Source organism: Apodemus sylvaticus, chromosome 1, assembly GCF_947179515.1.
Source record: "Apodemus sylvaticus chromosome 1, mApoSyl1.1, whole genome shotgun sequence".
Classification (NCBI taxonomy): domain Eukaryota; kingdom Metazoa; phylum Chordata; class Mammalia; order Rodentia; family Muridae; genus Apodemus; species Apodemus sylvaticus.
This window is the reverse complement of record NC_067472.1, coordinates 207,163,030-207,304,032: the sequence shown is the minus strand read 5'-3', so window position 1 is coordinate 207,304,032 and position 141,003 is coordinate 207,163,030. Positions and strand designations below refer to the sequence as shown.

The window sequence follows — 141,003 nt, the reverse complement described above, 5'->3', positions numbered from 1 at the left end:
TGTGGTTCTGGGCCTGAGGTCCTGCTGAAGGATCATCCCTGCTTGTCCCTGGATGGTAAGACCTTTCTCTTTTCTAAATGATTGTAGTCTTTCAAACCTACCACTGATAAGAACCACACAGAAACTAATACCACCACTGCTTTTTACCTATAAATTATGTGAATCTAAACTTTCAAATCCAAATCAACTTAAGTACTTTATTTTTTCTTCCTTCCTTCCTTCCTTCCTTCCTTCCTTCCTTCCTTCCTTCCTTCCTTCCTTTCTTTTTTAAACAACTATCTAGGTGATGGTGTTGCACACCTTAACCCGGTACTCAAGAGGCAGAGGCAGAGGCAGAGGCAGACAGATCTTGAGGCAGACAGTTTGAGGCCATCCTGATCTATAGAGTGAGTTTCAGGACAGTCAAGACTACACAAAGAAACCCTGTCGCAAGAAAACAAAAATGTACTCATTTATACAAAACATGGGTATTTTGCCTACATATATATGCGTGCACCATGCATGTCCATGCCTGTACCCACTGAGGTCAGATCCCCTGGGACTGGAGTTCTACGAGTTGGTGAGCCACCATGTGACTTCTTGGACTCAAATCCAGGCTCTCTGGAAGAGCAACTGGTGTTCTCAATTGCTGAGCCATCTCCCCAGCACCAACCTCCTCAAGTACTTTCTATGGGAAGAAAGCTGTGAACCAGCTCAATTCTGAAACCAACAAGCAGCTGCCTGATATCTTCCCAATGGGCCAACTCCCAGCACGGCTACACGTTCCTAGCTGTGTGTAGAGCCATGCCAGTAGCAGTTCCCTGGTTTAGATGCATTTCCTGGTTGACCAACAGTAGGAAAATGGTAACAAGTCTACTATGCAAATTATCTTATAGACAGCTTCATGAGGACCTAGAATAAAGTAATCCTCTTTGTATTCCCTAAGGCCCTGATCAGTTTTTAATAAAGTTGAATCTTTCTAAGGTCATCACCAGTAGCTGTTCACAGCCCCTAGATCCCCTAACACCAGTATTTGATAAAAGTAAAAAATATTCTTTATATAGGAAGTGCCTCACTGGACAACCCCCATTACCACAACATCACAAAAGCATTGCTCCTTTGGAAAGGAAACAACTCTATATTCCTGAGTGAGTGTCATAAGGAATTTCATTTTAAGATCCCTGTCAGGAGAGATGATGAACACAGCTTTGGGGCTGGAGATACAGTAACAACTGATTTCTTTCTTTTTTTTTTTTTTAAAGATTTATTTATTATTATATCTAAGTACACTATAGCTGTCTTCAGGCACACCAGAAGAGGGAGTCAGATCTCATTAAGGATGGTTGTGAACCACCATGTGGTTGCTGGGATTTGAACTCAGGCCCTTCAGAAGAGCAGTCAGTGCTCTTAACCGCTGAGCCATCTCTCCAGCCCCAACAACTGATTTCTTATCAAGTACATTCAGGGTATTAGATCTTCCCCATTAAAATGGGGCAGGGGATGGGATAGGTAGGGAAACCACTGAAACAAAGAAACACAACTTTCCTTTGGACTGGAGAGATGGCTCAGCAGTTAAGAGCACTGACTGCTCTTTCCCGGGGTCCTGAGTTCAATCCCCAGCAACCATACAGACCCATCTGTAATGGGCATAGGATGCCCTCTTCTGGCATGTCTATAGCCACAATGTACACATATACATAAAATAAATCTTAAAAACAAACACCTTTCTAGAGACCTAGCACAGTTTCTTGATTTCAATACTAGCACATTTCTTTTTAGGTGCTGGTTTGGGTTTTTAGGCTTCTCTTCCCACTTTATGTGTATGTTCCCCCCCACCCGTGTGTGTGTGTGTGTGTGTGTGTGTGTGTGTGTGTGTGTGTGTGTGTGAGTGCAGGTGCCCTCAGAGGCCAGAGGGTTTGGACCGCCTAAGGCTTGCAACACTATCCTTCTCCTCTTTTTTTTTTTTTTATCCCCCAAGACAGGGTTTCTCTGTGTAGCCCTGGCTGTCCTCGAACTCAGAAATCTGCCTGCCTCTGCCTCCCGAGTGCTGGGATTATAGGCGTGCGCCACCACAGCCCGGCCACTATCCTCCTTACCTCAATCCAAAGAGGGGCCTGCCTGCTTTGATAGCTGTGGAGTTATTTGGCCATACTGAATATCTACATGACAAAGCAGTTTTGTTCTACAGCCTACAGTAGGGTTTTCCTCATGAGGTATTAAGGTTTTGAGTCCATTGATAAGGAGATCAATTCTTCCTCCTGATTTTTAGCTACAGATCTTACAAGTACCAGATACACCCAAATGTTTGGTCTTGGGTTACTTTTGCCTTCAGTTCTGAGGCAGTAGTATATGCTAAGTATTTTTCCACAGTTTATTCAAAGAGACCGAGAGCATGGAGACAGCAGGACCCTCTGATAGAAACTCATCTTAAGATGTGGTCCGCTTGTCTCTGTTCCTGGGTAAGACTGCGTGTTACTGTCCATGTTGGTAAGAGAACAGTTTCCATCTGAGGGACACTATTTTTAGCGCTCCTGTTATGATAAACTCACAGTAACCTCAAAAAGAACAAATCAAAGTCAACTTTTTGCCACAGGAAACCAGCTCACACTTAATGTTTTGAAACACACCATGGGAGAATAATAAAAAGATGAGCGCTTTCTGCTCACTGGTCGAGAGGACAGCTCTCAAGACAGTGGGAACTGCAGCAGGAAGCATTCCGCCTCACCACTATTGTCTCAGACTAACTGGAAAAACACCGAGGTTTTACACACACACACACACACACACACACACACACACACACACACACACACACACACAGCAGGGGACTCTGGAATTCAAGCCTGGTTTGTGCTGAGTTTGATGGTGTTTTCAAACTAGCTACTGGAGAGATGAGGCAGGAGGATGACAATCTCAAGACAACCTAGTGTCTCAAAAAAATTTTTTTTTGAAATTTTAAATTATTGTATATGTCTGAGTGTCTGACATATGCATGCCGCACCATGTGCATGCCTGCTGCTTACAGAGGCGAGAGTATCAGGTCCCTTGGAACCAGAAAACAGACAGCTGTGACCTGCCACGTGTGTGCTGGGAATCAAAGCCAGGGCCCCTGCAAGGCTGAACCATCTTTCCAGCACCTAGAAGTGTGCTTTTTCAAGGATTAGAGTGTGAGATGCCTTATCTTATACACATAAGGCTGGCGCTAGCCTTAGCTCCAAGTCTTGGGGTGGGTGCATGGGAGAAGGAAAGAGCAAAGACAGGAAGCAGCCTTGCCAGCCAGCAAGGGATGCTGAAGGGACACTACCACGTGAGCAGTTTGCATTCTGAAGTGGAATAAATGAGGAGACAGGCAATAACCAGTCATTCATACAAGAATAGTCACTTATCTAGTACCCAGTGTTTCTGTCCAGGTGCAAGGGGGGGGGGGGGCGCAATGAGGTCAGGTTCTTTTTCCTCAGGGATGCACCACAGCCAATTACCCTGTCCTCACTGAGCACAACCAGGTGACATGAAGTAATCATTAAAGCATCATCAGCTCGTCTAGGTCACATTCTCAGGTCTGGAAAAGACTGAAAACTTACACATCCCCATCTTTCCAGATCAGATGGCGGCATGTTGTCCAGCCAACAGAACAAGATCACTCACCAGTTCAAAGACCTTCAGTATCACTTAAGCTATCACGTCAAAGTAGCAAATTATCTGGGTGTGGCAGCAGCCCCAAGGACCAAGAGTTCAAGACCAACTTTGCTATAGATCGTCTGTCTGTGCAGTATTGTTCTTCCAAAAGGGCCAATTCCAGCACTCACAGCGGGAGGCCTCAAAAACCACTCCAGCTTGAGAGGATCCAATACTCTTCTGGGTACCTACACTCACGCACGTGCGTGCACGTCTGTGCGCACACACACAAAAAAGCGGAAAACCCAATGAATCAAACAAACAAAACCAAACTGCACATACATAGTAGACAGCTTAGATATAAAATCCCACGCTTCTTGCTCCTTCCAGTGCCTTTTAATCTATTTGTCTTTGTTTTATGTGCTTTGGTGTTTCCCTGCATGTACATCTGTGTGAGTGTCAGATCTTTGCAGTTACAGACAGTTGTGAGCTGCCATGTGGGTGCTGGAATCTGAACCCAGTTTCTGTGGAAGGGCAGTCAGTGCTCTTACTGCTGAGACAACTCTGCAGCCCCGGGCCCTGGCTCTTCACAGGCTTACTCATCTTCCCCGACCTCACACACCCTCTTCCTGCACTTTGCTTTCTTGGTAGCATACGACAATCCCCAACGGCCATTCAATGTCTACAGCTATGCTCCTGATTTTCTTCTCCCCCCCCCCCCCCCCCCGCCCCCCAAGACAGGGTTTCTCTGTGTAGCCCTGGCTGTCCTGGAACTCACTCTGTAGACCAGGCTGGCCTCGAACTCAGAAATCGGCCTGCCTCTGCCTCCCAGAGTGCTGGGATTATAGGTGTGCGCCACCACCGCCCGGCTTGATTTCATTTTCTTTTAATCTTCATTTATTACTTACTGTTCGGGGCAAGCATATGTGTGGAAGCTAGAGAAAAACTCTGTGAAATTGGTTGTCTCTTTCCATTATTATTCGGATTCTGGGGACTCAACTCAGGTCACACCAGCTGTTATAGTGATTCTGCTGGCCCGTGTGTCCTATGGAGGCCAGACAGAATAGGGTGTTGGATCCCCTGGTGCTGGAGCTATCAGCTGCCAGACACAGATCCTCAGCAAAAGAGTAGTCTTACCCCAGAGCCATCGATGAAGCACCTGCTTTTATCTTGAGTGGCCACACATTTCCAGAGATGCCACAATGAGAAATGGAGCATCCAGATGGAGGGAGGGCAAGGCCTGGGTTCCTTTCCGCTGGACTATATCTAATAACCCCTTTGGTAGTACCAGGGGTTGAATCTAGAGCTTCATGCAAATGAGGTTAAGTGTTCTACCACTGAGTCCCAACCTCAACTCAATGCCTTTTCTTAAGTTCACAGAAATGTATCTTTTTAGTTTCTTGCTCGGTTACAATAATTACTTTTCTTTAATTAATGAACAAAATAAATTTATTTATGAGTGTTTTGCCTGCACACAGTCTGTGCACTACATGTGTGCCTGGCGCCCATGGAGATCAGACGAGGGCTGGCTAGCCTGGAACTGGACTTCTGGATAGTTATGAGCCACTATGTGGGTGCTGAGAACTGGAAACAGTGACCCTAACCATTGATGGAGCTGCCACACCAGTCCCCAAGCAAGAACTTTCACCTAGACTGACCTCATCCCACTTCTCAGGGCGGCAGATCGGCGTCCACGTGTTTACTGGCTTTCTGTTAAGCATTCTTGCCATTAGCTGTGGTAAGAACCTTGAGTAACTCAAGAAGTCAATCTGCTGCTGAGTGGTGCTGGTGGTGTTCAACTTTGATCCCAACACTCCAAGTTATAGACCAGCCTGGTCTACAGAGCAAATTCTAGGAACGCAAATTCTCTATGTAGCCTGGGCTATATACCCCTGCCTCAAGAGGAGCAGGTGGCAATTTGACTTGCAGGAAGTTTGTTTACTCAGCTATGATAAAACAAGAAGAAATTAACTGACCGGTTTCTTATATCGGAATTCTAAATAACCCAATGAAATATGAGTTCATTTGTATTGCGTCTGGTCTGTTTAACTGTGTGCTCATTTCTTTTTGATGCTGTTTATGGATCGTTGGACCAACTGCACTGGCAGGCAAGTACTGCAACCACTGGGATGCACCCTCCAGTTTATCGTGTTTTTTGTTTAAAAAAAAAAAAAAGATTTATGATATGTAAGTACACTGTAGCTATCTTCAGACACCAGAGGTGTCAGATCTTATGACAGATGGTGGTGAGCCATGGGATTTGAACTCAGGTCCTTCTGAAGAGCAGTCAGTCCTCTTTTACTGGTGAGCCATGATTCAGCCCCACTCTTCTTGTTTGGAGACAAGGTATTACTAACTTGTCTAGGCTGACCTTGAGATCATGTTCTAGTTTAGAAACCTTGAATTTTGCTATCATCCTGCTTCAGCCTCCCAAGCACCTGGGATGACAGTCCAGTGCTCCCAGGCCATGTTTCCTTAAGTACACTTCTTTAAAAAACAATAGGGTTGTTGGGAGAGACTGCTTAGAGGTTAAGTGCACTTCCTGAGGTCCGAAGATCAATTCCCAGCAACCACAAGTTGTCTCACAACTATCTGTAATGCGATGATCGATGTCCTCTTCTGGAGTGTCTAAAGACAGCAACAGTGTACTCATTTAAGACAAAAACAAACAACAGTCAGGCAGTGGTGGCCCACACCTTTGATCCTGCCACTCAGAAGACAGAAGCAAGTGGATCTCTGGTCTACAGAATGAGTTCCAGGACAGGCAGGGATACACAGAGAGAAACCCTCAGAGCAACCCTGTCTGAAAAACCAGAAACAAACAAAAAAAAACACCCCAATCAACGATAACAAAACAAAGGGCTGGAGAAGTCAGAAAACAGTTCAATACATATCTTCCAGTTAGTCCTAGAATAAATTATTAGAATCAGTTTTTTTGCCCAATCTACTTCTGCTTTCTCAGTGCTGGGATTATTGGTGAGCCCCACCCCTGACTAATCACTGTTTATAGACAGACAAGGAAGCGTCTGGCAGTACGGCACCAAGGAGAAGCAACAGGCTTTGGTACCCAATAGCTACTCTCTAAGAGCAAGGTCTTTATATCACTCAGTAGGGTAAGGTGACAGGGGTGCCAGCTACAGGAACGGTAATGAGGTGGCAGTTTGAACAATACAGCCTCACAGTCTATTACTTTTCCTCTTTGTTCTCTTCCAAAACCTTCCCTTCTCCGTGGTGCTAGGGATTGATCTTGAAGACTCTGGACACCCTAGACAAGTGTTCAACACTTAGGTACTCCACTCCAAACCCCCCTTTCAATATTTTTACTTAATGGACTTGTAGGCCTCAGGATCACACATCTTAGAAAAATGGCAAAATAGGCTGGAAATGTTTGGTCAATTTTTATTCCAAACACCTGGTCTTAAGAACTGTAAGTTATCAATTCTTCTAGCACTTGGGAAGCAGAGGCAGGTACTCTGTGAGTTCAAGGCCAGCCTGATCTACATAGTAAGTTCCAGGGCAGCCAAAGCTACATGGTGAGAGCCTGTCACAAACAAACAAACAAACAAACAAACAAACAAACAAACAAACCCCATAAATGATAGGCTACCTAACACAGGATCACGACGTGACAGTTAATGTTAGATGTAGTGACATTCTTGGAATGCCAGCCCCCAGAAAGCTGAAGTAGTAGTGTACGCTGGTGGTTGGCCTGGGCTATGTATGAATGGAAAAACAAAAGGAAAAACAGGCACCTCGCCAGGCAATGATGGCGCATGCCTGTAATCCCAGCACTTGGGAGGCAGAGGCAGGCGGATTTCTGAGTTTGAGGCCAGCCTGGTCTACAGAGTGAGTTCCAGGACAGCCAGGGCTACACAGAGAAACCCTGTCTCGAAAAAACAAAAAAAGAAAAAAGAAAAAGAAAAGCAGGCAGCTCTTATTTCTTACTGGATAAGTGTCTGCCCTCCAAGGCCAGGCAGGCACCTGGGTGCTCTTGGTACCTAGTCCCACAAGAAGCTTATCCAGACTTCAAAGGGCTGGACCCAAGATGGCAGGGCTTGCCCAGATTCATCCAAAGTAGCCTATAAACACTGGGCAAAAGAGGCACATGCCTATAATCCCACTATCTGAGAAAAATCAGAGATCCTCCTCAACAGCGAGTTCGAGGCCTGCTGGGGCTACATTAAGATCCTTATTAAGAAGAGAAATAACAATGAAGAGCCAGAAACGGTGGCACATGCCTTTAATCACAGCGTTACAGAGGCAAGGCAGGAAGATCTGAGTTCAAGGCTATCCTATTGTGGTCCACAACTCAAGTTCCAGGACATCCAGAGTTACAAACAAACAAACAAACAAAAAAAGACAGACGGACTTTAGACAGACAGATAAATGAGGTGAAAAGTGAAAGACATGAAAGAACAAAACAAACCAAGGACCAGCTGACCCGCCTTAGGAGAGTGATGTCATCTTGACACAGATGGGAGGCTACCCTGGAAATGGCCATTCTCAGACAGGGCATCCTGTTTTCTTATTTTTTCTTTGAGACAGTCTCACTGTTTCTGAGGTTAGCCTTACAATCCTCCTGTCTCAGCGTCCCCAGAGCTACAACTATGCGAGGTAAGAGTCAGCACTGATATTTGCAGCGGTTCCACCTCTGCCAGGGCAGCTGCTGGGGCTGTTGAGTGACATCCCTCCCTCCCTCCCTCCCTCCCTCCCTCCCTCCCTCCCACAGCTGCAGGAATGCTCCCCAATGCATCCTAACAACCAGAACTGGGACCACCTACCAGACCCAGACGGACCAGGTCAGGCTTCCGGGCTGCACCATAAGCAGTTACTAGAAAGGGTATCCTCATCCCCACAGATACTCCAAACCATGGCTCCTGTGCCGCACACGGGCAACCAGGCCTGGCCCAGAGGAGCAGGTGCCGCTCCCAGAGCAGCTGGCCCTCCTTCCACAAGGCTCCCACAGTCGTCGGGAAGGCATTTCTCACATACCTAACACTCATTCCTACTTAACCCACTGAAATATTTCTGTATGAATTGACATTCAGGCTTTTAAAATAGTTCACCTGCTAAATATTCCTACCCTCTGTCCTTTTCTTGATTTTGAGGCAGCATTTCAGGTAGTGTGGGCTATCCCCATGGGCTATCCTCAAATGCTCGAGGTAGCTGAAAATGAGTTTGATGACTTCCTGTGTCTGAGTCCCAAGTGCTAGCTAGGAGTATAGGCGTGTGTTACCATGCCCCAACAATTATTTTTTAAATGGTATTTTAAAAATCGAACCTTGACAGGGCTGGAATCAAGTGCTCAGCCATTCAGAGCACTTGCTGTTCTTGCAAAGGACTCAAGCTTGGACCCTGCCCTGACAAGCTGGCTCCCAAGCATTGGAAGAGGAGATCCAGCACGCTTCAGTATTTTCTGAACACATGCCCTGAACTTTTATACAGATAAGGCATGCACATATATAGCAAAAATCTTACAAAGGGGGAGAGAGGCAGCTCTGTGAGTTCAAAGCCTGCCTGGTCTAAACAGCCAATTCCAGACCAAAGTTATATACTGAAACCCTGTCTCAACTACACACACACACACACACACTAAAATGAAAAGTAACTGCCAGGGACAGAAGCAACACTGAGCGGTCGAGCAGTATGAGGCAGGAGGAACCTCAAGCCCAAGCTGGGCTCTTCTGTGAGGCCTCACTGTCAAAGGTAAAAAGCAAACAACTCAGACAGGAAAACACTCAAAAGTCTTGTCAGGAGAATTAGGGTTTAAGTCCAGTTCTGGGGGCTGGAGAGATGGCTCAGCAGGCAGGAACACCTTCAGCTCTTCTGAAGATCCTAAGTTCAAATCCCACCACCCACAAGGTAGCTCAAAAGCATCTGTAATGGGATCTGATGCCTCTTCTGGTATCTGAAGACGGCCACAGTGTACTCACATTTCATAAATAAATAAATCTTAAAAAAGAGGGACAGCGTGAGAAGATGCTGGGGGCTTACAGTCGCCCCAGGCTCAACTGTAAACGACAGGTCATTCTGTCACATTTCGAGAGTGACAGAAACCAGACCTCCGTGAGGCTACATCTCACTGTGTGGAGACACAGCTTCAAAACTGGGCCACAGCACACGCCTGGCCGGGCTGGGGCGGCTCCACCTCCGGGTCTCACCTTGCAGCAGAAAGTAGTCTGGGGCAGTGCGCTTCAGGGCAGCCTTGGCCTTCTCTCCTCTCCAGTCCACTTCTAGCGCCTCTTTCACAGGGCAGAAAAGCACTTTCTGTGGGGACAAGGCAGAGTGCTTACAAACAAGCATGCGGGTTTGAGTCAGGGCAGGAACACTCTCCAGGTCATACAGACTTACACATTCAAACCTTACCAATGAAACCTAAGACACACCTCCTTCATACCCCAACCAGAGATGGGCATGTGCTCCCTACGCAGGAAGAGAGAACAGCCAGCCTCGTAAGACCCATTTCATTTTGGTCTATTTAGACCAGGCTGACCTCAAACTTGCCTCCTAGATAGACTAAACTGGATGAGATGGTACACAGGCCTTTAATTCTAGGACCCAGGGGCTTGAGGCAGGAGGATGGACGGCTAGCTTGAGCTACTATACAGCAATCTCAATCTAAAAAAACCTAGAAAAGGTATTAGAAAGAACATTCTTAAAAAACAAAACAAAAACAAAAAAAATACACTAATTCAGGAACTTTTTCTTTTTTAGTTTTTCTTTCTCATTTTATTTACTTCATAAATGTGAGGACACCAGAAGAGGGCATCATATTCCATTACTGATGGTTGTGAGCCATCATGTGATTGCTGGGAATTAAACTCAGGTCCTCTGGTAGACAGTCAGTGCTCTTAACCACTGAACCATCTCTCCAGCCTCTCAGAACATTCTTTAATTATGAAGAAAACCAAAATCTAAATATTTCCCAGCACAATGGTGTAATGTTGACAGTATAAAAAATGAGTAAGGGATGGGACAAAAGGTTACAGAAGCTGGGCAGTGGTGTTGCACGCCTGTAATCCCAGCACTTGGGAGGCAGAGACAGGCGGATTTCTAACTAAGTTCAAGGCCAGCCTGGTCTACAGAGTGAGTTCCAGGACAGCCAGGGCTATACAGAGAAACCCTGTCTCGAAAACACCAAAATCTAAAAATCAAAAAGGTTACAGAGGCTACAGAAGCAGAAACAGCATTTGCTGTTCCTGTGGCAGGACTATGTGTGCATGAAAAGCACGCACCTACAGTACATTACTTCTTGTCTTGTGCTGGGGCTGGCCGTGGCATCACAACTGCTGAGCATTTGCTTTACCACTGATCTAGTCTCAAATCAAATTATCTCAGAAAATGCAATGGAACATATTAGATTTTAAATTTTAATTTACTTAGTGTAATAGTATTACTGATTTCCCTCAAAAAATTAGGAAACAACAACACAGGGCTAGAGAGACTATTTAGCAGGTAAAGATGGCAGTCAAGCTTGACAGCCTGAGGTCCACCCCCTAGGGCCCACAGGATGGAAGAGAACTGATTCCAATGTATGTACACACACACACACACACACACACACACACACACACACACACAAATAAAAAGAGCATATGTGGCCTAGAGGAGATGGCACAGCAGTTAAGTCTGTTCTTGCAGAGGAAATAAATTCAACTCCCAGCTCCCATGCCCAGTTCCTATAGTCCTGTAATTCCCATTCCAAGAGATCTAAGCTTCTGGCCTACATAGACACCTGAACATATCCAAAATTAAAAATACACATTAAAAAAGGCCCAAACATACTTTTTCCTGAGCAATACAGTCACACATTACCACACATAGACATTTTCTGGGGAGGGAATTTCCACAAAAGCATGGGTGTCCCGAGTGAAAAGTCTAGCAGATAGAGTAAGAATGCTATCTCCATAGAAAGAGTCATAGGACACTGGTTCCATCCAGTGGCTAAGACAAGCAAATACTGCAATCCAGGACGCCAGACTTGCCTATCAGAAGAGAAGTAATTAACACATGGAACAGTAAGAAACTAGAATGAACATTGGACTGAGAGGTACTGAACTTATTGACAATGTGTAGAGAAATAATGTGCCTGGTTATTTGTTAGGCTCGTTGTAGGCTTATAATCCCAGCACTTGAGACTCAAACTGGCTAGCTGGACTAGGTAAAAAGGTGGGCTCTGGGTTCAAAAAAAGACACCTGATCTCATTATGTAAGTTAAACACAGCAACCAAGGACGACAGACAGCCTGATATTAACATCAGACAGCGGCCTCTATGTGCAAGCATGTATCACCCATAAGCATGGACGGCACAAATGTGCAGATTCACTCATCCCCAGATGATTAGAAACTGTTGAGAAATGACTTTGTATCCCTTTTTTAAAGTACCTTTCCACAAAACATTTATCACTACAGCAGAAAAAGAGCTGGCTCAGTAGTAAATAGCCCTGACTACTCTTACGTCAGACCTGGGTTTGAATCTCAGCATCCACAGGGCCGCTCACTACCATCTGTAACTCCAGTCCCAGGTAATCTATCCCCTCTTCTGGCTTCCCATAAAAACTACATGCATGTGGTACATACACATTCATGGAGGCAAAGCACTCATACATGTAAAATAAAGGGGAAAACTCCATCCATCCATCCAATTTTTGGGGGTGTTTTTTTTTTTTGAGACAGGGTTTCTTTGTGTAGCCATGGCTGTCCTGGAGCTCACTCTATAGAGCAGGCTGGCCTTGACTCAAGAGATTTGTCTTCTGCCTCCTGGGCTCTTGAAGTAAAAGCATGTGCCACCAGCGTCTGTTGGAAATTTTTTAATTAAAAAAAAAAAAAAAGGTGCCCATCACACTGGTGCATATTTACAATCCCAGAGCATGGGAGGCAGAGGCAGGAGAATGAGAACTTTATAGTCTAGGCTATAAAGCTACTTCCTGGACCAGTCAGAGCAATATATTGAGAACCCATCTGAAAAGGAATAAAGTATTCTACCAAATGAAAACCATAAGCCAAACCAGTTTCTCTTCACAGCACAGTTGAAACAAAGCAGTGTTACTGTTGCTTGCTGCTGGCCATGGAATGTACATTGGCAAAAATCCTTGAGAGTAACAACAAAATCTGGGAAAGGTGAAGATGCCCTCATCCGAGGTTTGCCCCACAGAAAAAAGAACATGATTGCCCAAGTAGATTATACACAATCTCGCATGCACTGTGCAGTCTCAAACAGGAAAAGTTTACACACCTAAATGCATCAATAGCACAGATACATAACAGTAATATAGTCACCTAAAAGAAGCCCCACAGTACTGTCCAAGAGGACAGACTATGATGGTGTAGTCATGTATGCACGGTGTCTAACTCCCATGCCAGCAGACTATGACAGACCTAAATGCATCAATAGCACAGATACATAACAGTAATATAGTCACCTAAAAGAAGCCCCACAGTACTGTCCAAGAGGACAGACTATGACGGTGTAGTCATGTATGCACGGTGTCTAACTCCCATGCCAGCAGCTACAGGTGCTTACTGAACACTGGCGCTGTCGTTTTTATACTGGGTTTAATATTAAGCAGCCATATGTGTCTAGTAATTACCACAGAGGAGAGCAAAGCTGCTCTCTCTCTCTCTCTCTCTCTCTCACAAACACAAACACACAACACACACACACACACACACACACACACACACACGGTCCTACAACATAATGCTGCTCTTACAAAGTAGGTGGCAGCACACAGCAACAGGAAACCAGTTCTGAAGTAGTGAAGAGACATAGGGATCAATCTAGAGATTGCTTACGCACACGGACACGAGAAGAAACACTTGGGAACGTGAACTGACTGCTGAGCACCATTATTTACACTGCCAAGGAGCAGAAAGACTGCCTGCGCCACATCAAACAGTCTGCTTCTTTACTCTGGGGATGCACAGTGCTGGCTAAGAGTCCTAGTTGATGCTTAAACTCTTGTACACAAAGTTGCTTTCTTTCTTTCTTTCTTTCTTTCTTTCTTTTTTTTTTTTGAGTGACTAAAAACAAACCATGTATTCACTTTACTTTAGGTATATGAATGTATGGACTACATACACACCAGCGGATCCCCTGGAACTGGGGTCCTTTGCAAGAGCAACAAGTGTTCCTCTCCAGCCCCCAAAGTCTGAGTCCTTTAGATCTACACACATGATGAAATCAAAGTCAAGTATGCATGAGTGGATCTGCCCTTTCAGGTGCCTCTTTAATCTACACTACTCACCTGTCCCAGCAGCCCCGGAGTCACCTGTTTAGGAGTAAAATAAAGCAGAGACTAAAAAAAGGGTGGCAGAGATTCACATGCCAGCACTGAGAACGGGGAGCTGGATTTTATTATAACCGTTACCCTTCAAGGGTGTGGCATACTTCTCTAATGCAATAAGCAATTATGCACATACTTACAGTGTATCAGGACACTGGCAACAGCATGCCTTACACTCTGCATTCGGAAGCAGAAAAGACTGACAACACAAGGCCTCTTTGGGCTACAGGATGAGTCTAAACCCAGCTGGGCTACCCTTTTTCAGTCATGAGGAGAGAAAGGAAGGGAAGGAAGGAAGGACTGGAGAGCCAGAAACGGACAGACACACAGACACACACAGAGGGCTCATCCTCCTGTGTTCATGTTGTTGGAAGTGAAAATTTTCCCCATAAGGCAAGACATCTTAGTTAACTATCTTCCCTGGAAAACCTGACACCAGTATCCCACCAAACACTCTGTAGATACCAGTGCATTTCATGTCTCTAAACCAGTATTTCTCAACCTTCCTAATGCTGCAACCCTTCCTCATATTGTGGTGACTGCCAATCATAAAATAATTCTTTTTGCCAGGCAGTGATAGCGCATGCCTTTAATCCTAGTACTTGGGAGGCAGCGGCAGGCGGATTCTGAGTTCGAGGCCAGTCAGGTCTACAGAGTGAGTTCCAGGACAGCCAGGGCTACACAGAGAAACCCTGTCTCGAAAAAACCAATCCCACCCCCCCAAAATTCTTTCCTTCTTTTTTGTTTTCAAGACAGGGTTTCTGTGAGGAGCCCTGGCTGACCTGGACCTCCCTCTGTAGACCAGGCTATTGCTGAACTCAAGAGATCTGCCTGTCTCTGCTTCCCCAGTGCTGCGATGAAAGGTGTGCACATGACTGTGTGGCCACATAACTATTTTCATTGCTACTTCTGAACTATAATTTGGCTACAATTATGAATCCTAATGTAAATATCCGTGTTTTTCAACAGCAACCCTGTGAAAAGTCATTCAACACCCAAAAAAGTTGGTAAGAGCGGCTCTAAACCAAGCAATGTTGATACCCGGGAGGGCCATAACCCTTATTGGTTTGTGAGGACCCTGTCTCGACAATTCAGTAAACCACTTTAACTGCTTCTAAGCTACTTTCTTATCTTTGGAATTCTGTTCTCTCAGGATCAAGTAAATGATCTACAAAAACTAATGTACTGTAAAACTAAATCATTTAGTTCATCTCACAGTTAATTCCATGATCTAGGTTTAAAATGAAACAGATCTCCATCAGGGTTGTCATTTTCTGATACAGGAAATGCCATTACAATGAACTATATTTCCTAACTATGACTGTGCTAAGTGTTGGTCTAGGAATATGGCAATAAATAAAACTTTCCTAATCTTAAAGCCTAAAACCTAATTTTTGTTTTTTTTTGTTTTTGGAGACAGGGCTTCTCTGTGTAGCCCTGGATGTCCTAAAACTCACTATGTAGACCAGGCTGGCCTCGAACTCAGAAATCCACCTGCCTCTGCCTCCCAAGTGCTGGGTGCGCCACCACTGCCTAGCAAAACTTTTTTTTTTTTTTTTTTGTTTTTTTGTTTTGTTTTGTTTTGTTTTTTGGATTTGGTTTTTTTTCGAGACAGGGTTTCTCTGTGTAGCCCTGGCTATCCTGGAACTCACTCTGTAGACCAGGCTGGCCTCCAACTCAGAAATCGGCCTGTCTCTGCCTCCCAGAGTGCTGGGATTACAGGCGTGCACCACCACCGCCTGCTAAAACCTAGTATTTTAAAAGCACATTTATGTATTCATTTATTGTGTGTGCACATACATACACAGAAGTCAGAGGCCAGTTTGTAAGAGTTGATTCTCCCCTCCCACCATGTGTGTCCTAAAGTACCAACTTAGATGATATGGTTGGGTGACAAGTCCCTTTACCCATCTAACCAGCCCAGGGACTCAAATCTAAAGGGATGATGGAGTTGTATCTCAGTGGTACAAGAATTGCCTACAATACTTAATAGGCCGCAGACACAGACACACACAAAGCAAATACATGCCACTTAAAAACCAAGGTACCAAAAAGATGCTAACAGACCCGAGTGCCGGCTGCCTCCAGCTGGGCCTTTCCTACTGCCCTATTTACCACAGGCACATGTGTGTCAAAAAGGCCCAACTTCCTAGATGTGTGAAAACCACACGCTGTTTTTCCTCTCTGTTTTCTGAAGTTTCTAATTTAGGAGCACACCATGTACCTTGAACCCAAAGTGGTTTTACAACATTTGATTGAACCTAGGACAAGTGGGAGGAGATGGGGACTCTGACAGACACCTTTCACAGGAAACAGGAAGTAGCTGCTTCCCTCACCCCATTTTGCAGTATGAGTAGAGCCGAACTACTTCTTCTGTACAATTTAGGAAACCTTAAGATCTGGGTGAACAAACTTAACCCAACCAACCTTCAGAGCCGCAGGGTCACTGGCCTGGCTGCAGGAGGACCTGGGTGAGCATGGTCTGCACCCAGAGTTCCAGGTCAGCCAGGACGGCACACTCAAAACATGCTAAGTAAGTAAAACAAAATCCCAAGGTCCCTTCTCCCCAAATAGAGAAGCTGTTACTGCCAGGTGGCAAAGCCACAGGCCAAACACTGCCACGCCCTGTCCTTGCCCAGTGTTCTCGGAGAGACACAAAGCCAAGGTCTGGAATACCAGGGATTGTCAGGAGGAATGTGCAGCCTGCTGCGCGCCCTCAAGAGCTCAGGGCTGGAATCCCAGCTGAACAGTCCCATTGTAACAGCTGACTAACAATGTCAGCTGGGGAATATTTTGATATCTTCAATTTCTGCCCTCCGTAAGAAGACATTGCACAAAGGGCAAAGTGCCCCGGCAGAGTGTTCAGGAATGGCACACCAAGGCTGCCAAGTACTGGCCTGGGGTCCCCACATTCTCCTCATAGTGACAGAAAACTGGCTCCCAAATGAAGCTTCCATAGCCACCCTACTGGGCATCATCAGAAGTGATTCCAGGGAAACTTCCAGCTGTGAGTGGCTAACAAAGCAAGGGCTTTTCCCATTTGAATGCAAAATGTGGGCCTCAATCAGAGAAGGCCCTTAAGCCATAACCCCTTCCCACCCCGGGCCAAGTGTCACACTGGTAGGAGCTGTGATTTATAAACTGACAGAGCCGCCCACAACGCTCCCTTTGTGCTCCTTCATTTGTTAACAATCTCTCTCCCCACCACACTCAAGCAACCATGAAGAAAAAGCCTGACTGGGCCTCAGAAAGAAAGGACTCCAGGTTTGGCCCAAACTCTAATATTCACTCTGGGTAATTACAGTCCCAAGAATAGACACTAAAATTAGAGATTAATTCCTCTGCATCAGGCCCACAGATAAAGCTATCCCAACACACACACAAAAGTTAGGGGCAGAAAGCGCACAGCCCTGCCTCGCTGGGAAACAGCCCAGTGCTGTGGGTCCTGAACAGAACTCTGACCCTCAGTGCAACTTTACATGACTCCAGCAGCTGCTCTCCTTAAATACAGGCTTGGCCCCAGCATCTCTCGGATTAACAAAACCTATACTGGCCACTTCAAATTGTTTTCCCTAGTACAAGATTCTCTTGTCTAACGCCGGCTAAAAGAAACCATTGCCTTCTGACCGCTTTCCTCACTGCTTTCTCTAACATGAGATTAAACACTGCACTAGACCCAAACACATGTCCAAGTCCCCAGGCTCTACACCCAATACTGGGGGGAAAGAAAAAAATAAAACAAAACAAAACCCCACACATAACACCAGCAATTATCATACACATATTAAAGACCTTTCTGTTTGTTTTGAGACAAAGTCTCATGTAGCCCAGGCTAACCTGGAACTGGAGCAAATAGCTTTGAACTTCTGATCCTCAGTCTCTATTTCCTAAATGCTGAGATTATAGGGCATGAGTCCCCACCTTGTGCTCACGTGCCGGCGCAGGGAGCACCTAGATCCTCCTGCACAGTATCAGCTCCAGCCCAGCCTCACCTTTCTGAGGCAGGCTCCATCACTGAACCTGGTATTCACTACACTGACCAACCAGCAAGGCCCAGGAATTCGCTTGTCTCCACCTCCCTGGCACTGGTTTACACAGACACGAGCCGCCAAGAGGTCTGGGGATGAACCTGCTCACCATGCTTGTACAGTAAACACTTTATTAATGAGCACCTCAAGTCACATGTGGCTCCCAACTGTCTGTAACTCCAGTCTCAGGTCACTGTCACATGACACACACACATATACATAAAGGTAAATCACAATATACATAAAGGGTAAAAAGAACAAGTGAAGGTCTACACAGAGAAACCCAATCTGGGGGGTGGGGCTGAGTAAATTTAAAATGGCTTCTGCAGTTAGGACCTTACTGAATACCAACGTAGAAAAGGAAAATGACTGGAAGGGGAGTTGGGTGATGAGCAAAGGGAAAGTCACTACTTCTGCTCCAGTCTGTCACACTGCTTCAGACACTAGAGGTCAAATGCCAAATTGGTTAAACAAGCTTGTCACCGGGCCACCACGGTGTTGCAACAGAACAGTATTTGAGTCATTTCAAAAAGCGGGCAGACTATAAAGGATTTCTAATTTTCTATAAAATCTCGTTTGGAATCTAAACCCACTTTCCTGGGAGGGAGGGGCTGGCTGGAATCAGCAGTGGCCGTGCCCTACTCCACGCTCGCGCCCTCTTGGGCTTCCCTCATTTGCAGTTGTGACCGGCCCTCCCCACAGAGCCGGGGTTTCTGAGTGCAGCTCTCACTCACCTTCTTGACCATGGTCGTCTCTGAGGAATCCAGCTTTGCTCTCTTGGCATCAGGTCCATCTTCCACTCCCTGGCTGACTTTGGCAACTTTGGTTTTCTCTCTAGAGAGAGACAATGGGAGGAAGCCAAGTGTGAAATGTTATCAACTCACAGGATACCTGTGTCTAATGAGAAAAATGCTGAGTGCAAGCCCAGCCTGGTCTACAGAGGGAGTTCCTGGACAGCCAAGGCTACGCAGAGAAACCCCGCCTCAATAAACAAATACACAAAGAGAGAGCAAAAAGGCTTTGGAATCACTGAGACCTGAGCTCAAATCTCACCACAATCCCTGGAGATATCTGCTAAATCAGTTAACCATTTTAAAAAAAATTTATTTATTTATTTTATGTGAGTACTCTGTAGCTATTCTCAGACACCAGAAGAGGGCGACAGATCCCATGACAGATGGTTGTGAGTCACCATGTGGGTGCCAGAATTTGAACTCAGGACCTTTGGAAGAGCAGTCACTCCTCTTACCTGCTGAACTCTGCAGCCCCCAGTTCACCATTTTAAAACTAGCTGTCTCTGATGTGATTATGGGAAGAAAAGAGCATAAGCAAACTGCCTAGCGTAAGCAAGCTCCCAGGAGCCAGAGACTGCTTTGCAAACATTGTTGAGGGATCAAGAACTTAAGAGCCAAACCTAATTCCTCCTGCTATGGAAATCGCACGTTAGAGTTCAATTCACCTCACTCCTAGAACCAGACCTTTCTAAAGTTGCTGGGTGGCTAGAGAAGGAGATGGTGAGAACATGTTTGGCTCCTTTCAAAGGCTGTTCCCACCCCCTCACCCCCCCACACACTGGTTTTCAAGACAGGGTTTCTCTGTGTAGCCCTGGCTGTCCTGGAACTTAGAGACCCACCTGCCTCTGCTTCCCAGGTTCTGGGATTAAGGTGTGCACCGGCCAAGAAACTCGTGGGCCAGAGAACACCGATGATGTGCTGGAGAGGTTGAGCAAGGAGAGCAAGCAAGAGAGTAACAGTATCATGAATGCAGGCCAAACACCCAGCTCACATAGTTCTAGAAACAGCGCCTTCCATCTTTCTCTCGAAAGCTGTAAGTAAAAACACTGCAGTCTTGTCATGTGAGAATTATTAAGCCCTGCAGCTTCATGTTCAAAACAAGAGGTAAGGTCTGTCTGCTCCACAGTGGGTTCTGAACCATGGAGCTTTTCCAAGGCAGGCTGAAGTCCCACAGGACGACCCATTAACTAGCAGGCACTCTCTCCATGCAAGCACCAGCCGAGGAACAAGTGTTTAAGACCCAAGCACAGCTTCCCTGGATAGCATGTGAGTTCCAACCCTCAAGTTTAGGAGCTGGGACACCCACGTGATACACTTTGTCCACAACACTGCATGGGTTGGGCTTCAGATGACATCACTGCTTTCAAAGATGGGGTCTACATGTCTCCTAAAATTCTGAACCCACAAATTGGGCAGGCACGGCACTCAGTAGGCAGAGTGGTAGGTGGATCTCTGAGTTAGACAGAGTTCCAGGACAGCCAAACAGAGAAACCCTGTCTAGAAAAAGAAAAACAAAAAAACAAAACAAAACAAAAACAACAACAAAAAAGTGAATCCACAAACAACTCTGCTTCATAATTTGTTAACCCCTTGTTTCAGAATGTTCTGAAGTATTATAGTAAAGTAAGCGATTTCATCTGGCCGCTCATTTCCTCCCATAAATACTCCTCAATGGTGGAATGCTCCCTTCGGCCCTCTCTTCCCAGCACTTACTCTACAAATTCATGCTCTCCGAGGTTTGCAAAGGTGTACCCATGGTACCCAAAGACATCTCCTGAAAAGAACTTGATGCTGTTTCTGTGGCAGATCTGGTCGACTTTAATGATGACATCTTTGGAGCAGCAAGTCAGGCACACCTGAGGGGAGACAGATCTGACTGTTAAGAGCTGCAAACTGTGAATCACTGTCCTGCTGTCTACATAAATCTTAAATTAACTGTCTCTCTGATAGTGAGTAAAAGGCCAAAGAGAAGCTGAAGGTTTCACAGTGTAGAAAATACCCATGATATGATGACCACTCCTGACACCTAAGAGAAGAATCTAGCTGGACAGTAAAACTACTCAAGATTATCTGCTCCCTTAACCCGTGAGCATATAACCCACACATCATAGTTCTCATGAAGACAGAGCTATCACGGTAATCTAAAGCACAAAAATCAAGCAAATTCTGGTGACAAGTAAAACCAGTTTTTTAACTGACCAAAAGGTCATGTTTGAGTATCTACCCACACACACACTTTAATTTTTTTTTACTATTTGTCCAAGGTCTCTTAAGCTTTCTCAGGGTACAGGGAACCCTGTCTTAAGAGGCTGAAGTCAGCCAGATGTGGCAGCACAAGCCTTTATAAAACCTTGCACTGCTCTCGAGAGGCAAGGAAAGAGAAAATACAAGCTTTGCCTGTCTCGCCAAGAGCTCCAAACCAGCCTGGTCTACAGGCCTGCTAGGATCTGGAGAGATCCTGCCTGACAAGCAAACAAGACAACCTAAGGGACCCTGACACAGTTGAGAACAGATGAGGTTAGTTGGAAATGACTCATCTGGTGTATCACTGTCAATGTCATGGCCAAAGGCACAGACATACTGAGAGCACAGATATTGTTAGTTATCTCTGTTTTTTAAGACAAAGCAAAAAAAGAAAGAAGGGGGGCGTCTGGAGAGATGTCTCAGCGGTTAAGAGCACTGACTTGCTCTTCTGGAGGTCCTGAGTTCAAATCCCAGCAGCCACATGATAGCTCACAACCATCTGTAATGAGATCTGACGCCCTCTTCTGGAGTGTCTGAAGACAGCTACAGTGTAATAAATAATTAAATCTTTAAAAAAAACAAAGACAAAGCAAGGAGGTGATGGTGCACGCCCTTAATAGCAGCACTCAGGAGGCAAACCACGCAAATCTCCAAGTTCAAAGGCCAACCTGGTCTACAGAGCAAGTTCCAGGATGGCCAGGGCTACAGACAACTATCTTCAAAACAAAACAAAACAAAACTAAACTAAACAAAACAAAACAAAACAGACAGCCTCATGTTGCCCAGACTGGCCTTAAAATCAGTCTTGGTCTCTTATTTTTTCCTAATTCCATTTGCCAAATGTTGGGATTATAGGCAAATGCTACCAAGCTTGGCTAGGTATGTTTGCTTTCTTGCTTCCTTAACACAAAACATAAGCCGGAGCTTGGTATTTCTATCAAATAAGTGCAGCTGGCAACACAATCAGCGACTTATATTTCCAGAGCACGTGAGCAACGACTCTGAAGGAAGAAGATAAGCACTAGTGCTGGAACCTCGTGTGGGTGCCAGAAGCCCAGCAGGCACCTCACAGCCACAAAGGTCTGCAGACTGCACCTACTTACAAACATCTCGACACTGGTCAGCCTATAGAAGACATCAGTTTACAGACACCCCTAGGATAAAGGCTCAGCGTGTACACCCACAGCTAATCTCGCGATGCAGGCCTGGCTGACCTTCCTGCACTAAGTGGCTCTCAAGCACTAAGGTTAGCAGAGCCCACACTGAGCTATCCACTCCTACTTCCGCTTGCTTGACTCTCCAACAGGCTTAATACTAAAAACCTCACCGCATCAAACGTCGTGAAGAAGGACTCTGGCTTCTTCTCTATATCCTCAGTGTCCACCTTCACATCCACCATGGGGTTGAGATTCTGGGCTCGTTCCAAAGAGGCCTCGGCCCGATTCTGGCCCACAGACCCAGTCCGAATCAAGAACTGAGCTCCAGGGTCTTCTGGAGATACCTAGGGAAAAAAAGTTCTCCTTAATTCTTGGAATCTTTCTGAAATGTAAATCCATCAATGTAAAGACATTTAGGCTACATAAGGATGCTAAAATAAGGGCTGGAGAGATGGCTCAGCGGTTAAGAACACTGTCTGCTCCTCAAGAGGTCTTGAGTTTGATTCCCAGCAACCACACGGTGGCTCACAACCGTCTGTAATGGGATCTGATGCACTTTTCTGGTGTGTATTTGAAGGCAGCTACAGTGTACTTATATAAATAAAAATAAATAAAATAAATGATTAAAAAAAAAAGGAATGCTAAAATGCCCACAACCAATGGCTGTAATTATACCTACAGAATTCAGTCGGGCTACACTTCAGTCATGGCTAGTTTTTGTTAACTTAACACAATCTAGAATTATCAAAGAGGAAACCTCAGTAGAGAAACTGCCTCTATCAGATTGGTGAGTGAGCAAGTCTGCAGTGCATTTTCTTGATTAATGTAGAAGAGGCCAGCCAATCCCTAGTGGTGCTACCCCAGGGCAAGTGAGCAAGCCATGCGGAGACAGCCAGTTAAGTAAGCAGCACGTTTCCATGGCTTCTGCTTCAGTTCCTACCTTTGTTCCCTTCAATGGACTTGGGACAAGTAAGCCAAACAAACCAACCCTTTCCTCACCAAATTGCTTTTTTGTCAAGTGTTTTATCAAGGCAATAGAAACTCTCAGACAGGGCTGGAGAAATGGCTCAGTGGTTAAGAGCACTGACTGCTCTTCCAAAGGTCCTGAGTTCAATTCCCAGCAACAACATGGTGGCTCATAACCATCTGTAATGGGATCCAATGCTCTCTTCTGGTGTGTCTGAAGACAGTGACAGTGTACTCATATAAATAAAATACATAATTTAAGAAAAAAGAAAAGAAAACTCTCAGACAAAAACTGGTACAAACCTAATCATATTTTTCTGGGGGAGGATTGTGGGACTTAGGGTAAGAGAAGTCAGAGGGCTCAGAACTTAATGGGCTGGTCTGTGAAGGTTGCGTGCGTAGGTAAGAATGCTGAGAGCAGTGCAGATATTAGAGGCCTGGTTGTCAAGTTTCAAAAGGAAGCAAAAGCACTATCAGGGCCATGTAAGTGATACTCTGAGTTAGGAATTTGAAGTTCTGGTAAGCTGAAGTTGAAGAATTGGCTGTGATTACTAGAAGACTGGAACCACTAAAATGAAACCTTTGCTCTGTTGGGAAAATACTGATACTGTCAATGGGGCTGAAGAATCAGCTGTGTGATTAAGAAGGAAACAGGCAGCTGGGTGTAGCAATGAGTGTCTTTAATCCTGGTGCTTGAGAGAAATGGATCTGAGTTAAGAGTCTGCTTAGTTCTAGGACAGCCAAGGATATAAACAAACCCTGTCAGAGAGAGAGAGAGAGAGAGAGAGAGAGAGAGAGAGAGAAAGAGAGAGAGAGAGAGAGAACAGTCAGTACCACTGAGGCAAAATCTTGTAAAGAAATGTTTGCTCAGGGTCAGCACACAAAAGCTGAGGTCCAGAGAGGGCCAAGACTGTACCTTATGATAGCAGCCAATGGAGTCATGGAGAGCAGTTGAGGTACTGCAGGGTCAGAGTGCCGGAAGAGAGCCCAAAGGAGGCCTGTGGTGAAGATTCAACCCTGTTGCCAGAGATGCCAGCATTTGGAATGCTAGTACCAAAGACAGAAGCAGCTGTGGAATGGAACTCCTCAAGATCTTTGGAGCCCGGAAGATATTGACACCAAGGTTTACACTGTTGGACTTTGACTGTGTTCAGGAGGTTTTCCCTCCGGTTTTTTGGAGAAAGGGTTTCTCTGTGTAGCCCTGGCTGTCCTGGAGCTCACTCTGTAGACCAGGCTGGCCTCAAACTCAGAAATCCACCTGCTTCTGCCTCCCAAGTGCTGGGATTACAGGTGTGTGCCACCACCGCACAGAGAGGTTTTTCCCTCTTAAGAGTAAGAAAGAACTTAACTTTCTATTTTTATTTTTTTTCTTTTAGTTTAGCAGAAGCCCACTTGGTTATTTTAGAAAAACCTTGTAAGGTATTTTGGATGTTTAAAGAGGCTGAACTGGCCGGGAAGTGGTCATGGGGTAACCTTAAAGTTGCAAGTTGAAATAAAATGTTTTCTTCCTGAGCTGCTTTTGCTCACAGTATTTATCATAGCAATAGAAATCCTAAGCTGACTGTTCTTCCTTCCAAGGCTGTAACTGGCCATCGATGGTTAAAGAGCACCCTCTTGTGTTTACGAGGGAAACGCTCTCTAAGCAAAATTTAAGGTTTTCTCTACTTAAAGTTGGGTAGATTTTAACTGTGAGCAAAACGAGTGATTGCTAGTGCTCAGTAGTAGAGGGCTTCCTAGCACACACAGGACCTTCCCTAAATGGGAAGAATCCCTCCCCACCCCATGGGGGCAAGGAAGCAAGCCGCGTAACTAACTGACTTCTTCATTAAGGGTGGATCTCAGGGGAGCCTCAGAGACCAGGGCTACCAAGTAGATTCCATCCATATCACTCAAAAGAATTTCATACACAGGGCTGGAGAGATGGCTCAGCGGTTAAGAGCACTGACTGCTCTTCCAGAGGTCTTGAGTTCAAATCCCAGCAACCACATGGTGGTTCACAACCATCTGTAATGAGATCTGATGCCCTCCTGTGGGGTGTCTGAAAACAGCTACAGTGTACTTACATATAATAAATAAATAAATCTTTAAAAAAAAAAAAGAATTTCATACACACACATCTAACTGAGCAAATGAGTTCACCAGAACTAGGTTCAGAGAAAATTAAGTCATCTCCCCCTCATTGCCCCTCCCCAGTCACCTCCCAAACTATCCAAAGGACACATTCTTTCTTGGTATCAAGAAAATGGGTCAAGTCCAGAGTTGGTGGCACATGCCTTAAATCCCAGCACACAGGAGGTAGATGGCAGGTGGATCTCATGAGTTCCAGGCCAGTCTGGTCTACAGAGTGAGTTCCAGGACAGCCAGAGCTATACAGAGAAACCCTGTCTTGAAAAAAAATATTAATAATAAAAAGGAAAAATAAAAAATAAAAAGGCGTAGCATTTTTGTCTAACTAGCCCTCTACCAGTGTATGTTTTTAAGTCACCACATCCTGTTGGGATCTCATTCCCTACTGCAAAGCAGAAGTCTGTGATTAAGGGCAATGGCTCTGAACCGTTCCGGTTAGACTCAAATCCTGGTTCAATCACTGACTGTATTGCCTAAGTGTACAGAAACTGTATAGACACTCACCATTCCACAGATATCACCTACCACATAATCTGCTACTACCCTGAGCTCAGATACTGGCTCATCTCTTCCACTGATAAAGACATTCTAGTCTCCATAAGGCCCTGTAAAGTAAAACTCTGTGTAAGATTCTATCTCAGGGTCCATTCACTTCACTCTGCATAGTTCCAAAACAAACTTACCTATGCTTTTAGTTTCTACCAAAGCTGGTGTCATTTCTCAAGTCACTCCTGGTGCAGACTGCCCCCCAGCCACCCACCTTGAGTCTATTAAAGTCTCATCTTCTTGGATATCCCACCAGACCTCATCACTGAGTGCCCTTACCTACCACCTTATAGAGATAAGCCATTAACAACACATTAATCGCCCAAGCGAAAACCCTGGCTTCACGCCCCTGGCCTGCATGTAGCCCGCAGTAAGCTGGCTAAGGGCATGGCTCCTGGACACCTACCAAGACTGAGGCCTGCAGTAACCAGGACCTAACTTCCTCTCACTCGATTTACTTAGCTAGCAGATAGTGGCAGGTCCCAGAACTCAAGTAATTCTGAGAATAAAAAGTAAGTCATCTATACCTCTTCTTGGCTTTGAGTTCATGCATATATATGCCAGCAGATTCTCCTGTTTCTCATACCAGTGCACTTCCTGATCTCATCATTACAACTTCTCAGACCCTTTTCACCTCTCACCTGCAGTACATAGCACACTTGTAAAGTGGTCTCTAACCCTCCATCTTGAGTCAACAATTAATGCAATGATTACTGATACACTCAAACACCTAGAAGCTCTAGGTTACTGATGAACTTAATAATAGAGGTCATCTTGACTGATGATAGAGGCCAAGGCTTCAGGTTGCCTTCCCCCTTTCTTTGAAACTGTTTAATGAGTATTCACCTCGAGGGCTCTAGCAGACCCTCTTAGAAGATCCCTTGCCAAAGCAGTCTTTCAACTTCATAAGTACCTCCTTTTTTGTTTGTTTGTTTGTTTTTTGTTTTTTTGAGACAGGGTTTCTCTGTGTAGCCCTGGCTGTCCTGGAACTCACTCTGTAGACCAGGCTGGCCTCGAACTCAGAAATCTGCCTGCCTCTGCCTCCCAAGTGCTTGGTTGGATTAAAGGCGTGCGCCTTGATAAACACCTCCTTGACTCAGATCAGAACCCTAGGAAACCTCAAGTCTCCGTATCAGTCTGAGTTAAGAAGGCCAGACTGGCTGCTGGACAGTGCTTTGAGAATGAGAACCAGACTGTAAGCACCCTTGTATTCAGTGCACAGCAAATTTCCAGGTCCCCAGGAAGTGCTATAAGATGTATGAATATAGAGTAAATAAACTGCTAAGGGGCAGGCATTAAAACCCTCATCTAGCCGGGCGGTGGTGGCTCACGCCTGTAATCCCAGCACTCTGGGAGGCAGAGGCAGGTGGATTTCTGAGTTCGAGGCCAGCCTGGTCTACAGAGTGAGTTCCAGGACAGCCAGGGCTACACAGAGAAACCCTGTCTCGAAAAAACCAAATCAAAAACAAAAAAACAAAAACACCTCATCTAAATGAAAACCAACTCCAAGCTGCCCACTGCCCAGCTGCGGAGGCTGGGGCATAGCCAAGTGCACAGGATTCCACAGCCTTGCAAACTGCTTTTCACCTCTCTCTCCAACGGCGTTCTTCGGGAAGTTGCAGAGGAAAAGCACAGTGGATTTACACATCTGATGGCAGTTGGGCTAGTTAAGCGGAGCAGCACGCGGCTACACAAAGTCCTTTAGCAACCACACCTGACTCCAACCGTGGAGGGCTTTTATGTGTATCACTGCCCAGGTTCTCTACACTGTGGAAGGGGTTGAGGACACTCAAGAAGACACTGTGACCCTCACCTCTGCCTCCCAACCCTTGGCACTCACCTGACATGGTGTCAGAGCCACCCCACACATCGGTATGCAACAGAACCACTAGAGCCCCACAGCCAGGTTAACTGCTTAGTGGCACATGTACTGACCCTCCTCCAGGTGTGCGCCTGCCTGCCTCTAGAGGGCACTGCAGTCTTAAAAATAGCATCTGTCAAGCCAGGCAGTGGTGGTAACAACCCCAGCACTCTGGGAGGCGGAGGCAGGCGGATTTCTGAGTGCGAGGCCAGCCTGGTCTACAGAGTGAGTTCCAGGACAGCCAGGGCTACACAGAGAAACCCTGTTTCCAAAAACCCAAATCCAACCCCCCCCCAAAAGCATCTTCCCCGACTGCTAGATATGGATTTTCTTAGATTTTCTTTCTTTTTTAAATGTTTGATGTATGAAAGTTTTGAAATGGAGCTCAGGATGAATTCAAACTTGCAGCAATCCTCCTACCTCTGCTTTCTGAGCGCTGGATTACAGGTATGTATCACCATACCACTTTCCTTAGGTTTAAATTAATCAATTTTTAGACGAGGATATAGCCTAGTTGGCAATAATATCTGTCTAACAAGCAATATCTAACAACCAGTGCTTCATAAATAGTGTGGTGGCTCCTGCTGGTAAGAACAGCACTGGGGAAGTAGAGACAAGATCAGAGAGTTCAAGGTCACCTTCACCTGTTCGGTTAGCTTGAACTAACTGAAATCCTACCTTGATCGATAGCAATAAAAATACCAGAATCACCGGCATGTTCTTGTAATCTCACGCTATGGAGGCAGAGGGCTGGCTGCCCTCTGTGAATCTGACATTAGCTTGGTCCACACAGAAAGCTCCTAGCCAATCCCTACATAGCAAACCCTGCCGGGCACAAGCAGCATATGCCTGTCTTAATCCCAGCACTCAGGAGGTGGAGGCAGGAAGAGCTCTGTGAGTTCAAGACCAGATTGGTCTACATAGCAAGTCCCAGGGCAGTTGGGAACTACAGAGAACCTGTCACAAAAGAAGCTAACAAACAAACAAAAGTTGTGGTACTGAACGAGTCAAGTTCACCACTTTCTTCATATTACAGTAGAAAGTTCTAGTTTTTTGAGACAAGGTCTTGTGGGTTTGAGGCTGTGCACCAAGTCCCACTGCAGCCTGAACTACACAGTGAGACTCTTCCTTCTGGAAGACAAAAGACTAAGAAGCAAGCAAACAAAAAATTGTTAGAAAATTTATGTCAGTGAGGCTTGAAAATGTATAAACACTTCTACCCTAAAGGAATGACAGGCCAGTAGAAGCTGTATGTGAACTGAACACTGCTCTGGTATCTCTATAGGATGTAGTTTTATACTGGATGTTCACAGTTCTCTGTATACGCAGTCTATATACTTTCTCTCTGATTCAATATTTTTCAAAGTAATGATGGTGAGCCATTTACAAGATTATTTTGACTATTTTGTAAAAATTTTTTAAATTTATATACCTTTGTTTTGTGTGCACTGGTGTTTTGCCTACATGTATGTCTTTGTGAGCTTCCATGTGAGTGCTGGGATTTGAACTCTGGAAGAGCAGTCAGTGCACCTAACTCATGAGCCATCTCTCCAGCCCCCTGAGACTTTTCCAGGAGCCTCTCTATGTAGCTTCACTAGGCTTGAGTGTCTAGCCCTGCCTCAGCCTCCTGAGTGTTGGGTTATAGGTATGCGTCATCACATGGGACCAAGTGAGCATCTTCCCTATGCTCCCACTCCTGAATCACTCCAGACCTGCATTAGCAGCTCAGGAGTTGAAGGCTACGTACTCGGGTAAGCCTCCATCAAGGCCTCAGTCTCCACCTCCAGTGCCACTGAACCTGATCTGCCCAGCAGCACTCACAGCACTGCCTCGAGGGCATGCAGGGGCGCAGAGGGCACATACCTGTTCGTGGTCCAGCATGGTGAGCCCTTTCACTCCTGCCAGGATAAGATTCTTGGCAATTTCAGCCCCAAGTCCTTTCATGCCAACAATCAGCACCCGGGAAGCTCGAAGCCTGTGAAACACATGTTATGTTAATCTGATGATCCCAAATAGTGGGACTTGTTCAATCACAGGACAGTAAAAAAGAAAACCTGATTTTCTCTATATGCACCACAGAAACACTACTGAACCTTCAGATGTAGAAAACTGCTCCCAAACAATTCTGCACAGGAAATTATTTTATTGAGCATGTTCTGTACATCCTCTCCTCAGTGAGTAGAGCAATAAAGAAAGCAGCTCTTCAAACATAAAACCAGACGCTGGGGCAGGGGATATAGCTCAGTCAGTAGAACACTTGCCTTGCATGGATGAGGTCCTGCATGGATCCCCAGAACCACAAAATACATGAATGAAAAGAGGACAAGGGAAGATGCAATTTTAAACAGACCAGTGGTAATGATAAAAACCTTTCTGAGGAGTGTATCTATAATCTGAACGGCTGGGAAGCTGAGGAGAGATCTCAGGAGGTTCACATCCAGACTAGATTATAAAGACCTTGTCTCAACAACAAAAAGAAACCCAGAGAAGGTGCTCTTTAATCAAAATGAAATAGACAGCTGATCAACATACAGATAGTTGAAATGAAAGCATTCCAACTATAGAAAACACACAAGCTGAAGAAGGGATACTTGAAGCTGGGTGGGGTGCCTCCCAAGTCCCAGCACTTGGGAGGCAAAGGCAGGCAGGCAGATCTGATAGTTAGAGGCCAGCCTGGTCTACAAAGCGAGTTCCAGGACAGCCTGGGATGTTACACACACACAAAAAAAACATGTTTCAGAAAAAAAGAAAAAGAAAAAAGGAAAAGGGAAGTGGGCTCCCTGGCTTGACCGTTTTCAGAGACAGCAAAAACAAAGAGGCCGCCAAGTGGTGCATAAAGGACGAATGTGAAGTATGGGGGGTTGGGGGGCATGGCATGAGGGCTGGGAGGCACTAGAAGCCACAGGGTGAGAAGATGATGCCACAGTTAATACAAGACTGGAGTGGTTATGAGTGCAACCCCACTCTGACGGGTGTAATAACTAAAGAGGGGGCTGGAGAGATGGCTCAGCAGTTAAGGGCACTGACTACTCTTCCAGAGGTCCTGAGTTCAAATCCCAGCAACCACATGGTGGCTCACAACCATCTGTAATAAGATCAGATGCCCTCTGCTGGTATGTCTGAACACAGCTACAATGTACTTACATATAATAAATAAATCTTTTGGAAAAATAAATAACCAAAGAGGTGGTGAAAAGGGCAGTACATTTATTATGGTATAGGGGGACTGAACTCAGGGGCTCCAGCCAGAGCAGGCAAGTGCTTTACCAATGAAAGTCTAACTCCAGCTTGGCAAGAGGAGCATTATGTAACCTGGAGCACACAAGCCCAGCTCACAGAAGCATAAGCAGGTGTGGGTGCACACTTGTAACCGCAGCCCTGGAGAGGTGGGACAGGATAACGGGCAGGCTCAGAGTCAGCTCCGTGACATAGCTAGTCTGAGGCCAGCCTGAGCACAACAAACACAACAGGGAGGGGATTGTTTTGATCTCTATAAAGAAAAATAAGAAAAAAAACCAAAAACAAACAAAGCACCTGAGAACACCAGAGGCTCTTCTCTAAAATGACTCCAATGATCGATCAGTGAGTGCTTACTTAATTGTCTTTAGTAAGCCTAGTGGCTGTCAGGTGCTGGGGTGCACACCTAAGATCCTAAAGAAGGATGGGAAGTTTGAGGCCAGTTATAGTACTACAGAACTCTAAAGCTAGAAAACTGGACATGCTGGGGCACCCTGTAAGGCCAAGCACCTGGACCACCAGCTCAAGGTCATCCTTTGCTTGAGGTCAGCCTGGGCGGAGACCCTTTCTGAAAGGTGGAGGGAAAAAAGCCCCGGCAAGGCAGGACGATACGCCCCACACTAGTTCATATGAAAGCCAACTTTATGGCTTTGTAGTAGAAATTAATACTTTCAAAAGAAACATTTTAAAGCTAATATTTAAGCCAGGTGGTAGCAGCAGTACACATCTTTAATCCCAGCAGGAAAGAGGCAGAGGCAGGTGACTCATCTCTGGAGGCCAACCTGGACTACAGATAAGTTCCAGGACAGCCAGGGCTACAAGAGAAACCCTGTGTTGAACAATCAAAATCCAACCAACCAACCAACCAACAAAAAATAAAAGGCAGATAAATGCAGGAGGATTACTGCAAAATTGAAGCCACCTTGGTCTTTGAACTGAGTTCCAAGCCTGTCAGGACCACAAACAAAAGCATCGTCTAGATTCTGCACGTAAGAAACAGGGCACAGTGTTAAGACAGACTTACTCACTTAAACCCCATCACCTTCAGTATAAAAAGTTCAGCTAGTCATACACTTGAATCTGGGTTTTTTTCAACACCCATTCTCAAAAAGAATTGTTTGAGACTTGGTCTCCTGCATACTAGGTGGCCCTAAAACTATGTAGCAGAGGATAGCCTTGAACTTTGACCCTCCTGCCTCTACCTCCGGTGTGTACCTTCTTGCCTAATGTATTTGATACTAGGATCAACCCCAGGGCTTCGTGCACGCACGAAGGCAAGCCACTGTGCTCTATCCCCGGCTGATCAATGCAGGCTCACATTCACTAGCCAGGACTTGTCTGCACTACTTCACTAGCCTTCCCACCGATTATCAGACCAATGCTCTCACGAGACTTCAAAACCACAACCTTCCACACCTCTTAAACTTCCCCTCTGGGCCATTCAAACTTCCCCACCCACCTGAGGAAGTGAATTTTCATTGTTGACTTTATCAGATTTAGAATCACCAGGCACACACAACTCTGGGTATGTTCTATGACAGTGATTATTATATAAAGGTTCGATGAAAGAGGACAGACCTACCCTGACTGGGCAGCACGACCAATAGAGTGTGTTCACATTCAATTAAACGGAGAAAAAAAAAGCCAGCTGAGGCTGGCTCAGGTTCCACAAGCAAAACTGTTTGCAGCCTAGCGATGCAAACCTGAGGACGTGAGTTCCACTCTCAGAAGCTACAGAAAATTAACGAGAACCAAGTCTACAAAGTTGTCCCCTGACCTCCATACATACCACCTGTCACAGACACTCAATAATAAATAAACTCCCCAGCACCCAGGAGGCAGCAGCAGGTGGATCTCTGTGGGTTCAAGACCAGCCTTGTCTACATAACTACTTCCTAGACCGTCTCAAAACAAACAAAATAATAAAGTGTAAAACGACTGCAGGGAACAGAACACTAACTGTTCACCTGTTTGCTGACCAGATGCAACTCCACCAGTTTCCTCACATCCTTGCCACTGCGGCTATATAGATTATACTCTCAAAATAAACCACAGCAACGAGAAAATAACTAATATCCAGCCTTCTCCGTAACTTCTTTATTACATTATTTATTGTGTGGATGTATGCATATACATATGAGGACGTCATTGGAAACTCAGGAATCCATTCTGTTCTTCCACTTTTTAGGCCCCTGAGACTGAAATCATGTTGTCAGCTTTGCAGTAAACATCTTTACCCACTGAGCAAGACTGCCAACCTCAGGGGCCTTTCCTACCATGGCACTCCTCAAGGGAGAATGACCTCTCCAGAACTTTCCCTGCAGCACCACTATCTAAGTCTCTAATGGCTCAGGCTCGCCATCCCAGCTGCTCAGGAGCTAAGACAGGGTAATCACAAGTACTGAGGAAAGCTAGCTGGGAGAAGGGGCTCACACTTGTAAATCCAGCGGCCAAAGAAGGTCCAGACCAGCTGCTACAGAGTGAGACCCTGTCTCAAAACACACACACAGACACCTGGAAACACTAAAAAGAGGGCTATTCTGTGAACAAATTTACAAGGGAGGAAAGGCTTCTGACCAGTCTCAGGTTACTGCATGGTTTCTCCAGCCCCCCAGTCCCAGCCACTACAACACAGCTCTTCAGAATGAGGGGTCTGAAGTATTCGCTCTTTATTTAGTGGCAATCAAAAATGAGTATCATGTTTTAATCTTAGCCACACATGCCGGGGCCCCAGAGACCATAGCTTACTTATGGCTCGATTATATGAAAAACACTTAGGCTTAAAACACTACCTGGCACACAGTCAGCACTAAATGAAGTAGCTACTATTTATATTCTCTGAAGCAGCAATTCCCCTTCTAGGATCCAATCCTACATAAGTACATGATCATAAAAATTATACAGACTCTTGCACCGTGGCAATATTGTACTCAATGAGGTTTGTCTGAGGCACATTATGAGTTGAAAAAAATATGCACATCATATACATTCTTTCACTTGCTCAACCTATCTATACCTTAGTCATGTGACCATCACTTCTCACCTATAAAACTCAACAGCACCCACGAGTAAGCAAGCAAGCAAGCACATAGAGTTCCAGCTAAGTTGGAAGCTGAGGCAGAAGGCCATCACTTGAACCCAAGAAGAACAAAGCAAGACCTTGTTTATTTCTTTAAAAATAAAAATATTTGTTCTATTTGCTTGCTCACACCTTTATGCACCACGTGTATGCAGGAGCCACTTGCGGCGAGATCCCTCGGAAATGGAGTTGCAGGAAGTTGTAAGCTGCCAAGTGGGTTCCAGAAACTTAACACCAATTTCTGGAGAGAGCAGTAAGTGCTCTTAACTGAGTCATCTCAACAGCCCAAGTCTGGTTCTTAAAAGTACAAAAACAAAGAAGCCGTGGCTATAACTCAGTTGATAAAGTACTTGCTTAGCAAACACAAAATACTGGGCTCCATCCCCAGCATAGCATACATGTGTGTGACACACAGATTTAATCCAAGTACTCCAGACAGAGAGAGAGGCAAGAGAAGGAGGACCAGAAGTTCAAGATGATCAGGTTGAATATAAAGCCAACTTTGGTAACAGGAGACACAGTCGAAATGCATTTGCGCCCCCTGCTTCCAACTTGTCCCTTATAATCTACTGTCCCCATTTCAAACATGTGTTTTGAGACTGGCAGTGATGGCACACACTTCTAGCCCAGAACTCGGGAGGCAGAGGCAAGAGGATCTCTGAATTCAAGGCCAGCTTGGTCTACAGAGCGAGTTCCAACACAGTCAAGGCTACACAGAGAAACCCTGTGTCCAGAGCTTGGGGAAGACATGTTGTTTAACCTCCTGGGTACAGCTCGGGGCTTCATGTGCTAGGCACTTGCTCTAGCCACTGACCGGCCCAGACAAATCTTTTAAATGTAAGCTACATTTTATCACATGTCCAAATCTTTGAGTGGCCTCTTGCAAGCTCAGTGCAAATCCGTCCTGTGAATCCTCTTATTTTTCATTCTATACTCTTTCACTTGCTAACCTGCTAAAGCCAAACCGGCTTCTCTTCTCAGGAAGTAAGGCTGCTCCCAACAAAGGACCTGGGTATTAAAGGATCCTATTTGACCTTTCCACATTTAAACAAGTGATTCACTCATTCGTTATCAGACTCTCTCTAGGACTTTCTCTAGGAAAGTAGCATTTTTTTTCTAGAGAAGCCCATAGTGACCTAAACTTTGTGAGGTTTGTTTTGTTTTTAAGGAGGTGGAGATAGGATTGAAATTATGGGGGGAGGAGCCCTAGAGAGATGGCTCAGCGGTTAAGAGCACCAACTGCTCTTCCAGAGTTCCTGAGTTCAATACCCAGCAACCACATGGTGGCTCACAACCATCTGTAATGAGATCTGATGCCATCCTCTGTAGTGTCTGAAGAAGGTGACAGTGTACCCGCATATATAAAATAAATATGGCCGGAGCGAGCAGGGCTGGAAAAAATTAAATAAAAAAAGAGGCCGGGCGGTGGTGGCACAAGCCTGTAATCCCAGCACTCTGGGAGGCAGAGGCAGGCAGATTTCTGAGTTCGAGGCCAGCCTGGACTACAGAGTGAGTTCCAGGACAGCCAGGGCTACACAGAGAAACCCTGTCTCAAAAAAACCAAATCCAAAAAAAAAGGGAGATTAGGGACATCAGCTACAGAGCCCTTTCTGATATAGTGTAAGAAACAGAACCTAGGACTCTATATAAGCTAAGCGAGCACTCTACCAACTGAACATACACCAGTGAGCCTAAGTGACAAGCCGGAAGACAAGGCACAGGTCAGACCTCAGCCAACAAAACACAACCTCTATGCTAACTGTGCTACAGCATTAAAATCCTCAGAGAGAAAAGCTTAAAACAGAAATATCTTGTTGGTTTTTTTGATAGTCTCATGTAGCCTAGGCTGGCCTTGAACTCCTGGCCCTTCTGAAGCCACCTTAGCAGCACTGGAATTATAAGTATCACTGCACCTGTGATGCCAGCTCGCCTAGCACTGGGCAGGAGGACTACTCCAAGTTTGATGCCAGCTTGAGTTAGAGTGAAACTGTCTCAAAGGAAAAATAAACCATTTGCTGGGATAGGCTGGGAAACTGAGTATTTGTAACCCAAGTATAACACACAGGCCTAGCATGGGATCCCACCTCTAGCTCTGAAACAATAACTGCTCATAAAACCTCTTAGGGAAAATGTCAGTGGTTCAATACTCTTTTATTCAGACTTGTCTAATCACAGCGAATTCACTGATGTCTGCCGGGCATAGTTGTTCATGTGCTATCTACACCACAATATCATAAGGTATATTCATTCCCTTTTCTCTTCAGACTGTGTACTTGTGCACGCGTGAGTGCATGTATGCGCAGCACATGTGTGCAGTGTCCACAAAGGCCAGAAGACGATGTCAGATTCCCTGCAACCGGAGTTACAGGTGGTTGTGAGCCATCATGTGGACGAGGGGGAACAAAATCTGAGCCCACTTCCAAGAGCTGCTCTCCAGCTCCCACCCTACCTCACACCCCTTTAAAAGTAAGGGTCCCATTATGTAGACCATGTGGCCTCAAGCTCGGTGGGAAGAAAGGTGTATGCCACGGTGCCAAGGCCCTGAACTTCTGATCTCCCTGCACTTACCTTCTGAGGGCTAAGACTACAGACATGCACTAACACAGCTTACTTATACAGTGCCTCCCTCCTCAGCCTCCTGAATACTGGCATCACAAGTGTGAGCCACCTCACCAATGTTCAGTTTTCTGGTTTGACTGGGGTGTTTATGCAGACCTAACCTGCCTCTGATAGGATCAAGGCTATATCACCATGCCTGGGCAGTATTTTGGTTTTGAGGTAAGGTGTCCCTGTATGCCCACAATGGCAACTCACTCTGTACAAAGATTAGCTCTGAGCCCACTCCTCCAACCTCAGCCGATTAAGTGCTGCAGTGTTGGTGTGTGCCACTACCCTAGAGCCTTAGCACTGTGGAACTTCATAATTTATAAATATTGCCCTTAGTCCCCGTCAGAGCCTAAGTGTCAAGTTGGGAAGGAACCTATTTTGTTCAATAAAAGAATGCCCAGGGAGTCCAACAGGATGGCTCTCCAGGAAAAGTGCTTGTTCATATGCCTGGGGGACGCCTGGCAACCTGAGTTTAGACCTCAGAATCTACCTAAAGGTGAGCCAAGAGAACTGACTACACAAAAGCTGTCCTTTGGCATCCACATCAACACCATGGAAAACCTACACACAAGTCAATACATAAAATTCTAAAACCTCTCCCCTCCAAAATGCTTGGGGAGCCAATGTGTGACGCTGCGTGCATTTACCCCAGCACTTGAGAGAAAGTAAGACCTCTGCAACTTCAAGGCCAGCCTAACCTACAAAACCAATTCACTTTGGAGTGTGTTCTGAGGCAACAGTCTGTCTCACTGTGGTAGCCCTGGCTGTCCTGGCACTACATAGATCAGACTAACATCGAACTCACAGAGATACTCCTGCCTCTGCCTCCAGAGTGCCAGAACTAAAAATATGAACAGTGGTGCCACAAAATATAACTTTAATCCCAGTACTCATTTGTGATGCAGATGCAGGCGGATCTCCTCCCCCCCCTCCCTCCCCCCCTTCTCTCTCTCTCTCTCTCTCTCTCTCTCTCTCTCTCTCTCTCTCTCGACTAACATGGTCTACGGTCTACAGAGCGGAGTCCCAGGACAGCCAGGGCTCCAGAGAGAAAACAAACAAACAAAACAGCATCTGTAGCTGTGTGCTCAATAAATTCGCCCACTCTGCGCCTCTCCAGGAGTCCCTTTGTCAGGTCTTGATCTCATGCACTCAAGAGCGTCGGTGGGTTTGCCAAGTCCCCGGGGCGTGCAACCCAGGTTCCCACTGACTAGAAATTAGTGAGCTCAGCCCACCCACCCCCACACTTTGCACTCATGCCCACCCTTCTCACACCCTAAAGGCTTCACCTAAATCCCACCATCACCAGGTACTGACACCGAGGGAGCCTCCAGGTCGAATCCTCGCTCCCCCCCACCCCCGCCTCCTCCGAGGACACTCCCACTACTACCCGGGGGACACCTCCACCTCCCACACTTTTGCAGAAACACCCTGCATTCCTCCATTCGGAGAAATCCAAGCACATCAATCCCGACTCCGCTTCACAACAGGGCCGCACCCGCTCCCTCAGGGCCCACACTCCGGCCCGGGGACCCGAGACCCTGGCGCCCCTCACCGCTTCTGGGCCTCCAGTCCCCACAGGCGGATCTGTCGGTCATACTGCGCTGCCTCCTCCTCGCTGATGCCGCCGCCGCCGCCGCTGCTGGCCTCCTCCTTCTCCACCATGGCTCACTTGCTCCCGCTCTCGCTAACCGCCAGCAGCAGAAAACCCGTGCAACCCGGACGCGCCTGCGCCTGCGCAGGAGCCGCGCATGCGCAGCGCCGCCTCCGTGCTTTGCGGGAGACCACGTGGTTGCCCGAGACACCAAGGCGGGATAGTGCCCCGATCACGTGACGAGGACGCCAATCAATCCCGGAGAGGGAAAAGAAAAAAATAAAAAAGGAAGGGGGGGTTGGGGGAAAGTGGCGGGTGTTTTGAATCCTCGAGGATGTCCATGCGGCCATTTATGAAGCTGGTCTGATGTTTATCGAGTTGTCATGGGGATTCCAGAGTCGATGGTGTGGTGAAATAAAGATACTACTTTAACATGGAGTTCACTACCTATTGAAGGGGAAAAACAAACAAAAACAAAAACAAAAAAAAAACCTAAAGAAAACTAGACATTCCTCCTGGAGGGAATTGGGGGTGCTTAGGCGGGAAGGACGCCCCTCCCCCTCCTCTCCTGACATATGCTCAAATCCGTACTCAAATTGCAGTACTCAATGCAGTACTCAAATTGGTCATGGTAGGCTATGCCCGTGATCACAGCTTCTGGACAAAATGAAGTGAAAGGAATCAAAAGTTCAAGACCAGCCTGGGTTCCATGAGATCCTGTTAGCAAACAGAAGCAAACCTAGGTTTATGGACTCAGGACTGTAATCCCAGGATTCAGGCATTCACAAGGCTGAAGTAGGAAAATTACTGTGAATGAGATCCTGTCCCAAACCAGCAAGGACTGAAGGTATGGCTCAGGAGAGGCCTTGCCTGAGTTTAATATCTAGATTCCTGAAAACAAACAAACAAAAACCAAAAAAACTTTGTAGTGCAGATGTGTAATCCCAGCACTTGGGAGAAGGATTTCTGGGCCTTGCTCAGAGACCCAGACTTATCTAACCAACAAGCCCATACCCCAGTAAAGGTATCCTGCATCAGAAACCAAGGTGGGTGCCGGGAAGTGATGGCTGCTGAGGTCTTCACACACACACACACACACACACACACACACACACACACACACGCACACGCGCTCCCTCCCCCAGGACTGGAGTAACAAGCAGTAAGAAGCCCCTGTGTAGTTGCTAGGAATCAAGGCCAGAGCCTCTAGAAGAACAATGAGTGTTCTTCAACACCAAGACATCTCTCCAGGCTCCCCCACCTCCATATTAATAATGAGTAATTTAAAAAACCCTAATAAGGAGCAGGGCGGTGGTGGCGCACGCCTGTAATCCCAGCACTCTGGGAGGCAGAGACAGGCAGATTTCTGAGTTCGAGGCCAGCCTGGTCTACAGAGTGAGTTCCAGGACAGCCAGGGGCCAGGGCTATACAGAGAAACCCTGTCTTGAAAAAAACAAATCCAAGGAAAAAAAAAAAAAAAGACCCTAATAAGGGGCTGGAGAGATGGCCCAGAGGTTAAGAGCACTGGCTGCTCTTCTGAAGGTCCTGAGTTCAAATCCCAGCAACCACACGGTGCCGCACAACCATCTGTAATGAGATCTGACGCCCTCTTCTGGTGTGTCTAAAGACAGCTACAGTGTACTCACATATAATAATAAATAAATCTTTAAAAAAAAAGGGGGGGGGCTGGAGAGATGGCCCAGAGGTTAAGAGCACTGGCTGCTCTTCTGAAGGTCCTGAGTTCAAATCCCAGCAACCACATGGTGGCTCACAACCATCTGTAACAAGATCTGATGCCCTCTTCTGTTGTGTCTGAAGACAGCTACATTGTACTTACATATAATAAATAAATAAATCTTAAAAAAAAAAAAAAAAGATGGTCAGTGGTGGCACATGCCTGTAATCCCAGCACTTGGGAAGCAGAGTTCAAGGCTAGCCTGTTCTATAGAGTGAATTCCAGCCTGAGGACAAGCAGGGCTACACAGAGAAACCCTGTCTCAAAAAATAAACTAAAAATAAGAAAACCAAAACCCTAATGAAATAGACAGCAACTGAGTAAGAACATCCAAGGTTGCTCTTTCACCTCCACACATGCATGTAGCACCATCATACACACAACAAAAGCAGGATGGTTTTTTCTTTGTTTGTTTTAGACTTATTTATTGTATCTACAGCATTCTGCCTTCATGTGTGCCTGCAGACCAGAAGAGGGCACCAGACCTCACTGTAGTGGTTCTGAGCCACCATGTGGTTGCTGGGAATTGAACTCAGAACCTCTAGAGCAGACAGTGCCCTTTTTGTTTTGTTTTGGTTTTTGGTTTTTCAAGACAGAGTTTCTCTGTGTAACCCTGGCTGTCCTGGAACTCACTCTGCAGACCAGGCTGGCCTCAAACTCAGAAATCCACCTGCCTCTGCCTCCCAAGTGCTGGGATTACAGGCGTGCACCACCACCGCCCGACTAAAGGAAGATGTTTGGGCTCACTCTTGGGAAGCTAATGCAGGAACAATGCCATTTTAAGTTTGAGGCCAGTGTCACTGCATAGCAAGACTGTGTCTCAAACTGTGAGAGCGCCAGCACTCACACCTTGAGATCAGAAGCACAGACAGACTCCCCTAGCCTGGTATATGCTGCACTGAAAAGGGAATGTGGTCTTCTTCAAGGTGGGAGGTGAAGACTGACACCAGAGGTTATCCTCTGATCCCCACGGGTAAGATGAGGCACCATTGAGCTCACATATACCACACACAATACTGCAAATGCTAACACTTCCCCCAACAACGCTTTTGACAGCAACCCTAATTAAATTCATTGGGCCAAACATACACACATACACACACACACACACACACACACACACACAGAGAGAGAGATAGAGAGAGAGAGAGAGAGAGAGAGAGAGAGATGCGTGCATACACATGCACACACAAATAAAATAAAACCAAAGACCTGTGGGGCATGATGGTGCGCATGCCTTTGATCCCAGCACTCTGGGAGGCAGAGGCAGGTGGATTTCTGAGTTCAAGGCCAGCCTGGTCTACAGAGTGAGTTCCAGGACAGCCAGGGCTACACAGAGAAACCCTGTCTCAAAAAAACCAAACCAAAACAAACCAAAAAACAAACAAACAAACAAAACAAAAACAAAGGCCTTGGAAGTCGGAGGTCATTTGTTAGAGGAGCAATTGATGAGGGGGAAAGGGATAGAAGAGGATAATGGGGCCTGGCAAATGTGATGGGATCACATTGTGTGTAAGTATGGAATCGTCAAAAATACCACCACTCAGGAGGGTGGTGGTGGTGCATGCCTCAGGAGACAGAGGCATGAGGATCCTTGAGTTTGAGGCCAGCCTGGTCTACAAAGTAAGTTCCAGAACAGCCAGGACTGCATGGAGAAACCCTGTCAAGAAAACCCAAAAACAAAACCAAAGTACAACAAAAACCCACATCATTTACAAAGCACTTGGGTATGTGGCTCTTCTAAAAGAGTACTTGTCTAACATAAACGACGCTCTAGATCGGTTTCCTAGCGCCTTACGTATGAACCCGGGTACACTGGGACACACCTACAATCCCAACACTTTGTCAGTCCAACAAAGTAGAGTCAGTAGGATCAGAAGAAGTTCAAGGACATCTTTAGTACAGCTAGTGACATGGCTCAGTGGAACAAGTCACAAGCCACCAAGCTTGATGGCTTGATTTTAATCAACGTGACCCACGTAGAAGAGGAAGGAGAGACCCCGCTCCCAAAATGCTATCTCTAACCTGTGGTAATATGCATGTGTGCACGTGCGTGTGCACACAAACATATATACATACACACACACACACACACAACTAAAGAAATAAAAACAAATGTAGTAAAATAGTTTTCAAAAGAAATAGAGCTGAGTCGATGGTTATCGTTGTCTGTTTTAACAAGATGAGAATGTGTCGCCTACGAGACAAACCCCTGGCACATCCGTGAGCCAGGCTCACTGTCATTGAGAGCAGCGTCCTTCCACCGTCCCAGACTGAGGAGAGCAGACTGAGCATTCTTCCTTCTTGTTTTCTGGCTACAGATGCCATGTGGCCAGCAACCACACACTTCTGCTTCCAAACCTGCTCCATCCACCACAGTGGAAGGCCCCCTTGATCTGTGAGTCAGAACAGACCCTTCCTTTACTTTCCTTTGCACATACTCGGAGGGAATTATTTGTTGCTTTGTTTTAAGAAACTGTTTATTAGAACAGTTGCCAAATTAAGGCTCTGTACCTTAAGTGGGGGGGGGGGGGGAACTATTCAATAGCTTAGGTGCCTCGGTTGAAAGATTGTGAAATGACGTCTACCCAGGTGACTGCTTACCACTCACAACACTGGCAGTGAGGATTCTCACTCCCATCTGTATATAGGCATCACCTTGGGAGCTTCGGAGCAGATGCCCTGCCAGTCCTCCTCCAGAGACTCAAATTAGTTAGTCTGGGGTGGAAATGAGATAATGGGAACTTTACAAAACCTTCTCCTGGTAGTTGTGAAATGTAATACCTGCAGTAAAAACAGAGACGCATGCAACAAAAAGTATTTCCTATTGCTTCATTCCAATCCTGAGTGTTTTGTTTGTGTTAAGAAAATATAGGGCGATGGTGGTGCATGCCTTTAATCCCAGCACTTGGGAGGCAGAAGCAAGCAGATTTCTGAGTTCGAGGCCAGCCTGGTCTAAAGAGTAAGTTCCAGGACAACCAGGGCTACACAGAGAAACCCTGTCTCAAGAAAACCAAAAAAAAAAAAAAAAAAAAAGGAAAAGGAAAAGAAAAAGAAAATATAACAGAGCTGGAGAGATGGCTCAGAGGTTACAGATGACTCACAACCATCTGTAATGGGATCCAATGCCCTCTTCTGGTGTGTCTGAAGAGAGCAATAGTGTACTCACATACATAGAATAAATAAACCAATCTTTAAACAAACAAATAATCAAGAAAACATAACAATAGAAGACGGGAGGTGGTAGTGCATAGCTATCATCCCTGCCCTTGGGAGGCCAGGGCTCTGTAAGTTCGAGGCCAGCCTTCTCTACAGAATGAGTTCCAGGACAGCCAGGGCTACTCAAAGAAACCTTGTCTTGAAACAAACAAACAAACACACTACTACTACTAATAGTAGTTTAAAGATTTATTTTTTAATGTGCATTCATGTCCTGCCTGCATGTATGCATGTGTGAGGGTGTGAGATCCTCTAGAACTAGAGTTATAAACAGCTGTGAACTGCCAGGTGGGTGCTGAGAATTGAACCTGGATCCTTTGGAAGAGCAGCCAGTGTTCTTAACCACTGAGCCATCTTTCCAGCCCTTTTCAAATATATGTATATATATATATATATTTGATTATATTTTGTATTTATATTTGTAATATATACATTTGATATATATATATATACATTTGTGTATGTGTTTGTGTGTGTGTGTGTAATATTTCTAAAAGAGCAAATGATGCTGGGCTTCCTGGCATATGCCTTTAATTCCAACACTTGGAGTTAGAGGCAGGAAGATCTCTGTGAGTTCAAGACCAGCCTGAGTTCCAGGACAGCCAGGGCCATATAGAGACCCTGTCTATAAATAAATATATAACCAATTAAACAAACAAACAAGCAATCTACTTTAGGAAGAAAACATAACAGAGGTGATTTGAATAAGATGTCAGGGCTGGAGAGATGGCTCAGCGGTAAATAGCACCAACTGCTCTTCCGGAGGTCCTGAGCTCAATTCCCAGCAACCACATGGTGGCTCACAACCATCTGTAATGAGATCTGACGCCCTCTTCTGGCACAAAGGTGCACATGCAGATGGAGCACTCATACATAAAAAATAAATAAATAAAATAAAATAAAAATAAGAATAAGCCGGGAGTGGTGGCACATGCCTGTAATCCCAGCACTTGGGAGGCAGAGGCAGGAGGATTTCTGAGTTCGAGGCCAGCCTGGTCTACAGAGTTCCAGGACAGCCAGGGCTACGCAGAGAAACCCTGTCTCAAAAAACAAACCAAGCAAAAGCAAGAGAAAAACAACAATAAAACATAAGTAATGTAACAACACTGGAGCGCTTCAGGGATCGGGGACTCAGAGCCCTACTGCTCTTACTGACTCTCATTCCCAGCACCTGTATTGGACAGCTCGTAACTTCCTGGAACTCTAACTCCAAGGATCCTATGGCGCCTTCTGGATTCCATGCTCACACACTGGCACACAGAGAGAGAGAAAGACAGAGAGGTAGAGAGTTGGAGATAGAAACGGACGTATGCTAGGGGATGCTTTCATGTATGGTGTATTCAGATGTTGATTATTGTGCCCAGACATCTGGTTGCAGCCTGGACTATGGTATAGACAAACATCTCCCGTGTCAATGTTGTGTAAAAACTGTTTTTCATCACTTCTAATTGGTTAGTTAAGACCAGATTAGCCGATTAGATGGGCAGAGCAGAATAGGGATGGGTTTCTGATCCTAGTTAGGGGGTGGGGTGTCACAGCAGACAGAGAAGGTATGAGGAAACCATGTGGAGGGACCAGGAGGAGTCTTTATGAGGATACACACGGGTCAGAACAAGACAGGGCGAGACTCCGATGAAAAGCAGACACCACGTGACCGAGAAATAGGCATCCTTAGAGAACCAGTTAGAACAGCTCGTAACCTGCCCAGCTTAGTGTCGGCACCTTCTTAATAGAAATACCATGGTTCTCCCTCATTTACTCAGGCACTAAAGCAGGCTTACCTGTGAGTAGACAGGCCCTGAAGTTATTTGGTAGCAAAAGGACTGAAGAACCACCCCCACCCCATACTATTACAGGTATACTGTAAGCATTATCACTTTCTTAGCCAACTAAAGTCTCCTGATATGGTCAGTGGGAATGAAAACCACATCCAGGTTGTTGATTTATTACTACAAACAGTCAGACTTTATACCCTTATCAGAAACAGGAAGTCTAGGCTATTTTTCAAAACCTACTTTAATAAGGGTTTTTTTTTTGTTTTTGTTTTGCTTTTTTGTATTTGGTTTTTTCGAGACAGGGTTTCTCTGTGTAGCCCTGGCTGTCCTGGAACTCACTCTGTAGACCAGGCTGGCCTTGAACTCAGAAATGCGCCTGCCTCTGCCTCCCAGAGCGCTAGAGCGCTGGGATTACAGGCATGTGCCACCACCGCCTGGTTAGTAAGGGTTCTTAAACGCTTCTTATAGCCCACAGACCAAAGGTAGGGGAGGGAAATGACTAGTAAGAAAGCAAAGTACCAGGCAGTGGTGGCGTACGCCTGTAATCCCAGCACTTGGGAGGTGAGGCAGGCAGATTTCTGAGTTCGAGGCCAGCCTGGTCTACAGAGTGAGCCCCAGGACAGCTAGGGCTACACAGAGAAACCCTGTCTTGAGAGAGAGAGAGAGAGAGAGAGAGAGAGAGAGAGAGAGAGAGAGAGAGAGAGAGAGAGAGACACGGCTGGAGAGATGGCTCATCAGTTAAGAATACTGACTGCTTGCTGGGAGTGGTGGCGCACACCTGTGATCCCAGCACTTGGGAGGCAGAGGCAGGCGGATTTCTGAGTTCGTGGCCAGCCTGGTCTACAGAGTGAGTTCCAGGACAGCCAGGGCTACACAAAGAAACCTTGTCTCGAAAGAAAAAACAAGCAAACAAACAAACAAACAAAAAAAGAATACTGACTGCTCTTCCAAAGGTCCTGAGTTCAATTCCCAGCAACTACACGGTGGCTCACAACCATCTGTGATGAAATCTGATGCCCTCTTCTGGTGTCTGAACATAGTGACAGGATAGTGTACTCACATACATAAAATAAATAAATAAATCTTTAAAAAAGAAAGAAAGAAATTTGTGTCATTAGAACCAGTAATTGGCTGGAAAAGAAATTTGTGTCATTAGAACCAGTAATTGGCTGGCATAGTGTGATGACTATTCCTGGTAGGCGACTTGACTACATCTGGAGTGAACTATAGTCCAGAATTAGAGGGCTCACCTGTGATCCAGGCTGGAAGGATTTGAGGCTGGAAGATACAGGTTTCTGTATCTAGATCTTTTGTTTGTTTGTTTGTTTTTGTTTTTGTTTTTTGGATTTCGTTTTTTTCCGAGATAGGGTTTCTCTGTATAGCCCTGGCTGTCCTGGAACTCACTCTGTAGACCAGGCTGGCCTCGAACTCAGAAATTCGCCTACCTCTACCTCCCAAGTGCTGGGATTACAGGCGTGTGCCTCCACTGCCCGGCCTTCTGTCCTAGATCTTGACATGGAGATCTTGAGGCATAGTGGCTATGAAAAGCTTAGGCTCAGACAAGGTAGTACACACCTTTAATCCCAGGAGATTGAGGCAAGCAGGTCTCTGAGTTCAAATCCAGCCTGGGACAAAGCTAGTTGGTACACACCTTTAATCTGGGCCACACCTTCTGCTGGAGACCGACACAAGGACATTGGAAGAAGGAGGATTCAGTCTTATATGCCACTAGCACTTGCTTGCCAGCACATCTAACTGTTGGAACCTACTTCCACAGAAGACCAGCTGAAACTACTAGCTTCGCGGGACTGAGCAAATACTCGATTCTTGGACTCCCCATTCACAGCTGCCCATTGTTGGGTTAGATGGACTACAGATTGTAAGTCATCACAATAAGTTCCCTCAATATAGAAAGACATTCCATAAGTTCTGTGACTCTAGAGAGCCTTGACTAAGACCCATAGTAAGTGTATTAAATGTCACTGTGAGTTAAATACTTGAAAATGGCCTGCAAGTCATTAAATTCCTACAGTTGAGAGGAAGAGACAAGGAAATCTCTGTGAGTTAAAGGCCAAATGGTCTCCATAGTTCCGGGATGTCCAGGACTACTTAAAGAGATCTTGTCTCAGAAAAAACAAAACAACCACAGATGCCCCAGGAATGGGTGGCGCAAGCCTTTAACCCCAGCACTTGGGAAGAGGCAGGGGCAGGTTGACTCCTGAGTGTGAGTGAGGCCAGCCTGGGCTACAGAGCGCGTTCCAGGGCAGCCAGGGCTACACAGAGAAACCCTGTCTTGAGAAAAACAAAAAATAGTCAATAAATAAGCAATCAACAACAAACTACAAATAATTATTTTTATTTTTGAGACAGGGTCTCACTAGGGAACCCTGACTAGCCTGGATCTCATAGGGATCCCCCTGCCTCTACCTTCTGAGTGCTGGAAATTAAAAATTGAGATAGTGTCTCACTCAGTATCATAGCCTGACCTGCAACTGAAAACAATTCCCCTGCCTCAGCATCTGGAGTACTAGGATTACAGATGTAAGAAACCACACTGAGCCCCATACACTGCTGGCAGTGGAGTCCGGGGCTCCAGGCAGGCACCTCTATCACTGACATAGTCTACATGCCATTCTTGTTTGCTCTCTAAAAGCATCTTCAAACCACCTTCAATCCCGAGTATTGTTTAATAATAATAAAACCCCCTTCACATGTATGGGTGTTTTGCCTTCATGTATCTTTGTGCACTCTGTGTACACCCAGTGCCTGGATCCCCTGGGACTGGAGTTACAGACAGTTGTGAGCCACCATGTGGTTGCTGGGATTTGAACTCAGGACCTCTGGAAGAACAGTCAGTGCTCTTAACCACTGAGCCACTTCTCCAGCCCTCTTTCTTTCTTTTTTGTGACAAGATCTCATGTTGTCCCAGCTGAACTCCAAGCTGCCAGGTACTGGAGGATGACTTTGAATTCCTTGTCGTGCTGCCCTGACTTCTATGTTTCTGGAATTTTTGCCTTTTGCCCAGGCCTGGCTTTCATTTCCTGTTAATGAGGTAATCACTTATAATGAATGTCTGGTCCCTGGAAACAAACCCCTCTTCACTGTAACTAACAGTAAAAAAATTAATTAAAAAAAACAAAACCAAAAAACCCAAAACAAAGCAAATGATCCTAAGGGAGGGTATACTGTTCCCAGGAGAAAGTTGATCACTGAAAACTACTCATTAGTTTTCCTCAGTACTTCCACAGAGGTGCTCTAGGGGGCGACATCCTCCCCCAGAACAGGATGAAACTGTCATTTTAGATTTTATTCCCTGGCACCACCACCCTTTTTGCTAAATGCTGGGTTGGATTATAAAATAAGAGGGAAAGAAAAATTGGTTTGTATGCGACAGAGACCAGTTAGTGTAATGTCTTTTTTTCCTGATTGCCTCCTTTCTTTTTTTTCAAGACAGGGTTATTCAGTGTAGCACTGGCTCTCTTAAAATTTGCTCTGTTGACCAGGCCAGGATGGCCTCTAACTCAGAGATGCTGCTGCCTCTGCCTCCCCAGTGCTGAATTAAAGGTGCGCACCTGCACAGCTAGGGTCTTTTTGTTGTTGTTGTTGTTGTTGTTTGTTTTTGTTTGTTTGTTTTTCGAGACAGGGTTTCTCTGTGTAGCCCTGGCTGTCCTGGAACTCACTCTGTAGACCAGGCTGGCCTCGAACTCAGAAATCCACCTGCCTCTGCCTCCCAGAGTGCTGGGATTACAGGCATGCGCCACCGCTGCCACTGGTGCCCGGTACAAATGATTCTTAAAACAAGAATACGTTCCTGTACATAATAAAACCCTCTTTAGAGCCAGAAAGAACGGCGTTTGCTTAGTACACAGGAAATTCTGGGTTTTATTTCCTACATGGGATGATGCCTGACTGTAATCCTAGTACCCTAGAAGTGGAGGCAGGAGGCTCAGAAGTTCAAGGTCATCCTCCACTACATAGGAAGTTGAAGGCTAGTCTCCCTGAGGCCATCAAATATCCAGATAGGGAGAGCATTGAGGATAGTGAAAGTCTTACCTTCAGAACAGAGGGAATTGCATAGGAGTTCCAGTAACATTCCAGTAACATAACAAAGTCCAAATTGGGAAGAAAAGAGGGAAGATAAGGGACAAAGCAAGGCAAAAAGAAATCCAGGGAGGAGATCTACTGGCATTTTGCTTTTTTTTTTTCCAATAATAAAATGTCAAAAATCTGGTAGGGTGACACACCTGTACTGCCAGCAAGTAGAAACTGGAGATGGGGGGTGGGGTGGTGGTGGTTAAGAGTTCAGGGCTATTCTTAGCTCTATAGAAAGTTAAGGCCAGCCTGGGCTAAAAGATACTGTCCCTCCCCCAAGCCCCCACAGAAGACAGGGTTTCTCTGTAGACATGGCTGCCTTGGAACTCACTCCACAGATCAGGCTGGCCTTGAACTCACAGAGACTGACTGCCTGCCTTGGGAGTGCTGCGACTAAAGTCATGTGTCCCCACCACCTGACACTTGCTTTTAAAAAGTCTACAAGCAGCCGGGCAGAGGTGGCGCACACCTTTAATCCTAGCACTTGGGAGGCAGAGGGAGGCAAATTTCTGAGTTCAAGGCCAGCCTGGTCTATAGAGTGAGATCCAGGACAGCCATGGCTACACAGAGAAACCTGTCTCAAAAAAACAAAAACAAAATAAATTAATTAATTAAATTAAATTAAATAAATAAATAAGCAAAGTCTACAAGTTAAAGTACCAAGGATCTGACTCAGAAGTATTTGCCAGCCTGTGTAATGTCCTAGGATAAGGTTTTGCTAGGGAGGTGGATGGATCTCTATAAAGCCCCAGCTATCTTGGAACTGTAGACCAGTCTGGTCTCAACTCAGAGATCTGCCTGCCTCTGCTCCCAGGTACTGGGTTAAAGGTGTGCGCCACCATGCTCAGCTGGGATGTTTCAACAGCGCTTCCACAGAAAACTTTGCTTGTTTCAGACAAGGTCTTGCTATTTAGCCCTGGGCTAAAACACGTTGTGTATTGAGAATGACCTTGCTGGGATAAAGATCTATTGATCCAACTCAGCTAGACCTTCCTTCTCTGGAGCGGGGACCCCGCGGACCTTGGCTGACCTACAACTCGGGTCATCGGACTTGGCGGCGAGTGCTGCGTTCACTTCACTGGCTGCCTCCTCCTCCTGTTGGTTTTTTCAAGAAAGGCTTTCTCTGTGTAACAGCTCTGGCTGTCCTGGAACTTTCTCTATAGAGCAGGCTGGCGGCCTCAACCTCAGCCACACAGAGATCCACCAACCTTTGCCTGTGCTGTGCTAGGATTAAAGGCATGTGCCATCACACCTGGTGCGGCATCACACCGGCACTGTTTTCTTTTCTTTCTTTCTTTCTTTTTTTTTTTTTTTAAGATTTATTTTATTTATCTGAGTATTCAGACACACCAGAGGAGGACATTGCATCCCATTACAGATGTAATGCTGTGAGCCACCATGTGGTTGCTAGGAATTGAACTCAGGACCTCTGGAAGAGCAGTCAGTGCTCTAACCACTGAGCCCTCTCTCCAGCCTGTACCCTTCTTTCTTGACAGAGCTATTTAGCTCAGTCTAGCCCTATTAGATTACTACGAACTGAGGTTTGGGATGTGTCTCAGGATTTGTGTGGCAAATAAAAGGGTTTGGGTTGCCCCAAAGAAATTAGATTAAGGATTGCATCCTGACAGGAGGCTCTAGCAAGCAGTCTCAGACAAGTGGCTCACTAGTTTCTCAGAAGAGTTTTGTGTCAAGGTCCCCATGTTAGCGGACAGAAGATTCAGCTGTCTTGCCCACAGGTACCTAGTGATGATTTAAGTCATCACCTCCTGCTGTCAGGTTCAGCACCCCACCCCACCCCAATTCCTGTCTCTCCCCCAACCCCCTGTGTGTGTTCTCTGAGATCTCTCTCTTCCCACTTGTGTCCCAGGTGCCCCTTTCTGTCTGTTCTTTGTCATTATGGCCCTGCTCCATTCTGTCTGTCTATACCCCTTCTCCAGGCTCTCACTTCTGTCCGTTCCCACAAGAAATCTCTTTATACTATATCTGTTACGCGGTGTAATTTCTTAGGGACACACCTTTGCATGCTAACCCCTCGCTGCATTGTATTTCATAACACCCTGCCCCAGGATCTCAGGTGAGAAATTTTTTTCTCTCTCTTGTCACAAGGCGCTGACTCTCTTCTTCCTTGTCCCTGCCTGCACCATGATCCTGTCTTTCCCTTTATTCTTGCATGAGGTTAGAGAATGTGGTATCTTTCAGGAGTCGGTTCTTCCGCCGTGCGGGTCAGGATGATCGAGTTTCTCACTCTGCCTTCACGCTGAGTGCTTCTGTTACACCCTGGGGCCACCGCAACCGATTCTATAAGGTGCTGCGGATGAAACTTTGGGTTTCGTGTTTGCTTAGAGGCCAACACTGCCAACTTCAACTTTTCCGCATATCCTGGTTCCGAACACATGGTCTAAGTCAATTGAGCCTCCAGCTTTTGCGGTCCGCCGCCATCGATAAACTAGGAACATCCACTTGCGCAGGAGGTGAATTTCAGAAATTTTTGTTAGTGGTTTAAGAACCGGGTCAAGATTTCCACTTCGCCCTCACAGTGTGGCCCCACCCTTCTCGCCTCCGAGGATGACGCCACTGGCTGAGTTATGTAGTGACGTCATCTCCGGGCCGCCTCTGCTCCAGCCCCTCTTCGGAAACGTCCGACTCCTGGGACCGGTCTCCGGCTTTCGGTTAAATTTTTTTTCCCTCCCATTATTCTCCCACCTAAAACTTTTGGCTCTTCCCGCCTTCCTTCAAACTAGCAATTTTCGGCTCTTCTCGCTTGCTTTGGGGCGAGTTCCTGAAAGTCATTTACCCTTGAGTTAATTAATCGCCTTTCTAGCCCCACCCGGTCAGCTTATTCGCTAATTCCTATTCGCTTGGGCTCATTTTGTTTCGGCTACTTCCGCCTCCTACCGGCATCCCTTCACTGACTTCGGCTCTTTCCGGACTGGCGCAAGTCCCCGGGGGTTCTCCCATCCCGAAGCGCTTCGGCTATTTCCGGCTCTGCGTGCCCCCTCTAGCCCCGCCCCCACGACCACCCTGGGTTCTTTAGGTGGGTCTGGGATCCGCTTCACGTCGCCTCAGTGACCTAGGTCCTCCTTCGGCTCTTTCCGACTGTTTTCAGTCTCTAGTGGTTCTCTGCCGTGTTCGGCTCTTTCCGCCTCCTCCCCTCCGCCTCGCCCTTCCGCTTCGGCTCTTTCCGCCTGCCTTCGGGCGGGCTGTCTCTGCCCTTCTCCACGTGACGCTCCCTCGGCCTCTCGGCTACCCCCTCCCTCCACGCCCTTCCTCCAGCTTCAGCCTCGGTGCTCGTCCCGGCCGTGCCGCCATTTTGTGTGAATTCCTGACCGCGGCGGGGGCCGGGCAGCTGGGGCATCTAGGGCGGGCAGACAGTCGGCCCATCTCCATAGCCCGTTCCCTCTTCTCCCTGATTTTTTTTTTTAACCATTTCCTTGCTCGCTCTCCTCTTTTCCCCTTTCCCTTCGCTTGCTCCGTTGCGCGCGGCCCGCGCTAATTACACCCAACCACCCACCAGTGTCCGTGTCCCCCGGGTCTCAGGCCTCGGGGGCCCGCGTGTGTGTGCGTGTGTGGCGGAAGGGGGCCTCTCGTCCCGATGAGGGTCCCGTGCCCGTGAGCGAGTGACCCCAGGGCCAGGCTGCGGAGAAAGCAGGCGGCGGGCGGCCTTGCCGGGGCCTAGGCCTCGCGGCCTACGTGGAAGTCGGCTCAGAGGTGATTCCGAAACCGAAAAAAAATATTATATATCTCTATATATGCCCCGTTCCCATCAGGAGCCCCGGAGAGCTGAAGTGTGCCCCTCCCGCCACGCCCAAGCAGTCCTTTTTCGTGCATTAACACCCCCTCCCCCCCAAAGGAACGATGGAGGCCGTGCCCGGGACCCCCCCGCCGCCGCCATCAGAGTCGCCACCGCCGCCATCGCCACTGCCGCCATCAACGCCTTCGCCTCCTCCGTGTTCCCCCGACGGCCGCGCGGCCACCCCGCACCTCCTCCACCACCGCCTCCCGCTCCCTGACGACAGGTCAGGCCCCCCGGCCTGGGCTGGGCAGCGTCCCCCGTGGGGGGGGGGGGAGGAGGAGGAGGAAGGGGACGGCCGCCATGTTGGGCCGGGCCGCGGAGGAGGAGGAGGAGGAGGAGGAAGGGCGGGGTCGGTGGGTGTCTCTAGCTCGCTCGCTCTTTTCTCGCTTCGCTTTCTCTCCCGGCCTCATGCGTTGCCCCCCCTCGCGGCGTTCGCCCGCTCTCCCTCGCTCTCGCTCTGTCTTTTTTTGGGCGCCATGCTGAGGGGAAGGTGAGGAGGCGCCCCCCGGACCCCCCGCGCCCGCCGGTCTGTCTGTCCGTCCGCCCGCCCGGGGCACGGGCCGCCAAGGGGGTGGGCTTGCCGAGGCCCAGCAACCTCCTCGGCCGCCCCTGCGCCCGGAGCTGGCCGTCAGCGGCCTGTCGCCTGGCTTCGGGGAAGGCTTTTGGGGGAGGGGCCCCCGGATTCTCTTGTTTTAGGGGGATCTCCAGCTTACGGCTCCTCTATTAGGGGGTTCGGAGTTGGGGGTCTTCCCAATCCCCTACAGTATCCTTTCTCCTGGGGGAGGCATACCCTGTCCTTTTTGGATAGGTACCCGAGTCTAACGGAGGCAGAAAATGGGGGTTCGGATCAGCCTTCGCTCTTTCGTTCTAAGGATGGGGGCTCTTGTGCACTTTTAATTTTTTTGGCGGGAGGTATTTTATAGCTACTCCCTACAAGGCAGGCAGGTAAGGGGTGCATTTCCAGCTCTTTTGACGGAAGCCCCTGACGTTCTTTGGAAACCCTATTGTTTTTTTTTTGGGTCCCTCTCTTTTTGTAGGTAGGTGACAGTGGTGGAGGGTCCTTAGTCCTAAGTCTTATTTCTTTATTTTGCGAGGGGTTGTGTGAAGGTTGTTTTTCCTGCATTGGATGGTAGAGGAAGTTCGCCACCGATTTCTCTCGGGCATCGTCCCTCTTTGGGGCAAAACAGGGTGCAGTCGCTCCGTTGGGAGCCAAGGAGATCGCCCCTTGTGCTTTGGCAGGACGTGAACTGTGGCGCCTCTTGTCCTTTACTAAGTGCGAAATGGGTTCCCCACGCCCTTCTCTGGCCGGGTGATAATGGGACCAGCCCCGCGCGTTTTTGAGAATGAGGTTTGGGGCCATTTTTGCCCTGCTGGAGCAGAAAGATATGGTTTGCTGACTCTTGGGGCCTGGAGTGAGTAGGTTTGAAAATTGAAAGGTGGGTTTCAGGGAGCAGAAAAGCTAGTCTTGCAGGCAGGGGTGGGGGTAGGGTGGGGAATGCGCTAGACAGATGCCTGGCAGCCGCCTAGGGAACGTAGAGGACCCCTTCAGACATGGGGCTCAGCCCTTTCTCTCCACTCCCACCTGTTCTCCCTTTCTCCTTCACAGACCCTCCTTTGCCTTTTAAAAGAAATGCCACCCACATTCAAAGACACAGGTGCAGCAGTTTGGTGAGCTTTTTTTTACAATTTTTTTTTTCTGTTTTCTAATTAAATGTATCGTCCTGGGAATCGCAGCCCTTCGCAGCCAGACTACAGTTCAAGGAAATAAACAGATTAGCGGAGGTCTGTTCGCTAAGCCCACGTTGGGCTTCCAGGCCCTCTCGGGGGCAGGTGCTTTACTCAAAGGTGCTTACAAGCTTTATCCGACCTCTAAGGAGTTCTCTTATGTCAGAAGTGTATGTCTTACAATGGGTTGGGATGGTAAGTAGCCTCTTTTATTGAGTAATTCAATTATCTCCCTCTTTTAGTCCCTTTCCTGCCTGCTTACTCCTCGCCTTTAGACCAAAGTGATGCTTAAGAGTGGATTTACTATGTTCAAATCAGGATTCTAACCTATTGAGCCCTTTTAGACTTGCACATCCTTTCAGTGTTTTAATTTTTAAAATTTTGATGTACACAGTTTTCTTTAAAAAAAAAAAGTGTTACTGTAACATGACAAAAATCCATGGGAAAGGCCCAGTATGTTTTCAGACCCTGTGTCCCTCTATTTCATCCATTGCTTTGTCTCTAGCCTTCATGTGAAAGTGGCTACTTCAAGTCCCTCTGAAGGGGATAAGCTTACAGATTTTGGTTTATACTTGTATTCAAGTTAAAGTCACACCCCCTTGCCTCCCAGAAAAGACTGTTGCAAGCAGGCCCATTTTCCATATTTTTTACTCAAATGCTACTTATGGTGATAGACATTTAAATCAAGCAAGTCATTTGTAAAGTACAGTCTAAGCACAAAATGTATCTGTAAACTGTGTCAAACCCTGATCTCTCCTGTCTCCACTGCTCTTTGTTCAAAAGCACATGCCTGACCGTGAAAAACTGATGTAAAACGTGTTACACGCCCAGTCATGTTGGAGAGACCATGTCCCTTCCCAGTCCCTCATCCTACACATGCAAGTTAAAGAACAACAAAACCAGCAGCAGTGGCTTGCAGGTCCTTCTGATGTGTTTTACAAGCATAAGTTCTTCCGTAAAAGACAAAAACACTCTGAAGTCCCATTGTCCCCCTGGCCCACTCTCGGTCCCTGAAGTACTTTGTCAGGGAAGACTTTGTCACACAAGCCTGGCCCTTCCAAAGGAGCCCGCTCCCTGTTTGTGATGTCCATCTGTACCTGAGGACCACGCAAGTGGCCTTTGTCAGGCCGCTTGCTTTATTCCTTTAAGTGTATTCAGTTTTAACTGCCATGCGATAGTGGTCTGATGTAAAATCAGCTCTTTGAGAAAGACATTTCCAGAATGCACAGCATTCCCGCACAAAACGTCTAAAGCACGAATGTAACACACTGTCCAGTGCGCTGGGTCAGCTGGAAAAAACATGTGAAGATTCCCGGCTTGTGTAAAATTCCTCCAGGAGCTCAGAGCAGAAACAGTGTCAGCTGATAACCCTTCCATTCTACATATTTAGAATTACTAAGTTGTAAAAACATTTAAACTTTAAAAATAAAATGTTAGGAAATGGGATTCCTTATGGGAATGAAAATTTAGCTGTCATTTTGCTGAATGTGAAAATATTTCCTCTATACATCTTAAAAAGCTCAGGTATATCCCTGCAAGGGTTCATTTGTTTTTTTGTTTTTTTTTCTTTTTTTGTTGTTGTTGACAAAGGAGTCCCAATATTAAGTTAACTGTGTTAAGGTATTTGGTATTTTTGAAATGTCACAGTAGTACCTTTTTTTCTCCCTAAACTGATGTACCAGTATTAGTTAATAATGAAATTAATGGATGTTGCAAAACAAAAGGAAAGGGTGTGCTGGGATCCCTGATTTCACAGTAAGGCTTATATACTTCGTAACTGTGGAAGTTTCTGTTTCCTCTGGATGAAAGTTCATTTGAAGTCAGTCAGAATCTCCCATTAGAGCAGAATGGACTTTGGCAGTGAGGGACACTGTAGATGGGTGCTCCAAGGTAGAGACCCCATCCCCAGTTCTCCAGCTCCCTCTAGCAGCAGGGAAAAGACCCTCAACATGCAGGCTTTCTAGTGCCTAGCCTGTCATCTAAGGGCTTTCCTTCATTCACTTCAAGGTTTAGACAGACCTTTCAGGAAGTAAAGGTAGCTAGCTGTTGTAGAAACTCATCCTTGTGGCTCTTTTCCTTATCCAAGAAGACCTGTCATGGAGGGACTGTTGGGAAGGCAGGCTGTCCTGGCTGCCCTGCCTGGTGAATGTGTGGCTCTTGATTGTGTTTCCATGTAGCTGAAGCCTAGGCCTCCACTCTGGCGTCGCCCTTCCCCATAACTGTCTGTCTGTCTCAGAACCAGGTCAGAGTCTTCACTTTTGGAGGGGGTGGGGGGATTTGGGGACTGTTGAGTCCCTAGAAACCTTTTTTGTTTAGGGATTCATTTCCAGTGAATACCTCTGTTGAAAGTCACTGATTAAACTGCCTCCAGGTCTCTGGATAGCTTTAAGTCAAACCAAATTCAGGGAACCTACTTGTGGTCTCTGGATGGACTCTTGTGGTGGTGCCAGGGTGGCTGACTCCGCCTGCCGTGGGATCTGAAGTGAGATGGCTTGAGTTGAGTCAGGCCATGGCTGCCTCACCGCTGCCTCACCACTGCCGGGTGTACAAGAGGCAGACAGGAAGCTTGCAGCCTTCTGGCATTGTGGCTTGCTGGCTGGCTGCTTTGAAGGCCTGAGAGGAGCAGCCGGCTCATTGGCAGAGGTAATGGAGGAAATGGTCTGGAGTCAGTTACATAATTGTGGCCTCATAGACTATGGCAAGCTGCCTGTTTGGATAAGTTAAGGCAAACTTTCCAGCTCTGGCTTTCCAAGTTTTGAGGCCTCATCTGCTACAAAGCCCAGTTGCGTCTGAATGCTGTAGATGCAGTTAGACACAGTGCAGCAATTTATACTGTGTGAGTGCTGTGCGGTGAGGTGGAGTGGTTTCAAAAGCGATTCAGGCGCATTGCTCATTTAGTTAATTCTTGAGCCAGTGTGATAGACGGTGAAGACACGGCCTCTTGGTTGGTGCTAGTTTATAGCTTCATCATCCTAGAGATAGTTTTTCATTAGGATAGAGGCTGTCTGCTAGGAGTAAGTAGTTTGTTTCTCCTGGCCAGATTGCGCCTCCCAATAGAGAAGCTTACTACATTTTCCCTGCTTTGTTGTGTTGGTTGGTGACTCAGCTGCCTGTTTGTCAGGCAGGTGGTGACATCTCTGAACACTGGAGATGGCAGCAGGATGTGAAGTGAGAGTCTGGGTATTAGAAAGTAGCTGCTGCTGTCCCGGGCTGGTGCCCTCCAGCATCAGTGCCCACCCCTCAGGGTTACCACAGTCCATGGGCACTGCAGCCACACAGTGCCTGCCACTCAGTGCCTCTGTCCTTACTGGGAGAAATTCTAAATAGAACACTGCGGTCCTGTGTGTAAACAGAGCAGGGTGTGTCTGACTAAGGGAAGGGCAGTCATCTTGGGCCTCTGGGGCTCTGGGCAGCTTTCTCCAAAGGAGCCTGGTGGGGACTGAAGTCAGTGGAAGCCATCTTGTGGCACTTCTTGTTAGTGTTTGGTATAGATGCTAAAATGGTCCAGCTGTCTTGAGCCCATGCCCAATGTCCCAGCATGCATTTGCTTTTGCAATTAGAATGGAGTGAGTCAGCATTCCATGCTGAGGTTGGCTCCTGAGAACCAGGAAGTGGGACTCAAGCGCCAGCTCCACTCCCCACCCCCCTTCAGCCAGCCCTTCCTGGCCTGGATCTCAGGGGGCCACGCCTCTTAGACTCTAGGGTCTGTCACCCCTTGTAATTCCGCTGAGTCCCTAAGAGCTATAGTTATTAAGCAGCTAGGTTTGTCCTGCCCTTTGCTTGGGACAGAAATTCCTATTTCTGTTTTGGTTTGGATACTAGGGGAGGGACCATAGGTCCTGCACTGGCTAGATGGCTACTCATTTTTGTGTCTGTGAGGCAAGGTCTCACAGTTAATCCACACTCACACTGCTCTCCAGGCCTCCAACTCTTTTTTTTTTTCTTTTTTTAAGATTTATTTATGTGAGTACACTGTAGCTGTCTTCAGACATACCCCAGAAGTGTGCACCAGATCCCATTACAGACGGTTGTGAGGCACCATGTGGTTGCTGAGAATTGAACTCAGGACCTCTGAAAGAGCAGTCAGTGCTCTTACCCTGTCTGAGCCATCTCTCCAGCCCTGGCCTCCAGCTTATAAGCAGTGCTCCCATGGCTGCCTAGCCCCTAACATTTGTTGGTTTGCTGGTTTTACGAGAGGGTCTCACACAGTGGTCGCGGCTGGCATAGAAGTCTGGGTAGCTCACCAAGCTGAGGCCATCCTTGTGCCTCTGCCTCTAAGTGCTGTGTCTCTCTGTCCTTTGGCTTTTTAAGGCTGGGTCTGAGTTGGTAACACAGTTGTTAGCGCTCTAAGTAGAAAAGCCAAAGGCCAACCATCAGGCCTGAGGCAGGCAGGCTTCCCACACTCGCTCCTCAACCTGAGCATTGCTGGGAAAGCAACGAGAGATGGAGTCACAGAAAGCGCTCCGTGTGGGGGCTGTGTGTAACAGAAGCTGTTTCTTCCCGCGGACTGTCCTGAGTCTGCTCCAGTACTCCAGGACTTCCACCCCACCCCAACCCTTGCTCTCTCTTAGATTTTTTTTTAATTTTAAATTTTTTTTTTGTTTTGTTTTATTTTTGTTTTCTTGAGACAGGGTTTCTCTATGAACCCCTGGCTGTCCTGGAACTCACTCTGTAGACCAGGCTGGCCCCGAACTCAGAAATCTGCCTGCCTCTGCCTCTTTAGTGCTGGGATTAAAGGCGTGTGCCACCAATTCCTGGCTAAATGTTTTTTTTAAAGATTTATTTATTTTACTACATGTAAGTACACTGTAGCTATCGTCGGACACTCCAGAAGAGGGAGTCAGATCTCGTTACGGGTGGTTGTGAGCCACCATGTGTTGCTGGGATTTGAACCCAAGACCTTTGGAAGAGCAGTCGGTGCTCTTAACTGCTGAGCCATCTCTCCAGCCCATTACTTTTATTTTAAAGTGTGTGTGTGTGTGTTAACATGTGTATATTAGTGTAGGTATCCCCAGAGGCTAGAGCTAGTAGAACCCCTGGAACTGAGGTTGTACCTGGGGTCTGGAAACTGCTTACAAGAGCATTCAGTGCTCTTCAGCGCTGAGCCGTCCCTTCAGTCTCTCTCTCTTTTGTTATTTTTTGAGACGGCTCTCATTCTTAGTCCAGGTTGGCCTTGAAGTTGAAGAAGTCCTTCGGCCTCCGCCTCTCAAGTACAGTGTGCTATAGTACTTTTTTTGTTGTTTTGACTCAGGTTCTCAACTCACTATAAAGATCAGGCTGACCTCAAACTCAGAACCTGCCTGCCTTTGTTTCCTGAGGTTTCGATTAAAGTACACCACAGTACCCACCAGGTACAGTACTTTCATACTAATGAGCTCCTTATGGGCTGTTAAGTCCATGTATTGATATATCTGCATCTTTGACAAACATCAGAAGAAGGTTGAAAATGTAATTAAATGAAGCTTCCTTTATATTTACAGACTGTAAAGGAGGTGTATAGATCAAAGGAGACAGTTTGAGCCTGATGATTAGCCCTGGAGTCTACCTTCCCTGGAGGCTAGGGCAGGCTCATGGGCAGTCTGCGTATTTAGCCAGATCCTGTTGAGATAGAAATAGAAAACAGTACTGACTGGGTTTGTGTGCATCAGTGGTGTTGCTTGCTTGGCATGTAAGAAGCCCTAGGTTTCATTCCCAGCCCCAGTACTGCAAACAAGAATGAAAAAGAAAAGGAGGCAGAGGCAGGTGGATTTCTGAGTTCGAGGCCAGCCTAGTCTACAGAGTGAGTTCCAGACAGCCAGGGCTATACAGAGAAACCATGTCTCGAAAAACAAAAAACAACAACAACAAAAAAGATATAATAAAAAAAGAAATTTGAAAGCTACTTGTCTAGCCTAGAACTGTAGACTATTGCCTTTGTCCCAAGTAGTTTTTGTAGGCCAAATTTATTTATCTGTGTAGCCATGCTCATTTTATCCTTAGTAGCAACAGAATTGAGAAATTGAGACAGGGACCATGTGGCCTGTGGAAAAAATGACAGCGTGTACTTGGGGCCCTTGCCCACGTTTGCAGGCCCACGTTGTGGCCATAGTGTGCCTGTGCAGGAGGGCTGGGGAGTCCTCGGAGGTGGGCAGCTCTGCCAGCCTCCCAGCCTCCAGAGGTTCCGGCACCCTTGTGTTCTACTCCTGCACGCGTAGAGATCAGTCCCAAGCTTTTCAGCTACAAAAAGGAGGGATAGCTTTTTCCTGTTTGAGGTGCTGGAGATTGAATGGAAGAGTGTGCTAGACAAGCACTTTACCACAAGGCTGCATACTCAGCCCTCATGGCGTGTGTCTGAGGGGCCTCCTGCTCTGGGCGGTGCCAGCTGGTGGGAGTCAAACAATAGCTACTCCAACAGAGGGAACGGCTACCTCGAGTCTGGGCGGTTGCTCTGGCCTGTCTGTTTTCAGAAGTTTCTGCTGAATTGACTTGTGTTTGAGTGAGCCACATTGTGGGGCTGCAGCTTGTGAGATACAGGTGTCCATTTCCTGCGGGAACTTGGAATTTTCTTCTTTTGGGGTTTGCATGCTTCCACCCCCAGACGGTCTCGTTGTAGTCAAGCTGTCCTGATGTGATGGGGGTCCTCTCCCACCTTTACCTGGTAAACCATCTCGTCTCAGATTTCATGCATTTCATGTGCATATTGTTTATTTAATAAATTATTGCTGTATTTCTAGTTCTCTTTAAGGCTAGAGATAAAGAACTGAGGTTTGGGGTCAGAGTCTTGGTTTCCATTTTCAATTCTGCTTGCTGTGACCCTATAGGCAGATTCCTTCCCATTCGTAACCTCAGTTTCCTTACCTGTAAAGTGGGGGTGGCAGTAAAGCCCATGGTAATGAGAGGAGACAAGGATGAGTTCAGCATGGAGCCGTAGATGTTAGTAGTAAGCAGTGCAGACTGCCTTCTGCCTGCACAGGACCCTAAGGTGCAGAGAGCAATACAGAGAGATGTTTCCCAGCTCCAGCTGCCGACCCTCCCCCCTTTTTCTAATTGTGTGTGTGAGAACCATCCTTTTTTTTTTTTTTAATTTGATTTTTTTTTTTTTTTAAAGACAGGGTTTCTCTGTGTAGCCCTGTCTGTCCTGGAACTCACTTTGTAGACCAGGCTGGCCTTGAACTCAGAAATCCACGTGCCTCTGGTCCCAAGTGCTGGGATTAAAGGCATGCACCACCACCGCCCGGCTAAATTTGATTTTAAAGTGAGAGTCCTGCTATGTATAGTCTAGGCTGGTTTCAAAATTGTTGTTCTCCTGCCTCTCGATTACTGTGACTGTAGGCTTTGACAGTTGGATTGAAACTCTTCAGAATTAAATATTTAAAGATTTGTATGTTATGCATATTAGTGGGTGTTTTGGTTTTGTTTTGTTTTGTTTTTTTGGTTTTTTGAGACAGGGTTTCTCTGTGTAGCCCTGGCTGTCCTGGAACTCACTCTGTAGACCAGGCTGGCCTCGAACTCAGAAATCCGCCTGCTTCTCCCTCCCAAGTGCTGGGATTATAAGCGTGCGCCACCATGCCCGGCTATGCATATTAGTGTTAATGTTCTGCCCCTTGTAAGCGGCTAACACTCACAAAGGCCAGAAGAGGCTGGTGGCTTCTCTGGAGATAGTTATGTTCTACATGGGAGCTGGGAATCCCATGGCCTCAGGAAGAGCAGTGAGTACTGATGACCCAGATCTCCAGCACAGGCTTAGAGTTTACCAAAAGACAATTTTAATTTTACACGAGTAGTAAGAGAAAAAGGACCCCCGAGGAAAGGCACACCTGAGAGTGTGGCTGTGGGCTCCATTAAGGATTTTCTTTGTTTGACACCATATGCATGTAGTCCTAACTGTCCTACAACTCCCTGTGTAGACCAAGCTGGCCTTGAACTCAGAGATCTATGTGTGTCTGCCTCGTGAATACTGGGATTAAAGGCATGGACCACCGATGCCTGTTTATGATTTTTTAAAAAATATATCCTGAAAACTTCTATTATTATTTAGCAAATTTAGCAGTTTAGCCATTAAGTGCCTTATGTACTCAGTCCTGATTGAGACTGCTTGGGTGTCCTGGGTGGTGTGCTCTACGCGGTTCAGATCCTGCTCTGGCGACAGCTGGTTGTCACAAGGCAGGCATGTTACCATGGAGATGGCATCATGACATCACAAAACAGCTTCTGACTGTGTCTGCAAATGCTCAGGGGAGGGCAGCCCAGAGCCCACTTGCTCTTGGTTTCTGGTTGATGAACTGGGTCCTAAGGACACTGACAAACATGTGTGAGATGCAGAGGTTTACCTCAGGGCTCTCCCAGCTCTGCCAAGCCCTCAGTGCAGTCCCCCTTGGCTGCTGTGCCACTTCCTAGATCAAGGGAAGGTCTGGGTCGGGGAAGAAGCTTCTGTAGGTGTGAGCCCAGGCTAGCCTTCTAAAGGAGAAGCTCCTTGCCTTGCTTCCTAGTGACTGACCTTGACTCCTGTACTTCAGCCGGTTGTTACGAGTTGGAAGAGGCAGGGTCTCATAATTTTTGTGATTTTTTTTATCCCCAGTTAATGAATGGGTCATTCAGAGCCTACCCAGGGATTTGTTGAGAGTCTCTGGTCAGTTAATGATCATAACCCCGACCTTCACATTAACCTAGCAGCCTAATGAGCTTCAGGTAAAGCCACTGTTCATGAGTCTCCATTTGTGTTTTGTGGTGTGGTTCTCCTCCCGCTCCTGTAAACCAGAGCCCCAAGCGCCCGGCTCTTGATTTGGCCCAACACTCCATAGGGCTGCTGAGAGCTGCAGACTTCCTCCTTCTGTGGGGTCTGGGTCTTTTCCTCCATGCTTGATTGGATTCCCCGTCCTCCCGTCAGCTCTGCCAGTCCTTTTCTCTTGGTCAGCCATTCTGAGGCTCTGTAGTCCCACGTAGATTAGTTGAGGAAGTGGAGACTTTTGTCAGCAGGCTTGCTTGAGAGAGGATGGCCACAATGAAAAATAGACACTGGCAGCTGGGTAGTTGCCAATGGCTCCCAAGAAGAACCAGCTGCGGCTTCTGCCCGCGTCTTCCTAGGTCACATGCTGGCTCTTTGAGGCTGCTCCATGTTGTGTGCACTGTGCTACTGCACTATCTTGTTGTATGGGTTCTGGTTGAGATATTCTCAGACTGCCCAGGCGAGCCTCAGAGTTGCTCTGAGGCTGGGGATGACTGAGTTCCTGGTCCTCCTGCTTCCACCACCCCATGCAAGGCTCGCACACACTGCCTGCCGTTCAGTGCACTAGCGCCCACCTTCTTGGACTTCTGGACAAGTGTAGCATCTACTGTCTTGCTTACTGTATGGCTGTTCCTTATGCAGGGCTTTGATGTTTATCATCTAACTTTCCCACCGGGAAGGCCGTCTGCCTAAGGGTGTGCCACTGTCCAGGTGAGAGCCCACCCTAGGAAAGAGCAGGGCTAGTTGTGTTGTCACTTGGTCCGTTTGTCACTGAGCCTGCTTGAGAACACCAGAGCTCAGTATTGTTGCCATGTCCATGCTGTGTGAGCCCTGTGAGCTAAGGGCTCCAGGGCTGGGGGTGGGCTGGCTCTGAAGGTGTGACTCAGATTGTACACACACATGTATTCTTTGACCAAAGAGGAGCTGCAGTCTGGCCTCAAAATGGAAATTTGAATACTTGGGAAGCTTTGTTCAGGGGGTTGAGGCAGTCTTGCAGGAGGCAAGGCAGGCGCTATCTTCCCATTCCTATCTGCTGACCAGGCAGTCTCCCAGGATGGCTGGTTCTTGTTGGGTGGGGATGGGGTGGGGTGGGGGTGGGGTCCTGGCAGTGGCTCTGGCTGCAAGCAGGCAGGCAAAGTGCTAGTTGAGGTCTTTGCAGGCCAGCTGTAGTATTTCCCTCTGGGCACCTGCCTCAAGAGAGTTTGGCAGGTCTAGATTGAGCAGATTAGTGCAGTGGGGCTTCCCCACTCTTCTTGGGGGATTATGTCACAGTCTATTAAGCGTGCTCCCTCGGTGTTTAATCCCTCTCTGACATAGATTTTTTCTGGCAGCCTGTTAAAGTGCCTTTTCGTAAATCTCCCAGCTGTTTTCTGTCCGTGGCCCTTGGGATATCTGCCCTCTCCCAATGGGCTTGCTTTCTTCTTTCTAATGAATAGTTTGAAGGAAGCAGTCAGACCTGATACTACACAGGTCTCTTAGCTGGGAAGGCATCTATCTGCAGCATGACCGTGACAGAGATCATATAGGGCTTGAGGAGCTGAGGGCAGGGCCAGCTGGATGGGGTAGTGACCAGTCTAGTGTCACCTTCCTAGTGCCTCTTCTAAGTCACAAGCAGTTTTTTAAAATTTATTTTTAAAATTATTTTGGCATTTTGAAACAGGATCTTGCTCTGTTTCTGAGGCTGGCCCTAAACTAGAGACCTTCTATCTTAGCCTCCTGAGTGGGGTTACAGGTTGTGGATGCCATGCCTGGTTAGATTTCCAAAAACTTCCCATTTTTTTTAGCATCTCCATTCCAGGGAAACAAAGTTTGAAGCATGTGCCAGCTCAAAACTTGTGTATGTAGCTCTCACTGGGCCTGTTAGCCACACTGTGGGGGAAGAATCACTATTGGGCTGAAGTTTTCGTAGGGTAGGGAGAACTGGAAGAAAAGATGTGGTTCTTGATGACAGTTAAGGTTCATGAGTTCATAAGTTGGATAATCTTGTCTCACATTGCCACAGGGTGTTAATAGTGGGGCTCTGCCATCATGGCCAACTGCAGCCTCAACTGAGCTACATCTCTCGGGCTGCGTGGCCCTGTGCCTAGGTGAGGGGCCATCCAAGGCTGCCAGGTGGACTGAATTTTCTTATGAAGAAGCTGCAGGAGAGGAGAGTGTGAGATACCCCTTTGCCAAGTACCATCGTGCCTTGCTTAGCCTTCCTTCCTCCACATGGAATTCAGGCTGCCTGGCCCTAGTCTGCCCATGCCTTCTCCCTCCGTCTCTCAGGCCTGGCTCTGCTCTAAACAAGGCAATTCCTGTCAGTCACTAGGCAGGTTAGCTTCCATCACAGCAGGCAGCCGGGCACCACATCTCTGAGTAGCCCAGTTTTCCTAGTCAGGTGTTTCTTTGCCACTGACTCTGAGCCACACCTACAGGGAGCCTCCCTTGAGTTGGCTGTCTTCAGTGCAGGTGCAGTCCTCGCCCCATTGTGCTTGCCCTTGACAAAGTGTGAAGGAGCCTGTGTCCTGCTGTGAGTGCTGTCCTTGACCTCTCCTTTGTCTGCCTAGGGGGCCAAGCCTCTTGGGGGTTGTTGAGCATCGGGCCTCTGAAATTGGGCTCGCGATTAATTGATTAATTAGAGAAGCACCTCTTGAAGCTGAGGAGGGCTGGAGAAAGAGAGGCTGTTGGTTCCATTGGAGCCCGTTAGGGCCCTCAGAGCTTCTGAGTGGCTGTGTCCTCCTTCCACAGAGCCTTTGGGGAGTTAGCTCTTCCCGGTTCTGAGTTCTGGTTAGCCTTTTGGATCTTTTATTTTATTTATTTATTTTTTATTTTTGTTGCATTTGGTTGTTTTGTTTTTCAAAACAGGGTTTCTCTGTGTCACAAGTCCTGACTGTCCTAGCCTGCCTTTGCCTCCTGAGTGCTAGGATTAAAGATGTGTGCTACCACTGCCTGGCTTCTGTTACATTTTTGAGAAATTATTTTCTTGCCGTGGTATCGGTTGGACCCTAGACTCTTGCATGCTAGTCCAGTAGCCCAGGCTAGCCCTCAGCCTGCACTTCCCAGGTTCAGCTTCAATTCCCTTATTCTTGCCACTGTCATAATCTCTTTGTTTCTTGTTGGTTGAGGTGTAAGGAGCTTTTATGTCCATTTACATACCTTTCTGCTGTCATTAGGAGCATAGGGAGCTGTAAAATTATGTATGTTTGTGTGTTGTTTGGTGTTTGTCTTTTGAGACAGGCTCTTTGTAGCTCTGGCTGTCCTAGAACTCATTATGCAAACCAGGGTGGCTTTGATCTTACAGAGATCCTCCTGTCTCTGCATCCTGACCACCAGGCAGGCCTGGGAGTGTCTAAAAATCTTTTTTTCCCCTCAGGCAGGGTTCTCACTGTGTTTTTGGCGTGTTATCATGGAACCTGGCCTCAAACTCAAGAGATCAGCCTTCTTCTGTCTCCCATTATTCCTAGCTAAGTTTAAAAGATTTTTCTATTACCAACTTCTGTACTTAGCAACATCTGTGTCTGTGGGTTTGGCTTGAACACTGTGGACTCCTCCATCTGCTGCTTTCTCGACCCTGCACTGACTCTGCCCACAGATACCTGGTCCCACCCCCACCCCACCCCACCCCCAGCCTATCCATAGCTATTTAGACCTATTGGGTGACTCATAGCCTGTTTGGTTAGGTGAGTGCTTTTACTTTTCAAAGGACTGAGCATGGAGTGACATTGAGTTGAAAAAGTCAGGAAAAGTTGCTGAGACAGGAGTGCTTAGAGGCAAGGTGAAGAGAGTCAGCTGGGGAGGGAACAGGGTCAGCTAAGGGAGGACTCATCATGGGTGGGGTCTGGCTGTACCCTCTAGGTCCCTAGTGGAACACGAGTTCACAGGTTTATCTCTATAAGCCAGAGTGTGCCCGCTGGGATTCCCTGCAATGAGCTTCCGTGGTACAGAAGGTTTTAAAGGAATGCAGTAAAGTGGAGCTGGGCGCCTGAGCCACTCAGAGCCTGTGGTAGCGCCCTCCTCAGAGGGCACATTCCTCAGCTCTGTGGTCACAGGACCTACTGCTTCTCTACTGGGAACACTTAGGCTATGGAATGGTGGGGTTTGTCCGTATGAACATAGCACCTTTTATTTCTTATTTTATTAATATTTTTTTGTTTTTCTGTTTTGTTTTCTTTTTGAGCCAAGGTCTCACTGTGTAGCACTGAGTGGCCTGGCTTCCTATGTAGACCAGGCTGGCCTCAAACTCAGAGATCCTTCTGCCCCTGCCTTGGGGATGAAAAGCTTGTGGTACCAGGCCTGACTTAGCCTGGATTTTTATTCATTCATTTTTCAGGGCTAGGACTGGGACCCAGGGCCTCTTGTGTGCTAAGCGAGAATCCTGCCATTGAGCTGTACCCCTTGCCTTCTGGTGGAAACTCCTCTACCTCTTGCGACCCAGTTAATCTCACAGGGGCCCTGTATCCTCCTGGGGATATTCCAGCCACTAGAGCTGTTCCCCGTGTCCTTTGGGCCCTCCACCTAGAGCCTTCAGTAGGCTCCACTGCAGTCCCTGAGTTCACAGTGATCTGGGGTTGGTTTGCAGGGAAGATGGTGAGCTGGAAGAAGGTGAACTGGAAGACGATGGAGCTGAGGAGATCCAGGATACCCCTGGAGGACAGGAGAGGGGTCGGAAAGAGAAGGGGGAGAAGCACCACAGCGACTCAGACGAGGAAAAGTCTCACCGGAGGCTGAAAAGGAAGCGGAAGAAGGAACGGGAGAAGGAGAAGAGGAGGTCGAAGAAAAGGCGGAAATCAAAGCACAAAGTAGGTCCAGAGGCTTCCCCACACCTCTGCTGCTGGCTCAGGGCCAGCCCGCCTGTCTGCCTGCCCTGCGGCTGCAGCCCGGCTCCTGGGATCCATGGCCTGAGGACAGTGTAGAAAGAGCTGAACCTCTGCTCTCTTGCCATTGAGTGCCCCCGGGGGAGGAGTTCTCAGGTGGAGCGCACGGTCCAGCCTGGTCTGTCCTGGGGCTGGCTGTGCCCCAGCTGCAGACTCATGTGGAGTGTGGCCTCTCTCACTGTCTTTGCAGCGTCATGCTTCCTCCAGCGAGGACTTCTCGGACTTCTCAGATGACTCAGATTTCAGCCCCAGCGAGAAGGGTCACCGCAAGTACCGGGACTATAGTCCCCCATACGCACCAGTGAGTGGCATTGTGTCTTGTGTCTTATGGTGTGGGGCAGGTGGGTGGCACCCAGAGACCATGGGTGTCATTGTCATCCCTATTTATGGACAAGGAAACGAGGGTTGCAATGTATGGGTTTGAGCCAGGTCAGTGACTTTCTCCACAAGAGCCGCTCCTGAGCCTGCCCAGTGTCAAGTCTCCCCCATAGCTTGGCAGGACACAGTTACGTCTAACTCATCCAGGTCACAGCTGACTGCTTTCAACTGTTCTTAAGTGACCTTTTGTGGGAAATTGGCAAGAGAATGAACTGGCCGGTAGAGTTAATTATCTCCAGGGCTGCATAGTTAGAAGTTAAGTACCCCATTACAACTCTGAACTTAACCATAAATTGATCGTGTGTGTGTGTGTGTGTGTGTGTGTGTGTGTGTGTGTGTACTTTCACGCTCAGAAAAATGTAGGAAAAAAACAAAAAACAACAAGGCTGGGGATGTAGCTCAGTGGTCCAGTGCTTGCTTCTGTGCTCATGACCATGGGCAGCAACCACCACCAATACTAATAATAAACAGTAGAAGATCAAATACAAACAGGAAGTGCTGACACAAGCTAGTAATCCAGACCTGGGAAAGGGGAGGCAGAAAGAGTCAGAGCAGAGTCAGAACGGGACCTGGAACTCCACAGTGGCTACAACTATGTATCCCTCCAGCTCTGGGAGTTCTGCTCCCTGAACACTGTATGCATGTGGTACACACAGATGCACATACATGCACCAGGCCACTCATACATATAAGAGAGTTGGAGCCTCGCCTGAGCAACACAGCAAAACCCTACCTTTTAAAACCATGGGCTAGGGCTGGTGGTGGTGGTGGTGGTGGTGGTGGTGGTGGTGGTGCACACCTTTAATCCCGGCACTCCAGAGGCAGGTTAAACTCTGAGTTTGAGCCAGCCTGGTCTACAGAGTTCCAGGACAGCCAGGGCTCTTATACAGAGAAACCCTGTCTAGAAAAACAAGGAAACAAAATAACCAGGGAAAAGAAAAAAAAAAAATTGACTAGGCAGGGTGCAGTGGCACCTTTTTTTATTATTAAAATCTTTTCTTTTTTTTCTGGTTTTTTGAGACAGGGTTTCTCTGTGTAGCTCTGACTGTCCTGGAACTCACTCTGTAGACCAGGCTGGCATTGAACTCAGAAATCTGCCTGCCTCTGCCTCCCAGAGTGCTGGGATTACAGGTGTGCGCCACCACCGCCCGGCTTTAAAATCTTTTCATTTTGTTGCTTTAATGTGTCTCTTGTGTATGTCTTGTCTGTGCACCATATGCATCCACTGAATTGAGTTACAGACCACCACGAGCCTCTGTATAGGTGCTAGTAACTGAACCATAGTTCTCTGGAGGAACAGCCAGTGCTCTTAACTGCTGGACTATCTCTTTAGCCCTGTGATGGGACTTTTTAAAAGTCTTTTCCAGTGACAGCATCATGCACCACAGCAGATGATAGATAGTTTTAGCAAAATAATGGAGACTGATTGCTGAGGAAGGGTATCTTCTCCATACCAGGGAGGGTCTGAAGAAGACTGGGAACTTGAGTGTCTACATCGATTTATCTATATTTTGCATTTTTCTGTAGTGAGTATGGGTTTCCTTTTGTAGTTGAGCCTAGCCTGTCACTGAAGTGTTACACAAGTTTGCTACAGTGTCCAGCTGGAGAGTGGTTGTAGACACATTAGTATCCATTTGTACCGCCCACTTGGATTAATTTCAACCCCCTCAGCCTTGTCAGCAAAGCCACCGATGGTATATTTTATACCATATGGGTCATGGCTAGTTTTTTCTTATAAATATGCTGAGAGGTAAGGGGTTTTTGTTGTTGTTGTTGTTTTGCTTTGCTTTTGTTTACAGTTTTGAGACCAGATCTTTACTTTTACCCAGGGAGAGCAATCATGAACTCCTGGGCTCAAGCAGTTTTTCTACCTCAGCTTCCCACGCGGATGGGACTATAGACAGGGGTCATTACACCTTGCCTTAGCACTGTGTTTAAAGCCAGTATGATGGTGCAGGCCTATAATCCCAACTCTTGGGGTATAGAGAAAGACCAGGAGTGCCAGGCCTATACAGAAAAACCCCATCTTGAACCACCACCACCACCACTACCACCTCCCCTCCCCTCAAAACAAAAAACAAAAACAACAAAAAAAGTGTTCCATGCTAGGGTACATAAGACCCTGTCTCAGAACCACAGTGCAGTAGAGTGTCTGCATGGCTAAGGAGACCCTCGTTGACTGAGTGCCACACTTCACCTGGTTGAAGGCAGCTTGGAAGGTGTCTTTAGAAATAGCAGTCTGCTGTGGCTACCAAGCTGGCTGCTCACTGAAATCAGGAGCCTAGGGAAAGCTGGCGCGAGGGCACCCTTCCTCCTGACTCCAGGCTTCTCCCCAGCTCTGCTCACTCTGCATCCCTGTCCCTGGGTCTCCAGGGAGGATGGGTTCCTGTTTCTCCTATCCTTCTAAACCTTGGCCCATTTCTTAAAGCCAGATGTGTGGATGTATGTTGTCCCCAGCCCATCAGGGTAAACATGTCTGCAGAGAGGCCAAGAGTCAGTGGTAAACCAGGGACAGTAGAGACTCTAGACAAACACAAGTTCTAAGAACTGAGGTCACCTGCGTAGCCTGGTCCAGGCGGTGGGCACTGGCTCACTGACCCACTGTTCTCTCCTGAATAGTCCCACCAGCAGTACTCCTCGTCACACAGCACGGCCCTGCCCAAGAAGCCCTACGCCAAGATGGACGGCAAGGGCTACAGCATGTATGAGGACTACGAGAATGAGCAGTATGGGGAGTACGAGGGGGATGAAGAGGACGACATGGGCAAGGAAGACTATGACGACTTCACCAAAGAGCTCAACCAGTACCGGCGTGCCAAGGAGGGCAGCAGCCGGGGCAGAGGTGAGCCCTCCCCTGCCCCTCCCTCCCAGTCCTTCTCCGGGGCCAGTGTGTCGGTATGGTTGGAGATTAAGGAGTCAAGGAGACCCCTGCAGCCAGCTCATACTGAGCCTTAGCCAAGAGAGCTAGGCAGTCACTCAGAGACAGCTCAAGTGCACAGGACTTATACACTCAGGGCTTGAGACAACAGACACAGTAGGGACAGCAGACAGCTCCTCATCTGGGCCAGCCTGAGGAGAGCTGGAGGCTCCAGCTTGGCCTACCTCCAGTCCTACACTTTCCATCACCTGACCAGGTGTTTACCTCTGAACTGTGGACCCCAGAAAGCTAATCAACTCATGGCCTGAGGCGTAAGGCAAAATGAGAGAAGGCAGTCTCCTTCAGGGGTTCTTTTTTTTTTTTTTTTTTTTTTAGATTTATTTATTTATTATATGTAAGTACACTGTAACTATCTTCAGATAACCCCAGAGGAGGGCATCTGATCTCATTACAGATGGTTGTTAGCCACCATGTGGGTGCTGGGATTTGAACTTAGGACCTTTGGAAGAGCAGTCAGTGCTCTTAACCGCTAAGCCATCTCTCCAGCCCCAGGGGTTCTATTTTAAAAAAAAAAACAAAACAAAAACAAAAAAACAAAGCCAGCTGCTAGAGGCTGATCTTCCACTTTGGGTTCTTAGACTTGTGATCCAGGTTACTGTTGAAAGTGCTGTTTCCATGTTAGCTCTTGGACAGCTGTGTGGCAGGCTCCGCCGTGCAGCAGGCTCCGCCGTGCAGGCGCTGATGTGGGCCTGCCCACACGACTGGAAGCAGCACTCCTCTACTCACACTTGAGTTGTACCGGGGTTTGCAATAGATGCCAAGATTATGCTGTTCTCTTTAAAATCTCATGAGGATCTTCTAGTTGGTACCCTCTATAGGTCTGGGATTCCTGGCCACACAGGGCTGGTGCCTGCTGTCTTGGGCAGTGCAGCTATGAATAGACAGGTAGTGAGAGGCCAGCTAGTGAGGACAGGAGCAGCTGTGTGTCCAGAGTGCCATTTCCCCTTCGAGGGAACCAGAGGCTCTGTAGTCTACATGGGCCAGCTCAGGTGGCTTCCCAGCAGAGGAGGCCTCTAGGAAGACATACGAAATGGGCCCCCTTTTCCTTGTAGTCTCTAGCCGTGTGAGGCTCACTGTCCTAATCACCCCACAGGTAGCCGAGGCCGAGGCAGGGGCTACAGGGGCCGCGGGAGCCGAGGAGGATCTCGAGGCCGAGGCATGGGTAGGGGCAGTAGAGGCCGAGGCCGAGGCTGCATGGGAGAGCATCCGGAGGACGAAGAGGACTTGTACGACGAGGAGCTAGAGGTCGGGTTTTCCATAACTCTTCTCTTGGGGCCAGTGTGATTGGCAGGTTCACTGGGCTACAGGTCCTTCGGGTGGGCACAGTGAGACTGAGACAGGGGAATATGGGTGGGTGCCCAAGGGAGGGAAGGCTTGGAGCACGGGCACACTTTTTAAAAAATATTATTTATTATTATTTATATGACTACACTGTAGCTGTCTTCACACACACATGAGAGGTGTGCCTCTCATCTCATTACAGATGGTTGTGAGCCACCATGTGGTTGCTGGGATTTGAACTCAGGACCTCTGGGAGAGCAGTCAGTGCTCTTAACTGCTGAGCCATCTCTCCAGCCCCTACAGGCACACTTTTAAAAGGTTCCTTTTGGAAGAAAGAAAAAAACCTTAGTGACTGAAGCAGGAAAAGGTAGATAGCAAAACCCTGTCCTGAGGCAGGGCCTCTCAGTGTCTTTAGAATGTCTTCTGTTCTTACGACAGGGACAGGAGGGACGTATAGAACACACACCATCCCGTCCCTGCCTTCTATATCCATTCATGACTCATTTCTTGAGGTTGTACAGCTGTTCCTCTTGCCCAGAGGTCCTGTGATTGGCTATGCCTGCTAGGGTTAGAGGCTGAAGTGAGAAGGCGTCAAGCGTGGGGTGGTTTGGGACCACCCACTCACCACACATGCTGCCCCTCTGTTAACTCAGTATTGTCTCTAGCATGACACTTCTGCCTTGTTTTCTCTGGTATCCAGTATGGAGAAAGTGAGGAGCCCATGGGAGATGACGATTACGATGACTATTCCAAGGAGCTGAACCAGTACCGCAGGTCCAAGGACAGCCGAGGTCGAGGTGGGCAAGGGCTCGGTGAGGACGGGCGGGCTGGGCTGCAGCAACTGCTTGGCTTAGTGGGGGAAGTTAAATCTCTTCTCTGCTTCTCCTCCACAGGGTTAAGTCGAGGCCGAGGCCGGGGTTCCCGAGGAGGCCGAGGGAAGGGGATGGGCAGGGGCCGAGGTCGAGGTGGCAGAGGCGGAATGGGCAAGGGCGGGATGAATGACGATGAGGACTTCTACGACGATGACATGGGCGTAAGTGCACTCTGTGTGCTGGCTTTCTTAATTGTATTTCTTTTTCTGCCTATGGGTGTTTGCCTGGATGCCTGTATTTGTGCCTGATGCCCACAGAGGCCAGACAAGGGCATTGGATCCTCTGAGACCGGAGTTACAGACAGTTGTGAATGACCATGTGAGGGTTGAAATTTAACCTGGTCCTCTGGAAGAGCAGCCAGTGCTTTCTCAATCTCTCTCTCTTCCTTTTTGTTTTTTCTTCTTTCTTTCTTTCTTTCTTTCTTTCTTTCTTTCTTTCTTTCTTTCTTTCTTTCTTTCTTTCTTTCTCTCTCTCTCTCTCTCTTTCCTTCCTTCCTTCCTTCCTTCCTTCCTTCCTTCCTTCCTTCCTTCCTTCTTTCCTTCCTCCCTTCTTTCCTTTTTCTTAGTCTTCTTCAAAACAGGGTTGCTCTGTATAGCCATGGCTGTCTTAGAACTCACTGTGTAGATCAAGCTGGCCTTGAATTCAGAGATCCACTGAGCACAAATTGTTAACCAGTCTTAACTAGTGATCAGCCTCTCCAGTCCCTGTGATAGGAGGTTTTGACCAAGGCAACTTTGAGACTTCCTGTTGTTGTTCTCTTTATCATACCATGGTGATTCATTCATTCATTCATTCATTCATTCATTCATTTTTCTGAGGCAGTCCCAATCAACCCCTTACCCAAGGGCTGATCAGTGTTCACCAGTTTCCCAGGGTGCCTTTTGGTACAGACCTCTGTTTAAAACAGTACTTTAGCAGTACCTGCAGCCATCTTGATGAGTTTCCAACGTGGGAAGCTTTTAGAAACAACTCAGGTGACAGAGTTTTCCCATCTGAGTACTGTGTTGCTTACATGTGGTGTGACAGGAGCTGTCTACACCTGTCCTGTTCTCTCCACTCAATGTACTCCCATCCTCTTTTCTACATCACTCACAGGACGGTGGTGGCGGAAGCTACCGGCGGAGTGATCATGACAAGCCCCACCAGCAGTCTGACAAGAAAGGCAAAGTCATCTGCAAGTACTTCGTGGAGGGACGATGCACTTGGGTAAGAGCCCCGCCTGAGGCCATGTGACCCGCAGGGATGAGCCGCCACAGTGCACACTGCGGGATGGATGGGAAGGACTGTGGTAGCCTGCCCTTCACCTCTGGGAGCCAGCAGGCATCTGGGCAGCCTAAAAGACTCAGCTTTCTTCTTAGGGTAGGAAGAGTCAGAGCAAGACGCGTAGAGAGTCTGAGGTGTAGGGTACTTTCTGATAGAGATTTTTGTCTAGTCTCTAGAGTCTCACATAAATCCTCAGGGCTTACTCTGTTCCCATTATACTGTTGAACTTCAGGGTTGGAAAGGAATTATTAAAAGACTCCAGACACGGGCTGGAGAGGTGGCTTAGCGGTTAAGAGCACTGACTGCTCTTCTGAAGGTCCTGAGTTCAGATCCCAGCAACCACATGGTGGCTCACAACCATCTGTAACAAGATCTAATGCCCTCTTCTGGTGTCTGAAGACAGTTACGGTGTACTTACATATAATAAATAAATAAATCTTTAAAAAAAAAAAAGGCCAGCGGTGGTGGCACATGCCTGTAATCCCAGCACTCTGGGAGGCAGAGGCAGGCAGATTTCTGAGTTCAAGGCCAGCCTGGTCTACCGAGTGAGTACCAGGACAGCCAGGACTACACAGAGAAACCCTGTCTCAAAAAAACCAAATCCAAAAAAAAAGGACTCTAGACAGAATCAGCCTTGGACATCAGAGTTGGACAAGAGATAAGTGTGCCCATTTAGTAAGAACACAGTTGGCTTGTGATGGTGATACGAAGGCAGCAGGCAGGTGGCATATATGCCTGTGAGGTACTGCTTCCTCGGAAGTCAGGAAGTAGGAATTTTAAACAGATAGACAGAATAATATATGAAGTATGTAAAATAGCCCTTACTACTCTTAGTCTCTCTCTTTTGTTTTTTTGAGACAGGGTTTCTCTGTGTAGTCTTGGCTGTTTTGAAACTCAAAGATCTGCCTGCCTCTGTCCCTGAGTGCTGGCGCTAAAAGTGTGCACAGTAGCCACTACCAGGCTCATTCTCACTTGACTCTACTGCTTTCTTTGTTGTTGTTGTTGTTGTTTGTTTTGTTTGTTTTCCAGATAGGGTTTCTCTGTGTAGCCCTGGCTGTCCTGGAACTCACTCTGTAGACCAGGCTGGTCTTGAACTCAGAAATCCACCTGCCTCTGCCTCCTAAGTGCTGGGATTAAAGGTGTGCGCCACCACTGCCCAGCTTTTTTCTTTTCCCTAAGATTTATTTATTATTATATGTAAATACACTGTAACTATCTTAAGACACACCAGAAGAGGGTGTTAAATTTCATTACGGATAGTTGTGAGCCACCATGTGGTTGCTGGGATTTGAACTCAGGACCTTTGGGAGAGCAGTAAGTGCTCTTAACCACTGAGCCATCTCTCCAGCCTGACTCTACTAAACTTTGTTTGTCCTTCATATCAGGAATCTTAGCTGGGGCTTGAGTGAATTCAAGGCTACTGCAGTGGTCAGTATTTTTCTGGAGACCTAGACTCTTCCTTTCTGCCTCCTTTCTTAAACCCATGGCATTTGCCACCATGGACTATACCAATGACTGCTGTGCTTTTGAACTTTATATCCATGAGCTTGGAGGATGCCAGGCAGTGGTGGCACGGACATCCTGTAATCCCAGCTCTTGTGACTGAGGCAGGCAGGTCACACAGGCTTTTGAGGCCAGCCTGATCTACATATCAAGTTCCTAACATAGTAAGATCTTGTCTTCCCCCGGCCCCTGAAAGAAAAATCTGTCTTAATTTACAACATACCTTGCCTAGAAGCTTTTACCTGTGTTTTGTGGGCAAAACAAGGGAAGTTGGAAAATGGGGTGTTTTTAGCCAGGCAGTCTTCCTCAAAACAGGGTTCAGTTAGGAAGGACAGAATGTAGAACTGGCTTATGTGACGAGTTTTTATTGCCAGACAGCAAATAGTATGAGACAGAGTAGGTGTGAAAGGAAGGACAGAGATGAGTTAGGCAGTAAAGAGTCAGGCCTGAGCAGGAGGCTCTGGCTGGGTCAGGGCCTGTGTGGGGAAGAATCATCTGGGAGTCCACTTTTTCACAAGGGGATGTGTTCTTGTCTGTGGTCCCACCGCAGACACAAGCTAATCAGAACTCACTTCACAAACCCTTACTCTGTCTTCTCTTTTTCCAGGGAGACCACTGTAATTTTAGCCATGACATTGAGCTACCGAAGAAGCGAGAGCTGTGCAAGTTTTACATTACAGGGTTCTGTGCCCGCGCTGAGAACTGCCCCTACATGCATGATATCCTTGGCCGCCACGTCTGCGGGGTTTGCCCTGGGTTGCTGCTCCTGGGGCCTTCCTTCTGTCCCTTTTATCCTCTGTCTGAGCTGTTCACTTCCTCACCTGAGGAAGCCCACATCTTGTACTCACCCTCTGTAGAGAATCTGAGAGAACTTGCTCTGGAGTTGAAGCAGTGTTGAGAACAGCTGCTGGCAGCCACTGCACAGCTCACCTCCCCTCCAAAATGAAGGGGCTTCTTTGTTCTTTGGGGTGGTTTCTGAGAAGCAGCATTTGCCTTAACTAGTCGTGAACGTGACTTTCCATGTAAGTTATACCACACCACTGGGAACTGCATCAATGGTGACGACTGCATGTTCTCCCATGACCCGCTGACGGAAGAGACACGAGAGCTCCTAGATAAGGTAATGCAATGCCTGAGGTGGCACGGGCAAGGTCAACAGGAGCCTGACACACTGTTGGCACAGACGACCTTTGCAAGATCAGAATCTTGCAAGTTACATCCATCTGTACATCACATCCGTCTCCTTCCTACAGGACTGGTGGGGTCAGGGGTCATGCTGCATCCTAACCGCAGACCTGAGGCAGCCGCACTGGGTTCCCTAGGGGACAGCGGAATGAAAGGCTTGTCACCTTGTGGTGTTGTGTTGTGTAGAGAGATTGAGATGCCCAGAGGTTAGAAAGGCCAGTGTCTCTCTGTAGTCAGGACTCATGCAGAGAGGGGCCAGGGTCTCACAAACCCGGTGCCATTTGACACTCTCCCTAGTGTGTTTCTCTTCCCCGTTGTACAGTTAGTGGGGATGCGTCCGTGTGACACTCCTTTTAGGAGCCTATCAGCCTGGATGGGTTGGTCAGCAGCCAGTTCCTTCAGAGTGCAGTCACTGGCCTTTGGCAGTGTCTGATTAAAGGCTGCCCCCTGCTGGAGGTTCACTGTTCATACTGCAAAGCGGGAGCCCAATCCTAACCCCTTGTCAGTTCAGTTTTTCTTGTAACTTTGTGTTTTTGTTTTTGGTTTTTTAAGGTTGGGGGGGGGCTGTCTTTTTTTTATTTTTTTATTTTTTTTTATTTTTATTTTTTTTATTTTTTTTTGGTTTTTTGGATTTGTTTTTTTCGACACAGGGTTTCTCTGTGTAGCCCTGGTTGTCCTGGAACTCACTCTGTAGACCAGGCTGGCCTCGAACTGAGAAATCCGCCTGCCTCTGCCTCCCAGAGTGCTGGGATTACAGGCGTGCGCCACCACCGCCCGGCTCTTTTTTTTTTTTTTTTTTTTTAAATAAAGCCATGGTCTCTGTATAGTCCTGGCTATCCTAGAGCTCACTATGTAGACTAGGATGAGTGCAGGGATTTGAGGTGTGTGCCACCATATCTCCTCTGTCATTTAAGTTTGTATTAGCCTCCCCCCCCCCCACACACACACACCTTTTTCTTGTTTTGTTTGACAGTTCTGCTTTGTGGTCTATGCTGGCCTCTTTATTCCTCCTACATCTCTTCTCAGGGCTAAATTTGCAGGGTTTCTCTGTCCTGAAACTCACTTTGTAGACCAAGCTGGCTTCTTATTCAGAGATCCTCCTGCCTCTGCCTTCTGAGTGCTGGGATTAAAGGCGTGCACCACCACTACTGCCTGGCATCTCTAGTCATTCTTGAACCCATGAACCTCCTGTCTTTAGTTCTCATGTTCTGATATTACAAGCATGTGCCACCAAGGTCTTCCTGGCAGGTCTGTGGGTACTGGTCAACATGCAGATTTGTGTCTGCTCTATACAATCTAGACCACACACACACACACCGTCCTTTAACAACTGCCCATATGGTTTCTGTCCCTATAATTTGCTTTTTCAGTGTATCATAGGGATGGGGAACAGGTGGCAACTGTGTGGGAAAGCCTGTACCTCTCATTCACAAAGCCCTGGGTTTGATCCCCATCATTACCAGAGAAAACAAGTGTCTTCTAAGTAGAACTGTCAAGCAGGCGGTGAGGGGTGTGTATCTGCCTTGTGTATGCCATGGGCATGTGTGATCTGTTTACGGCACTGTGACTCTCTGCAGTTCAGTACAGTGGCCTGCAAGGTCAAACTCCTCAGCTGATGCCTAGGTTTGTTGATCCAGTCATTGCTTCAAGAACATTTGTATATCAATTGTTTGAGCAAAAGCATAGAATTCGTGACATCTACCTTATTTGTGTATGCAAGTAGCAAGTATCACTTTTTTCTTTCTTTAGACAAGTTCTCTCTGCAGCCATGGCTGTTCTAGAACTCAGTATATAGACCCGGCTGACCTTATATCCATAGAAATTAGCATGCCTGTTCCTCCAGAGTACTGGGATTAAAAGTATGTGACACCATACCTGGTGATAACTTAATCATTTTTGCATAGATAATAGACCTTTGAATTTCATCAGCTCGGATGAAAGGTTTGGCCACACAGCTCGGCCCTAGCAATCATGTTCAACAAACAATGGTCATTGCTAGTAGGGAAGCCATGTATGAAAAGGCTACAAGGGGAAATATTTGTGTCTTGTCTCTGTTTGTGTTGAAATCGCTGATGGGTAGTTTGTGTTCTGTCCTCTGGTCATGTGTGTGTTTGCCATGTTCATGTGATTGGGCTCAGATTAGAAGACCAGGTTAGGAAGGGACTCCTCCTCCTCCTTAGGCTGTAGGGTCTGTGTTGTAAAAGGCTTCACACACAGGGAAGGCCAGCTGTAGAGCTGTCCGTGTTAGAAGACATCTCTAAGGGTGCTAGCAAGATTACTTTGTTACCCAGCAATGCCTGCTAGTGTTGAGCCTCAGGCTTGTCCTCTCTGGTAGCTGTCTCACATTGTTAAGGATTCTGGCAAGGTTTTCACACTTGATATTGGTAGAGAGAACTGTGCCATGTTTTGAAGCCTTGCTGGATAAATCTGTCTCAGGTCATTAGAGGCCTGTAGACATTGTAAATGGGAACCATGGTGGTGAAGGAAGGCCACCCTGAAACTTGAGATCTTCCTGCCTCCTCATCCCCAATGCTAAGATTACAATGTGCACCACTATGCCCAGAGTGATGAAGAAGATGAATTTAGGTCCTAGACCCTGTCTGTGCTCTAAGGCCCTCAGCAGGTGTGTGTTTGAAGTTTTTGAGTCTGACTTGGTGGAGCCTTTTGAGGTGACTTCCTTTGCTTCCCACAGATGTTGGCTGATGATGCAGAAGCAGGTGCTGAGGATGAGAAGGAGGTAGAAGAGCTAAAGAAGCAGGGCATCAACCCCTTGCCCAAGCCGCCTCCTGGTGTGGGTCTCCTGCCTACTCCTCCACGGCCCCCTGGGCCCCCAGCCCCCACCTCTCCTAATGGCAGGCCCATGCAAGGTGGCCCTCCTCCACCTCCACCACCTCCTCCCCCACCTCCTGGACCTCCTCAAATGTCCCTGCCAGCACATGAGCCACTGTCCCCACAGCAGCTACAGCAGGACATGTACAACAAGAAGATCCCCTCTTTGTTTGAGATTGTGGTGCGGCCCACTGGGCAGCTAGCTGAGAAGCTGGGTGTGAGGTGAGTGTATTGCCCACAGAAACACAGGAACGTCGGCCTGGCGGGGCTCTGTCCTTCTGACGCTGTCATAGCCCATTTGGGCTCCTGGCCTCCGGCTCCAAGTGAGCACTGCAGGGTGACTGGTTGGGTGCTGTTGCTTTTCCTTAGCAGCTTCATCACAAGCACAATTTCCTCTTCTAGGTTCCCTGGACCTGGTGGACCCTCAGGGCCAATGGGTCCTGGCCCCAACATGGGACCCCCAGGGCCAATGGGGGGACCCATGCATCCCGACATGCACCCAGACATGCACCCAGACATGCACCCTGATATGCACCCTGATATGCACCCCGACATGCACCCCGACATGCACCCTGACATGCACCCTGACATGCCAATGGGTCCTGGCATGAACCCTGGCCCTCCCATGGGTCCTAGTGGCCCCCCAATGATGCCCTATGGTCCTGGAGACTCCCCACACTCTGGAATGATGCCTCCTATCCCACCAGCCCAGAACTTCTATGAGAACTTCTACCCACAGCAAGAGGGCATGGAAATGGAGCCGGGTCTTGTTGGAGATGCAGGTATGTAGGTAACAGCTGGGCTGCAGAGCTGGGCTCACCAGGGTGGAATGGAGGCCAGAAGTGGCTTTTTCTTCCCTGGTCCAGTCCTACAGCAGCATTCCAGTCCCATTCCCATTCTGTAGGTGTTTTAAGTGTTATGGGGCCCTTTGCCTTGTGGGAGCCAAAGGACTCTTGTGTTTGTTGTCAGTGTAGGAAACAATATTCACAGTGCCTAGCATCAATCATGAGAAGGCAAAAAGACCTTAGGAAGCTGCTTCTGGTGCCTGGCGTCAGTGAGAAGGAAGGAAGGAAGGACCCTAGACAGTTCCTCTGCCGGGCAGTGCAGGCTTGACCACTAACTCGGCTTGTCTGACATCACTGGCTGCACAGGGTCTGCTTCTGTCCTGTGATGTTAACAACCTCAGTGTGCAGTGTAGTCAAGGACAGTTGCTGCGGCTGACTGGGAGATTTGGGAAGGAGGAGGGACCTGCCCCAGGCCAAAGCACAGGAGTGTGTGGTCTCGGTCCTTGCTGTAGTTGCATTTTAGTAGAGGGAACCAGAGACAGGTCAGATATCTTATTTCAGCATTAGCCATTGCTGGAAAATAGCTTGGGACAGTGTAGCGTGGAGGGATACAGCGACAGCCCTAGCAGGGAGAGTCATCTAAAGCATCTCTGAGAAGGTGGCCAGGTACCACAGCTGGCCAGCTTGTCTCTGGAAAGCAGAGATGGCTATGCAGCTATAAAGGAAAGAGGGTGACATCTTAACATATGCAGGTGTGTGTGTCATTGCCCGTTGTACAGAGCAGTAGGGGCACCAGGACATGCATTCTTGTGGTTCCCAGCACTTGGGAGGATACAGTGGGACTGCCAGTCAACCAAAGAGTGGTGGGAATGTCCAGGTTCCCATGCAACTGCTGATGCAGATGCAGATACACCCTGGTGAGGCCAAGAGTACAGAGGGTTGTGTCACGTGGTTTGGAATTGGCACATTGGAGCCAATGTGACCTGTGTGTATGTGCTGTGTAGGGTCAGCCAGGAGGATGGGTGGCGAGCACAGGCGGCCCTTTCCTGAAGGTCAGGATTTTGTGTTGGATGTGAGGATCGCTGCTGCCTCAAAGCACAGGGAGCCTGTGTAGGAACATAAACACCCACAGCGTAGTCATGGGGCGTGGGAAAGAGTGGGTGTCAGGAGTGCTGGAAAGGCAGGCCACCAGGATTGAGGGAGGTGCTGTGGCCGGCCTGAGTTAGATGGCTTGTTGATGGCGGGTGTCTCCAGTGAAAGTGAGCTCCAGGAACTACTCTCCAGAGCACAGAACTGCTAAGGTTTCTGTACGCTTATTCACCCTTCTGGTGAGTGATGTACTATGGAGGAGAAGCCTCAGCCTGTCTCCCCAGCTCCTCATAGAGGAGCTCTAGCGTAGAGCACATCCCATTAGGCTCACATCCTGATCAGATTCAGACCCTGGAGCAGGCTGCCTGTCGTTGTGTGAGCTTTTAACCAGTGTTGCAGGCTGTGGTATATATGTGTATGTGTGTGCACATAAGCAGTCTGCAGGTGAGTGTAGGCAAGGTTGACCTATTTGTCAGTGTGTTCCTGTACGTCTAAGGCGGAGGAGACTCATTTGGACTTCTAGTATAGCTATCTAGATCCTGGGACACCCTGCCTACTTACCAAGTATTGATGTTACAGGTCATGCCATGCCTTCCCTGGCTTTGGGTTGTAGTGACAATCCAGTTGTGTGGCAGTAGCCCACTGAACCATCTTCCCGCTCCCTAGTTTTACTATTTAAACTATTTTAAATACCAGATTGCCTCTTTTGGTGGCATGGATCACATCCTCTGATACTCAGTGTATTGTCTCAGCCAGATAAGAGTCATGCACATATGCAAGGGACAGAGTTGACTCTGACAGCCCTGGGCGCTCTGGCTCACCACCCTACAATCCAGGGACTCACCGTGAGATAGTGATGTTGTGTCTGATGTTCTTAGTAGAGGCGGTTGGTGAGGGAGGGAAGACTGTGGCCACCCAGGGAAGCAGCCGCACCCTACCCTCCATGTGCTCGTGTGCTCAGAAACTCTGGTGTCCAGGAAGCCTTAGAGGTGGGGGGTGGGGGAGTTGCCCTGAGCTGGACTGAGATTTTAGTGTGTTTTGTTCCCTTCTGCTTTGGTTTCTGGGAGACATAGTGACTTTCTTACAGGCATGTCCAACCTGCAGTGTAGGCGCTGCATACAGCTGAGAGAAGCTGTGAATGTAGCACCACACAAAATCTTAATTTAGCATCATGACTACGCTGGGCATCGTGGCTCATGCCTTCAATCCCAGCACTCAGTAAGCAGAGGCAGGTGGATCCCTGTGAGTTCAAAGACAGCCTGGTCTATTTAGAGAGTTCTGAGTGTGTGTGAGATTGTTTACTTTGATTACATGCTTTCTCAAGCATGAACTTGGTAGATGATAATATCTCAAACAATGTTGGACATACCTGCAAGAAACCATGAGACCGCTCATGGCAGATGACAAGCCAAGCCTGCTTCCTGTGAGGACAGCAGCAACTAGCTATCCTGAGAGGGATGCGGCCTGTCCATAGGGACCCTGCCTGAGGTGCATGCACGCAACTATGCTGACATCCATAGCAGCCATCATGCCCTCCCTAAGCCTCGTCCCTTCCCCGCCAGCTGGCCCACTGCGGGCTCCTGCTGGACTCTCAAGGCACCCGTGCCTGGGGAGGAGGAAGGGACGGGTGGCCATCCTCATCCTCACACCTGCCACCAGGCTTGGCTTTTCCAACGGAGGCCTTCCCGACACAAACCCTCTTCCCTGCCACAGAGGACTACGGGCACTACGAAGAGCTGCCGGGGCAGCCTGGGGAGCCCCTCTTCCCCGAGCACCCTCTGGAGCCTGACAGCTTCCCCGAGGGAGGGCCCCCAGGCCGGCCGAAGGCGGGCGCCGGTGTACCCGACTTCTTGCCCTCGGCTCAGAGGGCCCTGTACCTGAGGATCCAGCAGAAGCAGCAGGAGGAGGAGAGAGCGAGGAGGCTGGCTGAGAGCAGCAAGCAGGACCGGGAGAATGAGGAAGGCATGTGTCCCCCGGCGGGGCCCAGCGGCTCTGCAGGGACGAGGGGGGCACCGAGCCGGCTGCCGTGTCTGCAGTGGCTTGGCAGGGAGGCCCTGTCCTGGGCTGCCACCTCACGCTGAGGAAGTGGAGCCAGGGCTGCTCCTCTGTATCTTGGGTTCAGAAGACTCCGGACTCCGTGGAGGGTGGTGGGCTGGTTCCTGCCTTAGACAGGCATTTTCTGATGAAGCTTCAGAGATTATCATGGCCTGATCCCTAGGTTAAAAACTTGAGAAGCCAAAACCAAAGGAGGACCAGCCAGCCATAGAGATACAGATCATGAGTGGTGTAGTCACAGGCTCAAGTGGTCACCCGGTGGCATCCACCTCAGGGCTGAATGGACCAGGGCTCTCTGGAACTTGGGAGCAAACTAGTGGGGACAGCAGGAGGAAGGACACAGTTGGTGGCCCCACCCCGGTGCTTCAGGTTTCCCTCCTGGGCTCTGTTTGTGGTTGCACTTGCCCTTCCCTGACCCCTGATCTGCTTTGAGGGGCCTGGGGTGCGTGTGTGAGCTGTCAGCATGACTGTTACCCGGACTTCCAGAGAGAGGTGCCTAGTGCTGGTCTAGCTGTATTTTTCTGGACCAAATCTGCTTGGAGGGTGGGAAGAGGTAGTTGGGCCGCGGGCACTGAGGCCCAGCCCTGCCCTGATTAACAGCACCTACCCCCATCTCCTGATATGTCTAGTGGGCAAGTTGATGGCAGGACTTCCTCGGATGACTGCGAGATATTCAGGTCAGGCCACCTACCATGAATGGTACTGGGCTGAGAGAAACACGGTGATGTCATTGCCCAGGCCAGGCTGTGCCATCCCCAGCTCCTAGCTGGGGCCACAGGAGATGCTAGCTGAGAGCTGTGAGCACAGAGCTCACGTCAGGGGCACCTAGGGGTCCACGAGGGCTATGGGCTGCAGCCATTCACGCTCCGTTCGCTCTGCTCTCTCTCAGGAGACACTGGGAACTGGTACTCGAGTGATGAGGATGAAGGGGGAAGCAGCGTCACATCCATCCTCAAGACCCTGAGACAACAGACGTCGAGCCGACCCCAGGCTTCTGTCGGGGAACCGAGCAGCAGCGGCCTGGGGGATCCCCGCCTCCAGAAGGGACACCCCACAGGAAGCCGGCTGTCTGACCCCCGCCTCAGCAGGGACCCCAGACTCAGCCGCCATGCAGACACTTCAGGAGGGTCTGGCCCAGGGGACTCGGGGCCCTCTGACCCTCGGTTGGCTCGCACTCTGCCCAGCTCCAAGGCTGAAGGCAGCCTGCATTCCAGCCCTGCAGGCCCCAGCAGCTCTAAAGGACCGCCGCCTGCTGAGGAGGAGGAGGGCGAGCGGGCCCTGCGGGAGAAGGCGGTGAACATTCCGCTGGACCCCCTGCCTGGACACCCACTGCGGGACCCTCGCTCTCAGCTGCAGCAGTTCAGCCACATCAAGAAGGATGTGACCCTGAGTAAGCCAAGCTTTGCTCGCACAGTGCTCTGGAACCCTGAAGACCTGATCCCTCTGCCCATCCCCAAGCAGGACGTGCCCCCAGTGCCTGCTGCCCTGCAGTCCCTACCTGCCCTAGATCCTCGGCTACACCGGTCCACACCCCCCGGGCCTCCCAACACCCGGCAGCGTCCAGGCTCCGCAGACCCCAGCACCTCTGGCTCTAGCCTCCCTGACTTTGAACTCCTCTCTCGAATCCTAAAGACCGTCAATGTCAATACCCCTGGCCAGAGTGAAAAACCCAGTGATCCCAGGGTGCGGAAGACCCCAACGGACCCCAGATTACAGAAGCCAGCAGACCCTGGGGCGGCAGCCCGTGCAGCCAAGCCCTGTCCCACCGAAGCATCGCCTCCTGCTGCCAGCCCAAGCGGAGACTCGTCCCCACCGGCCACAGCTCCCTATGACCCCCGAGTGCTGGCAGCTGGTGGCTTGGGCCAGGGCAGTGGCAGTGGGCAGAGCAGTGTGCTGAGTGGCATCAGCCTGTATGACCCGAGGACTCCCAATGCAGGGGGCAAAACTGCAGAGCCAGCTGCCGACACTAGCGCTCAGCCCAAGGGTCCCGAGGGCAACGGCAAGAGCTCAGCCTCCAGGGCAAAAGAGCCCCCGTTTGTCCGCAAGTCTGCCTTGGAGCAGCCAGAGACAGGGAAGGCCGGCACAGACGGCGCCACAGCCACGGACAGATACAACAGCTACAACCGGCCCCGGCCCAAGGCCGCAGCAGCCCCCACTGCTGCCTCCTCCACCCCACCCCCTGAGGGGGCCACACCCCAGCCTGGGGTACACAACCTGCCAGTGCCCACTCTGTTTGGAACTGTAAAGCCAGCCCCCAAAACAGGCACAGGGAGCCCGTTTGCTGGCAACAGCCCTGCCCGCGAGGGTGAGCAGGATGCTGGGTCCCTGAAGGACGTTTTTAAAGGCTTTGACCCCACAGCCTCCCCCTTCTGCCAGTAGTGTCAATGGGGGCCAGTGCTCCCTCCACCCCACCACCCTCCCAGGATAACATTAAAGGGCAGCAACCAGAGGTACGGGTGGGAGGTGGGGCAGGCAGGCAGGGTGGGCTTCACATTTTTCTGCCCCCCCCCCTTTTTTTTCCTTTTTTAAATAGTACTTTCTTTGAGTCATACATTGTATGGGTTCTGGTCAGTGCTGCAGGCTCCTGAGCTCCCTCTGCCCAGTGAGCATCTGAGCGCCTGCATTGGAGAGTGGCAGGGACCCAGCCTGGGACTTCCCTGGAGTGAGGGGAGCACAACTGTCTGGGAGAGCACTGAGGGCCGGCCACTCACCTGTGCCAGAAGGTTGACAGAGCCACATCGCATCGTGCGGAAGCTGGTGCGGGAGTTTGTAGAGGACAGGGTCAGCTGTCCTCTCCGTAGCATGCAGCCTGTGATAGCTTGCTTCAGGACAAAGCAACAGTGAAGTGAGAAAAATGTCAACAGGAAAGAAAGGGCCTGCCAACTCCCGGCCTAACCTGCTCAGGCCTGTGCTTCCTCCGTCCTCCGTCCAGGGTTTGTCCTGAAAGTGACACCCTCCAGCTCTGCAGGGGACTCTTGTAAGACAGCCCTGTAGGCAGCAGGCCTGGCAGGAGTGGGGCAGCCCCCAGAAGCATTCTCCCTCAGTATTACCTGCCCTCGAGACAGCTCAAGGATCCGTGGTGTGGCCACCTGCCCGACCCCCAAGGAGAGAGGCCAAAAGTGGCCCTGGCAAAGTGTGTCTGCTAGCTGCTCCATACCCCTAGCCATGTTATCTGTAGAGTACCAGATAGTGTTTGCTTGTCCTCCGCGCTGACAGCAGCTGGGCACCAGTGAGCTGTTGTGTTGGCTTAATGGGTCTCAAGGAAATAGCAGGTGTCCAGCTGATGCGTTGGGCCTTTTCTAGGAAAGGGGCCAAGCCCCTTCAGGTGGGGAGGCCCGAAGTCATCCGCCATATCCCAGAGTGGAAGCATCCACAGCCTCCACACTTGCCACCCTAGGGCTGGCCTTGTCCAAACAGTGGGGGTGGGGAGGCAAGGGGCAGACCCCCTGTGACCATGTCCCTAAGATTGGATCAGGGAACTGGGTAAGGCCTGCAGACCTTCCTTTCTCTGCGTTCCTACAAGGCTGCTTTCTTGCAGGCTGCCTCTTGTATACTGGGTCTCTAGACCCGACTCTCCTTCTTGCTAGTAAGGAGACCTGACACACAGCCAGTGGATTCCCTCCGCCTCTGGAGGGGACAGACTCCCATGGCCCATCCCATCCCACCCACCATACCCTCCACACCCCAAAGAGAAACCCTTTCAAAACAGTTTGGGGCCTGTAGCCAGGGCGGGAGGGGCGTGTGCCCCACAGCCCCGCAGCCCTTGGGGTCAGTGCACCAAGATCAAGTTGGTTTGTTTGTCTTGTGTTTTTTTAATTTTGTTTTATTTTCTTAAACAATCATCAATGAGATTTGTCTGTGGGCCCCAGCCTTGGCCTCATGGTGTCAGGGCCACGGCTGGGGCCAGGTGAGCATAGGACGAAGAGCACAGTGTGGCAGTGTTTGCATCCCTCCACCCCTTTGAAAAGTCCCTTTTTGTAAAAGCCAGGCTTGGCAGTGTGCACCTGTCATCCCAGCTCTCAGGAGGATGACAGGTTCAAAGCCAGCCTGGTCTATATTAGAAAAAGAAAACTGTCCTTTTGCTAAAGAAAAAGTAAATGATTTTTAAGGCTGAAACCTGTGGGTAAGAAGGAGTTTGGAGCCTTCCTCTTGGAACAGTTAGCCGAAGACCCTCATGGGGCAAGGTCGTCGCTGGAATCCCCACTCGCCGTCAGGCCACACTTAAAGAAAAATTGTTCTCTAACCAGGATTGTAACAAAAGTGTAAATAGTATTTCTGAGTTGAAAGTCGATGGTGCAAATATGTATATAACGTACTGTATTTTTACAATGATCGTCGCATGGCTCTCCTCCCCCTTTTGTACTCAGTATCTGTCTTCCAGAAACCTCACCTGCCTTCTCTCATGTGGTCTCTTAATCCAGTAATTGTATTACTGCCATTAAAGGATGCAGTTATTTTAAACAGTCTGTGAGTCTCGTCTCATCTCTGCCCTGCCAGGGGACAAAGGAGGTGGGTGGGGAGTGTCTGGGTTCCGGTTTGTTCATTACAGTGAGATGAAGCCCAGGGTTTCGTGCACTCTGGGGAACACTGGGCCTGGGACATCGCCAGCCCTCAGATACCAAATAACAGTGATAACCAGAGCAGATACACAGGCATGTGATCCTAGCACTTAGGAGACTGAGGCAGGAGGATGCCGAGTTTGGGGCCAGCTTGGGCTAGACCTGAGGGGAAAGGAGGAAAAAAATTTTTTCAGTCCCGTAACTAGATAACTAGAACCATGATTATACATACAGAAATACTTGTAATCTGACTGGGGCCATATTTACCCATCTGTTGTGCTCTCATCCCTCTGAGATAGTCTGCAGGTTGGCCTTGAATTCTTGAAACTTCTGCCTCCAATTCCTGTGCTAGGATTCTAGGTGCACACTAACAAGCCCATGTAATCTCTGTGCACGTGTGTGTGCAGAATGCACACACCCTTTTGCACACAAATATTACCCTACTGAAAATGGTTTAACTTGGCTTTCGACACTAGAGTGTGCCGGTTCAGTGAACATTGAATTAGGATCTTTGTCCAGCCTAGCAAGCCTAGGCTTTTTTTTTGTCCATTTTCTGAGGCAGAGTTTCATTGGCTTTCATATAGCCAAGGATGATCTTGAACTCATGAATTCCCTGTCTCTTATCTTTCAAGCGCTCCGATCCCAGGCATGTGGCACCCTCGCGGCTGTGTGTAGGTATTGTGTAGCACTGTGCACACACAGTGAGCAGGCATTGTTCCAGCTCAGCTGTCTCCCCAGCCCAGCACCACACACAGTCACCTTTGCGGTGCGGGAATCAGGGAGGAGAGTGGCAGCTGGAAGCCAGCCATGGCCCTTCAGTCTCAGCACGGATTACGAGAGGCGCGTCGACGGGTCGGACTTTGGCTCCCCAGCCTGATAAGGTAAGAAACTTCTCAGAGGGCTAAGTGCAGTGATGGTTTGGGTTTTTGTTTGGTCTCTTTTTTCTTGTTCTTTTGTGCTTGTATAGTATAGTTTTGCCATAGATATGCCTCACAAGGCCTGGCTGTTCTACAGCTTTTGTTGTTGTTGTTGTTAGAAGCTTTTTAGTTTATTTGTCCTTTTAGGAATCTGCACATCATAGCACAGCCTCAGGTCACTGCAGATCTACTCCTTTGGCTGTATCCAATCTCCACTCACTTTTTGACAGCACCGACGTCAACCTTCGCAGTGCCCCTGACCGTCTTCATTCTGTTCTTGCGTTCCTTTCGCTGTTTTCAGGAGGTCATTTTCTTCTCATAAAGGCCATGTCTGGAAAGTCTGTGTTTAGGCTCATTCTTCTTTGCATAATCTAAAGAATCATAGATCATGCCAAAGCCACCACTGAAGTGAGTTCTGAATCCAAATACAAAGATGACGTCTGGGGTGGTTTTGTACATTTTGGCCAGCTTCTCCCGAATCTCTGTCTTTGGTACTGTTGCCTTCCCAGGATGAAGGACATCAGTGACCATCTGTTTCCTCTGAAGCAGACGGTTTGTCATGACCTTCCTGGTCCGGATGGTTACGGATGGTTACCGTGTCATTCATGATGGCTACAGTGCTGGAGCTGGAGAGGAGGAAGTCTACAGCTTTTAAAAAAAAACAGTTAATTTATTTTTAGATTTATTGATTTTATTTATATGGGTACACTGTAGCTGTCTCCACGCATACCAGAAGAGGGTATCAGATCCCATTACAAGCCACCATGTGGTTGCTCAGGACCTCTGGAAGAGCAGTCAGTGCTCTTAACCGCTGAGCCATCTCTCCAGCCCCTTAATTTTATGTGTGTTGGTGTAATGGTGTCAGATCCCTTAGGACTGGAGTTACAGTCTTGAGCTGCCATGTGGGTGCTGGGAATTGAACCTGGAATAGCAGTGCTCTAAATCGCTGAGCCTTCTCTAGCTCCACACCCCTATATGTTTGCTTGCTTGCTTGTTCTCCGAGACAGGGCTTCTGTTTGCAGCCATGGCTGTCCTGAAACTCACCTAGGTCCTGCCGACACATTGTCTTTAACACTGTCAACCTTCAGCCTTCAGGTGGTGGTGCACACCTGTAATCCCAGCACTCTGGGAGGCAGAGGCAGGCAGATTTTTGAGTTCGAGGCCAGCCTGGTCTACCGAGTGAGTTCCAGGACAGCCAGAGCTACACAGAGAAAGTCTGTCTCTGAAAAAACCAAATCCAAAAAACCAAAAAACCAAAAACAAACAAACAAACAAACAAAAACCACCATTAGCCTCCATCACAGCCAGTTGTGTCTCAGCAGGCTGGCTTTAACTGGTTGCCCCAGCCCCTTCACCCTTCCTTCTTTTTTTTTTTTTTTTTCCTCCCAAGTGCTGGGATTAAAGGTGTGTGCGGTCACTGCCCAGCCTCACCCTTTCAAGGATCTTGGGCATCTGACTTCATCCCTACCCCATCAGTCTCTTGTTTCTGTTGTTTCAGAGTAAGTAAACTGTAGATGCTTTCTGTCAACTTCCCGGTCCATTCCATGTCTTCCCTACTTTTTGCTGGTCTTTATTTATTTTAGTGATTTTTTTTGAGAGTCTCTCCATGTGGCTGTGGCTGTCCTGGAACTCATCTAGACCAGGACATCCTTGAACCCAAAAAGATCTGCCTCCCTCTGCCTCCTGAGTGCTGGTATTAAAATTGTGTGCCACCACTGCCCAGTTTCTTTTTTCTTTTATTCTTTTCTCTTTTTTCCTTTCTTTCTTTTTTTTTTTTTCTTCTCTGTGTAGCCCTGGCTGTCCTGGAACTCATTCTGTAGACCAGGCTGGGCTCAAACTCAGATATGTGTCTGCCTCTGCTTCCCAAGTTCTGGGATTAAAGTTATGTGGTGCTGTACCCAGCTTGGTTTTTTCTTTATTTTTTGAGACAGGATCACTAGAACTGGCCTCTTAACTTGCTGTACAACCATAGATGATCATGAGTTTCTGAACCCCCTACCTTCTGTTTCTCCAGTGCTAAGATTACTGGGGCATCCACCAGGCCCCCTTATGTGGTGCTGCGGAGTAGAGCCCAAGAGGCAGCTTATTCTGTGTGTGCGTGTACGCGTGCGGGTGTGTGCGCACGCATGTGCGTGTGCATGTGCGCGTGTGCGTGCGTGTCCTGTATCTGCAGCCCATACACTGGGATTGCAGTGAGGTATCATGTCTACCCAGCATTTATATTGGTGCTAGGGATCCAAACTCTGTTCCTTATTCTTGCACAGCAGACACTTTAGCCACCAAGCATCTCGCTGGCCCCTGGAATGACTTTATTTTTACATTTCAGAAAGAAGTTTGCAAGTGAAGCCAAGAGGGAGAGGAGAATGGAGCTCCCATGGAGTGGAACAGGAAGGTAGAATTCTTTTTGTTTTTTTTTTTTGTTTTGTTTTGTTTTTTTTTATTTGGTTTTTCGAGACAGGGTTTCCCTGTATAGCCCTGGCTGTCCTGGAGCTCACTCTGTAGACCAGGCTGGCCTCGAACTCAGAAATCCGTCTGCCTCTGCCTCCCAAAGTGCTGGGATTACAGGCGTGCGCCACCACTGCCCGGCTAGAATTCTTATCTTCAGTTAATTTAGGTTTAAATTGTAATGATGGTGTCTCAGGGTTTCTATTGCTATGAGTAGACACCATGGTCATGGCAACTCTTATAAAGGAAAGTATTTAACTGGGGCTGGCTTACCGTTTCAGAGGTTCAGTCCATTGTCATCATGTCAGGAGGCATGACAGCGTCCAGGCAGCGTGGTGCTGGAGGAGCTGAGAGCTCTACAGCTTTTTCTTATCAGAACTAGGAAAAGGCAGCTAGGAGCAGAGTCTCCAAGCCCACCCCAGTGATACTCTGCCTTCAACAAGGCTACACCTAATAGTGCCACTCCCTGTGCCAACATATTCAAGCCACCACACCTGGCTATAGTAGCACACACCTACAATTCCTGCACTTAGGAGGCAGAGGCAGGAGGATGGCTCCAAGTGTAACAGCAGGTTTAGCTACATAGCTTTGGCTCCTGGCAGTTGGCACATGAGCACCAACCCAGGAGCAATCTGAATCCAAGAATGAATGAAAGACACACACACACACACACACACAGGAGCAATCTGAATCCAAGAATGAAAGACACACACACACACACACAGGAGCAATCTGAATCCAAGAATGAAAGACACACACACACACACCCAGGAGCAATCTGAATCCAAGAATGAAAGACACACACACACACACACACACACACACACACACGCACGCGCGCACATGTACACACACATGCACACATACGCACACACAATACACACACAGACACACATGCATACACACAGAGACACACAGACACATGCACGCACACACAGACACACACACACACACAGACACACACACACACACACACACACACACACATACAGACTCATACTCACACACTCCAGTTAGTGTTTGACATGCTGTGACTAGCTCAAAGACTCGGCACCCCTAAACCTTCCCTGGTTAGCAAATGCTCCACTCTGGCACTCCTGAGACTCCTAAACCTTCCCCTGCAACCAAGGCCCCAAAGGGGGAAGTGGCTAGGAGCCATTACCAGAATTCTTAGCTGGCTGGTTGGCTTCCTCTCCTGCAGCTCTTTCTTCCCATCCTCCTCCCCAAGTCCTGGTTATTCTCTCCCTTCATCCCAGCTCCTAGCTCATTCACATCTGAAGGCCCCGCCTCAGTCTACCTGCCCACCCATTGGCCGTTGGCTTGTTATTGATCAAAAATCAACTGAGGACACACATTTGGACACACAGATTCCTGATTTTCGGAGCCAGATTAATTCAAAGCATTAGAATCATCTAATTCCCAATATGCACGTTCAAGGCGAACCTGACCTGCAGAGTGAGTGAAAGAAGGTTAAACAGCTATGGCTCTCCGAGCTAGCGAGGCAGGCAGGCTAGTTTAGTAACCTAGAGCTCCACCTGCCCTAGACAGTGCTCTGGACAACTAAGAACGTCACCTGTATTCCGCACGAGACCCTTCTAGCTATGCACCTGGCATCTGTTGGCAACCTGGGATTCCCAGCATGGCAAATCTCCATTAAACAGTGGAAGTGAGTTATTCCTTTTAGCAACCCCTTGGTAACACCATGTTTCTATTCAAACACAATCTACAGTGTATGGAAAATGAATGAGCTGATCTGGGCTAAACTAGTTTGATGCATGCAGTATAAACTGTGTCCCCTAAGTGATCCTTTAGGAAGACTCCTCCAACTAATTAAAATATTACCTGAGGAGAGACAGGTGTCCCAGGGCACAGCACTCAGGAGGCAGAGGCCAGAAGATCTCTAAATTGAAGGCCTACCAATAAATAAATAATAGTAATCCCAGCACTTGGGAGGCAGAGGCAGGCGGATCTCTGAGTTCGAGGTCAGCCTGGTCTACAGAATGAGTTCCAGGACAGCCAGGGCTACACAGAGAAACCCTGTCTCAGAAAAAAACCAAAAATAATAAAAAAAAAAACCCAATCAATCAATCAATCAATCAATAAATAGATTGAAGGCCAGCCTGGTCTACAGAGTAAGTTCCAGGACAGCCAGGCTTACACAGAGAAACCCTGTCTTGAACATCCAAAACAAACAAACAAAAAAACAAAGCAAAACAACAAAACACCCACTGTTCTTGCCACACCCAAGATCAGTTCCTAGCACCCATATTTGGCAGTCAAGAAGCACCTCTACCTCCAAATCCGAGGAATCAGACTCCCTCATCTGGGCTCTGTGGGAGGGTCACTAGCATGCACAAAACCCACACCTGCATATAGTTTTGAGGATGAGCTATTTTATGTGTATGGATGTTTTCGCTTCAGGGATGTCTGTGTACCATGTGTGCACAGTGTCTGTGAAGGTAAGAAAAGAGCATTGGATCCCCTGGAACTAGAATTGCAGGTACCTCTGTGTCTCCTGTGGGTGCTAGAAACCAAACCCTGTACCCTCTGCAAGAGCATCGAGTGTCCTTAACGGCTGCACCATGCTTCCAGACGCAGTACATGGGGTTTGTTGTTGTTGTCCAATTGCTTTTAATTTTTGAGACAAATTTGTTTCTGTGTATACTCAGACTTTTTAAAAAAAATCACTCATTAAACAAAAAATATTAGCAAAGTATAGACACTCTCCTGACCTGCAGACTTGCCCAATTACCCCTTCCTGAGATACTACCTTTGCCTATTGTCTGGCTCTGCAGCTGCAATGCTTCCTGTTGGGACTGTAGCATAAAGCCACAGACCAGGGACATAGCACAGGGACGTAGCAGCTCAACGCTGTAGCTGGCTGGGGCTGTACGTGACAAGCTCCTCAGAAAGCTGAAGCAAGAGGGTAACAAGTTCTGGGCCCCCAGTGAGTTCCAAGTCAGAACATGAATGAGGTGGCTGTACTCACTGAGTTCTGCATGTTCAAGGTTCTAACCTTGTTTGTTTGTTTGTTTTTCTGAGGCAGGGTTTCTCTGTGTAGCCCTGGCTGTCCTGGAACTCACTGTGTAGGCCAGGCTGGCCTCGAACTGAGAGATCCGCTTGCCTCTGCCTCCTGAGTTCTGGGATTACAGGCGTGCACCACCATTGCCTGGCTCTATTTAAATATTTATTTTTTTATTGTCTATATGCTTTTTAAAAAGATTTATTTATTTATTATATGTGAGTATCCTGTCGCTATCTTCAGACACTCCAGCAGAGGGCATCAGATCTCATTATGGATAGTTGTGAGCACCAGGTGGTTGCTGGGATTTGAACTCGGGACCTTCATAAGAACAGTCAGTGCTCTTAACCGCTGAGCCAGCTCTCCAGCCCTGTCTATATGTTTTGCCTGCAGGTTTCCAACATATGTGCCTGGTCCCCCATGGGGGTCAGTTTTAAGAGGGCATCATTTCCCCTGAAACTAGTTATAGGAGGCTGTGAGCTACCATTTGGATGCTGGGCATTTAACCTGGGTTCTCTTCAACAACAGCTAGTGCTCTTAACCACTGAACCCTCTCTTGAGCTCCAAGGACCTTCGTTTTCAAGCCCAACAGTATACAAAGAAAAAGGAAAGGAAAGGGAGAAAGAAAAAAGAAAGGAAAGGGAGAAAGAAAAAAGAAAGGAAGAATGCTAAAAATTGAATCCTGGAGGCCACGAAACTCACATATCTGTAAACATCTCTTCTGGTTCTGGCCCAGCCTGCCTGGGTACCAGAGGCAGCTGCAGCATTCGGTAAGTCTTGTGTTTAGCGGTTTGAATGAGACACATACACATATGTAACAATATACACACAGAGAAGGCCTGGGTGCTTGCATGCTTGGCCCCACAGCAGCATTGTGATTTCGTTTGAGAAGGTTTCCTTGCGGAAGGAAGAACATCACTGGGGTCACGTACTTCCAGCTCTGTATATGGGCTTACGCCATGTCCGGTTTGTGTTCCCTCTGCTTCCTGCGTGTGGCTGAGACGGGCTCTCTCGGCTTCTTGTATCTGCTTCTCTTCCTCCTCGCCATGGTGGAATCCTGCTGCTCTACATCCATGAGCCAAAATAGACATTTTCTTCTATAAAGTCCCTTAGCTATGACGCTTTATCATAGCAACAGAAAAGCTGGTGAGAGGCTGTGTGTCCCATGGGATGGTCATGGCACTCCCGTAGAATATAGCCTTGCAGATGGCATTGGTGTAATAGCATCTTGTGCACGGTCTTGTCTCTCTGTGTTCTCATATGCTGTCTGAGCTGCTTCTCAAATGAGAACCCGTATGGCGCCACGTAAAAAAGTTCAGAGAGCCAAGCAGTGGTGGTGGTGGTGACACCTTTAATCCCAGTACTCAGAAGGCAGAAGCAGGCAGGACTCTGACTTCTATGACAGCCAGGGTTACACACAGAGAGAAATATATATATTCTCAGACACACACACAAACACATACATATATCTTTGTTCTTTTTTTTTTTTAATATCTCATTTAATTCTGGCTGGCCTTGCCTATTTTATGTAGCTCAGGATAACCCTGAATTCTTTTGTTTTGTTTTGTTTTGTTTTTGTTTTTGTTTTTTGAATTTGGTTTTTTTCGAGACAGGGTTTCTCTGTGTAGCCCTGGCTGTCCTGGAGCTCACTCTGTAGACCTCGAACTCAGAAATCTGCCTGCCTTTGCCTCCCAGAGTGCTGGGATTACAGGCGTGCGCCACCACCACCGGGCTAACCCTGAATTCTTGATTCACCCTTTCTCTACCTGCCAAGCGCTGCAGTTGTAAGTGTACACCACCAATGCTAGATTTATGCAGTGCTGAGTTTAAACACAGGGTTTGCACACAGTAGGCAAGCACTCTACCAACTGACTACCTCACCCAACCCCTTGCTTTGTTTTTTTTTTATCTTAGTGTGTGTGTGTGCTGCCTGCATGAGTCTGTGTACTGTGTATGTGCATTTTGCACTCACAGGTCAGAACATTTCTTAGCCTGTGGGTCTGGAGTGGCCATTGGTTCCAAGCTGCCATGTGGGCACTGGGAACTGGACTAAATGGTCACAACTATTTAGCCATCTCAAACCATTGTTACTCTATTGTGAACAGGTTTTACTATATAGCCCAACCTGTACACACATACACACACACACACACACACAGAGCAACAAATTATTTAAAAAATAAATATTGTTACTTTAAAAACAAACAGGGGGCAGTAGTGGCGAATGCTTTTAATCCTAGTCCTCTGAAAGCAGAGGCAGTTGGATCTCTGAGTTTGAGGCTAGCCTGGTCTACAGAGTGAGTTCCAGGACAGCCAGGGCTACACAGAGAAACCCTGTCTTTTGGGGGGTTGGGATGTATGTAAAGAAAAACAAACAGATTGTCACCATCCTGCCTGCCACGGGTCGGCCTGCACTGCTCTACAGTGAACTGAGGTATTGACAAATGTTTAAAGTTCCCCTTCGAACCTCAGGCCTAATTAATGGCCAGACGGCCACAGGTGCATTTCTTTAAGGAAGTTTCGCTTTCTCTGCCCTGACCCTTGCTGGCATTCAGACAGTGATTCTTCTTTCCTCCTTACAGGCACAGACCAGAACATTTCCCTAGCCAAAGAATGTGAAAAATGTTCTGTGGCGTCTTCCGTTCTCAGGGTGTCTGGCGTCCATCTGACCCCTCTCTCCAACGCTGGCCTCTCTCGAGGTCTCAGTCCTTCCTCACTTGAATTTCAAGCCCGGAGCCAGGCTGGAGCCGCAGCTCAGTGGGTAGAACAGTTGCTCAGAAGGCCCTGGGTTCCAGCCCCAGCATGGGCCGAGCCAGGCACAGAGCTGCAGGCCTGGAATCCCAGCACTCTGAGGGACGGCAGGGGGTCGGGTGTTCAGAGTGTTCTCTGAGCTGACACAGCTAGACTGTCTGGCACCCCGTCTCAAAAAGGAAAACAGTTCAAATAGTAGCCGAGACGAAGGAGCAAGAAATCACGAGTGTCCTGAGCTGGACATGATTCATGTCTATGATCCCAGCACTCCTGAGACTTAGGCAGGAGGAGCTCAAGGCCAGCCTGTAGTATACAGTACCAGGCTGGGCTACGTAGCACCTCATTAAACCAAGGGCTGGGGTGTGCTACACTTTCAGAGCGTCTACCAGGCCTTGTGCGGCAGCTTGAATGCTGGGAAAAAAATACACCGTGCTCCCAGCATGCTCTGCAAGACCTCTGGAACCTGACTTAGTTTCTCCTTCTCATCACTGTGCTGTGGTTCTCCCGGCTGGCCTATTAACATGCCACCCGAACTCCAGCCATAGTCGGCTTGGCCTCAACCTCAACCTTTCCTCCCTTACCCTGCAAGCCCCTAGCCTTGGCTCAGGTGCCACTTAACATCTCAGAGTCGACCTGGCATCCAGGTTCTCCTGGCATCCCTCAGCCCTACCTGTTACAGGGCCCTCCTGGCTGGCACACCTGGAACTTTCTAGCTGAGGGGCCTGGGATGCTCGTCCCTGTGCAATCCAACCATTTCGGTTACCTGTTCCTTTTGTGCCTTTGTCCCGTTGGCTGCTGCACCTGGACCCCCTCACTTCTTTTCCTCTCCCCTCCCCGCTCTCCCCACATGCCCCGGCTCAGTCAGGGTCCTGTCCACGCTGGACCCTCCTAGATATCTCTGCTTCTGGATATTCTCTTTATTTTAATACAATAAACTCTCTCCTCTACCATTTCTAGGAACAGTCATGTCCTGTTGTTGGAATTTCCAACCCCAATAAGCCCATATAAAAGACATGCAATCAAGTTACAATGATAAGATATGAGCCTAGATTGGGCAGATCTAATAATATATTGATTCCCCAGCTATGAGGAATAGCCTCATTTCTCTTGACCACATTAGTCCAGGGTGGCTAAGCCTGGTGGCTGTGGTACATTTGTCCTGAAGTTCACGGGTGGGCTGCCGTTATGTAGAAACTTGGTAGGCCCTGGGGTTGTCTTATCCTCTCAAATGTGTGGAAGGTGGGAGTTGGCCAAGGGCTGGCGCTTCAGTCCCTCTCTTGCCCACAGGCCTGGTCATGTGTCCCACAGCATGGTGACCAACCCCCCCCCCCCCCACAGAACAATGTCAACTTCTGTCATTTACAGGATGAAATGTAAAGGTGGTAGACGTTTCTAAGCTGGGTTGCTCCCAAATAATTGAGACAAGCCCTATTGATTGATTCAACAAGCGTTAGACACAAAAACTGAGCAGATATTCCTAACCCTCTATGGGGTTCTCCCAACCCCAAACAGCAGCCCCACCCCCCACCGAGTTCCTTGAATTTAGTCTCTTTGGCTCACTCTGCTGTAGTTGCCTGTCCTCATGGAGTACTCATTAGCCACTTCTTACAGTGATCGTCTTCTTCTTCTTCCACCTGTCTCATGGGTCTTCTTCTCCTGTCCCCCTGTCCTTCTTCCTCAGGGCCCCTGGCTGGAATGAGAAGTCCAGGGTGGAGCGCATTTGGTGCCTCTTCTAGGAAACTGGCGAGAATATTTGACATTGGGCTGGGACAAGCAAGTAAGCTCCAAGACCTTGATCATCTTTATATGTTCGTGAATACCATGGGACATTGTTTTTGCCTTGTTTGTTCCTTGACTACTTCTTTGTTTATGCCTCAGAACTGGCCATATTCTTTGCATGTACATAGAATGATATAAAAGCAGACTGGAAAAAATTAAGCCTGTCTCAGCATTTGGTGGGGTCATACTACAACGTTGTCTAATTGAAGGCTCCTTTTATCCTGTTTTGTCTCCACTCAGAAACCAGGCCATGCACGACTTTCAGAGTACATGATCACATGGTATAAGATCCCCAAGGGGGGGAAAAGCTGGGTGGTGGTGGTGCATACCTTTTTTGTTGAAAAACAACAAAACAAAACAAAAAACCAAAAAACCAAGGTCCCTAAGAGTATGCACAGACATTTAGGTCACAAACTGAATGAGAGCTTTGTAGCCGACGATGTCTGCGCGTATACCCACTAGGAGGACTTGGCTGGCTAAGCATCCATCATTTGTTACGAGCATTCAGGTTCCTGGAGAGTTAGAAACCATGACTACGTTGTCCTTGAGGTCTTGTCTAGATAAACCCAGTCAATTTTTATTTTATTTTATTTATTTATTTATTTATTTATTTATTTATTTATTTATTTTTGAGACAGGGTTTCTCTGTGTAGCCCTGGCTATCCTGGAACTCACTCTGTAGACCAGGCTGGCCTCAAACTCAGAGATCCGCCTGCCTCTGCCTCCCAAATGCTGGGATTAAAGGCCTGGGCCACTACCGCCCTGCTCCAGTCAATATTTTATTTCCTGTCCTTGCACCTGTGGTGTATTTCCTTAGCTCCTTCTTTATGACCCTCGGTTAATAGATTTTATAACCCCTTGGAATGTGATCTAGGTTTTAGAAGTCTGTTTGTTATCTCAGAACCAGTTAAACAGTTCTGTTACAAAGCGGGCTCCAGTGTCTGTCTGGGTCGCCATCCTGAAGCAGTGGGCGGTTTCCACAGAATAAACTCTCTTTGTTCTTGGATAGTATTTGAGTCTGGGGGTTTTCCTTCAGCGATACTCGAACCCTAGCATAATTGTCTCTGTTTTCTTTACTCCTCCCTCCCTCCCTTGAGACCCCATTGACTGACCTGAGCTGGCTTGATCAGGTGGCGCTCTCAAGGACATGGAGGGAAAAGGAAGTGCAACAAAGGAAATAAAATCTGAGGCAGTGGTACGTCAAGCCTGTAAAAATGTGGCAGGGTAGAATGCTTTGTGTACATATCCTTAGAGATATGCAAAAGTCAAGAGGTGTTCAGGAGATGTCCTGCTTCCTCTCTGGCCCCCACTGCGGGAATGCCCAGTCCTGGTTCTGGGTTCCATTGGTCGGACATCTGGTTCTTTTCTCTCTGAGTCTGTTGTCTGCCTGGAGTGTACCAGTCTGTCCATGTCTGTCAGTTTATGTCTGTGGTTTCATTTTGCTGCTTGGTTGTTGTTCTGTGTTTCATATTCAAAAGAAAAAGTGGGTAAAACCTTATCTACTGGAACATTTGGGTTCAGCAAGTGGCAGGGGGCTCCTCACTTGAAATTACAGCTACAAAAAGTAAGACAATTTTGTCTGTCTAGTCTAAATATATAAGTGAGGTGTGTAACCATTTTGTGTTTGTTTCTGAATTATCCTAAATGTATGAGTATTGTATTAGTTAGGGTTTTACTGCTGTAAACAGACTCCATGACCAATGCAAGTTTGATAAAAGACAGTGTTTACTTGGGGCTGGCTCACAGGTTCAGAGGTTCAGTCCATTGTTATCGAGGCAGAAGCATGGCAGCATCCAGGCAGGCAGCATGGTGCTGGAGGAGCTGAGGGTTCTACATCTTTATCCAAAGGGAGCCAGGAACAGACTGGGCATCCTCAGGTGTCTAGGAAGAAGATCTTGCTTCAACAAGGCCACACCTTTTTTTTTTTTTTTTTTTTTTTTTTTTGGTTTTTAGAGACAGGGTTTCTCTGTGTAGCCCTGGCTGTCCTGGAACTCACTCTGTAGACCAGGCTGGCCTCAAACTCAGAAATCCGCCTGCCTCTACCTCCCAGAGTGCTGGGATTACAGGCGTGCACCGCACTGCCACCACCACCTGGCTGAATTTCTTTACAGAAAGTAGAGGAAGCCATTAGTCAACAACAGATACATTGTACAGACTATGATCAATTGTTGGCTGCTTGTATTTTTGCTACTTCTCATGCACCCACAGTGCCCACAGCGCCCACAGCGCCCACAGCGCCCACAGCGCCCACAGTGCCCACAGCGTCCACAGCGCCCACAGCGCCCACAGCGCCCACAGCGCCCACAGCGCCCACAGTGCCCACAGCGCCCACAGTGCCCACAGCACCCACCATGCCCACAGTGCCCACAGCGCCCACAGCACCCACAGCACCCACAGCACCCACAGCACCCTCAGCACCACAACAATTCTTTGGCAAAAGGGAACATTAATGTGAATTCATCTTCCTTTGTCTCCAAGTAAACTTTTAACACCCTTAAGAAGCTGTTGTTGTGTTAATACAGAATTTTACGATAGAATCATGAAAATATTTTGAGAAAGAACCTGATGAAATATTTATTCCTTATTCCAAAAAGTAGTTAAATTGGTTATTATTGCAGAATAATGATATTTGGCCTATTGCATATGCAAACTTTTCAGGCAAAGTTAATAATCATTATCTAAAAGACAAGTTGTTACATTTGCTTCTAAGCATGCTTTTGTATTTCCTGTAAATTTGTACATGCAGCCCATAGAAGAATGCTCTTACTGTTTTTACAGACAGTCATCTAATGGGAAGACAGCATATGTAACTGGGTCACGTGTTTATTCTCTTGCCTTTACCCCCACCCCACCCCCACTTCAGCACAGATTGCATGTTGTAGCCACTATTTTTAAAATATTGAAAAAAAATCAAGTTTTTTTTTTTTTTTTGATTTTTTGGTTTTTTCGAGACAGGGTTTCTCTGTATAGCCCTGGCTGTCCTGGAACTCAGTAGACCAGGCTGGCCTCAAACTCAGAAATCCGCCTGCCTCTGCGTACCAGAGTGCTGGGATTACAGGCGAGCGCCACCACCGCCCAGTCATATTTCTGAATTTGGGAAATTAAAATATGTACATGTACTTATTGACAGCTTCTCAGGCTTTCTTGTTGCAACTGCTTTAACAGGAGAAGCAACTAAAAATGTAATTACTCATTGCCTACGTTGTTTGTTTATGCTGGGTGTTCCAAATTAGATTAAAACAAATGATGGGGCTGGCTCCTGCAGTCAAGTGTGTGAGGTCTTCTGGCGACAATTTAATATCAACCGTACTACTAGAATTCACTGTAATCCTCAAGGATTGTTGTGGAATGGGCCCATGGAACTTTAAGGCAATATCTTTGTAAAATAAAAAGTATTTAAGTCATGTTGTTTTTACTTTAATTTTTTTTTTGATTTTTGTTTTGTTTTGTTTTTGAGACAGGGTTTCTCTGTGTAGCCCTGGCTGTCCTGGAAGTCACTCTGTGGACCAGGCTGGCTTTGAACTCAGAAATCTGCCTGCTTCTGCCTCCCAAGTGCTAGGATCAAAGGCTTGATGCTCTTTAAAATACTATTTAAATTATTGGGGAGGAGATTCAGAGTTTAAGAGTAAGAAACCATCTTGAGTGCCATGCTAAGTACCATTGGATTTGTGTCACTTCTAAAATTTACAACGACAGCCACTATAATTGGGAACAACTGAAAGGCATCTTCCAGGGTATTTGGCCTAACACCTCTCTGGATACTTTAGCCTTGCACACTGAGATTAGGATTGTAACGAATGCTGTGCTGCTGAGCTTTGATGTGGGAGATATTGCTAATAAAAACTAGTAGTGGCTTAAGGTCAGTATTTCCATCTTGGTCAAGCTTCAGGAATGGCTTATGTGGCGTGATCATGTTAGCCCTTCTTGTCCCGGGAATGCTTTTATTCCTGTCCATTGTGATAAAACTTGCCATTGGCAATATCAGCATGTTGGTGGCCAAAATACATGGCCTGAGACTGAAAATGGATGCCCAGGCATCCAATGACAGGTAAGATTCTGCACAGCGTCTTACCAATCTAAGACAGACATGCATTGCTTTACATGATCCGTTTTCTTTTCTTTTCTTTTTTTTTTTTTTTTTTTTTTTTTTTTGGTTTTTTGGTTTTTTGGTTTTTTGGATTTGGTTTTTTCGAGACAGGGTTTCTCTGTGTAGCCCTGGCTATCCTGGAACTCACTCTGTAGACCAGGCTGGCCTCGAACTCAGAAATCTGGCTGCCTCTGCCTCCCAGAGTGCTGGGATTACAGGCGTGCGCCACCACTGCCTGGCTGCATCATCCGTTTTCAATGATGGGTAAGGAAGGCATTCTTGTTAGAGCAACCTAAGATAGGCACCATCTTGTTTATGAAATAAACAAAAGAAGGAGATGTGGAGACTTTGGGGGCTGCTTCTAAGAAATTTGCAGGAATTTGACATTGGGCTAGGACAAGGAAGTAGACTTAAGATCTCGATCATCTTGGTAAGTTCCTGAATACCATGGGACCTTTGTCCCATGCCTTGTTTTTTCCTTGACTGCTTTATGCCTTGTCTGTTCCTTGATTACTTTGTTTATGCCTTACAACTGGCCATATTCTTTGTATATATCTAGAATGATAGAAAAGCACACTGGAAAAAATTAAACCCACCTCAGCATTTTGTGGGGTCATATTATAATGTTATTTAATTGTCTCTTTTTTTCTTTAATCCTCCCTCCCCCCCCTCGAGACCCTCTTGACTGACTGAGCTGGCTTTGTCTGTCAGTCTAGTTTTTCTAACTCTTCTGCCAAGTCATTGGCTGTTCAGCCTTTTATTAACCAATCAGAGAAAATTGGGGAGCATCTTCACACCACACTGACAGGGGAGATCCTTCAATACTCATCGCAATACCTCTTTCCAGACTATGTTTAGACGGGGGTGTAGAGAAATAAGCATCCGAATACACAGTACACAGACTCTCCTCTACTGGTCATTTCTAGTGTACTCTTTTTTTTTCCACACAGGGTCATATATCACTGGCTGGTTTGAAATATTCTCTGTAGTCAAGGATATCCTCTTGCGTTTACACCCTGAGAAATGGAATTACTAACAGGTGTGCATACCATGCCAGATTCATACAGTTCTGGGGGTTCAACCCTCACCAATGAGGCTGCATCTCCATGCTGGTCTTCTCTAATACCAACTCTCAGACAGACAAGTTCTGATGGGACATGGCGAGGTGTAACCTGCCAAAGTGTGAGGGCTGGCAGCCATAATTGCTAATCCTTTACCTTATCATCTTTATTTTCTTTTGAAAAAAAAAATCAAACCAGAGCCATGCGGTGGTGGCACACACCTTTAATCCCAGAACTTGGGAGGCAGAGGCAGGCGGATTTCTGAGTTCAAGTCCAGCCTGGTCTACAGAGTGAGTTCCAGGACAGCCAGGGCTTCACGGAGAAACCCTGTCTCGAAAAAACAAAAACAAAAACAAACAAACAAAAAAAATCAAACCAGGTATGGTATCACACACCTTCAATCCCAGCACTCAGGAGGCAGATGCTGGCAGATTTCTGCGAGTTGGAGGTCAGCCTGGTCTACATAGTGTGTTCCAGGACAGTTAGCACTCTATAGAGAGACCCTGTCTCCAAAATTAATTTTTTTTAATTAAAAAAAGCCTCGGGGCTGGAGAGATGGCTCAGTGGTTAAGAGTACGGACTGCACTTCCAAAGGTCCTGAATTCAAATCCCAGCAACCACATGGTGGCTCACAACCATCCTTAATGAGATCTGATGCCCTCTTCTGGGGTGTCTGAAGACATCTACAGTGTATTTACATATAATAAATAAATCTTTTTTTTTTAAAAAAAAAGCCTCTGCTCCTATGCATGACCCCTTCAAGTCCTGGGCCATCAATTGCAACTGAGGCTGCACCTTCACCAATGGCCTTCCATGGCCTCTCACTGTGCCAAGAGCCTCAGCTGCTCTTCATGACCCCTTCATGCCTTCAAAACCAGTACCATCTGAGTGACTCTTACACAGTACCAAGTCCAGCCACAGCACAAAATACAACTGTGGCTATCTCTGGAACACACTCTCTGTGCTCTCAGAAAACACTTCCAAGAAGATTTCATCTCAGTGATGCTGGTCTCTTCTTAATCACTGCTAATTTCTTAGGTCCAGCTAACCAGCATCAATAGTCCCAGTAACACAAAGGTTTGCTTTAGTGGTTCTGGTATCTTGTTACTCACAGCTGATTCTTCAGCCCCAGATAACCAAAACCACAGAATCTTAACAATCACAACATGGCCACTGTAAGTCTTTAATCTTCCCCCTGGAATTTCACAAGCCAGGCCTCCATCTTTTGCACTGTTCTTAACATTGTCTTCCAAGCTCCTACAGAACTTTCCACCAAGCTCTTAATATTCTAATGGCTTTTCTAGCTCAAAGTTCCAAAGTCCTTCCACAGTCCTCCCCAAAACATGGTCAGGTTGTCACAGGAATACGCAACTATGCTGGTACCAATTTGTCTTAGTCAGGGTTTCTATTCCTGCACAAACATTACGACCAAGAAGCAAGTTGGGGAGGAAAGGGTTTATTGAGCTTACACTTTCATATTGCAGTTCATCACTAAAGGAAGTCAGGACTGGAACTCAAGCAGGTCAGGAAGCAGGAGCTGATGCAGAGGCCATGGAGAGATGTTCCTTACTGGCTTGCTTCCCCTGGCTTGCTCAGCCTGCTCTCTTACAGAACCCAAGAGCACCAGCCCAAAGGTGGCACCACCCACAAGGGGCCCTCGCCACTTGATCACCTCACAAGATCAATGCCCCACAGCTGGATCTCATGGAGGCACTTCGCCAACTAAAGCTCCTTTCTCTGTGATAACTCCAGCCTGTGTCAAGTTGACACAGAAAACTAGCCAGTACAGCCATCTATGAGTGTCAGGGTCAGGCAGCAGGGCAGCTGAAAAGTTATCTGAGGCATCAAGAAGAGAGGCTGGGAATGAGTTTTCTGGCATCATCTTAACCTGGAGGCTATTGCTGCACTGATGTGTAAACAAGGGTAGGGTCAGCTTCTGGCAACTGGTGACAGATTGGCCATTGGCTGGTGCCAGGGCCCTGAGTCCCCTGGGTCTAGGGAGGACACCTGTAGTTGGCAGAGTAAGGCTTTCTTAGAGGAGACACAATAGTCCGAAAATTTCAGGGCCTCTAAGAGGTCTTGGTTTTTTGTTTTTTGTTTGTTTCCATTGCCACTGGAAAGTCACTTATAAACTGTTGAAGAGACTTTATCTTCAGGTTTTACCAAGGCAGAATGTTAAACTTTATTATTTATCTACGAATAGTTGGTGGGTTTCCCTTTTATCTTTATGGTTAACCTGGGCTTGGGCAGGGGGCACTTTTGATCTTTAGCCAGCTCCCCCCCCCCCCATCTCCTTCTGAAGCTGTTTTAGGCATCTCTTATGGGTCTTCTGGTTTGTCCGTGGCTGCCAAAAGGATCTTTGCCAGGTCTTCTGTCCTCTCATCTGCTTTTCCTCTGCGGTCTCCATTCTATTAAATACTCTCTCAGACATTATCACTAGGTTTGATTCCCAGTACCAGGGGTTAGATCGGTAATAACATTTTGGAAAGAATGTAAAGACAGGAATGAATTTTCAGAAATGGCATCTTATTAACATCTGCATAGAAGAAAACCTGAAGAGGAATACAATAAAATAGTTGTGTGTCCTTCTTAGTGAGGTAACTGGTAGTTGTTTCCGTGAGTTCACTGGAGTTTTGCAACTAGTTTAAGCAACTAGTTCAAATTTTGTTTCCTGGCTGATGAGAGCAGTGACTTTTTTGAAACTACAAGTCCCAGCAGACATTGCGCCGCACCCTTCTGCAGGTCGAACTGCCTGCCTTACGTTGATCTCTGGGATTTGTAGTCTGACGATAAAAATTAAGGTGGGTCACACACTACCGGCACGTAAATTGAGGTGGAGACACAGCCAGATACACCAATAGGTATTGCGTTCCGGGATTGAGTTGCGGGCAGATCACCAATGGTCGCGTCGCTCCTCGTGAGTGACGTGACCTCCAGCCTACGATAGGCCCGTGGGGCGGAGCGCGTGTCGGGCCCCATTGCGAGCCATGGGAGGCAGCTGGTGGTGGGCTCGGGTCGCGCGCCTGGCCCGCCTGCGCTTCCGGGGGTCTCTGCAGCCGCCTCAGCGGCCCCGCAGCGGGGGCGCGCGCGGGTCCTTCGCCCCCGGCCACGGTCCACGCGCGGGAGCCTCGCCGCCCCCGGTGTCCGAGCTGGATCGCGCGGACGCTTGGCTCCTCCGCAAGGCTCACGAGACAGGTCAGTGGCAGGGGCCGGGGTCGTCCGCGGTCCAGTGTGCACGTGGGAGTAGGTGGTGAGAGTGAGGCAAGCATCTGCTGGGAACAGGGTCTGGGCTCAGTGGGGGCAGCTTCCTCGCGTGAGCGCAGGGAACCGGTGTTGGCGGGTGGGGGTTGGAGATTTTGCAGCCTGGCCGCATAAGGCACCATGGTTTTGGTCTTGGCTAATGGGGCCCAGCAGGGATTAGTTAAGGGGGAGTTACAGTTAGGAGAGGTGGCTGGCAGCTCCACACTGCCAGGGTGAGAGGCCGTGCCAGCCGCAGCTGGGAGGGAACAAGTTGCCTGCGACAGGGGCATCGGTTAGGATTACAGACCGAGGGACCACTTGGAATAAAACAAGAGTGTGGCTTCTTCCCCGCAGAAGATGGGGAAGTTCCGGATTGGACCAGCGTGTAACCAATGGTAGAGAAGGTGGCTGCTGATTGGAGGGAGCGGCGATCTAGCTGCAGGGGGAGGAATCTCAAACCAGGCAATGGGTAGGGAGAATGGAGCCCAGCTGGTATAGAACTGGACGAGGAGGGAGAACAGCCTTTTGGCAACACTCAGGCACCTGAGTGGTGGGGAGATGTGGACGCGTGGATGAGGCCCTGCTAGGTAGGGGCGGTTACCACGCAGGGGAAGGGGCAGGCTGGAGAAGATCGTCCCAAGGGCTGAAGGAGACAGGGAAGACTTTCTGTCCTCAGGCTGAACGTCCCCAGTTCGTGCTCTAGATTTTGAATGTCTGGGACAGAAGGGTAAAGAATGGGGCTTCCTCGAAGGGATCCGCACTAGGATCCTTTTGTCTGTGGCCGAGTACGGTGAGGGGGCATCTAGGAAGCAGGGCTTGGCTGAGGCAGAGCTCCACCCTCCCAACTCCCCGCAGCTTTTCTCTCCTGGTTCCGAAATGGACTTCTGGCGTCGGGCATTGGGGTCATCTCCTTCATGCAGAGTGACATGGGCCGGGAAGCTGCCTATGGTGAGTACGGACCCCGCCCTGTGGGAAATGGCGCCCCTTCCCCCTTTCCTCCAGTTCTGAGTCCTCCTACCCTAACAGTTGTAAAAGGACAGCACTCCCTTCTCTCTTGCCTCACTGGTGTAAGCCCCTCTTACCCCTCTTTCATCGGCATTCGTGAGGAGTCCTCCAGACGGTCTCCAAGTGACTAAGGCGGTCATCCTTTGTTTATACCCCAGACCAGCCCGTTTGGATATTGGATTTCACCTCCAAGTCCCAGATACCTCCATTTACAAAGTCTCATATACGGGGCTCATGCATTTGAGCCCTCGTCTGCCTTCATTCATTCATTCATTCATTTACTTATTTATTTATTTATTTATTGTTATAATGACAAGGAGATCAGCCTGCTAGTTAAGTGCTGTATCACTGAACTACACATCCCCAGCCTTAACTCTGGTGAATTTTTTAGCTCCCTGTTCTACCTCTGAGCCACGCCCCAGCCCCTCATTGGAGGATCCTAGGTCGGTGCTGTACCCCTGAACTGCCTCTCCAACCTTTTCGGTTTTTTTGTTTGTTTGTTTGTTTGTTTGGATTTGGTTTTTTCGAGACAGGGTTTCTCTGTGTAGCCCTGGCTGTCCTGGAACTCACTCTATAGACCAGGCTGGCCTCGAACTCAGAAATCCACTTGCCTCTGCCTCCCAGAGTGCTGGGATTACAGGTGTGCGCCACCACCGTCCGGCTATTTTGAGACAGTCTTAAGTTGCCCGATCGAGCAAGCCTTTCATTAGCTGGCCCCCCTCCAGCCTCTCGCTAGCTGATGTCAGAAGCCTCGGCCCGCCCTGCGCTCCTACTGATTTATGCTCCCCACCTCACCCTGTCAGCCCCTTGGGGTACCCTGGACCCTGTAACTATTGATCATTGCTCCTTCTTCCACAGGCTTCTTCCTGCTGGGTGGCCTGTGCGTGGTGTGGGGCGGAGCCTCCTATGCAGTGGGTCTGGCAGCACTGAGGGGACCCATGCAACTGTCGCTTGGTGGTGCTGCCGCTGGTGTGGGGGCAGTGTTGGCTGCCAGTCTGCTCTGGGCTTGCGCAGTAGGTCTCTACATGGGCCAGCTGGAACTGGACGTGGAATTGGTACCTGACGATGACGGGGCAGCCAGTACGGAAGGCCCAGACGAAGCGGGCAGGCCACCCCCCGAGTGAACAGCAGGGCTGTGGGGAACTGGCTGGGCCTGACAACTGGGACATTAAAACCTGACTCTTCAGCAGTTCAAGACTCCGAGTGATAGCTCCTGTTGTCTGGGGAGGTGGGGAGGGAGACCAGGGCAGCCAATGGGAATGAGGCAGGATGGCTCCGTGGGTGGAGGCACTTGCTCCCAAGCCTGATAACCTGACTTTGACACTCAGGACCCGCATGGTAGACGGGGAGACCTAATTTCCACACCATACCACACATGGACACACATACAAGTAAATCATTTTAAAGGAACAAGAAAAAGCAATGGTGGAGGTGGAAATCCCTGGGGATGGAGCCCCTCAGGGAGTGGCGTTTAATTCTCAAGAACAGCTCCAGGACTTGACCTATGTCTCAGGTTTGGCCCTCCGGTGTCACGCTGTTTTCAGTCTCCCTTCCGCTGCACCCTAGTACCCGTGGGCCCCGGGTAGGGCAGGCCCAGCGTCGGGTAAAAGGCCTCGGGCAGCGAGGGGCCCGGGCCCAGCCTGTGCAGGTGTGGATACATCAGGCTCAGCTCTGCAGGGCCGTAGCGGATAGCGCCTGGGGTACACAGGCCTCGCATAACAGGCGGCAGGAAGCCTGCGTGAAGGAGGGCGGGCGAGGGGTCTCCTGGACTCGTCAAACCCCACGGCAGTACTGGATCATGCTTCAAGGCCCCTGCCCGGATGACGGAAGTGAATTCTGGCCGCGGTGGAGCCGGTGGATCCGAGGGCTCCTCCTCTCCACTGTCCTCTGAGCCTCTAGCTTCCTTCGGGCTGGCCTCCACTTTGATGCGTTTGCCTCGGGCCTGAGGGTCCTTGTCCTTGTCCTGGTCCACAGGCACAGACTGCTTCCGGTCAACTGGAAGCTCTTCCTCTGAAGAAGATACTTTATATTTATTCTTTGTAGAGCTCTACGGCCAAACCACGCCCACAGCCCGCCCCTTACAGCCTGCACCCACGGGAGCCTAGGAGGAGGTCAAGATAGGAGCTCTCCCACTGAGCCACGCCCACAGCCCCTCCCTGGGGGATTCTAGGCGGGGCTCTACCACTGAGCCACGCCCCAGCCCCTCCCTGGGGGATTCTAGGCGGGGCTCTACCACTGAGCCACGCCCCCACCCCCCTCACTGGGGGATTCTAGGCGGGGCTCTACCATTGAGCCACGCCCCCAGTTCTTTAGTGATGGATTCTCCCCAGGCCTGCCATTGAACCAGATTCGAAGCCTTCTTTTGACTTTGTATGTGTGGGTGAGGGTATGGAGGTGACCATCCACACTGGCACTCTTCCTCTCTATCCATCATCATCATCACCGCGTGTACAGTGGAGGCGTACACGCCATCATGAAGGTGTGGACCAGGTCAGAGGACAGCTTTGCTGACTCAGGTTTCTATCTTTATGTGGCTTCTGAGGATCCAAGCCAGGTCATCAGGTTTGGGTCGTTACCCGCCGAGCCATCTCTACAGTGGCATTTGTAATTGCTCTGTGTATGTGTGAGTGTGGGTGCACAGGCCCCATGACACACACGTGGAGGTCACAGGGCAAGGCGTTTCTCCCTGATGAGCCATCTCACTGGTATTGTTCTTCGAGACAGAGGCGCGTACTGAACCTAGAGCTCTTGTTTCTGGCTAGGCTGGTTGGCTGGCAAACTCCTGGGATCTACATGTCTGTCACCTCTCAACACTGAGATTACCCAGATATTATGTGGGTGCTAGAGATCCAAACGCAAGTCTTCGTTTGCTTGGGTGTTGTTTTGTCAACACAGGGTTTCTCTGTGTGCCCTGACTGTCTTGGGACTGGCTCTGTAGATCAGGCTAGCCTGGAGCTCACAGAGGTCCGCCGGCCTCTGCCTCCCGAGTCCTGGGATGAGAGGTGGGTGCGTACCACCACCTGGCCCACCCTCAGGATTTTATGCATGGCACAGCAGGCCCTGTATTCACTGGGTCACCCCACCTGACCCTTTTACTCTTGGAGACATAGTCTTGCTAAGTTGTCCAGGCTAACCTTGGCATCCCCCTGTCTCAGCCTCCCCAGTAGCTGGCGTTAATAGTCCTTCACTACCACACCAGCCTCAAAGGAAGCTTTTGAAGGAATATGTGTGTCCCCAGCCCTTGCTCTTCAAGTATAGGCACAGCACAGTAGGTCTGCAGTTCCCAAGCCCCAGTAATCCCTCCCCCTCCCATCCTCAGGCACACAGTAGGCACCTCCCACAGTACAGACCCATCCAGCCCTGACATGCCAGGAAAGCCTAGACTGAGAAGTCCCAGCTAGACCTCTACAGACTAAAGAACTCCCAGCACGCCCTCCCTGCAGCAATGGAACTTTGACATTATCTCATCTGTATTGTCCTGAGAGAGAGCCACTGGCCATATATTGCTGGTGACTATTTGAAATATAGTGGATAAATTTGAGGATGAAGATGTTTAATTTTGGGGTAGGATGAAGGGGGTTTTTTTCCTCCCCAATACAGGGTCTCACAATGTAGTTCTGGCTGGCCTGGAACTCACTCTGTAGGCAAGGCTGGCCTGGAACTCAGAGATCTGCCTGCCTCTGCTTCCCAACTGCTTTGATTAAAGGTATGCACCATCATGTTCTGCTTGATTGTGTTCTGTTCTTTTCCTTTCGTTTCTTTTTTTTTTGGGGGGGGGTAGCCCTGGCTCTCCTGGAACTCACTCTGTAGACCAGGCTGGCCTCCAACTCAGAAATCCACCTGCCTCTGCCTCCCAAGTGCTGGGATTAAAGGCGTGCGCCACCACTGCCAGGCAATTGTGTTGTTTTCGAGGTAAGATCTCACTGTGTAGCTCTCTGAGTCTAGACCTCATTATATAGACCAGGCTGGTTTCGAACTTACAGAGACCCACCTGCCTCTGAGTGGTGGGAATAAAGGCTTGTCCTGAGGCGCTGCTCCCCACCCTAGCTGGTTTCAATTTGTGGAGAACTATTATTCAAATTGTTTAGGTTTGTGTCACCTGTGTGAGTGCTTTGCCTGTATGTGTGTCTGTATGTGGGTGCCTTTTGCCTCTGGAGGCCAGGAGCGAGCGAGCACTAGACCCACTGGAACTGGAGTCACCGATGGTTGTGCATCACCATGTGGGTGCTGGGAGTTTGACCCCAGTTCTCCACAAGAGCAGCTGTGGTCTTCATTGCTCAGTCGTCCTGGCCCCATTTGGAGTTATTTAATGTGCATGTGCGTTCTGTCTACAAATGTGTCTGTATCACATGAGTGTCTGGTCCCTACAGCAGCCAGAGGGCATCAGGCCCCTGAGAAATGAAATATGGGTGGCTCTGAGCCCTGTGCATGCTGGGAATGAAACCTCAGTCCTCTGCAAGAACACGTGCTCTCAGCTGGGATTTCTTCTTCTTCTTGAGACAGGGTTGCTCTGTGTAGCCCTGGTTGTCTTGGAACTCACTCTGTAGACCAGGCTAACCTTGAAGTCACAGAGATCCTCCTGCCTCTGCCTCCCAAGTGCTGGGACTAAAGGTGCGCCACCACGGCCCGGTTCTACTTTACATTTTGAGACAGGGTCTCTCAATCGACATTGAGCCAATTCAGCCTCAGGAATCCTCCTGTCGCCACCCCCCTGGCACTGGGGTTACAGACGCACGTTTCACACCTGGCTTTTCCTTATGAGGGGGACACCGTGTCTTTAAGCTGTCCTGGCCAGCACTTTACCCACTGGGTCATCTCCCCATCCTGAAGGACGAGTAACTCCAGCTATTATTGTAAATGGCCGCCTGTGTTTAATGGCTCCCACGGTGGGCAGTCCCAGTGGCCCTCAGTCTTCCCGGGTGTGGAATGGGACCAGGTTAGCTTACCTGTGGGCTCTGGGGCCGGGCTGGATGGCTCCTCCTGAGACACAACGGCTGGAAGCTGGAAGGCATCCAGAGGTGTTTGGCCGCCTTCAGCATGGCTGGGGACAAGATGATGGAACTGAAAACCAGGGATCTTGGGACAGCAGTGAGTATAGACAGTTTCCAGTAGGGAGCTTGTGGATACCGCCCCGCGGAACTAAAAACTTTCTATCAGACCTATAAATTCCTAGTTGGGGACTCACACACACCTTGAATTAAACCCAAGAGCCTTCCATGTGCTAGGCAGGGGCTGTACCACTGAGCCACGCCCCCAGCCTCTCACTGGGGGATTCTAGGCGGGGCTGTACCACTGAGCCACGCCCCCAGCCCCCTCACTGGGGGATTCTAGGCAGGGGCTCTACCGCTGAGCCACGCCCTCAGCCCCCTCACTGGGGGATTCTAGGCGGGGGCTCTACCACTGAGCCACGCCCCCTGCCCCTCACTGGGGGATTCTAGGCAGGGGCTCTACCACTGAGCCACGCCCCCAGCCCCTCACTGGGGGATTCTAGGCAGGGGCTCTACCACTGAGCCACGCCCCCAGCCCCTCACTGGGGGATTCTAGGCAGGGGCTCTACCGCTGAGCCACGCCCCCAGCCCCCTCACTGGGGGATTTTAGGCAGTGATTCTACCACTGAGCATTCCTTATTGAGACAGTCTCTCCAGGTTTCCCAAGGTGGCCTCCTGCCTCAGTCTTTCCACTGGCTGGGACCAGAGGACCAATTCCAAATATATTCTCATCTGAGTTCTCCCTGCTGTGGCGAACCTGGCTCCTGTCAGTGCCCTCGTGTCACCTGGGCGTCCTCTAAGCATATCAGGGTTGTCTGCGTCTCTTTGATCTAGATCACCTGCTCCCTTCTAGGGTCCAAATCAAATCAGCTCAGCAAAGGGGCAAATGGCACCCCCTTTTCCGCTCGCATCTCTTAAACCACGCCACAGCCTCCTCTTGCCCTCCGGTCTCTATTATTTCCCAGTCAGCTCTCAGCGGAAAGAAGGATTTTCCAAAAGTGCACATTTGTGATCCCCTCCAGACATAAAACCTTCGATAGTTCTCCAGTGACCACGAGGTAAGATGTCCTGCTGCCGTCTACAGCCTCCCTGGCCCCAGACTCTGCTCCAGCCCCAAACGCTCTGTTCTTCCCTGGGCGGCTCGGGCTGTAGACCCGAGGCTCGTCCGTCCGTTCTGTGCCCTCTGCTCACAATGCACCCCCCCTGCCCTGTACAGTGCCTTCTGTTGTCCCCCGTGCCCTAGAGTCCAGCTCACACCTTCAGCCGGAGGCACACCACAGGCACGTCCCAGATGTGACTCCTCCCAACAGGGATCCTTCTCTGTGTCCAGCAAGGGAGGCCATTCCATCCCTCGGCCCCCTGGTCCTTTCCCCTTCGTGTCTACAGAGCCGTCCCTTTAAGGCCCTGGCTGGGCCACCTCTCACCTGAGCACGTGACTGACCCACAGCACGTGATGCTCCCCTGCGCTCTTCCCGTTCCCGGCCACCGTGGCCACAGACTGCAGCCACACGAAGCCCCCCGCACGCTGCAGCCAACGGTAGTAACCAGTCACCACCTGCCCTTTGTCCAGCACTGGCGCATCCCAGGGAGCAGAGAGCCCAGGGGGTGGGAGGGTCAGGTGGGTAGGAGACAGCGGGAGCGGGGAGAAAGACAGAGAAGTCAGAGACCCAGAGGTACCCCAGCATCGGTGGGTCCGAGACCCCGCTCACCCCGCTTACGGTGCCCCCGGCCCCAGGCATCGCTCAGCCTCTCTGCAGCCCCCAGGAACTGCAGTGCAACCAGAGACTCCGGTTAGCCCTGAAGAAGGACTTCCAGGGAACAGGGAAGCAGGATCATTCGTGGTTTTGTGATGGTAGGTGGGCAGGGAGAGGGTACAGAAGTGTGCCTCACGGTCCAGATGGCTTTGGCGGATCCTGGTTGCATCCTGTCCGTGGACAAACTGGTAGCAGCTGCGTCCCACCAGTTCCGAGGGTCCCATGTCCATGTGGTCGCTCACTCTGGAGATCACGGGAAAGAAAGGGGAAAGGAGTTGGGAGATGTTGAGTGACTGCAGACAGCGCTCCCCAGGATCCACACCCTTGCAGTACCTCAGCTTCCTTCTGTAAAATGGGCGTAGTAATAATACAGGTGAAGAAAAGGATGAGTTACAGGAGGCCCGAAAGGGAACCGGGCAAGCCTAGCAGGGAGACAAGGATGCCCCTCCCACCCCCACCCCCACCCTCTCACCTCCATCCCTCCCAACCCCCACCCAGTCTCCCAGGCATCTCTGCAGACTCCCTCCCATGTCCTCTCTGCTCCCATAACTCCCCGCGCGGCCCCAGACTGAGGGCCCAGGATTGACTGGTCCCCACATAGCCCCAGGTCTCCAACGGACCCACCGTCCCTCCCTCCCCGACCCCGGTACCTGCTCTCACAAGCAAGGATGGTGAGGCCCAGGCTGAGGCGGAAGACAATCATGTGTCCATGCAGAGGCAGCTCAGCCAGCGGGGCCGGGGGCAGCGTGTGTCCGAGGGCCACAAGACCCAGGGCTCGGGCCCGCAGGCGCCCTGTCACGTGAATGACCTGTGGAAGGTGGGGGTGTCTGGGGAGGTGCCGGGTGGGACTGCTGAGGCAGGAGGACCACAGCCAGGTAAGTCAAGGCTTTGCCCGGTTCCTCCCTTGGGCCGGGGAGGCTTGGGTGTGTCTCAGGTTTTGTTCCCAATCCCCTGCATCCTGGGATACAGCAGGCTCACCGGAGGGAAAGAGACGGCTCATACCCACCTTGTACCCAGAGGCTTTGACATTCAGGCCCCTCTTGGTGAGGGTGGACTTCATGCGGACAAAGAAGGACCGCTCCTGGACCCGGAAGGCAGGGGACGCCTCGGTGGCGCTGGCTTCTGAGACAGAACAAGAGGGAACGGTCATAGAGTTTCCAGAATCCTGTCAACTCAGAACCAGCCTCGGTGTGGCCGCCCCAGACACTCAGATGCATCTAATGGCCGCAGGGCACACTGATAAAATAATCTCCCCTCATGGGACATCCGGGCCAAGGTCAGATGAGGCCCCTCTTTCCTGGTCAGAAGCCTTCGATCAGTTCTGTCCCCAGGCATCCTGTGACCCACAGAGGGCAGGCTAGGACTGTTGTGGCAGCCAGGTCCCCTGTCACAGACTAGAAGTATAAAGGAAAGGAAGCTGGGCAGTGGTGGCACACGCCTTTACCTCAGCACTCAGGAGGCAGAGGCAGGAATATCTGAGTTCAAAGCCAGCCTGGTGTACAGAGTGCAGGACAACCAGGGCAGTTATACAGAAAAACCCTGTCTTAAACAAACACCAAGCAAAACAAAACAAAACAAAACAAAACAAAACAAAACAAAACATCAACAGAAAGAATTGGGTCCTGAAAGTTAAACACCACACACACACACACACACACACACACACACACGATTAAAAAGATGGAATAGAAAAAGCCTGGCAGTGGTGGCGCACGCCTGTAATCCCAGCACTCCGGGAGGCAGAGGCAGGTGGATTTCTGAGTTCGAGGCCAGCCTGGTCTACAGAGTGAGTTCCAGGACAGCCTGGGCTACACAGAGAAACCCTGTCTCGGAAAAAAACAAAAACAAATCCAAAACAAAACAAAAACCCCAAAACAAACAAACAAAAAGGATGGAATGGCTGGGTGACTCGGGACAAGTAACTTGATCTCTCTTTGCTATGCCTGACTTGAAGGCCATCCCTGGTCCTGTGGGTGTGAAGTTAGGGATCAATGAAAAATTTAAAGGCACAGTGAGTGGAATGAAAAAATAAGTTCTCAGATTCTCAGACTTAATCCCACTTCCTTGCAGCCTCTCCAATTTTGGTATATTTCGGCCATTCTGGGGGACCAGGCAAGTTTAGACACCCCAGTGCCTTAAGGTGGCTTGACGCATTGTGGGGTCTTTGTTTTGTTTTGCTGTTGTTTTGGTTTGGTTTTTTGTTGTTGTTGGTTTGTTTGTTTGTTTTTACAAAATCTCGGTTTGAGGCATGTTAAGCACAAACACCAGGATCTACCCTCAGACTTCATTCACTGGCCAGGAGGGGACTCCTGGAAATTACCAATCTCGGGGGTGTCCACCAGCGAGGAGGAAGACGACGAGGAGGAAGAGGAGGACACGGAAGGCGGCGTAGGGGGGCCGGTGCTTGCAGCCCGCAATCCCAGTTGCTCGAGGACTTCCGAGTGGTCCCCGGGATGGATGTAGTCGAAGACGCTGCTGCCCGTGAGCTCCACCTGCCGGGGACGGGGAGGAATGCAGGCGCCGCGTCCTGCTTTTTTAAATCACGCGGGGAGGGGCTTTTGTTTGTTTGTTTTGAGGCAGGGCCTTACTTTTATAGCTCTGGGTGTTCTGGAATTCACTTCTTATATGTAGACCAGGTTGGCCTCAAATTTATTAATCGGCCTGCCTGTACCTCCTGAAATCCTGGATTAAAGGCATGCTACCTAGCCCAGGCTCGCCTCAGACTGGTGGTGATCCTCCTGCCTCAGCCTCCCAAATTCTGGAAATCAAGGCCGGCAGTTTTCAGCTCTTTAATGAGTTAGAGCCTTGGAGGTTGGCCTCTGGGATCTCACAGGGATCCCATGCCAGGCCCCCTCACTACAGCCTCTGGCTTTCCGTCTGATCATGCTCCGACTCCTCAGTGACCCTCAAGCCCCATTTGCAGCTCTCCTGAGAGTCGCGTATCCAACCATGGCAATTCTTCCTCAGAAACCCGCCATGCCTGCTTGGGGTGGGTGACCTGCCTCCCTCCAACCTTCATTCCCCTGTAGTCCTCACCCACACCCCGCCCACACGATCACCTTATCCACCCTACTTTGTCACCTACACATTCGAGTCCCCTCCTTTGGGGTAGCGTTTGTTTTTGAGACCGTCTCGTATAGCCTAGGCTGGCCTGAAACTTCTGATCCTCCTGCCTCCACCTCTTGGATGCTGGATTTAGTGTAAGGTTTATACCTCACCGCCATGCTGGGTTTGGGTAAGGAACCCGGGGCTTTGTGAATGCCAGGCAAGCACTCGTGGCTGTAGAACTACATCTCTAGACCAAATTTTAATTTTGAGACGAGGTCTTGCTAAGACTCCCTGGCTGGCTTTGAACTCGTGGTCTCGCTCGAGTCCTCCAGCATACGTAGGGCTGCTTTGCGGGGTTCCGAGGAAGGTTGTCTGTTTTCCACGTTGTGCTTAGAGATACCGCAAGAGAGAAAGGGCGTGCCCAGGCCAGGCAGTAGATAGCTGTGTACTGCAGGGGAGTCTTACCTGCGAGAGACCCAGGTAGATGGACACTGTCTCTGAGATGTAGAGGAATTTTCCTTCCTGGTTCAAGGCGAACACGAAGCCATCCAAGGACTAGAGTTGAGACAAACGGAGCGGGAGTAGCAAGGGAACCAAGGGACCCTGGGTCCTTCCTGTCCAGTTCTCCACTGGGAACTGAGGCAGGAAAACAGTGCCATTCCCAGGTGCGACCACCAGATGGCAGCACGAAGCAGCAGCAGGCTGGGGAGGGAGGCTCTCACCTGCAGGATGTGTCCACCCAGGTGTTGCTCGAAGACTTCAGAGACCAGAGCCACGGGGCCTCGGCGGCCTGGGGCTGGGGACAGAAGGGGGAGGACAGTCAGGGCCTCATGGTCGGGCTCACTGCTCAGGGCAGCCCTTAGGGCCCCGTCAGCCTTAAACTCCCAGCCGGAGAGACCAAGACTGAGTGACAGCCGGGCAGTGGTGGCGCACGCCTGTGATCCCAGCACTTGGGAGGCAGAGGCAGGTGGATTTCTGAGTCCGAGGCCAGCCTGGGCTACAGAGTGAGTTCCAGGACAGCCAGGGCCACACAGAGAAATCTTGTCTCGAAAAAACCAAATCCAAAAAAAACCCAAAACAAAACAAAGAGGGGTTTGTCCACTCCCTCAATCTTTTGCACACCAAAACAAAAAGTTCTTGAGTACTGCTGTTCACAGGTCCTGTACAAGACAGGCAGTGCCGGTGACAGGAACAGAGCAGTCCGTCCTCACTGGGCCCTGAAGCCAAGTGCAATGAATAACCCAAGGCTGAGGCCAATCTGGTGGGAAAGGCCTGTAACTCCAACTACTTGGCAGGCTAAGGCAGGCGAATCAATAACTAAAGGTTTGCCTGGGGTACGTAACAAATGCGTTCCCATCTGAAGAGTTAAAAAGAGGGCTGGCAGCATAGATCAGTGGTAGAGCCCCACCTAGAATCCCCCAGTGAGGGGCTGGGGGCGTGGCTCTGTGGTAGTGCCCCGCCTAGAATCCCCCAGTGAGGGGCTGGGGGCGTGGCTCTGTGGTAGTGCCCCGCCTAGAATCCCCCAGTGAGGGGCTGGGGGCGTGGCTCAGCGGTAGAGCCCCGCCTAGAATCCCCCAGTGAGGGGCTGGGGACGTGGCTCAGCGGTAGAGCCCCTGCCTAGAATCCCCCAGTGAGGAGCTAGGGGCGTGGCTCTGTGGTAGTGCCCCGCCTAGAATCCCCCAGTGAGGGGCTGGGGGCGTGGCTCAGCGGTAGAGCCCCTGCCTAGAATCCCCCAGTGAGGGGCTGTGGGTGTGGCTCAGTGGTAGAGCCCCGCCTAGAATCCCCCAGTGAGGGGCTGTGGGCGTGGCTCAGTGGTAGAGTGCTGGTCTAGCATTCATAGGCTCTGTGTTCAATCCTCTCCACTGTAAAACAGCAACAAAAGACAAAGAAAAATTACGATAGTAATTTTGCACCGCAGGGTGGAACGTACACTGAGATAGCAACTGAAGAAAATGGCTTGGTGATTTTTCAACAAATAAAAAAAGGTTATGGTGTGAGCCTTGGGCCATCCCTTTATAACCCAACAACCTGAAGATGGGTATTGTGGGGAGTGCTGCGTGCACGTGGAGAGAAGAGCATTACACAAAGCCAAGAAAAGTCCCCCAACGTCCATCCTCCAAAAATGGATAAAACCGCGGTGGATCCACTGTGAAGAGGAATGAAGCCTCGGTCTGTGATGAATATTACGAAAGCAGACGGGCAAGAAGGCCGCAGTGATCCCACGTCTATGAAATGTCTAAAACTGGCAAATCGATGCGAACAGAAAGCGGGTGTGTGGGTGCCAGCGCTGGGGAGGTGGCTGGGGAGGCTGCCGGACTCCTTTGGGACTGTGCAGGACGTGGTGCTGATGTGGATGCTTTAAAACAGCTTTGTCTACACAGCAAGTTCCGGGCCAGCCAGGGCGGAGGGAGACCCTGTCTCAAAGCCGGGAGGGAGGTCCGGTCGCGGCTCTTGCGGAAGGACCCAGGTTGGATTCTATGGCAGCGCACAACTCCAGTCTCAGGGATTTGATGCCCTCTTCTGGTCCCTGTCCGTACTACACATCTGCGGCACACATGCAAACACCAAACACCCACACACTTGAATATAAATAAACACTTAAGAAAGTTGTTGAAATGGTTTAGTGGACAGATGCATTTACCATCAAACTTGAAGATCTGAGTTTGCTCCCCAGAACTTAAGTGATACAATGAGACTTGATTCTCACAGATTGTCCTCTGACCTCCACGTGTGTGCTGTGTCCTGCCCACACATACATAGGAAGACATAAACAAATATGATTTTTAAAAAGCTAGCTAATTTTACCCTGGATACATTTTGGATGAACAATTTTTTTTAGCTTTTTTGAAATAGAATCTCAATAAATAACCAAGTTTGATTCAAATTTGCCATTCTCCTGCCTCAGCTTTCTGAAAACTACATTTACAGGGATGTATCACCAGACTCCAGTACAGTGTTTTTGTTTTCTTTTTTTCAGTGCTGTGGACTGAATCCAGAGTCTCGCATGTGTTAGGCAGTTGCTTTACCTCTGAGCCACGCCCACAGCCCCTTACTGGGGGATTCTAGGCAGGTCTCTACCAATGAGCCACGCCCCCAGCCCTCACTGGGGGATTCTAGGCGGGGCTCTCCCACTAAGCCACGCCCCCAGCCCCTCACTAGGGGATTCTAGGCGAGGCTCTACCACTGAGCCACGCGCCCAGTCCCTCACTGGGGGATTCTAGGCAGGGGATCTACCACTGAGCCACACCCCTAGCCCCCTCACTGGGGATTCTAGGCGGGGCTCTACCACTGAGCCACGCCCCCAGCCCCCCTCACTGGGGAATTCTAGGCGGGGGCTCTACCACTGAGCCACGCCCCCAGCCCCTCCCTAGGGGATTCTAGGCAGGGGCTCTACCACTGAGCCACGCCCCCAGCCCTTCACTGGGGAATTCTAGGCGGGGGCTCTACCGCTGAGCCACGCCCCCAGCCCCTCACTGGGGGATTCTAGGCGGGGCTCTACCACTGAGCCACGCCCCCAGCCTCTCACTGGGGGATTCTAGGCGGGGGCTCTACCACTGAGCCACACCCCCAGCCCCCTCACTGAGGGACATTATGAAGGGGTGCTCCCACTGAATTACCTCCTGCTAATATTTTTGTACAGTATACCATGACAGAGATTAACATGTATGCAATAGATTAACTTTTGCAGACGTGTTAAGGAGATGAAGACATACAAAGAGAAGGAGAAAGTTAGAACTTCAGAGAGACATCAGTTCTGAGACAGACAGCCACTAAGACATAGGCTGGTTGACAGTCGTTCCTCATCCCCACTCAGGACCCCTGGATGCTATAGAAGACGGTGCCCTCCCCCGCCCCCCCAAAAGAGATGCAAGCGCTATGTCAGTGACCTTCCCTCTGTGAGGCAGAGAGCCTGGGGTCACCTCTTCTTCTTGTGCCTCAGTTTCCTCTTTAAATGGATTTGCTGCAGGGGTCTGAGTTCGGAGACTGACAAGTGTCTAGGGGGCACGAGAGAGGACAGCAGGGTGTGAGCGGGGTAACCGTGCTGTCGCTGGGCAGGACCCGCCACCCACCCCTGTCCTCGGGGACTCCCCCCAGGTCAGCCAGGCTGTCAGAGTCTACCCCGGGCCTCCCTAGACGCCCCCCCCATCTGACTGCTGTCTCTCCTGCTTCCTCCCCATCTGAACCTCCAGGAACAATAAGTGTGTGTGTGTGGGGGGGTGGGGACCCCTCCCCCGACACCCAGCTCCCAGCAGCCCCGTGACAGGCAGGAACAATGCTGCCTGCTAATTGTGGCAATTTTCCCCTGTCATTTTTGCTAATTCCTTCATTTTCCCTCTCCAGGGATCAGCCCGGGTCAGACTGAGCCGCTGCAATTAACAACATTAATGGGCATGCTGGGATGGGGGTGCAGAGGGAGAGCTTGGGGACCTGCTGGTCCCCCCCCCCATGCACATGACCTATATATGCCCTGCCACAAGGATCCCTGACTGCTGTCTTAGTACCCCCACTTCCTACCTCCCCAAACCTACCCACTCCCTACTCTTTCCACCCACAGCTCCCCTGCTCCCTGTCCATGTCCCAATTCAACAGGTGTATCCCACCTTCACAACTGCCCTCCCGGAAGTCCAAAGACCCTGAAATCACTTAGTCACTTAATCAACTAATAAACATTTCTCAGTCAACATTGGGGTGGTGATGGCGGAAGCCTGAGGTGGGCGGGAGAAAGGAAGAAGGGAGACCCAAGGGCAGAGAGAGAGTTCGCTCAGAAAGGGAGGACAGGCAGGAGCCTCCCTTCCCATCCTATGAGTCTCCCACCTTGGGTCCTTGGGAATGAAGGGCTAGGTTTTCATCGGGATGGATGGATGCCTAGGGGATCTCAACCTTCTGTGGAAATTATATCTCTCTTTCAGGACAGTTTTTTTCTGGGTAGCCCTGGCTGTCTTGGAACTCACTCTGTAGACCAGGCTGGCCTCGAACTCAGAAATCCGCCTGTATTTGCCTCCCAAGTGCTGGGATTATAGGTGCGCCACCACCACCCGGCCGGGGCTCACTGCGCTTCCAGAGATGATCTTGCACTCCAGACCCCTCCCTTCTCCACTGGGATCACAAGTCTGCACCGTGCCTGCTTTGTCTAGTGCTGGGGATGAAACCTAGGGCTTGCCGGGCGGTGGTGGCGCACGCCTTTAATCCCAGCACTCTGGGAGGCAGAGGCAGGCGGATTTCTGAGTTCGAGGGCAGCCTGGTCTACAGAGTGAGTTCCAGGACAGCCAGGGCTACACAGAGAAACCCTGTCTCGAAAAACAAACAAACAAAAGAAAAAAAGATATCCAGGGCTTCCTATGTGCTAGACAAATGCTCTACCAGCTAAATCCCAGCCCCGGCCTGGTGCTAAGAGCAGTTGGGCTTTGGACATCAAAGGCCTCCAGGGCCACAGACAGGTATACAGTGGATGACTAATATATCATCAGGAAGAATGCTAATGGGTCAGTTTGGACCACTCCTAAGAGTTTCTGGGGTCTTCCCTTCTCCCTTCCCCCTTCCCCCTTCCCCCTTTCCACTTCCTTTCTCAGTTTATCCAGCCCCCCAACCTCCAGTCTAACCCCCACAGTTTCCTTCTGTTTGCCCTTTGCCCTTTGCCCTCTGTCTGCCCTTCTCACAGCTTGCTTTTTCACTCAGTTTCAAGGTTGCTTCCTCCTGAGGTAGTGTCCTATCTGGGGACTAAGATGTCACCTCACTCAATGACAGTTTACTGAGCATTTTCTGCATCCCTCCCCCCCCCACTGTTTTAGCTCAGTACACAAACCACTGGGGGACAGGGCTGGGGAGATCGCCCCGCAGGAAAGCATCTGCTACACAAGGGTGGAGACCTAGTTCGAATCCCCAGAACCCGTGTGAAGCTGGACATGGTAGTGAACACTGTAATTCATCATTCCTACTGGGAGACGAGAGAGTCAGAGATGAAAGACTCCCTAGGAGCCTGTGGGCCAGCTAGCCTGTCCTGTGCTAGCCCGCCCCGTGCTAGCCTGCCCGCTGAACAATAAACAGACTTATCTCAAGAAAAGGAGGAAGGCAAGGGTTGACGTCTGGTAACACACACACACACACACACACACACACACACACACTTATAAAGAAAAACAAAAGGACTGGATAGACGGTTCAGCGGTGAAGAACGCACACGGCTCTTGCGGAGGAATAGTTTGGTCCCCAGCACCCGGCTCGGGTGACTGCAGGGGATGCAACCTCCTCTGGCGTCTTCGGTGCGGTCGCATAAGCTCATGTAGGCACAAACACATGCACAGACAGTTTTTGAAAACTTACAAAACAGTAAAAAAGAAGCCAGTGGTGGCGCATACCTTTAATCCCAGCACTCAGGAGGCAGAGGCAGGAGGATTTCTGAGTTTGAGGCCAGCCTGGTCTACAGAATGAGTTCCAGGACAGCCAGGGCTACACAGAGAAACCCTGTCTCAAAAAAACCAAAATAAATACATAAATATATACATAACACACCTCCCCAACACACTCTGAAGCTCCCGGATAGATGTCATCATGCTTTATAGATCGAGGCTTAGAGGCGGAGCAGGTATCCAAGGTGCCTGACGTGCTATGTGGTCAGGGAATCCCAAGAGAGAGAGAGAGAGAGAGAGAGAGAGAGAGAGAGAGAGAGAGAGAGAGAGAGAGGAGGGGAGGGGGAGGGGAGGGAGAGGGAGAAAGAGAGCCACCCCTTATGGCACAGTGTAAGTCAACTCTCTTGCTGTCGTCAGCGTGGGCCCCACATCGTCCACTGGGGTCGACAGGCTTGGGAAGAGCTGCCACTGTCTAGTAATCACAAACTAAGTCTGCTTCCTTGGGGTCCTCACCTCCCCTTCTGGTGGGGATGAGAGCCGGAGAGGTGACTCAGAGGTTAAGAGCACTGACTTGATCTTTCAAAGGACCCAGGTTCAATTCCAAGCATCCACATGGTGGCTCACAACCATCTCTGACTGCAGTCCCCGGTATCCAGTGGCTTCTACTGGCCTCCCTAGATATCAGGCACGAAAGTAGTGCACAGGCATGTATGCAGACAAAACACCCTTATACAAATGATAATAATAATAATAATAACAATAATAGTAGTAGTAGTAGCTTAAATGCAAGGTTAGAGAAAGAAAGGAATAGGGAATTATCTAAAACAAAAAATATTTAACATCCCAGACCTAGAAGGAATGTCAAGTGTGGTAGTTAAAAATTGAACCAAAGCAGACAGATGTGGCAGAGTTCAACTTTAATCCCAGACTGCAGAGAGAGACAGATTTCTGTGAGCAGAGAGTTCTAGACCATCTAGGACTACACAGACTTTGTCTAAAATAATAAGAAGAAGAAAGAAAGAAAGAAAGAAAGAAAGAAAGAAAGAAAGAAAGAAAGAAAGAAAGAAAGAAAGAAAGGAAGGAAGCAAGTTAGCTTGAACTCCGGGTCACAGAACTGGGTCAGTAGGTAAAGGAGCACGCTCCTAAGCCTGTCTGTCAGAGTTCGATCCCTGTGCTCAAAGAGAAGATCAACTCCGGGCTGGAGAGATGGCTCAGCTATTAAGAGCACTGACTGCTGCTCTCTCCTGGAGGTCCTGAGTTCAATTCCCAGCAACCACATGGTGGCTCACAACCATCTGTAATGGGATCTGATGCTCTTTTCTGGTGTGTCAGAAGACAGCAACAGTGTACTCATATACACAAAATAAGTAAATACATATAAAGAGAGAAGATCAAGTCCTGCAGATTGTCCTCTGACTTTCAAAACCTGCTCCTCCCCCCCCCCAAAAAAAAAGCTTAAAAACTTTTAGAAGAACTGAAGAGCACTGGCTGCTCTTCCAGAGGACTGGGGTCTGATTCCCAGAGTCTACATGGCGGCTCACAGGTGTGCATAACTGCAATTGCAATTTCAGGGTGATCTAGCGCCCTCTTCTGGCCTCCGTGGACGCCTTGCACAAGTGCATGCAGGCAAAACACCCAAATACAAAACATAAAAGCCTCTTAGAAAAATGAACCAAGTAGCCACCATCTTCCACCCCCACCCCCACCCCCACCCCCACCTGTGGGCCTCAGTTTCCTCCCAATCTTCAGAGAGCTACTTTGTGTGTAGACTAGCATGGGCTTAAGTTTGGGGATTTGGTTGTCTGTCGACAGGATGTTGAGCCACCCGCACATGCGCCCCTGTGCGTTCTGATGCACAGGTGGGCATCGTGGAAGTGGCCAAGATACGGCCCGGCCCGGAGCTATGACCAGAGCGAGCCTCTGTCTATCTATCTATCTCTTGAAGCTTCCGGAGCTGTGACCAGAGCGAGCCTCTGTCTATCTATCTATCTCTTGAAGCTTCCGGATGCCCCTCCAAGTGTTGGGGGGCTGGACACCGCCAGGGCTCTCTCAGCCCCCCCTCTTTTCCCTCCCCGGGGCTCCAGGACAATAGACAAGATGTTTATCCCCCGCCGGCGCACATGTTGTTCGAGGTAATGACAGTAATCAGCCTCGCTAATGCGGCATTCTCTCAGCGCCAGTCAATTCGCCTAATTACCGCCTGGGAAGCCGGATTATTTAAATTTAAATGGTGATTTATTGCGGGGCTTAATCAATGCTATTTTCTCTCCCCCCACCTCCTCTCTGGGTACCAGGGCAGGAAAGGAATAGGAACCCTCCCCAAGCCCACCCTCAGGACCCCATTCTTCTGGAGTGTGTGTGGGGAATTTCTTCACCTGTGACCATAGATAACATTTTCGCTGTCCTATAATAACAATTAAGTAGGGATATATAGGCTAGAATGATGGAAATCTAATAGTCTATGCCTCGGTAATCAAAGGTGGGAAGAAAAAAACGAGATATTCATCTATATGTTGACGTCTTACACTGTTGCAAATTATAGATTATAAATTTTCCCCTACTGTGTCACACCTGCATCTACAAGGGACTTTTCACTTCATTTCTTATTCTCTGTTAATCTTTTTTTTTTTTTTTTGAGACAGGGTCTGTAGCCCAGGCTGACCTAGAACTCACTCTGTGCCTGAGAATGAGCCTCCCATTTGGTCCTCCCACTTGGTCCTCCCACTTGTTACAGTACAGGTGTGTGCGTCCCTGGCTGCTTGCTAGAATCTGTTTGTTTCTGAGACTGGGCCTCTTTCTGTAGCCCTGGGTGGTCTCGAGCTTGCTACACAGTTGGAGGCTGGGCCCACAGAGAACTTGCTACATAGTGGAGGCTGGACCCACAGAGAACTTGCTACATAGTGGAGGCTGGACCCACAGAGAACTCGCTGCATAGTGGAGGCTGGACCCAAACCCACAGAGATCTGCCTGCCCTTGTCTCTCAAGTGCTGGGATGAAAACGCCACCGTGCCTGGCCCTTTTTGTTTTGTTTGAGACAGAATCTCGTTTTGTAGCAGAGGCTGGCTTCATACTCGTGGTGACTCTCCTGCTTCAGCCTTAGGAGCACTGACTGGGTGAATAAGCCAGCAGCAGCAGACCCAGGCAGGGCAGGGACTCTGGTCTAGTGTGTTTCCTGCTAGGTCCTGGGCACTCGCAGTGATGTCGTACATGGAGTTGACTCTCCATAAACAGGTGACGCGCAGGCTGCACACCGAAGGCTGCCTGGTCCTTTGGGGGAGTTCCGAGGCCTTGAGTTCATCAGTGTCCGGTCAGCCCGTGGGGGTGACGCTGTGGTCACTCCTGGTTCTTTTCTTCCTTTCTTTTTCTTTCTTTTCTCTCTCTCTGTCTCTCTCTGTCTCTGTTTCTCTGTCTCTCTGTCTCTCTCTTGTGAGACAGGGTTTCTCTGTGTAGCCCTGGCTGTCCTGCTCTGTAGACCAGGCTAGCCTGGAGCTCGCAGAGATCCACCTGCCTCTGCCTCCGGAGTGCTGGGATTAAAGGCGCACTGCTCACCACCAATGCAGCACAGGGAGATGGGAGGCACCTTGCTGGGGCCGCAGGGCTGGGGGTGGGTGTCGGGATGGACATACAGCTAATGTCACCAAGGAGAACCTTCTGATGATCTATTGTCCTCCCCAGGCCATGTTGTTACCTCCTCCCCTCAGGTGGGGAATTCAGCCCGTTTTCTGTGCTCCCTGGGGCTCCACGGGCCCACTCGGGAGCTCACCCTTATTGGCTGAGTGGAGGCCCCGGCGGGGGTGGGCGGAGGCGCTGTACAGCTGGAAACTTGAGTGGCAATACTGGTTAATCTCATCTAACACAATTACTACCTCTGCTGTGTGTGGTGGCAGACACCTGTACCCCCAGCACTGAGGAGATCCCAAATTCAGGGCTAGCCTCCACTACATATCAAATTCCGGGCCAGGCCAGGCCAAGCTTTTAGACAGGAGGCACTGTCTAAAAGACAAGAGCCAGGACAGGGAGGGTGATGGCGCTCACCTTTAAACCCGGCACCCACGGGCGCCAGAGGCAGGTGAGCTGGAGTCCAGCCAAGTCCACGTATCAAGTCCCAGGCTAGCCCAGGTTGCATAGCAAGGCCCTGTCTCATCGAACGACGACAATAATAATTACTGTCTTTGCTAGTGATCTAGATTGCTGCCAGGTTCTGACTTAAGTCAAAAGTTTATATAAAAAAAAATCCCTCAACTGGTCCCCGCGAGAGCATTAAGTCACCAGTTAGGAAACCACCAAAGTTCTGAGGACTCTCCAGGAGCCGGGTCAGGGCGGGCCAGGCTTTCTCAACCCTGTCCCCAAGGCTGGGGGCGGGGCGGAAGGGCGAACTTGGCAGCATGGGCATGCGCACTCACCGAGGCCAGCCGGAGGCCCGACGGCCCGCAAGCCCCAGGGCGGCGCCCCCAGCGCGGCAAAACGACGCAGGCGGAGGTAGGTGACGCTAAGGCGCACGATGGACGCCTTGTCCAGCTGGCTGGAGATGGCCCCGGGCAGAGGGAGCAGCTTGGCCAGCTCGAAGAACTCGAGATTTTCCTTCCCGCGCCGCCAGCGCGCTGCGTTGCGGGACTTCTCTTTGCGCTGCGCCTGCAGGCTGGGCGGGCGGCATGGAGGAGGTGTCAGTAAGGATCCTGGAAGCGTGGCCCCAGCACTTCAGGTAGTGGGATAGGCCAGAGTGCGAATTCTACATCCCTGCTGGCTTTTGAGCACGGGGACAGAACCTTTATTTATTTAATAACAATAATAAGTATTATTATCATTTCGTTATTACTATGGTATTTGTGGTACTAGGGTTTGAACCCAGGGTTTACCACTGAACTGCGTTCTTCAGGCTTGTTTTTGATTTTGGAGACAGAGGGCTTACTCTGTACGCCAGGCTGGCCTTAAACTCACACAGAGATTAGCTTGCCTCTGCCCCCGGAGCACCGAGATAAAAGGCGAGCATAACCACGCTCGGCTCTTGTTTGTGCCTTTTGAGAGAACGGTCTATTTTGCCCAGGTTAGCCTTGAACTGGCGAGCCTCCTGCTTCAGTTGGGATGTCAGGCCACAGGGCTGGCCTTCTCTTTAGCCGGAGAATGTCGGGGGTGAATTCGGACCCGGGACACTATAAACAGAACTCAGCAATAAGCGAAGGTGACGAAGTCTAGACCTGGGTCAGGGCACGGCCCGAGGATAGACCCCATCTGAAAGGCTGTGACGCCCCCACCCCCGCACGCCTTAGGGGGCGGTTCAGGGGCAGATCTGCTCACCAGGGTCCGGGCGGGGCCTTGACCATCAGCCCAGGCAGGAAATCCCAGGGGACGCCGGCTCCACGGCCTCCCCCGCACTTGACTTCACCTCGGCCGCCGCTCCTGGGATACGGGGTCGCCATCTCGGCTGGGACTCGCGAATTCAGGCGCCAAGGAGTCGCAGGTGGGGCTCAGGTCCCTGGGGGAAGAGTGTCCGGGGAAAGTGAGGAGCGTGCGTGTCCCCAAGGGTCAAGCCTGGAGCTGGCTTGGATGCGTTCCTCAGTTTCCCCTCCCTGGGAAGCCGCGGTTCCCACCCTGGCGCTCCGGGTGAGGACGTGCCCCGCCACCGCCTCCCCCGCGCGGCCCGCCAGCGCGCCCGCCTCACGCCCGCGCCGGGCCGGCTCCCGCATACCAATGGGCGCACGCGGCGCGCATACGGATCGGACCGGCCCGCGCGCTGCGTGCCAAGCATGCCCAAGATGCGCTCGGGGCGGGCGCCTCGCCGGGGCCCAGACGCTCTGGGCTCCATCGCCCCCATAGCTCCCAACACCCGAAGGATCTGTCCCCCAAAGCCGTCCCCACAGTCCCACTCCCCAGGTCTGCAGCTGCACCCACTTCCTAGCCTGGGCTAAGGAGGCAGGGAGACAGAGGGACCCCACCCCGAGTCCTGCCCAGGAAGCACTCAAGCCCCTTGGGGTGGCGCCACCTGACCCGGTTGCTGAATATCCCCAATCTACAACTTCCTCCCTAAAGACCAGGGCGTGAGACCCTAGACCATGACACCGCTGGTCACCGCGACTCCAGGATGGACGCGACACTCGGGGCTCAGGTACTGGAATCAGATCTTCTAGAACCAGGGACGTGCCCATTTGGTTCCTTCCTCTTCACGATTAGCATCCAGGTGGCCTCCAAGCCTCCCCAAAACGCGCTGACGTCTAGTCAGTTCCCTGAGCCTCTGTGGCCAGGACCCCAACAACCATGCACCACTCTCTGGAGCCCGGCGGTAGAGGTGTCCGGATGCCTTGGCCTCCAGGTCACCAAGAGTCTCAGCCCCGCATCCCAGCAGGACCCAGAAGTCCCCATTCCCTCCCGCCAAACCTTCAGGTGTCCCGCACCCGCAGGGCTCCGGACATGGTTACCTGGCCGCTGGGCGTGCTCGGGGCGCGGCGTGGGGCCCGCCGGGTGGCCTGGAAGGGCCGCTCCATAGACCCCGGGGCGCGCGGGCTAGGGAGCCCGGCTCTCGGCGCCCACGGCGGCCTCGCAGACTTCGAGACCACGGACAGCGGCGGCGAGGGGCGGTGCCTGTCTTCGCCCCACCCACAGCGGCCCCTGCCTGCTGGCTGGATAGTTCCCATGCCGGTGTTGGCCTGGCGCATCTGAGTACCCCCACCCTTTAAGCACATCAGGAGCTCTCTCAGCCTCTCCACCCTGGAGCCCCACCACAACCAACACCTTCAGTTATAGAACGCTCCCCCCCCCCAGCCTCCTAGCAGCCCCTTGGGACTCCTGGGACAATCTGCACCATAGTACAGTAGGAGGGGACACTCAGACATCAGTGTCCCCTCTAGAGATGTGAATCTGGGTTTTTCACGATCTCCCTTCCCAACTGAGAATTCCAGAAAGCCAGACTCTATTAAGGTCAGGGTGTGGCCTGGGCACCTGACTCCTTCCTCCACCCAGGTCTTGGTCGTTAAGGGAAAGACATAGTCCAGGGTCCCGAGGTCTTGTCTCTGTGCTTCCCCATTGTAACTAGAACCCCAACCTGTGGGCACCCACCTTCATAAATGAGAACAGAGCATTTGGGATGCTGAGGCAGGAGGATTGCACAAGTTGAAGTCAAGCCTGGGCTATAAAATGAGTCCAGTCTGGGATCCAGAGTGAGATCCTGTCTCAAAAAATAAAGAGTGGCCCAGTGCATGAGCCTGCGGTGGTGGCGGCGGAGTGTGAGGCCAGCCCGAGCACACATCCCCAGAAACCACATAGTCAGAGGAGGCGCTGGACCTGTTACACCAGCTGACAGTGCGCAGCGAGAGGCCTCGGGAAGCTGGCAGGCCAGCCTGGTCACACTGAGAGATGGTCGCAAACAAGTCAAGAGGAGAAGAGACTGCAGTCTGATCTCCAACTGCAACCACGGCATGTGTGTGAGCACATGCACGTACTCAGATTTTAAAAGGGGCCTGGCAAGATGGCTCATGGGTAAACTGCTTGCCACCAGGCCAATGACCTGCTTGACAGTGGAACAAAAGACCCCTCCCCCCAGTTGTCCCCTGAACTCTAAATCTGTGCCAAGACACCTGAGCACCTCCCATCCCCCACATGCACTCACAGAATGTAAAAAAAAAAAAAAAAAAAGCTGGCCAGTGGCGGGCCATGACTTTGACCTCAGCACTTGGGAGACAGAAGCCGGTAGATCTGAGTTCAAGGTCAGCCTGCTCTACAGAGTGAGTTTTAGGACATCCAGGGCTACACAGAGAAAGTCTGTTTCCAAAACCAAAACCAAATCAAACCAACAAAAAACCCCAACCCAAACCAAAACCAAACAACAACATCAAAATCCCCCAAACAAATAAAAAAAGACAAAGAACTGAAAGTCTGGGGGTTCAGCAAGGTCGTAGAACACCCTGGAAATAACTCGGCCCTAATCAGAGAGGGCTGACATGAACTGACACAGGCTCCCTGCCCCAGCACAGACGCTTCCCCACTACCGCCAGGTCTTACTGTCACATCTTATTTTTTTTTATTTTTTATTTTTTGGTTTTTTGGATTTTTTTTTTTTTTTTTTTTGAGACAGGGTTTCTCTGTGTAGCCCTGGCTGTCCTGGAACTCACTCTGTAGACCAGGCTGGCCTCGAACTCAGAAATCTGCCTGCCTCTGCCTCCCAGAGTGGTGGGATTAAAGGTGTACACCACCACCGCCCAGCTTACTGTCACATCTTAATTTAGCTTCTATTTCATTTTATTTTTTTGAGACAGGGTCGCATTTGATCCAGGCTGGCCTTGAGGTCTTGGTCTTCATGACTGCTTCTCCCAAACACTGAGATTACAGGCATGCACTGTCATGTGCTGCTAAAAACAAACAAACAAACAAACAAACACACTTTAATCTCAAAAGGCTGGAGAGATGGCTCAGCAATTAAGAGTACCTTCTGCTCTTCCAGAGGTCCTGAGTTCAATTCCCAGCAACCACATGGTGGCTCACAACCACCTGTAATGGGATCTGACGGCCTCTTCTGGCACTGCAAGTGTACACACAGATAGGGCATTCATAAACTAAATAAATAAACAAACAAAATGAATAAATGTGTGAAGTATTTTTTTAAAGGCTTCAATGGAGGAGATAGTCTTGAGGATGTGAGTCTACATAGTTCAATTGTGTGTGTGTGTGTGTGTGTGTGTGAAGATGTCCAGAGGAGGGTGTTGGATCCTTTGGAGCCACAGTTACATTGTGAGCCTCCCAACACGGGTTCTGGGAACTCGTTCTGAAACACTAAGCCCCGGCCACCCAGCAAATATCTTTTTATTATATTTATTCATTTATTTATGTGCGCCATGGCAGCGTGTGGACGTCGGAGGACACGCCCCGGAGTTGGTCTCCCCTGCAGCCGTGCAGGCCTGGGGATTGCACTCTCGTCATCAGGCTTGGGTGCAGCGCCTCGACTGCACTGGCCCTGTGCGCGGCTCTAACGGACACACACTAACCAAGCCCCAGTTTCCTTACTCAGCGTAGCCCTGGCTGTCCTAGAGTTCACTATGCAAACTCTGCTGCCCTCGAACTCACAGACATCTGCCTGTCCGCCTCCCGAGTGCTGGATTAAAGGTGTGCACCACCACACCTGGCTTTATGTTGTGTGTAACGGAGTTTAGCCTGCCCGCATGTCTGTGTGCCGTGTGCTATTGTGCCTGGTGCGTGCAGAGTCCAGGAGAGGGCATCAGATCCCCTAGAGCTGGAGGTAGTAGTGAGCCAGGGGGTGTTCAAAACTGAGCCTGAGTCCTCTGGAAGAGCAGCCAGTGCGCGTAACCACTGACCCGTCGTCTCTCAGACCCACGGAGACGGCTCAGAGGTTAAGTGTGCTCGCTGTCACATCTGATGACGGAGCTGCATCCCTGGAATCTACAATGCACTGAAGACAACTGACTCCTGACTCCACTGGTGCTCAGTAACACAAGCACCCCTCCCCCCAACACACACACACACACACACACAACTACCCCAAACTGTCAAGGGACAGCAGTGGCACATAGCTTTAATCCCAGTACTTGGGAGGCAGAGACGGGTGGATCTCTGAGTTTAAGATCAGCCTGCCCTAGGAAGGAAGGAAGGAAGGAAGGAAGGAAGGAAGGAAGGAAGGAAGGGAGAGAAAAACTGTTTATAATTACATACAAAAAAAGGCTTTGTGGCTCTATGGCTCCAAGATGGCGGCAGGGGGGCTGGGTTGGGGAGGTCGAGGCAGAGGAGTTTGACAATGGGCGCCATGCAAGCCTCTTGAGCCCACACTCAGCACTACCATCAAGCCGTGTAGCTTTAAGTGGATCTTCATCCGGGCAAGGGTGGCGGCGTGGGTAAGAGCTCCGCCAGCTGCATTGCTGTCTAAGGGACGGGAGGCTGCTTTGATTATTTCCACAGACTCCGCTCAAAACATCGCTAGGCTTATGACACATTCTCCGAGGTGAGCCGGGCGGTGGTGGCGCGCGCCTATGATCCCAGCACTCAGAGGCAGAGGCAGAGGCAGAGGCAGGTGGATTTCTGAGTTCGAGGCCATCCTGATCTACAGAGTGAGTTGCAGGACAGCTAGCTACACAGAGAAACCCTGTCTCGAACAAACAAACAAAAAATAAATAAATAAAATAAAATAAATAATAAAAAAATAATAAACTCGAACAGAAAAAAAGAAGTCTCCGTGTTTTGATTTTACTTACAGCCCTTGTCATGCTGCCGTGTTAATAAGTATCTTTCGTAGAGGATGCTTCCCGCGTCCTCCCTCCTAGATCTTCCTCCTCTTCCTCCTTTATCCCTTCCTCAAACCTAACTCATATAAAGCAAATGAATTAAAGGATGAACGGCAAAGGAGGAGCTGCGCCCGGTGCCTACGGCCCCGCGGGGACCTGGGTGGGTAAGCCAGGCAGGCCTTTCGCGCCCCCTCGGCGTGTGCCACCTACACACTCCCTCGGCTCCGAACCTTCCAGAACATCAGGTGCTTTGAACCCGCCCTGCTTGAATTCTCGTCCTGACTTCCTTTGATGATCAACAGTGGTCTGGAAATATGAGCCAAATAAACCCTTTCCTGCCCAAGTTAGTTGCCTCACGGTGTGAGAGGCCAAACCCATTCCATCATGGGAAAACCAAACCAAACAAACAATAAAAACAACAACAACAACAAAAAACCTGAGAACTTGACCTGCAGCTGAACCCACCCTGCTCCCAAGCACCAGGAGGAACCCCGTGGTTTGTCCTTGGCCCAAACCCTCAAGTTACTTCCTAGCAACGGTTAATCAAAGACAGGTTCAGGTCTTCGCGGTTACAGCAGTCTTTCTGTTAGATGCTTGCGGGGCTGGACACCCCCTCCCTCGCTCCCATTCACCTATAAAACCCTGTCCCGGTGAGGGTTCAGGGCCACTTCACCAAACCATCCTGTTGGACTGTGGCGAGCAGGCCCAGGCTCGACTTTGTAATAAAGAGACCCTAATGTGATTATTACTTCGGAGGCAGTTCCTTAGTGACCACTTGCTTTCGGGGTTCCTGAGCGCTTCCGGACACAGCAGGTGTTTCTTTGTGGCTAGAGTGACTCTAACTAAGACAAGTCGGTACGATGAAGCGGCAGATCCTCGGCGCAGACCTGGCCATGTTGGGACAGGGCTGTGGAAGGACTTTGGAACTTGTGCAAGAAAAGCCATTGGGTGTTCAGACAGCTGTTCTGCGGGAGTGTGAAAGATGAGTGTAACTTTTATTCCTCGGGTGTAATTGCCTTCTCTGAAGCTTGCTACCCCCCGGCTGCTAACCTAGGCTTAGGTCTGGAAGCTTTCGGCCTCCATACAATCTTATCGCGGCCTAGAATGTTGTCAGCCTCTGAGGCTCGGGGCTGAATAAGCTCTCCCTTTCTAGCTCTCTCTGAACTCTGGCTGGCGGATTCAGTTCAGCTGTTCTGGCTGCTCAAACTCCTCTCAGACTGCCTTTTCTTAGCTTCTCCTGAATTGTTCTGCTTTGGCAATCTGTTCTTTTTTTTTTTTTTTTTTTTTTTGGTTTTTTTTGGATTTGGTTTTTTCGAGACAGGGTTTCTCTGTGTAGCCCTGGCTATCCTGGAACTCACTCTGTAGACCAGGCTGGCCTCGAACTCAGAAATCCGCCTGCCTCTGCCTCCCAGAGTGCTGGGATTACAGGCGTGCGCCACCACTGCCCGGCGGTGGCAACCTGTTCTAATCTTCTGACTCCTTCTCATTCTTGGCTTGTTCTGTCTTCCTGTGTCCACCTTGCTTTCTCTCTGTAACCTTTCTGTCTTTAATTGTCCCTGTAAAACTGAAAACTGTCCCCTCTCCTCTCTGCACTGCCCCCCTCTCCTGAGAGTTGGGCAGATCTTATTCTGTCAAATCTTTCTCTGACTCATCACTTTGTCTGTCTGTCTGTCTGTCTGTCTCTCTCTCCCTCTCAAGGATTTATTTATTTATTTCATGTATGTGGGCTCTCGCTGTCTTCAGACATATCAGAAGACGGCATCAGATGCCCATTACAGATGGTTGTGAGCCACCATGTGGTTGCTGGGATTTGAACTCAGGACCTCTGGAAGAGCAGTCAGTGCTCTTAACTGCTGAGCCATCTCTCCCTCCCTAGACATCCCTTTCAAACATGGATGCTTTCTTCTACAAACTAACTTTACCTTGGTTGTCTGGGATTAAAGGTGTGTACAAAAGGATCTGTATTCCATCCAGAGGGATAAAGGTTTGTGCAGAGGCTGAGCCTCACCGTGACTAGAAACAGTTTTTCCCCTAGTAAACAACACAATCTTGGGGGTCACAGTGTGACCCAATATCTTGCAACAGATTAGAATGTTGAGGGTACAGAAGACAGAGGCCTGGCTAGAGAGGTTTCAAAGGGAAGTTTAGAGACTTCCTGGGGCTGTTTGTTATTTTGAATTAAGATTCTGGACCAGCGGAGATTTGGGGACTGGGAGGAGGCCCTAGGGAGTCTATGGGGATGATTCTACCTGGGACTCCTAGCAGGAGGGTGTGGAGCCTGGAGTAGCCACCTACCAGTAGAAGGATAAGGACACCAACCCATCCACAAAACCTTCCACCTAAAATGTGTCCTGTCTACAAGATGTACAGGGAAAAAGATGGAGTAGAGACAGGGGATGGCCAACCAATGACTGGCCCTGTGTGACAAGCACCAATCCCTGACCCTCTTAATGGTCCTCTGCTATGCTTGCAGACAGGAGCCTAGCATAACTGCCCTCTGAGAGGCTCCACCCAACAGCCTATGGAAACAGAAGCAGGGACCCAAACCTTAGATGGAGCCCGGGGAGTCTTACGGAAGAGTTAGGGGAAGGATTGAGGGACCTGAAGAAAACAGGGACTCTACAGAAGGACCAACAGACTCAACTGACCTGGACTCTTGGGGGCTCCCAGAGACTGAACCACCAACCAAAGAGCCAGCATGGGCTGGCCCTAGGCCACACCCCACATATGCAGCAGATGTGCAGCTTGATCTTCATGCAGGTCCTTCAACAACTGCATCAGGGGTTGTCCCTGACTCTGTCGTGTGCTAGTGCATCCTGTTACTCCAGCTGGGCAGCCTGCTTTGGCCTCATGGGGGAAGATGCACACAGTCCTGCAGTGAGGGCTTGGGAGGGGATGGGACCCAGGGGTGGTCCCCTGTTCTCAAAGGGAGAGGCTGTGCCTAGTCCCGCAGTGCCTTGATGTGCCAGGATGGGGTGATAACCAGAGTGACCTCTCCCCTTCTCAAAGGAGAAGGGGAAGAAGGGATGGTGGGAAGAGCTGTGTACTGGGGGGCCGGGAGGATATGGGGGGGGGCGATTTGGGATGTAAAGTGAATAAATAAATAAATTAATGAAAAAAAAAAGACATTGGGGAAAAAAGATTCCAGGTCAGGCGGTGATGGTGCATCACAGCACTGGACAGGCAGAGGCAGGTGGATCTCTGTGAGTTCGAGGCCAGCCTGGTGTACAGAGCTAGTTCCAGGACAGCCAGGGCTACACAGAGAAACCCTGTCTCTGTCCTTGCCCTACCCCAAAAGGCCAGCATCCTTCAGGTAAAATCTTCTGGGAGGTATTTCCTGGGAGCACAGAGGCTGTGTTCCAGAGACAACCAAAGTTGTATCCCATGCTGGCAGCTAAACTTAGTAGTTGAAGAGTCACCCAGATGGTACCAGTTTTTGAAGGCATAAAGGCAGGTCAGTCATGGAGAGCTGAAGGGTGGCGCTCTGAGAAGCCGGGAGAGGCCATTGGTGCAGGTGCAGCCTCACCATCACCATCAGTGGTACTGAAAGGCCCAGGACTGAAGGGTTCGTGCAGAGAGGTAAAGACCTGGCATCTCAGCTTCCGTGAAGACAGCCTATGAGAGGCTACTGGTCCAGTTGCCAAACAGATGACCACACCATTTTGGAGCCGCCAGTGCCATGGGGGTGATCACCAGGAACAGCAGCAGGGTGGGGTGGAACCAGCTGCAGCCCAGAAGACAAGCTGTGTGTGCTGCAGAGGACAGAGCTGGAGAAGTGACCCAGGCCCTTTGGAGGAGCCCAGAAGACTGCGAGGGGATCCACACATTGGGTACTGAGTTATTTACACTTTCAGCGCCTGGTTTTGCTTTGTTCAGATTGTGACTGGGCCTGGTTCTTCCCTGTTGTGGTGGTTTGGATAGGAACGGCCCCCACAGCCTCGTGTGTTTGAATGGTTGCCTCTAGGGAGTGGCACTATTGGGAGGTGTGGCCTGGTTGGAGAAGGTGTGTCACTGTGGGGATGGCCTTTGAGGTCTCATATATGCGCTCAAGCTATCCCCAGTCACACAGACCCTCTGTCTGCGGACTGAGATCTCAGCTCCTTCTCCAGCACTGTCTGTCTGCACACTGCCCCGTCTCCCGCTATGATGGTAATGGACTGAACCTCTGAAATTGTAAGTCAGTCCCAATGAAATGTTTTCCTTTATAAGAATTACCTGGAGAGATGGCTCAGCGGTTATGAGCACTGACTGCTCTTCCAGAGGTCCTGAGTTCAATTCCCAGGAACCACATGGTGGCTCACAACCATCTGTCATGGGATCTGATGCCCTCTTCTGGTGTGTCTGAAGACAGCGACAGTGTACTCACAAATATAAGAATTACCGTGGTTAGCTGGGCAGTGTTGGTGCAAACCTGTAATCCCTCTGTAATCCCTCTGGGAGGCAGGTAGATTTCTGAGTTTGAGGCCATCCTGGTCTACAGAGTGAGTTCCAGGACAGTCAGTGCTATACAGAGAAACACTGTCTCTAAAATACCAAATCCAAAAAATCCAAAAAAAAAAAAAAAAAAAAAAAAGTATTACCGTGGTTGTGGTGTCTCTTTACAGCAATGGAAATCCTAAGACACCAATTGAAGTAAGAAAGTACTTTATTTCACTTTTGATTTTACAGAAATCCGCAGTTGAGAGACACCTTCCCCCCCCCCCCCCAAAGACAGGGTCTCCCTGTGTAGCCCTGGCTGTCCTAGAACTCACTCTGTAGACCAGGCTGGCCTTGAACTCAGAGGTCTGCCTATCTCTGCCTCCCAAGTGCTGGGATTAAAGGTGTGCACCATCACAGCTCGGCTGAGACTGGCTATTTTTAAAAAGACAACTTTTAAATTGTTTGAATTTTTTTTTGTCTTTTTTTTTAATTCGATATATTTTTTATTTACATTTCAAATGATTTCCCCTTTTCTAGCCCCCCACTCCCCGAAAGTCCCGTAAGCCCCCTTCTCTTCCCCTGTCCTCCCACCCACCCCTTCCCACTTCCCCGTTCTGGTTTTGCCCTATACTTCTTCACTGAGTCTTTCTAGAACAAGGGGCCACTCCTCCTTTCTTCTTGTACCTCATTTGATGTGTGGATTATGTTTGGGGTATTCCAGTTTTCTAGGTTAATATCCACTTATTAGTGAGTGCATACCATGAGTCACCTTTTGAGTCTGGGTTACCTCACTTAGTATGATGTTTTCTAGCTCCATCCATTTGCCTAAGAATTTCATGAATTCATTGTTTCTAATGGCTGAATAGTACTCCATTGTGTAGATATACCACATTTTTTGCATCCACTCTTCTGTTGAGGGATACCTGGGTTCTTTCCAGCATCTGGCAATTATAAATAGGGCTGCTATGAACATAGTAGAGCATGTATCCTTATTACATGGTGGGGAATCCTCTGGGTATATGCCCAGGAGTGGTATAGCAGGATCTTCTGGAAGTGAGGTGCCCAGTTTTCGGAGGAACCGCCAGACTGATTTCCAGAGTGGTTGTACCAATTTGCAACCCCACCAGCAGTGGAGGAGTGTTCCTCTTTCTCCACATCCTCTCCAA

General features: G+C 49.2%; 4 protein-coding genes and 1 pseudogene across 11 annotated transcripts in view; 2 read left to right on the top strand and 3 right to left on the bottom strand.

Moving 5' to 3' along the window:
• The window catches only part of Sae1 (SUMO1 activating enzyme subunit 1), a 56,620-nt gene extending 18,353 nt beyond the window's left edge, over positions 1-38,267 (bottom strand). The window contains exons 1-7 of one of the 2 annotated variants that reach the window (XM_052172189.1): positions 38,080-38,267; positions 29,468-29,579; positions 22,275-22,448; positions 20,417-20,559; positions 18,644-18,743; positions 13,843-13,866; positions 9,756-9,861 (exon numbers count right to left, since the gene is read on the bottom strand). In XM_052172189.1, coding sequence (XP_052028149.1) covers positions 9,756-9,861; positions 13,843-13,866; positions 18,644-18,743; positions 20,417-20,559; positions 22,275-22,448; positions 29,468-29,579; positions 38,080-38,189 — 769 coding nt within the window. In that variant the 5' untranslated portion in view covers positions 38,190-38,267. The remainder of the gene's footprint in view (positions 1-9,755; positions 9,862-13,842; positions 13,867-18,643; positions 18,744-20,416; positions 20,560-22,274; positions 22,449-29,467; positions 29,580-38,079) is intronic. The other variant, XM_052172190.1, reaches the window with a different exon arrangement.
• Positions 38,268-51,548: 13,281 nt separating this feature from the next.
• On the top strand, positions 51,549-88,658 carry Zc3h4 (zinc finger CCCH-type containing 4). Of its 7 annotated transcripts, none has more exons than XM_052172183.1 (15): positions 51,549-51,608; positions 52,790-52,955; positions 67,723-67,942; positions 68,208-68,318; positions 71,015-71,237; positions 72,427-72,578; positions 73,315-73,411; positions 73,508-73,647; positions 74,582-74,692; positions 76,860-76,971; positions 77,263-77,372; positions 80,130-80,488; positions 80,669-81,048; positions 83,854-84,102; positions 85,085-88,658. In XM_052172183.1, exons 2-15 carry the CDS (start codon positions 52,795-52,797, stop codon positions 86,572-86,574), a joined length of 3,915 nt encoding a protein of 1,304 aa, XP_052028143.1. In that variant the 5' UTR covers positions 51,549-51,608; positions 52,790-52,794; the 3' UTR covers positions 86,575-88,658. The 7 variants fall into 7 exon arrangements, with proteins under 7 accessions (XP_052028143.1, XP_052028142.1, XP_052028147.1 ...); XM_052172182.1 differs by lacking the exon at positions 51,549-51,608 and adding an exon at positions 51,617-52,647; XM_052172184.1 differs by lacking the exon at positions 51,549-51,608 and adding an exon at positions 54,339-54,400 and having other exon boundaries at positions 52,859-52,955.
• A 1,208-nt stretch (positions 88,659-89,866) lies between these two features.
• LOC127684073 (40S ribosomal protein S24-like) lies at positions 89,867-90,253 on the bottom strand (annotated as a pseudogene).
• A 17,516-nt stretch (positions 90,254-107,769) lies between these two features.
• Tmem160 (transmembrane protein 160) lies at positions 107,770-110,256 on the top strand. Its single transcript, XM_052172181.1, has 3 exons — positions 107,770-108,011; positions 108,912-109,004; positions 109,920-110,256. Exons 1-3 carry the CDS (start codon positions 107,804-107,806, stop codon positions 110,183-110,185), a joined length of 567 nt encoding a protein of 188 aa, XP_052028141.1. The 5' UTR covers positions 107,770-107,803; the 3' UTR covers positions 110,186-110,256.
• Positions 110,257-110,531: 275 nt separating this feature from the next.
• Npas1 (neuronal PAS domain protein 1) lies at positions 110,532-130,649 on the bottom strand. Its single transcript, XM_052172180.1, has 11 exons — positions 130,494-130,649; positions 129,602-129,837; positions 119,574-119,647; positions 119,317-119,406; positions 118,124-118,295; positions 116,810-116,925; positions 116,454-116,611; positions 115,940-116,046; positions 115,474-115,621; positions 114,008-114,102; positions 110,532-111,071 (listed from the first exon to the last, which is right to left on the bottom strand). Exons 1-11 carry the CDS (start codon positions 130,613-130,615, stop codon positions 110,602-110,604), a joined length of 1,788 nt encoding a protein of 595 aa, XP_052028140.1. The 5' UTR covers positions 130,616-130,649; the 3' UTR covers positions 110,532-110,601.
• Positions 130,650-141,003: the final 10,354 nt, after the last annotated feature.

Excerpts from the sequence above, each read along its gene's own strand:
- Npas1 (XM_052172180.1), bottom strand. The coding sequence starts at position 130,615 with ATGGCGACCCCGTATCCCAGGAGCGGCGGCCGAGGTGAAGTCAAGTGC. Across the intron at positions 129,838-130,493 it reads AAGGCCCCGCCCGGACCCTG|CCTGCAGGCGCAGCGCAAAG; the intron begins GTGAGCAGATCT and ends CCGCCCGCCCAG. Across the intron at positions 119,407-119,573 it reads TGGGTGGACACATCCTGCAG|TCCTTGGATGGCTTCGTGTT; the intron begins GTGAGAGCCTCC and ends TCTCAACTCTAG.
- Zc3h4 (XM_052172183.1), top strand. The coding sequence starts at position 52,795 with ATGGAGGCCGTGCCCGGGACCCCCCCGCCGCCGCCATCAGAGTCGCCA. Across the intron at positions 52,956-67,722 it reads CTCCCGCTCCCTGACGACAG|GGAAGATGGTGAGCTGGAAG; the intron begins GTCAGGCCCCCC and ends GTTGGTTTGCAG. Across the intron at positions 71,238-72,426 it reads GGGCAGCAGCCGGGGCAGAG|GTAGCCGAGGCCGAGGCAGG; the intron begins GTGAGCCCTCCC and ends ATCACCCCACAG.
- Tmem160 (XM_052172181.1), top strand. The coding sequence starts at position 107,804 with ATGGGAGGCAGCTGGTGGTGGGCTCGGGTCGCGCGCCTGGCCCGCCTG. Across the intron at positions 108,012-108,911 it reads CCGCAAGGCTCACGAGACAG|CTTTTCTCTCCTGGTTCCGA; the intron begins GTCAGTGGCAGG and ends AACTCCCCGCAG. Across the intron at positions 109,005-109,919 it reads GGGCCGGGAAGCTGCCTATG|GCTTCTTCCTGCTGGGTGGC; the intron begins GTGAGTACGGAC and ends CTTCTTCCACAG.